Raw genomic sequence first — 144,179 nt, forward strand, 5'->3', positions numbered from 1 at the left:
CAACGTGAGCATGATTTTGTTAATCAGAAGTGACTCAAATCTCCAATGTACTTCTTCCTCAGTCACCCCGCCTTTGTAGATCTCTGTTATACCACCGAGGTCCCTCCTAAGATGCTGGCTCATTTCGTACCCAAGAGAAAAACCATTTCCGTCATGGGCTGCTTTTTACAATTCCACTTTTTCATTGTTCTGGTAATCACAAATTATTATGTGCTTACTGTGATGGTTTATTACCACTGCATGGCCACCTGCAAGCCCTTGTTATATGGTAACAAAGAGTCCAGATGTGTCTGTCTCTCCCTGGTTGGTCTTCCATATATATATATATATATATATATATAAAGAGGGGGGGGGGGAGAGGGAGAGGGAGAGGGAGAGGGAGAGGGAGCTTTGCAAATAGTCTGCACAGAGCATCCTGATACTTCATCTGTCTTTCTGTGACCCAATGAGATCAACCACTTTTACTGTGCGGACCCACCTCTCTTAGTCCTCGCCTGCTCAGATACTTATATCAAAGAAATTGCCAAAAAATAAAATAAAATAAAATAAATTGCCATGTCTGTGGAACCACACTGTCTTTTGAAACTTGAATATATTTTACAGGGCATTAAACAAGAATGTTGGAATTTTAACTCAAGCTTCTTCTTTGAAGGTGTGTAACAAAGGCAGCAGAAGGGATTATATTGTTACTGGCAATAATTCCTAGTTGCAACAATGAAGAATTTGTCCTGTGAAAAGTTTCTCTGTATCGTGTGCTCCTATGACTTGGACATTACTGTTTCTCTAACTTAGATTGATTTTCGCCAGAGGGAGACAAAACTATAATTTGAAGGCATCTTTTGCTCTCTACATTAATGTTTTTTAAAATAATTGATTCTTTCCGGTCATTAGGGTTTCGAAATGGTGCCTACAAGGCAATGTGATGTTTACCCACCACCCTAAAGTACTTCCTTGGACAGATTTTCTCCAGGCCTCTTTCCTTATCATTTACTGAATATCGAAATTCTTCCTCCCTGGTGAAGGGGTTGTTTCCACCCTCAGCTGGTACTAAGTGATCATTTCTTCTTGTTGTTCATTTGATGTTCATTTCTTCTTGATGATCATTTCTTGTTCATCACTACCTCACCTTGTATTAGTTTTATATTCTTGGTTGGTTAAGTCATAAGGGGGAGAGCTGGTTTAAAAAGGAGTTTTTAGTCAGTGGTAATCCAACATTCCCAGGACTACCCTCTGAAAAATCGAGAAGAGGGGTTTTCATGGAACCTTTAGTCCCTCCCACTTAGCCCCTTCCTTGTGACAAAAAGTTACCCTGAAATCTGGAAAATTGTTCCTTTTTGGTCACTTTCTCCAATAATTAGTGTATTTTTAATAATACCACCGTCTTGCAATGCCAAGCAACCAGTGAATGTTAAGGGGAAATAATCATCTTGTAATTCAGACTGGTAGGAAACAGTCATTTCTAATTACTTGTCATAAGAGAATACAATGCAATTAAAGATTCTGGCTTAGACTAGAGCCTCCACACAGCCACTGTCTCCACTTGAATCAGAATATTTTTGACTGTCTGAAAAGGCAAAGTCAGAGAGATGGACCATACACTCATTCAAATTGGCTTTTACCATGATGGACGACATCTTACAGATGTTTTATATTTTTGATGGGTGTTATTACATAGACTGGGAGAGGTAATTATTGAAAGCCAAGGTCCTTAGGTCTAGAAGAGTTATTAGGGATTATTTCAGAATGGGTTTAGGCACATTTAAACATGCAGTAGGTGCTTAAGCATGTCAATAAACATCTTTTTGGAGGACTCATTATGGTGAGCTCCTTAGGATACAAAGATAATTTTGTTACTATATCCAGGACACTTTTCAGTCCTCACCCTACTTGATCTTTGTGGCAAAGACGATATTATGTGTTCACTGGGTTCTGTTTTATTTTCCTCTTCTTGGATGCACAGGAGGACTGCTTTTTCTAGTCTCCCCTGTAGTTTGAAACCTACCTCTGGCCAAAACCTCTACGGGAGAGTGATGTGTGTCTCTTCTGTGCCAAGACACAGAAGAGTGTGTGTGAGCCTTCCGTGTTCTCTCTTACTCTATTTTGAGGACTTATCTTCAGGTGACAGAGACTCAGGGTGGAACCAGCCGGGTCACTCTTCGGGGTGGGCTTCCTCCGAGTCCTGCAGCAGATTGAGTGTGAGAAGGAAATAAATGTGTAGTGTAAAGCCACTGTGATTTGGAGGCTTAGTTTGTTACTGCAACATCACCTGGCTTATTCTGATTGACAGCCTCTTCGGAGGCATCTGACGCCCCCAACCTTACTTGGATTACGTCACTCAAAGCTCTCCTGATTTTCCTGCTACTCCTTTGACTTCACCATCTCAGATTGTCTTTAAGGTTCTTCTTCCCAGTCTCAGTCTTTAAATGTTGGAGTTTCTTGGTTTTCTAACCTGGGCTCTCCTCCTCTCAATGCATGCAGTCTTCCTGTCTCAATTACCATAAGATGAGGACTCTCAAAGTTATATCTCTAGCCCAGTCTTCCCTCCTAAGTTATAGATCCCTATACATATCTACCAACCTACTGGGTGTCTTATATGCATCTCAAGCTCAATCTACCCAAAATTTAACTTAAAAGTTCTCCTTCCCTCAAAGCTGTTCCTCCTCCAGTTTTTCTATCCATATGTTGGATAGAACATATGTTCCTCCTGCATATGTTTTATCCAACATATGGTGAATGGTATCACCATATGTTGTAGCTGTTTACCAAAGATGGCCCCCAGTGAACCATACCTTCCCATATTCATACTTGTATTTAGACTCTCGCACATTGAATCTGCCTGGCTCTGTGACCCATTTTAACCAGTAGAAGTGAGACATGGCAATGGCAGCTTCCACCTTTGCATTTTTGGGAGCCTTGAGCTACCACCTAAGATGTCCAGCTACTCTTCTGGAGGGTCCCTGTGAAGACAGAGGCCCTGAGTCTACATGGAAAGAAGGGAGAGGCCCAACTCTGCTAACATTCCAGCTGAGCCAGTTTCCCAGCCGTCTGCACCGAGGCCCCAGACATGTGATTGAAGCCACCTTGGATGTTCTAGCCCCAGCTGCCCTCTGACTGAGAACACGTGAGAGAGCACAAGCAACAGCAGTAGAAGAACTGCTCAGCTGAGCACTGTCAACCGACAGAATTATGAGAAATGAGAAAGCAGTCGTTTGTTTAGCCATTAAATGTTAAGTGGTTGGATGATGGCCATTCTGACCGGTGTGAGGTGATACCTCATTGTAGTTTTTTTCTTTTTTTTTTTTGCGGTACACGGGCCTCCCACTGTTGTGGCCTCTACTGCTGTGAAGCACAGGCTCCAGACGCGCAGGCTCAGCGGCCATGGCTCACGGGCCCAGCTGCTCCGCGGCATAGTGGGATCTTCCCGGACCGGGGCACGAACCCGCGTCCCCTGCATCGGCAGGCAGACTCTCAACCACTGCGCCACCAGGGAAGCCCCTCATTGTAGTTTTGTAGTTCTCTAATGATTAGTGATGTTGAGCATCCTTTCATGTGTTTGTTGGCAATCTGTATGTCTTCTTTGGAGAAATGTCTCTTTAGGTCTTCTGCCCATTTTTGGATTGGGTTGTTTGTTTTTTTGATATTGAGCTGCATGAGCTGTTTGTAAATTTTGGAGATTAGTCCTTTGTCAGTTGCTTCATTTGCAAATATTTTCTGCCATTCTGAGGGTTGTCTTTTTATCTTGTTTATGGTTTCCTTTGCTGTGAAAAAGCTTTAAAGTTTCATTAGGTCCCATTTGTTTACTTATTTATTTATTTCCAGTTCACGGGCCTCTCACTGTTGTGGCCTCTCCCGTTGCGGAGCACAGGCTCCGGACGCGCAGGCTCAGCGGTCACGGCTCACGGGCCCAGCCGCTCTGCGGCATGTGGGATCTTCCCAGACCGGGGCACGAACCCGTGTCCCCTGCATCAGCAGGCGGACTCTCAACCATTGCACTACCAGGGAAGGCCCCCATTTGTTTATTTTTGTTTTTATTTCCATTTCTCTAGGAGGTGGGTCAAAAAGGATCTTGCTGTGATTTACATCATAGAGTGTTCTGCCTATGTTTTCCTCTAAGAGTTTTATAGTGTCTGGCCTAACATTTAGGTCTTTAATCCATTTTGAGTTTATTTTTGTGTATGGTGTTACATACACAAAATTTGATTCTTTTACATGTAGCTGTCCAGCTTTCCCAGCACCACTTATTGAAGAGACTGTCTTTTCTCCATTGTATATACTTGCCTCCTTTATCAAAAATAAGCTGACCATATGTGCATGGATTATCTCTGGGCTTTCTATCCTGTTCCATTGATCTATATTTCTGTTTTTGTGCCAGTACCATACTGTCTTGATTACAGTAGCTTTGTAGTGTAGTCTGAAGTCTGGAAGCCTGACTCCTCCAGCTCCATTTTTCTTTCTCAACATTGCTTTGGCTATTTGGGGTCTTTTGTGTTTCCATACAAATTGTGAAATTTTTTGTTCTTTTGCAGCTCTATTTACAATAGCCAGGACATGGAAGCAACCTAAGTGTCCATTGACAGATGAATGGATAAAGAAGATGTGGCACATATATACAATGGAATATTAGCCACAAAAAGAAATGAAATTGAGTTATTTGTAGTGAGGTGGATGTCCCTAGAGACTGTCATACAGAGTGAAGTAAGAAAGAGAAAAGCAAATACCATATGCTAAGACATATATATGCAATCTAAAAAAAAAAAAAGAAAGGTTCTGAAGAACCTAGGGGCAGGACAGGAATAAAGACGCAGACATAGAGAATGGACTTGAGGACAGGGGGAGGGGGAAGGGTAAGCTGGGATGAAGTGAGAGAGTGGCATGGACATATATACACTACCAAATGTAAAATAGATAGCTAGTGGGAAGCAGCTGCATAGCACAGGGAGATCAGCTCGGTGCTTTGTGACCACCTAGAGGGGTGGGATAGGGAAGGTGGGAGGAAGACACCAGAGGGAGTAGATATGGGGATATATGTATATGTATAGCTGATTCACTTTGCTATAAAGCAGAAACTAACACACCATTGTAAAGCAATTATACCCCAATAAAGATGTTTAAAAAAATGTTAAGTGGTTTGGAATACAACAGTGTAGATAACTGAAACACCGGATCCCCAGAAACCTGGAGATGATCTTTCATTTCTCTCCCTCATCCTCCACATCTAGTTCCCAGCCTCTTTGATTATACCTCCCTAAATATTTTTTGAGTAGTACTTTTTTTTCCATATGCCATTTTCCGGTCCAGATTACTATCATCCTTTTACTATTAGATTCCTCCTGTAGCAAGAGGGATCATTTAAATGCAAATTTGGTTATGATCTTGGCCAGCCACCTAAAACCCTCCACGGATCCCTGCTGTTTTTAGGAGAAAATTCAATCTTCTTGACATTGCTCCTAAATCTGTGCAGGCTCTGGTCCTTGCCTATTTTCTAGACTTATGCAACTCTACATTTCAATCATCCTAGATTTGTTTCAATTTCTCCAGGGTGCCACTATTGTCTCTTGACTCCCTGCTTTTTTATTTGTTCTTCTTTCTACCTAAAATACTTTTTCCTGTGGTCATCCCTTCTCTTTCTCCTTTTTCAAATTTCTACTCATCCTTCGGGTCTCAGTTTAAATATAATTTCCTCCGGAAAACTTCTCTGATCCTCCAAGCCTGGATTAGTTATCCTTGCCAAGTGTTACTGTACAATTCTTTCACTCATCAAATTTTTAGTGAGCTTGTATTTTGAGTCAGACACTGTCACCCTTCCCCTATAATAACCTCATCAAACTCCTCTGTAATTATTTGTTTGCCTAGGTTTGTCCCTAGCCTGTAGGCTCTCCAAGGAAAAGGACCATGTTTATCTCATTTCACTTTGTATCTCCAGTGTTTAGCACATAATACTCAATACATACGTCATGAATGGGTGAAACTAAACTTAGTCTTTATAGGTGGTGTAACCAGTGGAAGGAAATCATTATTCACTAGAGACTCAGTTCTGATAAACATACCACTTAGCATTTTAGTAAATATTTGGCAAGAGAAAAAAGTTCATGGTTTATTGGAGACAAAGCACAATTTGTGATGACAAATTATGGTCAAAATTCAAGTCCAGTTTGATTTTCTGAAATCATAGTTATCCACAAATTGGAGGGCCATAGTAGAAATCATTTAGCATTAAGCCAGCAGCTTTGATTCTGAATAGTTGCAAACATCAGGCTGAATAGGAAAGCTAACCCCCAGAAGTCACTACATCATTTATTTCACAGAGAGTTGCTAGTAGTGTCTGAGTACTCTGAAAACAGCTTGAATATATTTGCTCCAAAGAGACATGGTGCTAGGAATATCCTCATCTATTCTGGAAGGCCTAATATGCCTCAAAGATGAGTGGTTTCCAGGCTGCTCAGACCTGATAATTGTGGTCACCCCCAGCAATGACTGCCCCTGGTAGACTGCCATAGGAAGAATGGAACATGCTAGGTAGACCAGTTTCCTTAATATAGCTTATCATCTTCAAAGGTCTTCAAATAACTGCCTCTGGTTCTTGGTCCCATTTTAGGGAAATCTCTGCAAGAAACCTGGAGTAGCCACCAAAGGATATAGAGGCACACAAACAGGCAAAATCCCGCTATTTTTGAATACTTATTGGTGATCACCCTCAGTCGTTCTTGTTAGCATCACTGTCTCTGGTTTAAGAGGTCCTTGCGTTCATTACAAAGCCCTTCTACTTTTAGCCTAATTTCAGTAGCCCTTTTGAATATTAGGCATTTATGCGAAGCCACCTCAAGCCCTTTCCGAAAGTATGTTGAATGCAAATAAACATTTCATGTATCAGTTGTTTATTGAATTAAGATGCAGGCTATATTCCAAAGAGTGGTTTCTCTGGGTCCTGGAAATATGTTTGAGCTTTATTCTTTTAAGGTTTCTGATATTTTTTTGCATTGAGAATATTATTTTACAATAAGAAGTGACAGTATAATATTTAATAGGCCACAGAGGTAGAAGAGAACTTAATAATTTTGTCTAAGCCTGTCATTATACACTTGAGGAAGATGCCACTCACAGAAGACGTGAATTACTTGATTCCTGATGAGATATGCAAACATTAGCCACTAGTGAGGTTTTGTTCAGTATTTTCAATTAAATGTCAATGATAGCTCTATCCGCAAGAATAGAGGAGAACTTTGGCTTTCTGGCCATACTCTTTTATTTTTTCCTCCACCCCAAACATGACAAATTGACTCATCACTAAAGATAAATATGTCTGACATCAGTATTTGAACTTGGAGCATTCATGGTTCTATTGGAGCATTTGAATAAAAGTGTTTGAATGACTCCCTATATTAAAAATTAAAACTTTTGAGCTACATAATTGCTATGAATTTAAAGCATGCTGGTGCTAGCAACGGTGGGCAGGTAAGGTTATTTTGAGGTTTTCTTCTTTTTAAGCACTTCCGATCTAATTTTAAAACTTTTTGGATCCTACAGGATCTTCTCTTGTAAAGCAGAGAATGTGTAGCTGTGATTATCCACTTAGCCCAGATCCATTCTATGGTTTAAAAAAAAATGTTATTTGCTAACACATACCAGACTTCACACAGGCACAAGGTAAACCCACAGGTCCAGTAACAAGATTTGCTGTGTTAAATGCAATTGGGTCTCAAATTTTAAGCAGTTAAATGTCTTAATTTGTCCTTTTCTTCCTACCATAATATAATGAGGATAAACTCTGACACACAGCAGCTCTGCAAAGAGAAGATTTCTCCTTGTTCATTGTTTGTCAAACCAATCTTCTCTCCTGAAATTTGATTTCCCAAGTGCCTTACAGTCCTTAAGCCAGGTGGCTGCAGTGAGTCCTCTTGGAACATTCATAATCATCTGAAATAAAAGCACACCCTCGAAGCCAGAAACACTTAAGACAATCAAATGGGGTTAGTCACCAAGTAGAAATAACTCTTTGAACCTCGTGCTAACTCTGCCCTTTAGCCTACCCACCGACTCCAGCCCAGGTTGCTGAAGGGAATCACCTTGGCTCTGAAATAAATAGTACGAATATCCCCTGGGTTATAAGTACTTATGTGTCCTCTTATACACACGATTCATTTTTCTGGTGCTTGGTTCAAATACTGTCAGCTGGAAGTTTGCCTTGTGGCTTGAAGAAAGAAAACTGTAGTGTGCTTTCCAAAGGACCCTGTCTATAGTGGCCCCTCAACCCCAGGCTTCAAGATTTCAATATTAAATATTGTAATCTTTTCCCATAGCAATCGGTCTTCCATCTAGGAAAGGCCAACTGATGAGATGATATGGTTTTTAGAAAATCAAAGAAATACAGTGTTAAATTTGTGGGGGAAAAGCATGGATTTGGATTTGACTGTACCTGGACACTTCTTGTTTATTTGTTTGCTTTTTAACAGAATTGTGCTGGGACACATATGTTTCCTTTTACTAGGTTAACCTGAGCAGTAACTGGACTTCATTGTGTATGTAGGCCCCTGATAAACAGGAGAGCTGCTGAACCCTGTAAATTAAGCCAGCTTTCTAGAATTTTTATGAGATGATAGTAACTGCATTGACTTAAAAAGAGATATCAAACTTCTTCTACTTGTTTTTTTTCCCCCAAATGGGAAAGTCAGGAGATTGGTGTTGAAGAAGAGTAAATAAGAAGAAAAGCAAATCAATGATATTAAAATCAGGGAAGTTGTTACTAGGAAAAACTATGGAACCTATTAAATTTTGACCTTAAAATAAGCATCATAATAATTTTTTAAACCCGAACTACTACCAGGGATAGAACTATAGGCACCTATGCTCATTTCAATGTGATTTTATTGCTATGTCATGGCCTAGTATGTCTGCCTGTGTTAGGAAGCTTTCCATTCCAAGGGACAGAAAAATCAACTCACGCTGGATTAAATAATAAAGGAGGAACTTCCCTAGTGGTCCAGTGGTTAAGAATCTGCCTTCCAATTCAGGGTACGTGGGTTCGATCCCTGGTTGGGGAACTAACCACATGCTGCGGGGCAACTAAGCCCTCACGCCACAACTACTGAGCCTGCACGCCTCAACTAGAGAGCCTGTGTGCCTCAACTAGAGAGCCTGCGTGCCACAGACCACAGAGCCCACGCGATCTGGACCCCCGCGCCACAACTAGAGAGAAGCCCGCGCACCATAACGAAGATCCCGCACGCGGCAACTGAGACCCTACGTGGCCAAATAGATAAATAAATAATTGTTTAAAATAAATAAAGGAATTTACAGGTATTATGAAAATGCAGTGATGTGAGTTCCAGAACTAGTTAGTCTAGAGCTCAGTAATGTCACTGTGGACTCTGTTTCTTCTGTTTTTTTTTTTTTTTTCTCTACATCTGCTATCTACAGTGTGGGCTTCACCCAGAGGCTGGGCCCTTTGATGTTACAAGAGAGCTGTTAGTATAATTAAGTCCACATGCTTCCTCTTTTTTATCCAGAGAAAGATAGAGTCTTTCCTTAGCTCTCTAACAAAAATTCTGAGATTCCTGTTGATTGGAACTTTAATTGGTTTAAACCTAGGTCACTTTAACCAATATCTATGGTGAAGGGGTGGGATTATCCTGATGGATTATAGCAGTAAGACTTTACCCCTGAAGCTGATGGAGGGGTTCATCCCACCTAAAAACATGACTGTTGTAGAATCGATGTTGGGAAGGTGACAGATTTTCTATTATATATACTATGGGGAACAGTGAATTCAAGGTTCCCCATCCTTGAATTGTCTTTTATGATAGGCAGTAAAGGATACAATAGTAAATTTAAAGCTGTCAGAAATCCTGGTGTTTTTACTGAGCCCCGTTTCTGAGAGCTATTAGAGAAAGTAAGATTGTGAGGTTACCCCTCAGAGTCTTCTTATTTATGTTACTCATGCTTTCCTTCTATGAATCACATAGAAATATACTGATCACATACTGGTTCAAGTCAAAGAGTCAGAGAATTCTTCAATTCTACACCAAAGGATGAAGATCAATGACACTGAAGCTGGGAACTACCACAAATGTTTTACCCAAACTACGAAAATGTTGTATTAAATGATTCATTAAAGCAAAAGATATATCCTTACCTTATTTTTTTTTTCCTTTTTCACAAAGATAAACTAAGAAGTTAGACAAGGGCGTGTTTATCCCATTCAAAAGATTACCCAAACAGAAGAAACGATGGTATATGTTGCATACTGTTGAATCACCAAACAATATCATCCCTGGGTCCAGAAGGGAATCTGGTTGCTGGACAAATAGACAACCAATATCAGAATCTACAGGCATCCTTGTACCGGCTTTCTGAAAGGCAGTACATTCTTAGTCTATCAGAATAGATTGTCTGATATGCTTTTTCTTTTCTGTTTTTAATTGGGGGTATAGTTTTTTACAATGTTGTGTTAGTTTCTACCGTACAGAGAAGTGAAGTAGGGTTCTTGTGCTGTACAGCAGTGATATGCTTTTTCAATACTGGGACTTCCCCAGCAGTCCAGTGGTTGGGATTCCGCGTGACCGCTGCAGGGGGCACAGGTTCGATCCCCAGTCAGGGACCTAGGATCCCACATGTTGCGTGGTACAGTGAAAAAAAAAAACAAAAAACCCACAAAAGGTCAATACTAACTCATGTTAGTTGTCTAGTCTCCTGAATTCAGCTTAAGGTGTTTATACACTTTCTAAGATTTCAGCGGCCCTCTGGAATCTTTGCTCGTGGTGCAATGCTTGAGATCTTTGGCAACTAGTTTTAGAGCTTTCCCTCCTGAGTGCTGGGAGAAGGTAGAGAGAGAAAGACATGTTAGATATGGACCTTATACTTTCCTTTAATGTTCGGTCTCTTGACACCCTACAAAAGTTTTATTTGTCCTGCCCTGAGAACTAAGTACCTCAACCATATTCTTGACAGGGTTCCTAATGACAGCATTACTTTTCATTAGAAATTTCTTAGGAGAAAACCTTGACTGAAGAGTGCTAATGAATTCCAGCCATTCCCACAGCTGCCTCGGTCCTTACCTCTCATGAGCCTCCACTTCCTACTTTCATAGTTCCAGATGTTTCCCATTTGGCTTTAATGTTGCCATTCTTGTAACTGGGCATCACGAAATTTAAAATGGTCTAAGAATAAAAAAAAAAAAAAACATGTCTGTATATTATCAAGATACTTGTGTGATTTCCCAAATGTATTAATTGTTCAATCAATACTTTCCAAAGTGCCAGAGAACGTTGAGAAGAGTATGGAGTAGTTTCTTGATGAAATATATTTAGGAAAATGTGGGTTTCACAAATTCACATGGACTACTGCAGAATTGTTCAGGCCTTTAATATGCATTCTTTACCTCCAAGCAAAAGGATATCTGGTGCTTTCTACTCATGTTTGACCATGGAATCCTTTTCCTGAAGAACATTTCATATAACACATCTGAGGAACACACTTTGCAAAATGCTCATTTATGTCAAGTTACCATGTTTTCTGGGAGTCTGTTATCTGCTTTCCCTTCGTTATTAGATGTTCCTAGGATTCTATTCCATGACAAAATCCAGTAAGGAAAGCTTTGCCATTATTTTTCAAGGAGAAGTAGGACGGGAAAAGGCCCAAAATCTATTTTCTCAAGGAGAGCAGATCTGATTCAAAATCAGGAGCCTCTGATTCATCTTAATTGTTGTATTTCTGAGGGCAGAGGACATTTGCCATTAACTTCTAACAGGATCCTTTTTTCTATCTTAAAGTACATTCTGCTATGTAAATACAAGGTCATACTAAACTTGGAAAGTGCCAACGCAGCAGTTTTAGACAACTGACGTAAGTTTTATGGAAGCATTTTTTGCAACCCACTTTTAAGGATAGGGTGAATTCTCCACATGTAAACTGCAAATGGGGATGAGGCTCTGGTGTCAGCTACAAGCTCATGTTCAGATCTGAGTATGCCCCAGGGGAACAGAACTCTATCTGAGTTAAGGGGCTACAGTTGAAAAGCTCACAGGCCACTCCCAGAGCAGCAATAGGGTCACACGGTGATGGCCAGGCTTTGCCAAGACTCAATACCCAGATGAGTTCTCTCTTTATTCAAGCTGATTAAATTTCATTGCAGAATTTTGCTAACTGAATAAATTCTAATGAACTCTTATCTGGTATGGATGTCTTTCTTTCTGTATCTTCTACTGTTCTTAGTTTTTCATGTTATAAAAGCAATAGATGGCCAGTGTTGGCAAAACACACAAAAGTGTGCAGTTAGGATAAACATCATTCATAACCCCACAAATCAAAAATAACTGCTGTTGATATTCTGGTTTATCTATTTCAATATTTTATTTCTTTTTGAGTTGTTACATAGTTCCTTTGCAGGATGCTTTGAAACTATCTCTGAACTCTTTGTGGCCCTAATGCCCTATGCTGGAATTTATTTTGGGGGCAGATTCTCTTTTCTCAGAAGAGCTTCACTGGTGAGACTGTCTAGCTATAGAGAAACAAGTTCAGCAAAAGTTTTTTTTTTTTCCTACTGTAGCCCTGAATATCGGTAGAGTAATTCCACTCCTACAACTTGTACTGTATTCCTACTAACACATGGTAACCCCAAAACTAATGGAAACTGCTAACATTTTCTATATGTTAGAATATGTCCTGTTTTAAATGCAGTATCCTATTTAGTCCTTACAATAACACTATGTGTTACATTCTATTATTATCCCCGTTGTGCAGGTGAGGAAACCAAGGCACAGAGAGGATAAACAACGTGCCCAAGGTCACAAGTATTAAGTGGTGGAGCTGGGGTTTGAACACTGCACCTCCAGAGTCTGCCTTCCTTCTTCAGACTGAGATGTTAACTGAGGTAAAGGCTGCCTTCACTGTGGGCTGAGTGTAGCTCTGAGAAATCATGGGCTGGCTTGATTCTGATTCCTCTAGCATGTTGGAATGCAATGGTGCATTCCAAGGGGCAGGGGTGGTGGGTGAGGGGAGGAGAGAGTGAGAGAATATGAGAAAGCAAAGTCTAGTTGAGAGGAATGTGTCTCTGAACATGGCAGCAGGCCAGAGGCCGGAAGCTAGGGAGGAAAGAAGACATGGCTCCCTGTGAACGGGCGTGGCCAATGGATTTTACGTGCAATGGTACGTGAATTCCAATTTGATGTTTTTCTTTCTTGCCTTGTAATTTGGCTGTGCTATTGTCAACTTTATTAAACTTATTTAAGTTGATTAAACCACAGGAGTCCTCTCTTAGCTGGTCTCTGAAGAATAAAGGAGTGATGGCTTGTACTCATGTTTGGGGCTTAAGTATAGAAGGAATGATGAAATGGGCAAAAGTGACAAGCTGCAGCCTGGGGCAGTAGTCAAGCATGGAAGGTGGGAAACAAAAACCAGGACATGCTGAAGATCACCATAAATAACTGCAGAGAGGACCAGACTTCTTATAGTCCTGTGGGATGGGGCAAGGATTTATATTTGGATATTATGGGGAAGCTCAATCCTGTAGGCCTTGAAAACTGCGGACACTTGAGTGACATACACAATACAAAGCATATGTTATATATTTTACTCATAAAACTTGAATCATAGTTAATTTGATACATGGCTTTTTATGTAGCATTTTATTGTGGGTATTTTAATAATTTAAATTAAAATTTTTGAAAATGCTATTTTTCAAGGGCAGAAATGTCATTATAAGGAAATATAATATTCACAACTACTTCCCTATTGTTAGACATCTAGGATGTTTTCCAATTTTTTTGCCTATATAACTAGCAGTGTGAGATAAGAATGCCCATTATCATCACTTACTAGACATCTTAACAAATAAGACATGAAAAAATGAGGACATAATTGAAAGGAGACGAACTTTTTTTTGTAGATGATGATTAACTACACAGAAAATCAAAGAGAAATGATAAACAATGTATTTATTAGAACGAATAAGAGTGTCCAGCAAAGTTGCTGTGCCCCAAATTAACATTTAAAAAAATCAGTGGTATTCTTGTAACAATACCAATTAGAAAATTAGAGTCTGTAGGTTCAATTTTGCTTAAAATCCCAGCAGGCATTTTACAGCTATTCCTAAAATCCATATGGAAGGGTAAAGGTCCAAAAATGGCCAAGACGATTTTGAGAAAGGAAGAAATTTGCCCTTCCAGATATCAAGGCTTGATATATAGTAATTAAAACAATGTGATACTGGTGTAGGGATAGACAAATAGATCAAAGAGATGGAATTATTGCCCAGAAACAGACTCTCAGATATTGTAAGACAGTCTCTCACAGAAGTGACGTTACAAATCAGCAGGAAAATGATGAGGTATTTAATAAGTGGATCTGGGAAAATAGACTATCCAAAGGGAAAAAAACACATTAATCTGCAGTTCACTTGATAAAGATCTAAATGTGAATTTCAAAACTTTGAAAAATTTTAAGAGAGTATGGAGCAGAATACCTTTATAGAATTGGAGTAGGGAAGGACTTCTTAAATGAGACTCTAGAAGCACAAAACTTACACAGATGTTCATATACTTACTATGTTAAAATTTTAAATTGTTGAAAGACCAAATAAAGTTTACAAGACAAACCACAGATTGAGAAGAAACATTTGCAATGTGTGTGACTTATAAAGGATTTAGGATCTAGAATACTTACAAAATCCTTAAAAAGCAATAAAAAGAAAAGAAATTCAACAAGGCAATTTGAGAAGGAAATGAACAGGTAATTCAGGGAAGTGAAACTGGACTGTCCAATAAAGATATGAAAATATGCCCAGCTTCATCAGTAGTCAGGAGGATGCAAATGAAGGCAATGAAATACCATTTCCTTTCCACCAGAGAGGTAAAAATTAACAAGCCTGACTTAGCGAGTTTTGGGTGTGATGGGGGAAATAGGATCTTCCACACACTGTTGTCAGGCTACTTGGAACAATCACCTTTGAAAGCAGTTTGGCAATATCTGGTAAGGCTGAAGGTACTCAACAAAACAGAACTTATGAGTGGATGATAAAAAATAAAAAGGCAATCAAGTTGGTACTTCCGGTGTGCCCTCCCTGACAACATTCCCCTCCTTTAACCACAAATCCTCAATTTTGTTTACATTATTTCTTTGCTTTGCTTTGCTCTTTTACCACATATTATGTACCCACAGAGACTATAATGCTTAGTTTTCTATTGCCTTTGGACTTCATATCAATGGTTATCATATTGTATGTAATCTCCGGTGTCTTGCTATTTTAACCAAAAGTTATGTTTTCCGAGATTCATCCAAGTGTATATGTGCACTCCGTGGCTCACTCATTTTTCACTGCTAAAACGGAGTACTGTAATTTATATAAAGCAGCGCTGTGAGGGACATCCTTGAACCTGTCCCATGGACATCTGTGAGAGTTTCTCGAGCTTCTCTAGAGTTTAGGCTAAGGTGTTTATGTTCTAGAAGTGAAATTGCTACATCAAGGGGTATGAGCTTCATCAACTTCACTAGATAATGCACAGTTGTTTACCAATATACATTCTCATTAGCAGTGTGTGAGTTCCCATTCTCCACATCCTCACTGACGCCTGATATCATTAAAGTTTAAATTTTTATTAATCTCACGGGTATATGATGGCGTTTCATAATGTTTTTAATTTGCATTTCATTCCTAATAAAATTGAATATATATATTATTTTGTTATGTTTTCTGTGAAGTGCCTTTTCATGTCTTTTGTCCGTTTTTCTATTGACCTGTTCTTATTGGTATTTTGCAGTTCTTTATATAGTTTGTATGCTAATTGTTGGCTGTATGTGTGACAAAGAACTTCTCTTGGTTTGTAGCTTTACTAAAAACGTTCTTGGGGCTTCCCTGGTGGCACAGTGGTTGAGAGTCCGCCTGCCGATGCAGGGGACACGGGTTCGTGCCCTGGTCCGGGAAGATCCCACACGCCGTGGAGCGGCTGAGCCCGTGAGCCATGGCTGCTGAGCCTGCGCGTCCGGAGCCTGTGCTCTGCAACGGGAGAGGCCACAACAGTGAGAGGCCCGCGTACCTCAAAAAAACAAAACAAAACAACTTCCTTTTTGCGATATAGAAGTTTTTAAATTCTTAATATAATTGAGGACTTTCTATTTTTGGGGGGGTAGAGATACCTTATCTTACTTTTAAAATTTGCATTTCTTTGATCACAAGTAAGGCTGAACTTTTTTTCATGTTTATTGGCCATTTATATTTATTTTTTGTCAGCTTTTTTATGTCCTTTTGCTCATTTTCTATTGATTTGTAAAGGACTTCATATGTTAAGGATATTAACCCTTTGTCATGTTTGTTGGGAATATTTCCCCTAGTTTCTTATTACTTGTAAATTTTGCTTAAAATTCTCTTTATCGAGTACGTTTTTAAGCATATTTAAATCCTAATTCTTCCTTTTCCTGTTTGTGTTTTTCACACTTGACAAAAATTATCTCATCTGGAATTAATTTTGTGATGAAGAGATGACATTAATCAACTGTCCCTCCTTTATCCACTGATTTATCATTATTATACACTAACATTTTTATGTTTACTTGGGTCTGTTTCTGGGCCATATACTTTGTTGTGTTAATTATAATTATTTTATCCATTCTTGCCCAAGATACCTACTTCGTTTATTGTTCTCTTTTTAGTAAAGTTTACCATTTGGTAAGGCAAATTCCTTTGTTCTTTTCAAACTTTCTTGGATCATCTCAGAATAGGCATTCTCCATTTCTCTAATCAAATATTTCACTCGTTTCCCAGAGTGTTAGCATATAAACAAGACGCAGCTTCTCAATTTTCAAAGTGTTAGAAAACGTGAAATACTTTCATCACCACTTTTCATGAATTCAGGAGGAACTGTTGAATGTTCCAAGGTCAGAGCTTGGGACAGTAATTAATATTGTACCATTGAGAGTGAGGGTGTAGCACTTGACATGATGTTTGATAGGGGCTTCCTATAGTTATACTTCAGTCACTTTCAGCCAAGGTATTTTCTTTACTTCTTCTTTTTTTTTTTTTTTCTTAATTCCCCGGCCAGGGATCGAACCCGGGCCCACAGCAATGAAAGTGCCACATTCTAACCACTGGACTGTAGGGGAACTTCCCAGCCAAGGTATTTTCTAAACCAACAGGGCCTGTTATGATTATTCTCTCTCTCCTTGGTGGACCATGAAGAAAACAGGCTTTCATGGACAATGTCATTATTCCTGCTGAAAAAGTGAAACGCCTTGATTCCTGTATGAATGAATTCGTTTGTGGTGAAATGCTACTGTACTATAGGAATCAATGAGCTGGACCCTCAGTGTCTTCTCCCCAACAGAGTGGTTAGAGAGGGACCTCTCCTTTGTTCAGGCCTTGGCTGTTGAGTTTGAGAAAGTGGAGGACCCGTTTAGCAACACAAAAGTTGGGTTATCTATCAGGCAGAACTGGTATTCCCCAGTTCTGGAGACCAGACTTGGGGTTGAGCGGGGGAGGCTTTGCAGGTGGTGTGTGTCAGGAGAGAGGTCCCTGCGGCTCTGGCCAGAGGTGTGGATGGTCTGGAGACACTCCTCGGCCTCCTCTCCAGCAAACACCAAAGTGTCCAAGGTCACGCCAAAGGGGTAAAAATGGGATAATAAGTCTATTGGAGTATTTTGTAAGTTTACTATAAAAAGAGTGTTCTAGTCTCCGTTTGAGTGTGGATTAAATCCTGCGACGTCCAGCTATGCTCAGGGGTCCTTCTAGTTGGTCTCATGTGGGGTCCCAGACATGAGGACCAGGCACAGTTGAATATGAGCTTCACCTAATCCCTCCTGACTGGAGCCAGTTGAAATACACAGTTATGTAAAATCTTACACTCATTCAGAATAAGTCACTTATTCCTCGTATACCTCTATTCGTCACCTATAAAATGCGGAGGCATACATTTATCTTCTCATGTGCCAGAAATGCTTTTTGACAAATAAAACAATGCTTGCAAAAGTACAGTTGATAACATGGTGCTAAACAAGTTCAGAAAAGATTCTGCCTTGTATATTTACACACTTTTCTGTCCTTTTGAGTCATTCAGAACAAAGAAGGAAGGGGAAGGGCATGGTTCTGCAAAATGCTGAACATGGGTGCTTGTGAAAGAGCAATTTTTGATGACAATACACAAACAATGCTGAAAAGTGTCATGAATTGTAGCGATACCACCTGTTGATCAATGGCTTTATCAGCTTCTTTCTCTGAATGACCCAAGACACTCCAAAAGCAAAAATTTGGATGCCAAATCTCGACGTATTTGTCAAATGAAAGGACTCACAGCAACTTAGTAGCAGCTGATAGAAAGGAGATTTAGTTACAGGTTGTGGCCTGAGAACAAAATTGGACTTGTGGGTATGTTTTGTGGAGCCTCACAATTTTGATTGGCGCTGTGCTGGAAAATGCTTTGAATTGCCAATATTTAAAAATCTGGGGATTTCGTATGAAAACAATTGGTTAGAGCTGGGTAGCTGCCTCCTTCTTTAGACAGGACTGCTTTTTTTTGCTGTGCACCAGTGCCAATGTTTATTATTATTATTTAAAATTTTATTGAAGTATAGTTGATTTACAGTATTGTGTTAATTTCTGCTGTACAGCAAATTGACTCAGTTATATATATATATTCTTTTCCATTACAGTTTATCACAGGATACTGAATATAGTTCCCTGTGCTATCCAGTAGGACCTTGTTGTTTATCCATCCTATATATACTAGTTTGCATCTGCTAATCCCGAACTCCCAATCCTTCTCTCTCCCACCCCTCCTCCCCCTTGGCAACCACACGTCTGTTCTCTACGTCTGTGAATCTGTTTCTGTTTCGTAGATATGTTCATTTGTTAGACAAAACTGTTCTTTTTTCAGTTTGCCATAGTCTATACCACTCTCTTAATACTGTCCTCTTCTGGTTCTCATTTACAATACCTAGCTGGTCCCTCCAGTCATTTGAGTTTGTAACCCCTGACTTAGATAATGCCAAAGGATGGGGAGAGATCCTTTGTGGTCCAGATTCAGACCTTAAAAAGGAGTCCTTAGGTCTCGAAGAAAGTCAATGGAAGAAAAGCTAGTTCAACATTATCCCAGGTAAAATGTTCTTCTTTTAATAAAGACATTCTTCATAGATCACACGTTAGAATAACAATCTTTTCTTTGTTTTGAAATGCATTGTAGTTGAATAAACTTTCACTTAAATAACAATGGATATATTAAACTACTCCAATAGTTGCTAAAATTCTCTTACAATAGTCAAAGAATTCACTTTTATACGGAAACAGCAGCAACTACTAACTGTATACCAAACTTTGCAAAAGAAGCAGCAGAATACAACTTGCAGTAGCCATTAGAATATTGCGTCTTAAAATGATGGAACCTTTCAAGGCATTTGAGTGCTATTGCGACCACCTACAAATTGGAGACACAGTGCCAGGCAAGATACTTGTGTATTTTGCTGATACAGTATCAGCAGGATGCCACCTTTTCAAAGGATATTCCCAGATTCAACAATGCAGAGAAAGGTCCTCAGTGAACAGACTGTATGTATACAGTGAGAGGGAGCATTGGGTCAGCACTGGAAAAAGCGGCAGAATACAGCGGCTTTAAAGGGTTTGACGTGGTTTTCTCTAGCCAGTACTGGAAGTAAACCATCATTTGGTTGTTTTAGACAATTTCCTCTGGTATTTGCGTGGTCTCTCCTGGTTATTGTGATTCTCATCTCAAGGAGTTTGAATCCTTCAGTGGCAGGCAATTCCTTGGTGACTCCTACAGTCAGCTGGTAAGTTTGATTTGCCTTAAATAGCTGACCTCAAGATGCATCAATATACATATGCAAATACGCATCATTGCCATCAACTGACCCTGTAACTCTGGACCAAAAGCTGCAAGAGAGAGACAGCCTGATTCTCTCTTCCCCAAGTAAGAAAACTAGCCCCCCCACCCCTCAAAAAAAAATCAATGAAATACAAAGTTGATTTGAGTATTTTATTTATAAATGTACATTTACTATAAAAGCTGTTGCATTTTAGACAACTTTTTTATGTTTATTTTTTACTATTTCTCAGAGGCATTTTAGAATAAATATTTTAAATGAAGGTTAGTGTAACTGATATAGAACATTGGCCCACCCAGAACAGTAACATCTTTTGGACGGACTCACATATGAGGTGGATCATTTCAGCCTGTTAAGTCTTACACTGTGTATAGATAACTATAATATGTATTGCATTAGTAACACTACACGGAAAGAATGAACACATGTCATGAAAGTTTGCAAGTGAAAAACAAAGAGTTACCCATTTTTTTCCTTAAGAAAGAGAAGGGACAAGCTTTTGAAGTATAAGAAAAAAAAAAGATATACTTCCTCAGGAACAATAAATCACTCACTTGCCTCATCTGTTTTTTAAACAAACACATTTACATTGTAGCTCAACAGAGCAGAGCACTTTTTTTTTTCCTGGGATCTCAAAGATTATTTGAAAAGAAATAGATCATACTCATTATGCTGCATTGGAAAAAACAAGATCTAGTCTGCCCGAGCTGCCATGTAACAGACTCCAAATGAAATATAAATCAAATATAAATAGAAACAGTTGGCAATTAGAATTTAGAAAATGTTGGAGATTATTCTGTGCTGGTGACTATTGTTCATTATGGAAAAGCACATTTTGCAGTTGGAGATGGGGCTTTATTTTTCTTGATTCTAGCTTCAATACAATGTACAATGAGTCTCACTAAGAAATATGTATAAATGAGTTTGTGAAACCAGAAGAGAATGTGCAATATTCATAGAACCCTTACAGAACAGATGGAGTTCCACATGTAAAAAGTATTCTAGAAAAATCGGTTATGAAGAATCATATTGTACATGTTTGTGCATTACTGGTGGTAAAGTACTCTGCTAGTATCATGCAAAGTGTAAACATCCACATTATCAAAATATTTAATAAAACATGCAGGTGGTTAATCAAAATATGGGACTTAATCTGTACATTTTCAAAACGTTCTTTTTTTTAGTTTTTCTATTTTTCTTTTTCTTTTTTTAAATTTTTTTCCTCCTGTAAAACAGCGGACACCTCCATGAGAAGTCTTGAGAACTTGGAGGGGACTTCATCTGTCTTCAATGTACTGCATCCTTAATTCATCACTGACTATGTGCAACAGCTTTGCATTTTCTAAGGCACAATTTTAAATGAAATGATGTGTAAATTTCAATCTAACAACAGCTCATCCAAATGACAAAATGGTCAAAATACCTCCAGTGGCTGAGGAAATTTCTGTACTTACATGGAACCCGCATGCAGAGAACCGTCTAGCATGTAAATAAATAATTGCTAGTCATATTCAATAAGACACAGAAAAAAAAATTATTGCTTACATAACAGAAAAACATCTACTTGATTTCCTTTTATGACTACGTTAACCTATTAGGAGTATATCCAGAGTCTACATTCACAAAATGTCATCTGTCATCACTTATTTGCCATCATTTTAAGGCAGAATAAATAGTCCCCCTTTCCCCAGTCTTAAAGAAAACAGCCTGGAGATCTAAAATGTGATGCTTTTTAGTAACTTGATTCCTTTCTTGGCCAGATGAAATTCATCACACAGGGCAAAAAATAAACCAGCTCTCCGCAAGAGTTTCTCGCTAAACTTCTCCATGAGCAAGGTCCAGTATTGGTAGTAAAGAGAGTTGGTGATGTAGGGCATGAGGAGAGCAGGTAGGTATCCAGGAGGATGGACAGGGCACGATGTGAACAGTAGGTTCTTGTTGATCACATGCTAGTGGCTTCTCACATCATATGTCATTCAGATTCTATTAAGATGGACTTAATGCTTTACTTCAGCCACCTGGGCTTCAGACCCCCAAGGAGAACTTGCAGGCAAGGGTGAGCGGTGGTCACACCTAATGATGGGCTGATCTCAGTGAGAGCTTCCATATGTCCCCCACTGAGCCTCTTTTTGAATCTAGAGCCTAAAGAGAAGCAAGCAACAAAGCCCTCCTAGCTATCATTGACCCACCACTCTTTGGAAGATTAAACTTCCTCACAGATTTTGGTAATAACTTTGGAAATGATGACTGAATTATGTCCCTCTGGTTTCTTCCTACCCTTGGGCAATGTCCCACAGTGTAAGCCTAGCCCGTATAGCAAGGGTTCTCTCTATTTGATGGGTCAGCCTACAGCAATGGCATAACTTCCAAAGGACACAGAATCTAACACTAACGGTGCAATAATTTATTGGTATGACTTCCACCTCAAAAAGTAAGTAACACAAATGTTTGTGGATTACAGTATATATTATCAGACTAGCATCTTTGCATTAAAAACAAGTTATAGCTCAGAGCTAGATGGTGTGATTTTTAGTTTCTGAAATGCATTAATTGTATGCTCCTGTCTCAGAAGACCCCATGTCTCAAATTGGCATGTCCTGCATTTTCTGCAGCTCAATTCTGTAAACATAAAGTTTTTAATTCCTAGAAATGCTAAAAAAAACCCAGGTTTATTGCATCATTTATCTCATTAACTCCCAAAGAAAAGAATAACACATTTTAAACTGTAAGCCTGTTTGACCATGCTAAGACCTTTTTTGGGTACTATTCAGGATCGTTACAATTCAATATTCTTTTGTATATACTGTGCTAATGCCAAAAAAAAAAAAAAAAAAAGGAAAGCAGGAAAAACACAAACACTGTGCTACAAAAGAACAGATACCATCTTTTAGAATAGCCTTTCAGAAATTAGATGAATGCTGAGAAGCCCCTGCACTTAGGGTTTTGTTAAACGATTGCCAGGGGACACCCTCAGTAAGGAAATGGTGAGTGATCTGGAAGCTCGAAAACCACGTCACAATGTTGTGGGTTGGCCAGCGCCTGGGACAAAGAACACAGAGCAACATTTGGTTAAAGTAGTCAACCATTCTGGCTTCAGATGTTTAAACATTTCCAAAATTAGCAATGCCCTTTGCCGAAGTCTCTTCCCTCTAGGGAGGGGAAACTCGTCCCACTATGCTACTCAAAGTGTGGTCCGGGGACCAGCCATATTGGCATCACCTGGAGCTTGTTAGAAATGCAGACTTTCGAGCCCCATCCCAGAACTGAACAAGGTGATTCATATGCCCTGTCAAGTTTGGTTGAAGTCCTCTGGATTTCACCCTAAACCAAATGATCTCCACCAAGTTTTCTACCTTGTCTTCTGGGGCAAATAAGCAAGAAAATAATCTCTCTTCTTTCAGTTTCTCTAGGTTGTGGTTTCTCTAAGAATAAATACATTGCAAGAGGAGGAATTTGACATAGGATCTAGATATAAGGATTGTTAGATTTAGCAAATAAAATACAGAACACCCAATAAAATTTGAATTTTAGATAAACAACAGATACATTTTTTAGCATATATCCCATGGGATATTTGGGATATACTTGTGCTACATCCTGAGCAGGTGATGTTTGGGACACACATACTAAAAAAAATTCACTGTTATCTGAAATTCAAAAACATTTAACTGGGCATCTTGTATTTTATCTGGCAAACCTATCTAGGAAGGATGCTTTGGGTCCCATATTTCCTGCTGAAACCTTCACAAAGTTTCTCCTTCATTTTAGGCACTAGAGTTGTGATAAGGCAATCGCAACATTGGAAAAGACCCCAGGGATTTTGCGTTAAATGCATCTCACAAGAGTGAATGATGGAACAGACACAAAGACGTGGTCATCTAACACCCAAGCACAAATGGCACCAGTTAAACATGTGATGGCTTGATCCATGACAGGTAATTTGTTTTGCACTTCTATTCCCATTTACATATGAACTTAAAAACGGTTTACGTTGCTTTTAGGAATTGCATTTTAATACGCTGCTATGCTCTTTTTCCCCTCCAAGAGAAAAATTTCATTTAAACGTGGCTACTTACTTAAAGAAAATAGGCTTATATATTCAGGTTTTATTATTCTACACAATGAAATTATTTTGTTTCACTTAGAATGCTTATGATGTTAACCACCCCTCACATCTATCCATCTCCCCTCTTCTCAACTTAGATCAAAAGAAAAAAAAAAAAGAAAAAACAATTTTAGCCATTTTTCCCATTCTGACTCTTTTATGCATTTGGGGTATATTCAACCAATTCAAGTGTATTTCTCTAGCCAATTATTAACCTTTCCATCTATTCACTCTGAAGATATAGTTTTTCCTTATGACACCAAGAAAAATGAGCAGTATTCTCAGATGTACTGGTCATTCTCCCTGTCATGTGTTGACTTAATTAAAGTTTAGCCTAAAATGATATTAACATTTATCTGGAAAAATAAACATGAGAGTTAGGAAAACTCGGAAAAAATAATTGGAGAGAAGGTAGCCACTCTCTGCTTCAATATTGAAACATAATATGAAGCTATGATAATTAAAACTGATACTAGAGAATAAATAGGTTAATAAAACATAATAAAATATCCAGAAGAAGACCCAAATATATATGGGAACTTAGTTTAAGAGAAAGCTGGTATTTCAAATTAACAAGAAAAAATGGGATTATTCATTAAGTTATAGACATACAATTGGCTAATTGGAAAAAAAAATAAAGCGAGTATTTATCTTATTTCTTGTCCCCAAATACATTTCTGATTATCACACGTTTACATGCCAAAAAAACCCAGAAAATAATTCTAGGAGAAATCTCAGCTAAATTTATTTATACCCTTGGAATAGTGAGAGTTTTTCTAAGGAGGACACAAAACCCAGAATCCAAAAAGGAAAAAAAGAGATATGTTTAACTATTTAAAATGAAAATCTTTTCTATGAAAAAAAAAAATCACAAAGTAGAAAGACCAATGATAACTGCCCAAAGCAGCAAATATAAAATAAAGGGAAATTTTCCTTAATTTACAAAGAACTCGTAAAAATCATCTGCCAATAGAACAATGGGCAAAAGATAAAGAAATATAAATGTCAATAGAAAAAGAAATATAAATGGTGAACAAACATATGAAAAGATGTTTAAACTAATTTATAGTTAAAGACTACAGATCAAAGCAAAGAGGTTTTTTTTCTTTTTTTTTTTCCTCCCCACTTAGCAGAGTGGAAATTTTAAAAGTTTGATGATATCCAGAGCTGACATAGGCATGGAGAGAGAAAGAGGCTCTCTTATATACTTTGCAGGGAGCATACACTTTTCTGGAAGATAATTAGGCAAGTTGCCTGAAAATTTAAAAAGCACATGCCTTTTTATTCAGCAGTACCACTGCTAAGAATCTACCCTGTGAAAATGCTTTCAAATGTTCATCAAGACATACACACAAGGATGTTCACTGGAGCATTTAAAAAATAATATTAAAAAACTAGAAATAACTGGAGCACTCATTCATAGAGCATTAGTTTTAAATTATGGTTAAGTCCACACAATGGAATTGTATGCAGCTATTAAAGAGCCATTAAAAAGAATGAGGAGAAAGAAAATGCTATATGGAAAAATTCCCAAGATATATCATTAGGTGAAAAAAAACAGCAACAAAAACTAAGTACCACTGTGGCTATGTCATTACCTTTGTGAAATAAGAACCAATACAGGTAGATGTGTCACACACATATGCATCTGTGTGTGTGTGTGTGTGTGTGTGTGTGCACGCATGTGCGGGTATACAAACATACATTCTGCCCCTCTCCCCAAGAACTTATTAGAAAGTGATTACGTGGTTAAGGTTGAAGAGGTTCACTTTTAATTTGGTATCTTTCTAAACAATCTAATTTTTCTAACCTTTTACTACTTATAACTTTATTTATTCTTTTGAATATTGATATTGGTTATCTAGACAGAGAGATAATGAGCCTTTTTGCTTTCTTCTTAGTACCTTAGTATTCTAAAAACCATCCTAGTAAAATATCACATCAAAAACATTAAAGAAAAAATCATATCTTTAATCTACCTCCAATCACCTTATTTTTCATCTTACAGGACAATTACAGGAACTCTATGGTTCTTGTCTTTAGATTTGGAATCAAAAGCAGTTAGTGGCCTTTATATTTGTATACACAACAGAAAAATTGCTGGCCTAGATCTGAAAAGCTAATTTCCAAAGAAATGACAACGAAACACCCAGCTTCTCAATTAAAATGAAAATCTGGATGAAAGCAGGTCACTGTTATCCAGAGGTGAGTTCAGGTTTGTTCTCTGCCGGCATTCTTCAAGCACTTCAAATTATGAAAGAAATTCAGATTTACAGCACTTTTCAAATCTGGTTCAAGAGGCCATCAACCTAACAGCGCCCTCTTCTGGTTCCATGACTCACATTCAGCAGGTCATAGAGGTTGCAGGGAAAACTCCAATTTATGTTAGATGATAGGAAAAAAATCACTTTGAATCCTGAGACAAAAGGGTTTAGTTTTCCTTTTTAATGACTAATAAGAACGTTCTGTATAAAAAAATAAATAAAATAAAATTCAAAATTAAATAAAGAGAAGAGCATTGGCACAAGAAGAGAAAATCAAAGAATATTCTTCTTCAAAAGTAAAAAAAAAAAAAAAAAGAGAAAGAGGAAGCTCCCAATTTCTCCTAACATTATCATTTTTTTTAATTTGCCAAAAATGTTGGGTACATGTATATCTATAACTGATTCACTTTGCTGTACACCTGAAACTAACACAACATTGTAAATCAACTATACTCCAATAAATTAAAAATAAATTAAATAAATAAAATAGATAGCTAGTGGGAAGCAGCCACATAGCACAGGGAGATCAGCTCAGTGCTTTGTGACCATCTAGAGGGGTGGGATAGGGAGGGCGGGAGGGATAAAGAAGAAAAAAACCCAAACAAAAAACCAAAACAAACAAATACAAATATAGTTTAAGTAAAATATAATTATTATATATTATACATGTATATATATATTTGTATATACCTGTATATATATTTATGGTATATATATGGTATACTATTATCCCATATTTTATATGTATAATACATAGTATAAAAATTAATATCAATATTTTGTATATACATATAAAATAGTCCAGGTTGATGGCAGCAGCTCTAAGTTGGAACCGTTTTGACCTCAAGTCAAATGTTTATCATAGATCAAAACCACCTGGGTTTAATTTTTATTTCCCATCATTTTGTTAAAATAGGCATATATTTCTCTGAATTTACAAAATCTATAGCAATAAAACAACTTAATTTCAATTTTCACTCTTAAAATCTTCAGTCTTCCAGATTTAGAAACCCACACGAAAAGACTGTAAAAATGCCACTTCACTTACTTTGAGAAATAATAAAAAATTCTTGAATTTCAAACACCAGATCTTCACTCATATTTTTTTTTTTAAAAGAGTTTTTGACTGACGAATTTGCATAGAAGAATCACCAGCTGTCTAGGTCATGCACCAGAAGGACTATACTTAGGATGGAGAGTGAGGAAGGATTCAGAGGCTAGCCACTGGCTAGTTTCAGATTTTATAAACAGCAGTTGGGCAACAGCACCCCCTGGTGGTCCCCCCAAAATAACATTAACTTTCTGTGGCAGGAGACCCAGACATGAGATGCGAGGGCAGGCTCCTCAAGGGGGCTTCTCTGATTAGTATGTACTAAGGTATTTTGGAGGGGGCAGGGATTCACAGAGAAGTAGAACCCACCATTTGTCTCTCAAAGAATTTTCAATTTAGTTGGGAACAAGCCCACATTATGCCATGAAACTCCTAAATGGAGGCATGTAGATATTGAGGAGTTGGTGCTTGGTTTGATGAGCAGTGGAGAGCTATTCTTCATATGTGAAACACCCTCCAAATGCTACTGGTCTTCTAAAGAGATGCCTCAACAAATAAATAGTTTCAGACTTTATAGCATCCCTGCATCTCACTGAAATCTCTATGGTGAGCTCAGGCAATGTCTCAAACTTGGTTTACATTTTTACCTGCTGGTGTATTAATGCACTTCTGGATAAAAAGAATTAGTCCATGTTATAGCAGTAACTTCCAGTAAGAAACAAGTGGTACATACGGGATTATTTCATTATCATTTCTTTTACCTGGATGCTAATGTATCTTTCCTTCAGTGTAGGAGTATCAATTGATGGAGAGTAGCTGAATTCCTAAGCTAGGTCTATGAAAGGCATATATGGTTGCACTCATTCATCTCAAGGTATTTCCCCTCAGGACTTACTTCTGGATCGCATGTAGCAGTCATTACAGTTTAGAAGACCATTTCGAATCCTAACATCCGTCCCACTCACTGCGTCTCCAAGCTGTCCTTTACAAATTCCACACTATTGGGTAGAAAGAACAGAAGGTTATAAGGTGCATAAGGAATTGTTTCCTTATAATGTTTAGTTATTGTTCACATGAATAGTACAGTAATCACTTCTCCAACCTCCACATTTGTTGCATATCTACTATGTATTAGATGCTGCACCACGACTTGACTTCCAGCAACAATATACTTTTAGCATTTTATCCTAACTCCTGGCATTTTTCAGAGAAGGACACCAGTTCAGAGAGGTTAGCTGACTCGTCCAAGGTTGTGAAGTTGGTAAGTGGTATCGGGTTGATCCCAAAGCCTATGCACACCGATTCTCAATCAAGATGGAAGAACCGTTTTAAACAGGTTAAATCCTAGTGGTTTTAAATAAACACATGGCCAAGGAATGATCAATATATATTGAAACTTGTCTCTGAATAATCTTCAAATGCTTTTTAGCGTTGTTGGTAAGTTCTACCCGACCAGAATGACTGGGAAATAGCTATTCCACTTTATGTTTCCACGTTAAAGGCAGTGATACCAAGTCAGCCTGAGAGCAGAAAGAGACTGTCGGGTACACTGTACTGGCTGAATCAGAGAACATGCCAGCCTACTGCAGGGGGATCTTGACCCAGCCCAGGAAACAAGGGCCAGCCCCAGACTGATGCTCTAAGGTCATCTCAGGTACAGGGAGGCTTCATGCAAATTATGTTACAAGCTGCAGCTACACAGAAGGGTAGGGGATACATTTAAGCGGTGATGTGCCTTAAAGCATCAGGTCAGCTCCAAGAAGTGAGTGACTAGAGAGAATAAAGGCCTTGACAGCTAAGAAGACAAGTCCCTTATCTGCTGAGAATCTGCAAAGACTCGCTGCCACCTTGATTATTCTGAGTTCTGGTAAAGTTTCTGAGAATAAACTGTGGTGTTGGAACATATTATCTTGGTATTAGTATGAATTTTTTAAAAGTATGAAGCCTCCAGGGACTTCCCTGGCAGTCCAGCGGTTAAGACTCCATGCTTCCAATGCAGGGGGCAGGGGTTCGATCCCTGGTCGGGGAACTAAGATCCCACATGACACACAGCGTGGCCAAAAAAAAAAAAAAAAATAGCATGTAGCCTCCAAACATTCCCAGACAATTTAGCATATACATTACTTATGTCAATTTTACAATAAGAATATTGATAAACGGAGTCTAATCAAGTATCCATATTGCATTTTGTCCATCAGTTTTGCTTTCTAGTGATTACTGACATTATTAAATTAATAACTTTGGGACAACCTCACTCACTTTCTCTTAGCTTATAGGTAAAGTGGAAGTTATTTTAAACCCATGCAAGTTTACTTTATAGCTGAGGGGGCTACTAATGAGAAACAGGACAAATCCAAGAAGGACACAGAAAGCATGTTAGGGTTATAAAGAGAAAGAAATGATTCTTTTTCAGAGATACAGGTTTGGCTTCAAAATTATATATTATCTGAAACATGTCCATGGGTGAAAAAAGGAAATGCTGATATAGTCTGACCTGTAAATATTATAATAAATCAGGCATAATAATATAATATAATATATATATAATATATATAAAAATATATATTATATGTATAATATATATAATATATAATAAACAGGCATTCATTCACCTGCTTGTTGGCAGGAGATTTGGGACTAGAATTTAGTCCTCCTCATTTTCAGTTATTTATTAATTCATTCATCTAAAAATATTTATTGACACCATCTTCACTGGGTGCAGAGGATATACTGGTGAGCCGGACAGACGTGGTGCCTGCCCTTATGGAGCTTCTAGAGAGCAGATGATAATTAAACAATTCAATAGTGAGTGATAAGGACCACGAAAGGTTCTATAAGGACCTGTAACAAAGGCAACTTGACTTAGTGTGGTAAGCAGGTCAGCTTCTCAGAGGAAGTGATATTCAGTCTGTGACTGCAGACATACTTGTTTGGAGACCTACAAGTTAGCAACTAGCTGTAACCACTTAATTGACAATCTTCCATTAAGTCAAAGACCCCAAATCTTTGAATTGAGTCTCAAGAGTTTGAGAAGCATCAAAGATGTGACATTCCAAATAAATCCATCTGGCCTTAAAAGATTCAGAAGCATCGTCGCCCTCCAGGGTGGCTTTCTCAGCTTCCTGCTAAAGTATATGCTCTTTAGCAACGAAAAATGGTTTTATAAAGACACGTCGCACAAATCTGTTTTGCCTCCTCTAACCCGACATCCCAGAGGGACGCGTGATAGGAGAGTTTCATCCTGAAGGATGGACTCCACGCACACTTCTGTACAACCTAGAGTCAGGGGGCCCTCACAAGCAAAGGCTGTCAGGATTTCCAGGAGGTAGTCACTCAGCACAGAACGAGGCCAAAAGACATTATGAGACTGTACTTAGGCAGAAGAGAGATGAATACATACCCTAAAGCACTGGATGTGAAAATAGAGATTGAGGGTCTCGATGATCATTGCAGCTCCTTTACCCAATGGAAGCCCACACGAAGAGCACAGCTTCTTCCCACTTATAGACCTAAGTTGCAAAATATATGTCATAATAAAATGTTCCGTTTAGAATCATTGGTCAAACACACTAATATGCAGCCTCACGCAAAAAAAATAAATAAATAAAACATGAGTTTTTAAAATGTTTATGCTGTAAGTGAATGAGTAGGAATTAGGTATAAGATGCAGACAATTGCTAGATTAAATCCAATAGGCCCCCACTGTGGCATGGAATTCTGTGTGTGTGTGTGTGTGTGTGTGTGTGTGTGCGTGTAGGTGTGTGTGTTAGTTGTTATAAAAAGTTTGCGTTGTAGTCTATTCAACCACAGTGATCAAATGCCTTGAGATGATTTAATGTATTTATCATATGTTTTCTTACGTCCTAAAAGACAGTCAAGTTTAGCTTTATTAAGGTTTTAATGTTGTGTTACATTTTTCTATAATTGGTTCATTGGCCCACTAGGACATTTCTTTTTACTTATTAAAATTTTTTGTTTGTTTGTTTAAAAATAAAGAGGAAATTGTGATACAGCCTAACAGGTATCAGGCAGATGTGGGATCAAATCCCTGCTCTGATACCAAGTTCTGTGATCCGGTATGAAGAACTCACATTGGGTTTCCATTCCACCTGGCTCAGACAGGATGGCTGTGCTCTAAGGCAGCTTTCCCTCAGCTAAGATCGGATTGCAATGATGCCGACTGTCGGGAAATCTCTTGGAATTACACAAGAAGTTTTACAATATGCAATATCATTTGGAAGCAAAGAGAGGGACAGAAGAAACAGAAAGACAAGAGAAAAAAGGAAGAGTTGCCCTTAGCAAACTCTATTTATTAGGATTTCCCTCTTATCCAGTAGTTAAATGAAATTTCTAAATCAAAGAAAACCTTGGAGTACTCAGTCATTTGTCTCTCCAGGGAATGGGAGCTCAGGCAGCTTTTAAGAATATCATGGGGCCTAATTAACGTCCAGAAGCAATCATTAGAGAGCTCGAGTAGAGTAAAAGGGAGGATGAAGTTTCATTTCTCAGCGCCCGCCTGGTTCACTGTAAGAGCCATCAGCGGATCCTGCCTAGAAGGTCCGAGCCGTCTTGGAGGGAAAGGCGCCGACTTAGGAGCCCAGCAATTGTCTGGTGGATTTTCTTATTAGATTGCAAGTTCTGCACAATGTAATTAAAGCCCTATGGCCATAGCCGCGCCAACGTCACACACTTGGCTCTTTCGACTGTGGGCTGATAAAAATCTTTAGGCAGATGGGGATGTGTTCTTTCCTCCCGTCTATGTGTGTGTGTAGGAAGAGACATGGATGGACAAATCCCTCACAATCCTCGGGCAAGCACTAATTTGGTTGCGACTATGCTCAGCAGCCCCTAGCCAAAACAAAGCAGCCTCAGAAAGGCTTGCTGACCTCTTGTACCTGTTTGGTGACTGGCCAGGAGGGGTGGAGGAGCAGGGGGACAAGTGCCCAGCCTGGAAGTTCTCGCGAGGGCTTTTCCTGTAACATGGGAAAGGAGCCAAACATCACGTCAAGTAAAGAGAAGTCCAATCCCACAAGGAAAGGCTTTTTAGACAAGGAAAAAAAACACCCCACTTCCTTGGCAACCAAATAAAAGACCACAGTGTGTCCTAGGGGTCACTTTTTTTTTTTTTTTAACAAAGGACAAAAAAATTTCCATCTAGCAGACTGTACAGACATTGGATGTCTGATATCAAAACCAGGCTGGCATTGTTGAACAGAAAGACAGAATAGTTTTCTATTCTTTATTTTAGTCAGGCTCTTTGCTAGTTAAAGTTGCACTCCAAGTTAGATATAAAAATTATGGACAGGGTGGGAGGGGAGAGATGAACAGGGGTGTAGGGAAAAGTTCTTAAAGAGAGCCCAGAAACAAAGGGCAGCGCTTAAACGAGGTATTTTTCAGTGAGGTGCCTTCCACCCCTATTCATAAGTTCGTTACATGATTAGGGATGATGTTCAAAACATCTAATGACTGCTATGTGATTGGGCATCTACAAAGCAGAATGGTTCCCAGCCAGAAGCCCCCAGAATGGTTTTACGGGTGCTGTTGGTTACACGTGAGCCCTGCCTGTGATTAAGCTGTCAGTTCCGGGCTCTTGATTTTAAAAGTTAATTTCAGGGGCTTCCCTGGTGGTGCAGTGGTTGAGAGTCTGCCTGCCGACACAGAGGACAAGGGCTCGTGCCCGGGTCCGGGAAGAGGATCCCACATGCCGCGGAGCGGCTGGGCCCGTGAGCCATGGCCACTGAGCCTGTGCGTCTGGAGCCTGTGCTCCCCAACGGGAGAGGCCACAACAGTGAGAGGCCCGCGTAACGCAAAAAAAAAAAAAAAAAAAAGTAATTTCATTGGTAAAGAAAGGGACAGAAAAGAACAAGGAAAAGAGAAATGCCAGCATAGACATGAACAGAGCGTGAGGCCATCTGTCTTGTAACTGCTTTCAGAATAACTCCCTGAGCCCCTGCCCCCGCAAACCTCCCTCCTCAGACAGAGCTTGTCTTCTCCAAAATATCAGCTTTTCATGGAATATCCTAAAGTATAAGGACCATCACCTTGAAAAATGGTTGAAAATCACCACAATGATCAATAAAAATAACAACTCCTTCTATGTGATTTTACCTTCTATTAATTCTCCATGTCATCTAGACATAGAGAAATGAAATTGGATAGACATAAGAGAAAAGGGGGAAATGGTTCAAAAGTGTGTTGAGAAAAAATGTAACAAGAAAAATAAAAGGATGAACTTATAAAACAAGTTATCATCATCATCACCATCACTGTCATTATCAACACCATTGTCTACAATGTATAGTACTTATTACTTGCCAGGCACAAAACCCTATGAAGTAGGCACTACTATTATTCCCATTTTATACACGAAGAAACTGGAACAGAGAAAGATTAAGTATCTTGGTCAAAGTTCCATGCAGGCAAGTGTCAGAGTCAATATTTTGAATCCAGGTAGTCTGGCTCCAGGTAGAATGACTGGTTAAAGTATAATGAATATTATCTTTTTAAAACTGATTACAAGGAACCTCTGGCTCAAATATGATCTTATCATGGAACTGTGGGTTTACTCTGAATCCCTCTACCACTCATCCAGACAAGTACTTTGGATAAGTTATTTAATATCTCTGAGCCTCAGTTTCCTCATCTGTAAAATGGGAACAATAACCCAATAATGTTATTGGGAGAGTTCAGTGAGTTAATATATGAAAAGAAGAGGAGAAAGATATATGTAAACCCTTCAACACAGTGCCTATTATATTGACATGTTTCAAAAATGATGCGAACTATTATTACTATAAAAAACACAATTGTTACAAAATTAGAATAGAGCCTGGGGTAGTTAGTTAAGGGGAGAGAATGATGATGAGAAGAAACATTTTTTCCTTGAAAGAACATTTGTCCATAGGCTCTGAGACAATTTAACTCACTTAAAAAAATTGCTAATACAACAGACCTGCACATTCTTTCCAATGTTTAGATTTGTGGGTTAAAAACATACTTTGTCTCTTTTAAGTTGCCAAATTCAGACTAAATATTTACTTGCCAGCAAGACTGTTCCAAACTGCCATAAATATTTGTTACCTTGTCAATGACAGTCAATGGAGAGAAAGCACAAAAATGCTGCTAACATCTAGCCATCTCACACTTTTTCACTCCCCCCCCCCTCCGTTCTTAGTCAATTAAAATAAAAAAGAAATTCCACACCCATCTTATTTGGTTACTCACTTCCGCCTTTCACTCGGAGACTCAATCTGATGATTAATGCTTTTGTCCAATGGGAGGGTTTTTGGCTTCACATCTTCTAAAATGTGCATTGGTGGGTTTGATACCTGCTGATTCCGGGATGGATCTGAGGCCAAGTAAAGAACATACACTTAGTGCTCAGTAAAGCTGCCGCCTTAGTGCTTAGTAATCACATTTCTTTAAAGTGCTAATGGCTGCTGAGGTCTCACAGTGATTTCATGGAGCCTCCGGACTGTGCTGTTTAGCATAAGCTGGAAGAGAAGCTTGCAGCCAGCAGAGGTCATATCTGTCTGGACGATGGGGTGGGGAAGGGGTCTTACACTAATTGAAACATGGGGGTTGGTTTTCTCCATTCTTACCCTGAGCTAGCTGTGGGTTCATCCCACAGGGTGAGGCCCCAGCTTCTGTATCCAGCTGGAGGTCCTGATATATTCCTTTCAATGCAGGGTTCTCAGAATGAGTCAAGACTCCTTGAGTTAGGCTGTTAAAATAACAAATGTATTTCAGAACAGGAATAAAAGCAACTGAACGAAAATTATTGATCTTATCCCTCAGGACCGATTACAATACGAAAAAAGAAATGGGGCTAAATAAATATTTATTCTTTTTATGTTAAAGTAGATTTAAAATGGATTTAGAATACTGTTCAATGCTACGCATTTTCATCATCCAGCAGTTTAACAAACCATCATTTCTGATGTCCTCTCTACCTCCTTGTCCACAAAATTCTTCATTCTAATCATTTCAGGGGGTGCCAGAACTAAATGCAATCTCCCAGATTTTCACAAGAGAGGACTTATTGTGGAAAATATTTGGGCCACGTGGGGCTTCGGCAGCCTATGGTAATTCACTGGTCCTTTAGTAGCTTCTATGTGCAAAGAAAGGAGAGACGGAGGAGATTTTTTAAAGGTTTCTGGTGACAACAGGGACTGTCTGGAGAACGAGCAGTAATTCATGGAAAATGCTTATTAGCATCCTTCAAATATTCCTGACTAGTGGCTTTCATTTCAAAACCTGGAAAGTCTCTTTAAATAGTGTTAACTGGAAACAGATGTGCTGTTCCAAGGGCTCTGCAGGCTCTGGACATGGGTCCCAAGCTCTAATATCTTACAATTCACCGAGTCTCCTAGCTGATGAGCATAGGAGAATTCTCAGTGCAAATCCCACCAGAAGAGCTCAGCTCCCAGCCAACCTTTCAAATTGTCCAGTCTTTGAAAATGATACTTAGATAGCCTTTTGTGTCTTTGGGTCCCTCTGAGGAGGCTGTGTGTGTACCCAAGTGTGTATGCACACACACACATGCATGCACACTTTCCAACATCTATGTGATATATCGGAGCCCCAAAGGCCAACATTTGTATCATAAAGAACTTGCTGGTGGCAGAGCACTGCTAGCCTCTTGGGTTTCTGCAGTTCCCTTTTAGGTCTCAGACATGGGGTCGCATCAATAAACTCACTACAGTCCGTACCTACAACCAGATTCTGCTCCGGTCTGAGCTAGCTCTGAATGCTCCAGGAGTTTCTGGGTATCCTGTTCTGATCTCCCATGGAACATACTGGAACCCATGGGGTAGGGGGATTACCCATGACCAACGGGTTTGTTGGCTATCCTTTATATTATCACCCAGAGTAAACATGGCTTCTCACAGGTCAGAGGATACTAATGGCAAAGTTCAGGTCCACAGTGAGTAGGACACCACAGCCTCATTCTTTTTTTTCTTCTTTTAAATAAACTTTATTTCTGTGGACCAGTCTGTCTCAGTTATTTTAAAAAATTGCAAAGATAGTACAGAGACTTCCCATCTACCCTGTACACAGTTTCCCCTGTTGTTTTCTGTGAGTATGGTACTTTGGTTACAGTTAATGAATCAGTATTGATACAATATTTTCTTTCTTTCTTTTCTTTTAGTTTTAATATACTTTTAAATTTAAGTATAGTTGATTCACAATGCTGTGTTAATTTCTGTTTTACAGCAAAGTGGTTCAGTTTTATATATATATACATATGTATATGTATATATATATACACACACACACACACATATACATTCTTTTTTAAAATATTCTTTTCCATTATGGTTTATCATAGGTTCTCTGTGCTATATAGTAGGACCTTGTTGTTTATCCATTCTGTATATAATAGCTTACATCTGCTAACCCCAGCTTCCCACTCCATCCCTCCCCCAACCGCCTTCCCCTTGGCAACCACCAGTCTGTTCTCTATAACCACACCACAGCCCCATTTTAAACTCTATCCCTCCAGATACATTAACCATTTCAGGTGAGTGGTATTTAGGTTTGGGACTTTGAATTGACAACATGCTCCTTTGGTGATCAATACTGTCTCCCCTCATTTAAAAAAAGGTTTCACCTATTTATATTCAATAGTATAAGGACACTGAGTTGAGAGCCGTTAGAATGTCTTCAAGCAATAATATACGCATAATGTATTATTGGAATGATAATTTCAAAGCTGAATATGATTTGCATTAGTGATGGGTGCCCTTCCTGGGAGTGAAGGGGCACAGCCCGGCTTTGCGCATATGGATGGACAGCCTGGAATGGCTCATACCTGCCCTTTTCCTCCAGTGGATCACCTTCCTTAGTCTTAAGCAATGAGCCACTGTTATCCCCCTGGAATGGTTTCTTCTGTCTTGTTTTTTGTTCTTCCTCTCGACAGTTTTCCAAGTCCATCTTATTCTAATGGGGAAAACAAGGATAATCTTGAATATAATTTTTAAACACACTGGACAATACTCATGTTTGGCCATGGAATATCTGAAGCACTTTCTCAATCACAGTGACTACAATTTAAAGAACAGTCGTTCAAATTAACTGAATAGGGCTTCCCTGGTGGCGCAGTGGTTGAGAGTCCGCCTGCCAATGCAGGGGACACGGGTTCGTGCCCCGGTCCGGGAAGATCCCACATGCCGCGGGGCGGCTGGGCCCGTGAGCCATGGCCGCTGAGCCTGTGCGTCCGGAGCCTGTGCTCCGCAATGGGAGAGGCCACAACAGTGAGAGGCCCGCGTACCGCAAAAAAAAAAAAAAAAAAAAATTAACTGAATAGTAACTGATTTCCAATGATTTGAAATGAACATGTAAGCTGGATCTCTCTCAAAAGTTATCATAAAAGGGAACTGGCTAGATAACCCATCTTTCAGAATAAAACAAAGTCATAGGATGGCTTATTTCAGGACAAGTGGCATTTGAGTGCCCGTGGGTTATTTCAAAATGCAGATTATGTAGTGTAACGTTTAAAAATTGTATAAAAAATTTTTAATCTGTAATTTAAATTTTAAAAATTTAAGTAAAAAACAAGCAGAAACTAACACACCACTGTAAAGCAATTATACTCCAATAAAGATGTTAAAAAAATAAAATAGAAATAAAAAACAATACACTTCAAATTTCGATATTTGAAAATGGCTGGTAAATACTGAAAAATTGTTGGACAGTGTAGAATTCCTTTGATGATGATACATAAAAAACTTATTTTAGAGTCTAGAAAATCTTTCATAATTATCATTGCAATATATGAAAGAGACATGAAAGACTTGGCTTTTGTGATAATCTTTGTATGTAACAGCAAAGATAAGCAATATCTGAGCTTCCTGAGTGACCATGCAATATCAAATTTGGTGAATTACTTTTGTACAATCTTCATTTGTATTAAGTTAAAATTGGATAATTTAAAAATTTTAGTGTATTGCAGTATATATTAATTGACTACAGAAATGACTAATATGACATATACCCAAGTGATATTATGTTTATTGCAAAATGAATTTATTCTGTTATTATACCATCAAAAACTAAAATGCAGATTATAGACTATCCAGGTGTTGGTATGACCAATGTCCACTACCTCCATGACCTTATTTGGGGGATATGGAGGTTGACCAGCCTTTCTGGACTCTCTCCAGACCTTGAAGACACACACATATATATATTCATGTGGAATTTTAAGAGTGATTCAGAAGAAACTTTCATGGAGGCCGGTGAGAGTGTATTGTTGGCATCCCACTGCTAACATCCAGTGCAAAGAGATGTATGGTCTGGCAGAGAGAAACATACGTCTGCTAAATGAATGAATGATGGGCAGTTAGAAAGACATTCCAGCACGTGGCATCACTAACCAGGGTCTTGCCAACCAGTGCAGAGACTTTGGTTTCCAGCCTGTGGGGGCAGGGCTGGCCTCAGTAATATGTTTACTGCTCTCAGGGATTGACTCTAGGGTTTCACCACGGCAATGACAGTATGATGGGGTACAATGGCCACGTAGTAGCTGACATGATTCTAGAGAAACAGCTAGTCCTGGATTTAAACTGGTGGAAAACTTGGCCTTGTGGTTTAGTACTTCTATTTTAGTTTTCTTATTTCATGAATTCCTTTTAATCTATGGTCTTACCATTGTCCCACTGCCTTCAGTCACAGAGGAGGATGTAGACAGCTGGTCTGCAGAACTTGAGGAAATAGTAAATGGAACCACAGTGTCCTCAATTATTTTGCGCTCCTAGGGGAAGGACAGGAATTAATGAAAGGGGGAGAAAGGATAAATCATATTTGTCAAGAGAAAAGTGTCATTAAAGAAATTTAAGGACAAACATCAGAATTATGTGTAAACAAGCAGGGCATAAAAAAAGGTCTTACTTTTAAAAAGCATGTAAATCAGATAACATGCTCTATGGGCAATGATTTAGAAATTAGCATTTAATTTAGAAAAACAGAGTCTTTGCAAGTTAATTAGTGTGATTCAAGAGGCCTAATTAGAAATGCTATTAGGGAAAGTATTATGCACAAAAATTATTGTTGAAGAACAAATTCACAACAATATTAATCATAAACAGATTTTGGATAATATATATAAAGTGTAGTTTCAAATTCTCAAATGTGGTCTGGTTTGTTCATCTAAAAATGAAACAAACAAAACCAAATTCTCCTCCCTTCTAAATCTCTTTAGTACCATACAGTGAATGCAGCAGTAAGGATTCACTTAGCCTTGGTATCAAAATTATCTTCATAAAAATTAATATTAATTCACTACTACAAACATGCTTGCCTCAAACAAACACACAAATAAACAAATTGATACTTTCATGTCATCTAAGACAAATCAAGAATCTGACCTTTGTGACTAAAGAAGAGATACAATTCTATTCTCCCCCTTGACCATGACTCAACACACCCTTACCACAAGCTAAACTTGGAAGAGTAGTAGTCTTTTACAGCCTATAGGATAGGACTCTTTTAAAAGGTTGATAGGGCTCTGTTGTGAGTAAAGAGAATCAGACATGCCCCATGGGTACATACAGCACAGACAGAAAAAGTGCTGATAGACTTTGAGGAATCAGGGCTTCAGGGTCAAATTCCTTCCGGGGAATTTCCTACCTCCTCATAGTATCTGCGCTCTTCCTCTTCCACCTCCTTTTGGGCCTTTTCCCATTCTTCCTTCAGCTTGTCCTGTTCCTTCCGGTATCTCTCCTGTTATGGAATTTCCATAGATTGTTCTGAACGGACCAGTGCATACATCACTGGGACTTTTCCCCCCGCTAAACCATCACGTACAATGTGTTGCAAGACTCTCTTCTTGCTGTAAGGTTCTGAAGCTAACCCATTCGTGCACCAAAAGGGAAATACCATTTTGTGGTACTCAGACATGTTAGGGACATAAAAATCCAACAGAGAACAATCTTTTCTGCTGTGGGTGTTTCATAGAATGTTCTTCAGATATATGAGTAGGCATTTGCTTATGGAAAGAGAAAAGATGGAAAGATTCTAAACTCTTTCTTAACTTGGGTTTTGTCCTCAGAGGTAGGTTAAACCAATAGTTTGCTTTTACTGGGCCCTTCAGAGATGAGTTTTGCCATTCCACTAATAGAAATACGTTGCTGTTGGGAGAGTTTAATAAAAGATTAAAAAAAAAAAAAAACCTCGCAGGTTTACAAGATAGATGATGGAGAAAGGTCCAAAGTGGACAGGACGATAATTAGCTGAGTGGCTGAATTACTCTTTGCTTGTGGCCATTCTACTAAAATGGAATCCTCCTAACTTTGTCCTCCTGAATTAAGAGTAGCTTTTAAACAGCCCATTAGAAGGCTTTGATATCAGAACTGCTATTATTGTTTTCAGGAAAAAATAGGACACTAGTCACCACTTCCAGAGAAAAAAATAAAAATACTCTGAACAGGAAAAGGATGTAAGGATAAGGAGAGCTTTAAAAATGTGACTGGAGTCCCTGACAGCTGACTAGAAGAAATGAATACATGGAAATGAAAACGAATGCTTAAGATGAGAACTGACACCCCTGGATGCCTTGAGAATGGCATCGCTGACATGACAGAGACAAAGGAATTGCTGGAGTATACTACGCACAGTCAAATATTTTAGGCTGATTACTGTCAGTCCTCTCTCTGAGGCTAACATGAGTCTGTGCTTCCATCTTCTTGGGAAAGACACTGAGAATTCCTCCAGGTATTACTTGTTATGTTATTATCTTAGGAGCAAAAGGGCTTTATGGGATTGTCTGGAGCCTAATGTTCCTATTAATGCTCTGGCCAAACCACTGTTGGTCAACCCATGGTAGGCTTTTAAACTTTGGCTAAAAATTTTGTTATAAAACCTAGTATTGTAAAGTTTTAGAGAGGGACTCCAAGAGTCTTCAGAATAGAGGAAACAGACCTTAAAACTTTACAGAAGATGAAAAACAAGCAAAGCTTCTTACATTTATTGGTTCTAGGAGCTTATATCACGTTTCCCTTACCAAGAGGATGAACTGATGATACAGGGGCCAAAGATGTGGTATATCTGTCCACACACACACACACACACACACACAGACACCCTTCCTTCCCCATAAACACCTTGCCCCTAAGCTCACAACCCACACCTAAAACCACGGCCACCTTTCAAAGTATAACAGACACAGCACCACCATGGGAAACACAGGCCGTCTTCTTTACTCTGTGGAATTTCTGACTCCTGGTGGAATGGGCATCTGACTTCCAAGAGAACAGCAGATGACCAGGGCTGGTCTGGGGTCTCCCAATGGATCTAAATGTCCCAACAGCTCTGGGACTTTGCTGAACCTAGTTCTTTCTAAGAACTAGATTTTGGTATTGAAGGTTTACTCCTATGTAATTTTGAAAAGTGTCAAACTTAACGGGCAGACCTAGAGCCACACTACAATTAATTAACTATCTAGCTGACCTTTGCTCTCCACCCCTGGGAATTAAGCCAAAGGATTAGAACAAAAAGATAAGAAAAAAAAGTAAAATAAACTCGCATTAAGCATTGCTTTCTACACATCAGCAGAAAGTCACAAAAATAAATGAGATTTAACATTCTTTTTCTTTATGACTTTCGGTAAAATCAGTACCATTGGGAATATAGGGGAAAGAACATGAGTTTTAGAGTCACCCAAGCTTGGATTTGAAACGAAGCTCAACATTTGTTAGAGGTATGACCTCGGGCAATTATATAAGTTTTTTTTTTTTTTTTTTTTTTTTTTTGCGGTACCTGGGCCTCTCACTGTTGTGGCCTCTTCCGTTGCGGAGCACAGGCTCCGGACGTGCAGGCTCAGCGGCCATGGCTTACGGGCCCAGCCGCTCCGCGGCATGTGGGATCTTCCCAGACCGGGGCACAAACCCGTGTCCCCTGCATCGGCAGGCGGACTCTCAACCACTGCGCCACCAGGGAAGCCCTATATAACTTATTTTGAGCCTTAATTTCTTCAATTGCAAACTGAGATCAATAAGACATACTTTGATGAGTTTTATGAGAATGAAGTTAGGTAAAATATGTCACGCACCTACAAATATGCCAGTTCTGGCACACCCCAAATGCTCAGCATAGGTTAGTTTCTAAGGTTACTAGATTACTTTTTGAAGCTCTGTTGCTCCACAAAACTGGGATGAAACAAGTAGGAGCATGATAAGTTAACTCCCAGAATTTTTCTAGAATTGAAAATTAGAAGCTTTTGCTCAAAGATGGAGCAAACATTTCTACTTAAGGAAGAAGACCCAGGTCAACTTTTATTTCACATGTATGCTATCAATAACCTTCTGATAATTCCTTCCCGCTCCTAGTTGGACTGGAATTTGATTGGCAGCGAACAAGGTGATAAGTGGGTGGGTTGGCCCTTAATCAATACTTGGATTTTTTTCTAAGTGAAATGCTTTCTCCTTATGTTCATCAGTGTAACCTCTGGTGGGAGGTATTAGACTCAGAGCATTCTGTCTCATGGACACAAAATGAACAGACTTAGACTCAACGACTTCTGAGAAGAAGCTGATTCCATGTATTTCCTGGGCTAAACATCTATTTAATACAGCAGAAATTAAGAGAGCATCACCAAAAAGAAGGAAAAAAATAAAAAGCAGCAAACCCAGTCCTACCTGGAGCAAACGTTCCTGCTCCTGTTGCCATTTTTCCTGTCGCCTGCGTTCCTCTTCCGGGTCCCAAGACCACAACTTCAACTGTTTAGAATATAAAACCATGATCAGAACTGAGCCATGTCCTCAAGGCCAGGCCAGGACAAGGGGCACAATTAGCTCACGGTTTGACACCATGATGGACACACAGAAGCAGAAACCTTCCCGTATCTAAAGGTGCTCTTTGTTGGCAGAAACCACTTTTTTTTTTTTGCGGTACATGGGCCTCTCACTGATGTGGCCTCTCCCGTTGCGGAGCACAGGCTCCGGACGCGCAGGCTCAGCGGCCATGGCTCACGGGCCCAGCCGCTCCGCGGCATGTGGGATCCTCCCGGATCGGGGTACAAACCCGCGTCCCTTGCATCGGCAGGCGGACTCCCAACCACCGCGCCACCAGGGAAGCCCAGAAACCACTTTTTAATCCTAGTCCTTCTTTGGTTTACTTCCAATACGCTGGTATGATTCTGTGAACCTTTTCGGAGCTAACGAAAACGCGAAGTAATTAGCCACTGGCATGGGAAGGCTTTTGCTTTGTTTCTCTTAGAAGTGATTTCTTAAATGTATTCATGCTCCTAAGCATAAGACACTCATTCTGCATATTGACCCCGGGTCCAAGCAAATAGGAATGCTTACTTCAGCAGTACTGCATTTTGTGAGAAGTGGTGTTTGCTGTGCTACAGAACTAATCTTTTATACTGCTATTATTGCTTTTCCACCCCAGTTTTCTCTAAAGTGGGATCATTTAACTCACCAGTGTTCACCAGCATCACCAGAGATCCAGACAAGGGGAGTCCCTGATCAGGGCCCACAAAACAAACCCACAGACTTTGGTTTGTTTGGTCTTTTAAAAAAGGTTTTTGCGATTTTGAGAACCAAGTGAGAAAACGGGAATAATGGGAGGAGGATGCACGAACCAAAGTGGGCACCCAGGCCACGGAATATGAATGAGATTGAGAGGGTCTGAGGGGGGAAGAGAAATCACAGCTGGTCCCTGGGAAACCAGCAAAAGTGGGGAGGCTGATGTGTTTAAAGTTGGCCTCCCTTGTCACCCAGAGTAGGTGCTGAGGCAATCCAGGCTCCCCGATAACTGTGCTTCTTCCATTCTCTCTGTTTGGATGGGATAGTTTTGGGAGGCACTTAGAACTGTCTGGGAATGCTGAGGGAAAGAGCAGGGTGAGGGTGAAGGAACTAGGGAGGAGGGGGAGAGTCTGGGGCAGGGTGCAGGGCAGGCAGACTCTACCTACCCTGGCTGCCTGCGAAGCTGGACAGAGTCAGTCCTGTCCAAGGTTTAGATGGGTCTAGCTACTGCCCAAGATAGCTGGGCCAGCCCACCTCCCCTGCCCTGCCCCCAGTAATCCAGGCTACCACTCAGGTGCACAATGGCTGGCCCATCCAGGGAAGTCTCCAGGCTGAGAACACGAGCTAGGCCATGGCTGTTACTCAATTTTTAACATTATAAATATCTATAGCTTTAATGTATTTAGACATGTGAAATGTGGGCCTCGGTGGATACTCTTGCTGTGGTTCCTGCAAATGGTAGGGATGGTCACAAAAAGTCAGAGAAAGGTGGCCAAATCAGGGAGGGAAATGTATTTCCTATATGCCACTCTTGGGATTCATACTGCATATCCGCATATGAAAGCCTCTGACAAGTTATGCAGGAGAAAAACTATTTTATTGTATAAAATCCAGAGTTTCCCAAATTTCCTTGGATGACCATAAAATGTCATCTAAATATGGATCCCAGGTGGAAAATTCTCCTGGAATTAATGGAGTTGGAGGTTGGCTCCACTTGGCATTTTCCTAAGACTTGGAAGCGGTTTAAATGTTCAGACCCTCTCTCAGGGGCATGGCCCTTCTTTGACTTTTGATGAAAAGGGTGTGGTAATGTGAATAAAGCTATAGGGAGCCCAATGGGGAAAGTCCAACAGCAGGAAGATAAGTGCAACAATTAGAAATTATGTAGTTAATTTTCAGATTTCCCTAGGTTGTGATGGCAAGAATAAGTCAGGAGTAAGCAGCAACAGGAGGGAGAAGTATGGGATATGGGGATTGAGCACAGAAGAAAATATGGAATATTTGTTAGAAAGCAAGAAAGAAAAACAATGAGCATTTTCAGAGGAAGATAAAGAGGAAGAGACCACTGTGATAAAGAGGAGGGCAAGAGAAGTGGTCATGCTCCTTTTTCGGTGACTATTTGCTGAGCACTTACTTATGACCAGGTGGCATAGCAGGAGGCCAAGAGCCCCAGCCTCATGGAGCTTACAGCTGAGAGTGGGGGTTGGGGGTGGGCTTGTGAGGGAGTGACCCATATGTAAACGATCCCCAGGAGACAGTGGGATAATTACCATAACAGAGATAGAAAAGGTTCCAGAGAAAGAATGCAGAGCATTTGGCACACTTTGTTCTATAATTTATCTGTTTACAGATCTGGATCTTTCTCTGGCCTAGGGGTTCCTTGAGAGCAAAGAGGGCCCTTTATCCTGCCTAAGTATCTCAAGACCTTGAATTTTTAGGTCTTCAGGAAATGTTCGTTGAATAAATAAATGGAATAACTTCATGCTGGGTAATGCATCCTCTTCTCTCCCCTTTGTAAACCCTATAGCTTTGGGCCACTTCACGTCTGAGCAAAACTGCCCCGAGTCTATTGAATTCAGACTAATGGAATGCTTACTTCCCCTCAACCTTCTCTTATTTTCCAATTTCTTTTAATTTTCCATTCTATGAAGAGCTATTTATCATCAAAAGAACATCAAATTTAGGTGGGTACTTTCGAGAATTCACCTATATAGGTCAGTCATTTTTCTCTTTCTTATTCTATTTTCCATACACAGAAATAAGAATGTATCTCTGTAGGACACCCTTCCTCTCCATCCCTGCCAGGGGGGACTAGAACAATTTGACATGGTTGTTCCCGTGTCATATAAAATGGAACTCAATGGGTTATGTTATACTACTCTTCAGATCTGTGCCATGAATGCCAGCCTTGAGGTCCTCTAGGGGGTCCCATCCTCTGTGGATGTACTCAGCTTCCCAACAAACTCAGGATTCCCAGTACTGGCTTAAGACTGAGCCTCCACAAATGGCTGGTAGTTCTGGAACGTGGCTGGAGATATTGAGGGGGTTTTGTGACGGGTGATGGGTCCCTTCTCCATTCTGCACAGGTACTTAGGAATTCCCAAAGTGAGACAATTTACCTATAGATAAGAATTGGTGTTGGCTATGGTGGGCCTCTTGGATTAGCTACTGGGGAGGATTCGTTCATGTATTGGGCACTGTGCTACAGGCTTCTGTGTACTTATTTCAAAGAAAGCCCACAACACTCTGAAAGTACTATTATCTCATTGTACTACCAAGGAAGACAAGGTTCAGAGAAGTTATACGGCACCTTCAGGGTCATATGGTTAGTAAATCTGTAATCAAAGGTGCAGCAGTGATTATGCAGCTACACCTGGGGGCCTCAGGAAACGCTACAGTTGACTGTGCCATAGAGGAAGGCTCCAAACCAATGCAAATTTCAGAGGGTGAGTATTCCAGGCCCAGCATTGGAAACACTCAGTTCATAGAAGAGTCAGGTCTATGGAGAATGTCCAGGTATAATTCAGCAGCAAGGAATTTCTACAGTGTCATGGCATTTTAATTAGAAAGTGCTCTTTTTATTTCATCCAAATAAAGAATTGAAATCTAAATGTACAATTAATATTATTCAAGATACTGATATTCAAGATGGCGGAGGAGTAGGTAGACATGGAGTTCATCTCTCTCCACATAGGAATACATCTATAGATGCAACAGTTCTCACAGAACACCGGCTGAAAACTAGCAGAAGACCTTGGACACCAGAAAGGACTATAAAGATCCCTTCATAACTGGAAGGGAAGCATTTGAGGCTGTCAGAAGAGGGTGAAGCAGCCGATCTGTGGCAGACGGGACAGAGTGAGAAATACACAGTCGGTCCGTACCACAGCCCTACATGTCCCAGACTGGGACGTGTGTTCACAGGCTGCCCCTCCAAGAGCAGAGGCAGTGAGAGGACGTGTGAGCACCGGTCTTCACGGGGAAGCAGTAGGGACAGAGCCCGGCACCACCTCCTGGTTCTCCCTTTCAGGGAAACCAGGGAAACAAGAACTAGCAAGAGCTTGACAAATGCCTGGCTTTGAATTGGAGACCATTCACCTGCTTATTGTTTCATTCCTGGAAATTTCACTGCAACTAAGTAAGAAAAAAAAATACCTGAAAGAAAGAAAACAAAGAACAAAATACCCCAGAATTCCTAAAAAACAGGTCTTGGTGCTCTGGCCGGGTGTCAGGCCTGAGCCTCTGAGGTGGGAGAGCCGAGTTCAGGACATTGGTCCACCAGAGACCTCTCAGCCCCATGTAATATCAAATGGCGACAGCTCTCCCAGAGAGCTCCATCTCAACGATAAGACCCAGCTCCACTCAACGACCAGCAAGCTACAGTGCTGGACACCCCATGCCAAACAACTAGCAAGATGGGAACACAAACCCACCCATTAGCAAAGACGTTGCCTAAAATCATAATAAGGCCACAGACACCCCAAAACACACCACCGGACTTGGTCCTGCCCACCAGAAAGACAAGATCCAGCCTCATCCACCAGAACACAGGCACCAGGACCCTCCACCAGGAAGCCTACACAACCCACTGAGCCAAGCTTACCCACTGGGGCCAGACAACAAAAACAACGGGAACTACGAACCTGCAGCCTGCGAAACAGAGACCCCGAACATAGTAAGTTAAGCAAAATGAGAAGACAGAGAAATACACAGCAGATGAAGGAGCAAGGTAAAACCCCCCCAGACCAAACAAATGAAGAGGAAATAGGCAGTCTATGTGAAAAAGAATTCAGAGTAATGATAGTAAAGATGATCCAAAATCTTGGAAATAGAACAGAGAAAATACAAGAAACATTTAACAAGGACCTAGAAGAACTAAAGAGCAAACAAACAATGATGAACAACAAAATAAATGAAATTTAAAATTCTCTAGAAGGAATCAATAGCAGAATAACTGAGGCAGAAGAACAGATAAGTGACCTGGAAGATAAAATAGTGGAAATAACTACCGCAGAGCAGAATAAAGAAAAAAGAATGAAAAGAGTTGAGGACAGCCTCAGAGATCTCTGGGACAACATTAAACACACCAACATTCGAATTATAGGGGTCCCAGAAGAAGAAGAGAAAAAGAAAGGGTCTGATAAAATATTTGAAGATATTAAAGTTGAAAACTTCCCTAACATGGGAAAGGAAATAGTCAATCAAGTCCAGGAAGCACAGAGAGTCCCATACAGGATAAATCCAAAGAGAAACATGCCAAGACACATGTTAATCAAACTATCAAAAATTAAATACAAAGAAAAAATATTATAAGAAGCAAGGGAAAAACAACAAATAACTTACAAGGGAATCCCCATAAGGTTAACAGCTGATCCTTCAGCAGAAACTCTGCAAGCCAGAACGGAGTGGCAGGATATATTAAAAGTGATGAAAGGGAAAAACCTACAACCAAGATTACTCTCCCCAGCAAGGATCTCGGTTAGATTCAGTGGAGAAATTAAAAGCTTTACAGACAAGCAAAAGCTAAGAGAATTCAGCACCATCAAACCGCCTCTACAGCAAATGCTAAAGGAACTTCTCTAGGCAGGAAACACAAGAGAAGGAAAAGACCTACAATAACAAACTCAAAACAGTTAAGAAAATGGTAAAAGGAACATACATATAGATAACTACCTTAAATGTAAATGGATTAAATGCTCCAACCAAAAGACATAGATTGGTTGAATGGATACAAAAACAAGACCCATACATATGCTGTCTACAAGATACCCACTTCAGACCTAGTGACACATACAGACTGAAAGTGAGAGGATGGAAAAAGATATTCCATGCAAATGGAAATCAAAAGAAACCTGGAGTAGCAATTCTCATATCAGACAAAATAGACTTTAAAAGAAAGACTATTATAAGAGACAAAGAAGGACACTACATAATGATCAAAGGATCAATCCAAGAAGAAGATATAACAATTGTAAATATTTATGCACCCAACATAGGAGTACCTCAATACATAAGGCAAATGCTAACAGCCATAAAAGGCGAAAGCGACAGTAACACAATCATAGTAGGGGACTTTAACACCCCACTTTCACCCATGGACAGATCATCCAAAATGAAAATAAATAAGGAAACACAAGCTTTAAATGATACATTAAACAAGATGGACTTAATTGATATTTATAGGACATTCCATCCAAAAACAGGATATTACACTTTCTTCTCAAGTGTTCATGGAACATTTCCCAGGATAGATCATATCTTGGGTCACAAATCAAGCCTTTGTAAATTTAAGAAAATTGAAATCATATCAAGTATCTTTTCCGACCACAATGCTATGAGACTAGATATCAATTACAGGAAAAAATCTGTAAAAAACAAAAGCACATGGAGGCGAAACAATAGACTATTAAATAACCAAGAGGCCACTGAAGAAATCAAAGAGGAAATAAAAAAATACCTAGAGGGCTTCCCTGGTGGCGCAGTGGTTGAGAGTCTTCCTGCCGATGCAGGGGACACCGGTTCGTGCCCCGGTCTGGGAAGAGCCCACCTGCCGCGGAGCGGCTAGGCCCGTGAGCCATGGCCGCTGAGCCTGCATGTCTGGAGCCTGTGCTCCACAACGGGAGAGGCCACAACAGTGAGAGGCCCATGTACCGCAAAAAAACCCAAAAAAACCCAAAACCTAGAAACAAATTACAATGAAAACACAATGACCCAAAACCTATGGCATGCAGCAAAAGCAGTTCTAAGAGGGAAGTTTATAGCAATACAATCCTACCTCAAGAAACAAGAACATCTCAAATAAACGACCTAACCTTACACCTAAAGCAGTTAGAGAAAGAAGAACAAAAAACCTCAAAGTTAGCAGAAGGAAAGAAATCATAAAGATCAGATCACAAATAAATGAAAAAGAAATGAAGGAAATGATAGCAAAGATGAATAAAACTAAAAGCTGGTTCTTTGAGAAGATAAACAAAGTTGATAAACCATTAGCCAGACTCCTCAAGAAAAGAAGGGAGAAGACTCAAATCAATAGAATTAGAAATGAAAAAGGAGAAGTAACAACTGACACTGCAGAAATACAAAGGATCATGACAGATTACTACAAGCAACTATATGCCAATAAAATGGACAATCTGGAAGAAAGGGACAAATTCTTAGAAAAGCACAACGTTCTGAGACTGAACCAGGAAGAAACAGAAAATATAAATAGACCAATCACAAGGACTGAAATTGAGACTGTGATTAAAAATCTTCCAACAAACAAAAGCCCAGGACCAGATGGCTTCAGAGGCGAATTCTATCAAACATGTAGAGAAGAGCTAACACCCATCCTCTCAAACTCTTCCAAAATATAGCAGAGGGAGGAACACTCCCAAACTCATTCTACAAGGCCACCATCACCCTGATACCAAAACCAGACAAAGATGCCACAAACAAAGAAAACTACAGGCCAATATCATTGATGAACAGAGATGCAAAAATCCTCAACAAAATACTAGCAAACAGAATCCAACAGCACATTAAAAGGATCACACACCATGATCAAGTGGGGTTTATCCCAGGAATGCAAGGTTTCTTCAACACATGCAAATCAATCAGTGTGATAAACCATATCAACAAACTGAAGGAGAAAAACCACATGATCATCTCAATAGATGCAGAAAAAGCTTTTGAGAAACTTCAACACCCATATATGATAAAAAACCCTCCAGAAAGTAGACATAGAGGGAACTTACCTCAACATAATAAAGGCTATATAGGACAAACCCACAGCATCGTTCTCAATGGTGAAAAACTGAAACCATTTCCACTAAGATCAGGAACAAGACAAGGTTGTCCACTCTCACCACTATTTTTCAACATAGTTTTGGAAGTTTTAGCCACAGCAATCAGAGAAGAAAAAGAAATAAAAGCAATCCAAATTGCAAAAGAAGAAGTAAAACTGTCACTGTTTGCAGATGACATGATATTATACATAGAGAATCCTAAAGATGCTACCAGAAAACTACTAGAGCTAATCAATGAATTTGGTAAAGTAGCAGGATACAAAATTAATGCACAGAAATCTCTTGCATTCCTATACACTAATGATGAAAAATCTGAAAGAGAAATTAAGGAAACACTCCCATTTACCACTGCAACAAAAAGAATAAAATACCTAGGAATAAACCTACCTAAGGAGACAAAAGACCTGTATGCAGAAAACTATAAGACACTGATGAAAGAAATTAAAGATGTTACAAACAGATGGAGAGATATACCATGTTCTTGGATTGGAAGAATCAACATTGTGAAAATGACTATCCTACCCAAAGCAATCTACAGATTCAGTGCAATCCCTATCAAACTACCAATGGCATTTTTCACAGAACTAGAACAAAAAACTGCACAATTCGTATGGAAACACAAAAACCCCGAATAGCCAAAGCAATCTTGAGAAAGAAAAACCGAGCTGGAGGAATCAGGCTCCCTGGCTTCAGACTATACTACAAAGCTACAGTAATCAAGACAGTATGGTACTGGCACAAAAACAGAAATATAGATCAATGGAACAGGATAGAAAGCCCAGAGATAAACCCACACACATATGGTCACCTTACCTTTGATAAAGGAGGCAAGAATATACAAGGGAGGAAAGACAGCCTCTTCAATAAGTGGTGCTGGGAAAACTAGACAGCTACATGTAAAAGAATGAAATTAGAACACTCCCTAACACCATACACATAAATAAACTCAAAATGGATTAAGGACCTAAATGTAAGGTCAGGGACTATAAAACTCTTAGAGGAAAACATAGGCAGAATACTCCACGACATAAATCATAGCAAGATCCTTTTTGACCCACCTTCTAGAGAAATGGAAATAAAAACAAAAATAAACAAGTGGGACCTAATTAAACTTAAAAGCTTTTGCACAGCAAAGGAAACCATAAACAAGACGAAAAGACAATCCTCAGAATGGGAGAAAATATTTGCAAACGAACCAACTGACAAAGGATTAATCTCCGAAATATACAAGCAGCTTATGCAGCTCAATATCAAAAAAACAAACAACTCAATCCAAAAATGGGCAGAAGACATTTCTTCAAAGAAGATATACAGACTGCCAACAAACACATGAAAGGATGCTTAACATCACTAATCATTAGGGAAATGCAAATCAAAACTACAATGAGGTATCATCTCACACCCGTCAGAATGGCCATCATCAAAAAATCTACAAACAATAAATGCTGGAGAGGGTGTGGAGAAAAGGGAACCCTCTTGCACTGTTGGTGGGAATGTACATTGATACAGCCACTATAGAGAACTGTATGGAGGTTCCTCAAAAAACTAAAAATAGAACTACCATACGACCCAGCAATCCCACTAACTGGGCATATACCCTGAGAAAACCATAATTATAAAAGAGTCATGTACCACAATGTTCATTGCAGCTCTATTTACAATAACCAGGACATGGAAGCAACCTAAGTGTCCACTGACAGATGAATGGATAAAGAAGATGTGGCACATATACACAATGGAATATTACTCAGCCATAAAAAGAAACGAAATTGAGTTATTTGTAGTGAGGTGGATGGACCTAGAGTCTGTCATACAGAGTGAGGTAAGTCAGAAAGAGAAAAACAAATTCCGTATGCTAACACATATATATGGATCTAAAAAAAAAAATGGTTCTGAAGAACCTAGGGGCAGGACAGGAATAAAGACGCAGATGTAGAGAATGGACTTGAGGACACGGGGAGGGGGAAGGGTAAGCTGGGACGAAGTGAGAGAGTGGCATGGACATGTATACACTACCAAATGTGAAATAGATAGCTAGTGGGAAGCAGCTGCACAGCACAGGGAGATCAGCTCGGTGCTTTGTGTCCACCTAGAGGGGTGGGATAGGGAGCATGGAGGGAGATGCAAGAGGGAAGAGATATGGGGATATGTGTATACGTATAGGTGATTCACTTTGTTATATAGCAGAAACTAACACACCATTGTAAAGCAGTTATACTCCAATAAAGATGTTAAAAAATATATATTATTCAAGATACTGATTGTGAGCAGGAATATGACCCAGACAGCATGGGTCTCCCAGAGGAAGTCCAGGCTGGGCCCTGTCTGCCGATGATACACTGTGTTAAAGTATTGCCTTCATTTAAAAAGCTGATTTTGAATGCCTACAGAAGTTGCATATTTTATTACTAATTCCTTATGTCACATTCATTTTGGTTGTTTCTTTTAGATTTTACTTTCCTGACTCACCATTTTGCTTCCAGGCATGATAACAACTGTGCAAAATGATAATCCATCTCTTTCTCTATGATTCAACTGACAGCATTATATCCGACAAAAATATTCTTTTACAATCAAAAGTTTGGAGACCGTTTTTGATTGAATCCCCTTTAAGTGAATCAAATACCTTATAAATTAAAATCACACTAAATGCATGATCTTATTCCTCAGTAGGAATTACTTACAGGCGTAGTTACAGGTGACTTTTCACTGCTTGGAGAATCCACTGTACAGAAAGAAAGGAAAAAAGATCACAATGTGAGTAGCTTCTAATTGTCTTTCTTTTTTGATCGTCTCAGTGGAGTGCGGTTCCTATGTCAGCTTCAGACCACCTTTTTTTGGTTAGCCAAGAGCATTAGAAAATCATGATAAAGCAGACCCCTGAAGCAGCTTGTACCCATCACCAAGAGAAGTTATGACCAGTGTAATATGATTGATCACATCAATTAGCACCAGGTACTACATTATAGGAAGCGAAATCTATTCCTATGAGTGCTCATTTTAAGGCACCTTGCACTCTGGCTTGACTGACCAGTTCCCTCACTGTCTGACACAGAGAAGGATCACACAGAGAGAGGCCAGATGTCATCCAGGAAGTAGAGAAGGTGACACAGTTAACAAGAGGACCGTTACCAGTTCCAGGTAAATGCTTCTAATCTTTGTTTAAAAAAAAAAGAAGAAGACCATAAAGAAAGAGGTGAATATTATTTCTTTGGATTTTCAAAATCAAAGTAAAATTCTGCGAATTTCCCCCAATTTTAGTACTGATAACTGGCACTGACATCAATGAACCAGCTCTTTGCTAACTGTGTGCCCCTGGAATCAGAAATGAAGAAAAGTACCAGATATAATTGGTTGCCCACAACATGGATTTTGCAAAAAAGAAATAGAGCTCCCCAGTATGCATTTTACCTGACTGGGAGAAAAACTGGGAACGTCGCCAAGAGTTCTGAACTCTCAGCAGAACGCTGGCAGTGCCAGGCGACTCTAGATCAGATGGCAGAACAGAACAAATAGAAAAACCATGAAAACAGGGCTGAGACTTGAATAGAACCACACTCCCAAGTACTAATGGAGGTTTGGCTGTCATCAGAACAAGGATTGAGAGTGAAAGTATCCAAAGTACAAAATACCTCAATAAAATGCACACAAAACCCGAAGATGTGGACAAAAGTCCATAGATGGGCCAGTTTATGCTATTGTTTGGTGTTGGGTGGGAGTTTAGGAGCTCATACTTAAAGGTGATATTGTTAAGATGCTGAATCTCAAAATGATGGGATGATGTGTGACGTAAGGGCAAAGTGCACAGTTTACGTTGCTTTTGGAAAGCACTAGAAAAGTATAAAAGACAGCAGAGATGAGTTCAATTATTCTTACACACTTTATAAATGTTATTATGGAAGTCTGTGGTGGCAGTTATATACGTGTGTAGTAAAAAGATGTGGATGTGTGTATCTGTAATGGGGTGGCATCAAGCAGACAGTAGCTGAAGGCAAGCATTTGCATCCTTAACCTAGATGCTATGCTCATCTGTCATCATTCTCAATGCAAATAAAGACAGCGGTTTTTAAAATGTGCACACGTTTTCCTGAAACATCAATTCAAGATATCTTTCTACTATTGGGAGACAGTTGAGAAAAGGAAATCTGTCCTCTTTACATGTAATTTTATGAATGTTTTCAGAGTATTTAAAGGTTATTTAAGCACATGGGTATGTTTAAGGGAAATCTGTGGAGCATCGCTAGGGACCCCACACATCTGCAGTAGCCTGTCTGAGCAGTCGAGAAACAGACCACTTGGTGGAGATGGTGGCATCATCACTGTCCTGGGGAGAGAATGTTAGGTATGGCTCCAGGATTCCTGATCCTGACCCTACAGCTTCTTTGGACTTGATGTGCAGCCTCTGACTAGTCACTTAAATGTATATTGACTTTATTTTGTTTTGTTTTGTTTCTGCGGTACGCGGGCCTCTCACTATTGTGGCCTCTCCCGTCGCGGAGCACAGGCTCCGGACGCGCAGGCTCAGCGGCCATGGCTCACGGGCCCAGCCGCTCCGCGGCATGTGGGATCCTCCCGGACCGGGGCACAAACCCGTGTCCCCTGCATCGGCAGGCGGACTCCCAACCACTGCGCCACCAGGGAAGCCCCTATGCTGACTTTTTATAGCTGGGCAAAGCCCTATACTCCCCCGCCAACCCCCAACTAAAGACAAATCATGTCTTTTAAGACTACATTTATTAGAGGCCTTTTGCTACTTGAAAGATAGGAACTTTATACACTCCAAACAAGTATTAATGTTATTTTCACATCTACCAGTGATGTTTTTGGTACACAATTTAAACATATGCTTCAAGCCAGTGGTTTCCAGAGTGTGGTCCCTGGATCTGCAGCATCAGCATCACCTTTGGGAACTTGTTAGAAATGTAAATACTGTGGCCCCAGCCCAGACCTACACAATCAGATGCTGTACGGGTGGGGTCCAGAGAGCGGTGTTTTAATTCATCCTGCAGGAGACCCTGCCACATCTCAGGTTTGAAAATTACTGCTATGTCTCTACAATATAAACACTCCTATTTTAAGGAGAGCATTTAAGAAGGCTTTATTCCTGCCTGGAACCTTGCTTTATACTTCTGCTCTTACTGCAACTGTTCTGCAGCTACTAGATTATACTGGGGTGCTTATCAGGTGTTGAGCTAAATGCCTTGGTTTTTTTTTTTTTTGGTTTATCTCATTTAATCCTTCCAACAACCCTATGAGGTTGGTACTGTTATTATTTCCAGTTTACGGGTGACAGAGGTTAGAGAGAACTTGGTGGGTAAGATCATACAGATTAGAACTCGAAGAGCCAGAATTTGAAGCCAGGCCTTCTGTCTCCAGAGCCTGCAGCTGTAATTACAGCTTCCATGAGCCAGACAAGAGTATGGAACAGGTGTATATATAATCCCATCTTGAAGAATGATTTTGGAAATGCTCTAGTGCCACTGAGTTTTATTTTTCTTTCACCTTAGATAAAGCATGAAGTAAAGTCCCTTAATTCAACAGCACATTTTACAAAATCGAAATGCCTTACAACAGATAATTAGATGTAAAAATATCGAAGACAATAAAACTAATTAATATGGCTTAAAATATCTATTTCCTCTCTGTATTACTTATATACACAATTAAAAAGTGCTAAAAATAGGGCAGAATTAAAATCTAAATGTGACCAATTGCTGGCCCAGTTAGGAGAGTCTACTTTTGTCACTTCCCTTCAGGACACTAGGGCTGACGAAGTTAAATCAAATGCTTTGAAGACGGTATTGAACTTGTTTCCACATTAAGAAGCTAGTGATCATCAGTACCTGTACCAATTAATTCCCTCCCGAGTACTTCCTGTTATGCAGATAGAGCCCAACGTATCTCCCAGCCGTCAACAAAGACTAATGGAAGCCAAGTAGCATTCTGCCAAAGAGCTGCCCATCCTTGAAAAGAAAAGCAACAAGTCCCCAGCCACAATGACCCTGTACATCCTCTCTTTGCCTGGACTGATAGATCTATAAAGTGTACTGGGGAAAGCACGTTAAAAAAGAAAAACAAGAAACCTTATAGTTCTTGCCTCCTGAACTCTCGCCGTTTTCACATCACATCAGTAACTCACACCAGTAAAGCCCGGTGGTCTGTCTCTTGTGAAGCATAGTCCCTATGGATCATGGAATCTTCAGGACCCATCCCCCTACTGTTCACATCCCTCAGGCTCCTTTCTGGTGGTTGTGGGTGCCTGGGGTTCTTACCAAGATAAATGGATTCAAGTTGGGCTCTTAAAGAATAAAGGGGTGAATTCACAACCTATACATGGCCTAAAGGCACTTGGGGAGTTTGCAGTGGCCATTGCCATTTTAAGACCTTCATAGGCCCTAAACGCCCATATTTTTCGAGGCCATCCCTCCCTAAATTATACCAAACATGTTAAAATGTATCAAACATGGGACAAAGTGAGAGAGAGGCATGGACATATAAACACTACCACATGTAAAATAAATAGCTAGTGGGAAGCAACTGCATAGCACAGGGAGATCAGCTTGGTGCTCTGTGACCACCTAGAGGGGTGGGATAGGGAGGGTGGGAGGGAGATGCAAGAAGGAGGAGATATGGGGATATATGTATATGTATATGTACAGCTGATTCACTTTGTTATAAAGCAGAAACTAACACGCCATTGTAAAGCAATTATACTCCAATAAAGATGTTAAAAAAATAAAATAAAATAAAATATATCAAACGTATGAAATATATTAAGGTTTATCCTCAGCCTATATATATATATGTGTTCCATATAACTATATATTCTAACTGTAAAGAATTTTTGGAAAGATTAAAGTTTCTGGCTCTGAGTAACACGTTTAATCTGTGATCATGAATGTTTCTTGGTAATCATCATGAACAGCCAGGAACTATTATGGGGCAAGAAAATCTGACTTTCTTCCAAAATCACTGTCAAATTAAATGAATAATTTAGGAAGACTAGACAATTAACAGTTAGTGAACTTGACATAATATTAAGATCATAAACTCTTTATTAAAGTTATTGATTTTTAATTTTTTAATTTTTAAAATATTTAAGAGCCAATAAAAATTATTTTCGGGTATCAAATACTGGTATAGGCCCTATTGTGCCCACAGTGTCCGGCTGACAAAACGGTCTTGGCAGCTGGGGTTCCTGGCTAAGCCAAACAGAGACTGTAGCTCCAGACCTCCATTCTGAAGTGATTAATTCAGCCATCATGGACTCTGGCAAACCCAACGGCTAAAGGTACATCAACATAAAGGAAGTAATCTGCCTTGAAAATGAAGAATATTTCACTACAAATGGGCCCAGCAGAACACGTAGAACTGAAACAAAACACTTCTATCTTTTTACCTTGAGAACTGAGATTTGGCAAAGGTAATTGGCTGCTTTCAGGCATTTTGTCCAGAAATGGAAACGTCAGGGTTGCTTCTGGTTCTGGAGATTTTGGCTTTACCACCTGGATCATGGGCAACAGACATAAATATTACAAGTATTGTCCATTACTAAATGCACAGGTGAAATAAAATTTAAGGATCCATGGCTACAACAAGTCAAGAAGCCCAAACATTTAAATTGTAAATGGAAAATTTTGCCCCTTCTTCAAACCCCTTCATGCTTTTCTACATTAATAGAGAGGCCAATTTTTCAGAGAAATCAAACTAGAGCATAAAAATTTCATGATCATGTTTCTTCAAACTCAGAGGACAATAATCCATATTTGAGATAATACATCACTCTGTTTCATGTTCTTATTGGGATCAATCACGGTTTCTCTTCTTGGTACTACATAATGCTGAATTTGTAATGTCAGGAAGTGAGATGTTCCACATAAGATTTAAAAAAAATCTTACTATGTAAGTATTAAATATTAAAGTAACATTACCTTCTAATGGGCATTATTCTTGAGACACTACATACTCCCCCCAACAAATTTACACAAAGCACATTAAAGACAATATACTGTGCTTGTTGACAAAGAAGGATTATTGTAAATAACCATTATATCAAACAGTGCCATAGCGATGATGCCCTTAAGGGATTTTTGAAGCATGTTAGACCATATGACCTTATGGTAAATAGATCCAAAGTTACAGGCTTTAAAAATTCTTATGTTTGCTTTGTAAAAACAGATTTTTCTTGTTATTGCTAGTTAATTTTAGTTTGTTTCTCCCCAGTCGGAAGGGCCTTTGGTAGAACACCCTCCTTCCGATTTGTTGCTTCTAATCAACTGATTTCTGAAAGACCAGATAACCAAACTAACGACCAAAATAGAGTCAATGGACTCTGAGCAGAGATCGGAATGAGGAGTGTGGCTGTATCAGTTCCGATGTCCTTTTAGCTGCTTACAGAATCTTCTCTGATTCACTGGCTGGTGGCCATGAAGAGATTAATTTTATGGCCAGTGGGCGAGTGAGGCTCCAGAGCATTTGTTTCATCATGAGTTGATCTCTTATTTGGTCCTCAGGATGATTTAATGTCTAGAATTTCTCCTCAGTAAGATTTTATTTTTCTTGATGAATAATATATTCAACCCTAACGGAATCTTGAAGAAAATACAGTTAATTGTTCTGCATTACAGAGGTCAACCAGATGTCCAAATGAACTTCAGTGTTAAAACATGCAGCAAAACCTAAGGCCTAGATTTACCAAAGTTGACAACCCTCAGATCTTAAGCTCATACCATTTCCTCCATAGTGGAATTGACAAAAATATGTTTCGGTTAATGCCTGGTTGTAAATGAAACAGTTAATCTCAGCAGAAATGCTCAAAATACCCACTATGTAAAAGGTCAGCCTGTGTGCATTGGTACTTTGTTTTATAAAGGTAACACTCTCAAGTGAAATCAGAAAATAAAAGCTGTTGCAACCACTGTCATCATCTTTCTTTCTCTCTTTCTCTAAAAGTTAACTGTAAAGTAGAGAAAGGAGAAAAGGAGAAATTCACATGTTGTGAAAAGCATTGGGTTCAAAGACCATTATTCCATTTGCTAATCGTCTAGCAGAGATTCTTAACCTGGAGTCCACAGAAAAGAAGTCATGTGGTTATACATATTTCGTACTACTTGATAACAAGGAAAACTTGGTAATGCTGTATATTTTATGGTTTAAACAATATTATTCTGAGAATAATGTTTACCAGATAGACAAAGGGTCCATGATGCATGTACACGCGTGGGCACACGTGCAGCGTGCCTGTGTGCACAGCACACATACACACAGAGTTAAGAACCCCTGAAAACAATTTTTTCCATAGTAGGGTAGCCATGACACTGGGGGTCCAAAGATGGATCACATAGATGAGGTTACACAGATGAGGAATGCAGATGAATATTTTTTATGCTATGGTATCCATTTTGTTTGATTTTAAAAATATTTTTTCTAGCAATGTTATGAGTTTTCCTTTCATTTTATATTTACATAGGAAAAAAGGTCGATTTGCAAGAAGAATAAATAAATAGATTACAAGTGTAATGTGGATCAGGCACAACCTGCAAGGGCAGAAAATCCTGTCTGCCCCCAACGCTTTTCCTACAGTTAGGTTCTTCTGTTCAGACCTCCAGACCATTTTTTAATTCTCTATGTATGTATGGGGGAGTAGTTAGAGTCTGAAATCCCCAAAAGGCATCAGGGAAGCAGGCATTTTTGGGCTCCACCAGGCATACAGCATCTCAGCATCTTAAGGCCAGGGGCTGTGTCTTATTCACTGTTGAATATCCAGTGTCTGCAGAGTGCTTGGCACATAGTAGGTGCACAACCACTATTGGTCGAGTAGATGATAGATGAACCAGAACTAGAAGTGGTAAAATTTTCACTCTAAAGTCAAATCCAAATTTAGGTTTAATTTTTAAAGTTGGAATATCACCACATAAAGTATCCAGTATGCAAGTCAGTTTTACTCTATCTTGGTGACCCATCAGAATCACCTGGGGACCTTTTGAAAATACAGATGCCTGAGCCCTGTTCCCAGAGACTGAGATTTATATGACCTGGTATCTATTAAATTCTAAAGGGTAACCAAGGTTGAGGACAAGAGGTACAAAAGATGACTTTTAGACTGTGCCTGAAAACAAACTAAATTGATATGAAAGAGATGAGACTCCAAACAAAGAAGAAATTTAATAAAAACAAGATGTTAAAACCCATTATATCAGAATAATAATTTTCTTGTTTCCTTGTTATTCAAGTTCAGAGGCATCAGAAGTACCATTACTGTAAAACAGGTAAATATCGGAAAGAGAATGTGGAGTAAGTTACAAATAAGCAAGCTCATGTACGGCAAACTAAAACCTAACTGCAAAGCTTTATAACAGATATCTATACTACATTTTTCTTTTAAATGTATATAATTTTTATAAAAATTTTTATTTATATAATTTTTATAAAAAATTTTATAAAAATAATTTTATAAAAATTAGCCATTTAAAATAAATTTAAAAAGATGTTGAAAGAATATATACACCACTTATTATTAATAGAGAGGTAGGTTTCAGTGACTTTTTCTCTCTCTTGCTCTATTTCTATGTTTTTTATTTATATATTTTATGTATACTTACACATACTATTTGATAGATTTGTTACATATTTCCATGTATATCACTGTAAATATACATTAAAAATAAATAGCTATAGGCTGAATGTTTGTGTCCCCCCAAAATTCATATGCTGAAACCCTAACCCCCCAAGGTAATGGTATTGGGAGCTGGGCCTTCTGGGAGGTGATTAGGTCATGGGGGTGAAGATCTCATGAATGGGACTAGTGATGGTATAAAAGAGACTCAGGACCCTTGGCCCTTCTGCCAAGTGAGGGCACAGCAAGAAGACAGCCGTCTGTGAGTCAGGAAGTGGGTTCTCACCAGAGGCTGACTGTCAGCGCCTTGCTCTTACACCTCCCAGCTGCCATAACTGACAGAGATAAATTTCTGTTGTTTATAAGCCACCAAGTCTGTGGTTTTCTGTTATAGCTGCCCAAGTGGACTAACACAGACATCTTTCTATATGTAGTTACATTTTTTTTTACAATGAACACGTATTATATTTGTATTAAGAAAAAAAAATACAGATCAAAGGTAGGAAACAAGATCAGGAGAGAAAATAAATCTTCATTGCAAAATGGTGCCACCATAGCAGCCAGCAGTAACATGAAGCCACGTGAATCGTGGACTTAACGGCTTTAGTCCACCTCACCTTTTGTGACAGCACCAGTTCCACCTTTCCACTCATTTCGTTTTCCGGTTTTTTCTGGTCTTTCTCTTCTGGCACCTCGTTCTTCACCTGGGGGCTGGAGGAAAGCTCCACAAAGGCCACGGTCGGGCTGGATCGAGTCACAGTTGATGTAAAATACTGTGGCTCTGAAATGGAGTTACATTCAGAAACATAAAGAACAAGATGAAAACCATATAAAGGCTCGTTGGTCCTGCCATGCCAGGAAGTACACTGAGTACATATCTTGCCCGGGGCAACACGGAGCTGGATTACAGTGTGATGAGAGGTACAAAAGAGCTTCAGGTACTAGAATTCTCTAGGCTCTTTCAAGATATTATTAAAAAATAAAGCAACATAAAACACATCAAAGAACCCCACTATGAAAAACTTAAGTTCTGAATAAGAGTCCAAGTTTACATATGAATAACACTACATGAAACAAAATGCTGGCAGGAAATATTACGAGAGGTGGGTTGGACAGGTGAACATTTATAGATAATTTCCATCCAAACTTCTTTCCAAATGAGGGGCAGCCTGACTCTTCCTTTTGTATTTCAATGTTCCTTTTTAACATCATGCTTTCATAATTGGAATGTGTTAGGGATTGTGTGGTTAAAATCAATATAATGCAATGAAAATTAAGTGTTCTCGGGTATACAAAGAAGAATTTGGTACAGTCTAAAGTGGGTGGAAAAGTCACCACCTGAGGGGGCATATCAGAATGTGGAGGTACAGTCTAGTTTGAAAAAGTATTCACTAAAATTTTTAGTAATGACTTTTAATTTACTTTACAATGCCATTTAAAAAAAACTTGGTATTAGAAAAGGGTGAGAGGTTTTCATGTTTATCAAAAGAAAAAATGTGTTAAAAATATCGAGAAATATTACTTTAGGGAAGAGTGGGTTTCTATTCATACTCACTGTTCATATTTGTGGCATTACTTTATTCTTTCAAACTATTCATTGGGTTTACCACTTCAGCATCTTTTTTTTTTTTTTTTTTTTGTGGTACGCGGGCCTCTCACTGCTGTGGCCTCGCCCGTTGCGGAGCACAGGCTCCGGACGCGCAGGCTCAGCGGCCATGGCTCACCGGCCCAGCCACTCCGCGGCATGTGGGATCTTCCTGGACCGGGGCACGAACCCATGTCCCCCGCATCGGCAGGCGGACTCTCAACCACTGCGCCACCAGGGAAGCCCTCAGCATCTATTTTTATGATATATTTTTAATCTGTCTTATCTATTGTTGTTACTGTGTGTTAAATATAACCCTCAGTTTTTAGCATTATTGATTAGGGGAAATATAACTCTCTTATGATGACGGAGATAAACTTTCAACAAAATGAGGGCTTCCCAGGTGGCGCAGTGGTTGAGAATCCACCTGCGATGCAGGGGACATGGGTTCGTGCCCCGATATGGGAAGATCCCACATGCCGCAGAGTGGCTGGGCCCGTGAGCCATGGCCGCAGGGCCTGCGCGTCCGGGGAGAGGCCACAACAGTGAGAGGCCCGCGTACCAAAAAAGAAAAAACAAACGAAGTAAGGCAGCAAAAAGCATGGGTTCCTGTTGTTTTTTTTTTTACAGCAAGATAAATCACTTGGTCAGAATTTCCCCCAGGAAGTCACTAGGTGGCAGCACAACCACACCAGTCACAGAGCCTCATTCACTACCTTTTTTATTTTCATTCTCTTAAGAGTTATCACGCTTTACCTTAAAACTAGTCTGTTATAAAAACAAACCTGAGGAGGCAACTTCTGTATTCCCTTTTTCTGTTTTTTCACCATCATTCTCATCTTCTTGACTGTTTGTTTCAGTTTCTTCAGTCGTTGCCTAAAAGAAAGATATTTTTCCACCTTGAACACATTATCCCTTTGAAGGTTCTAGAAGGTAAAGGATTTCTTTCTCTTTTTTCCAGTAGTAATTTTCAGGCCAACGAGGTGAGCTGCCTATATGAATTCACTCTTTTCTATTTCCAGTGGTGAAAGGCTGGGTTTGTCGGAAAGAGACGTTCCGTGAAGGAGAACGTAAGTGCTGGAGCAGAACCATGTTATGAGGGCACACAACCCCACTACCTCCCCACCTCCTCTGACTGCCTCTTTTTCCTTCCTTTCACTATCAGTTTTTCAAAATCATAGTTACCACTCTCTTGCTTCCAAACGGCTTTACAGTTGGCTTAGGGTCATATCACCAGTGAAAAAAATATTTTTTTCAAGTTGCAATTAACCTCTCAGTAGCTTGTCTTCAGCACAGATGCTGGTGGCTCTTAGCACTGTGCATTTTATTCTTGAAGTTCTCTCCCTTTCTGGGCTCTCAACAACTTTCTGTTACCCAACTTCTTATATTCCACACCCCCCCCCCCATCATTTCTGAAAGAAACTGAAGAAGACACAAAGAAATGGAAAGATATCTTGTATTCGTGGACTGGAAGAATTAATATTGTTAAAATATCCCCATTACCCAAAGCAATCTACAGATTCAATGCAATCCCTCTAAAAATTCCAATGGCATTTTCCACAGAAATTGAAAAAAATAAACCCTAAAATTCATATGGAAATACGAAGGACCCCAAATAGCTAAAGCAATCTTGAGCAAGAAGAACAAAACTGGAAGCATCACATTTCCTGATTTTAAACTATGTTACCAAGCTACATTAATCAAAACAGTTTGGTACTGGCATAAAAACAGACACATAAATCAATGGAACAGAACATCCAGAAATCAACCCACACTTTCATGGTCAACTAATTTTTGACAAAGGCACCAAGAATACAAAATGGGTAAAGGATAGACTTTTCAGTAAATGCTGTTGGGAAAACTGGATATCGACATGCAAAAGAATGAAATTGGACTCTTACCTTACACCATACACCAAAATCAATGTCTAAATGGATAAAAGACTTAAAAGTATGACTGCAAACCATAAAACTCCTAGAAGAAAACAGGGGGAAATCTCCTTGGCATTGGTCTTAGCAATGATTTCTTGGATTTGGCACCAAAAGCTCAGGCAACAAAAGCAAAAATAAACAAGTGGGACTACATCAAACTGAAATGTTTCTGGACAGCAAAGGAAGCAAATAACAAAATGAGAGGGCAATCTATGGAATGGGAGAAAATATTTGCAAATCATACATCCAATAGGGGATTGATATCCAAAATACAAAAGGAACTCTTACAACTCAATAGTAAAATACATCAAATAAACCAACTTAAAAATGGGAAAAGGACCTGAATAGACATTTTCCCAAAGAAGATATACAAATGGCCAACTGAAGTCATATACATGAAAAGATGCTCAACATCACTAATCACCAGGGAAATCAAAACTACAGTGAGATATCACCTTATATCTTTTAGGGATTGTTATTATCAAAGTCAAAAGAGGGACTTCCCTGGTACAGTGGTTAAGAATCCGCCTGCCAATGCAGGGGACGTGCGTTCGAGCCCTGGTCGGGAAGATCCCACATGCCGCAGAGCAACTAAGCCCGTGCACCACAACTACTGAAGCCCACACACCTAGAGCCTGTGCTCCGCAACAAAGAGGAGGCACCGCAATGAGAAGCCTGCTCACTGCAACCGAGAGTAGCCCCCGCTCGCTGCAACTAAAGAAAGCCCGCGTGCAGCAACGAAGACCCAACGCAGCCAAAAAATAAATTAAAAAAAAAAAAAAGTCAAAAGATGGCAAGTGTTGTTGAGAATGTGGAGAAAAGGGAACCATTGTACACCGATGGTGGGAATATAAATTGGTACATTATGGAAAACAGTATGGAGTTTCATCAAAAATTTAAAATAGAACTATTATATGATCCAGCAATTCCACTTCTAGGTGTATATAGCCAAAGGAAATGAAATCAGTATCTCGAAGAGATATCTGTACTCCCATGTTCATTGCAGCATTATTCACAATAGCTAAGATATGGAAACAACCTAAATGTTGATGGATGACTAGATAAAATATGTATATATTATTCATACATTCTGATATGTAAATATTACCATTATATGCACAAATATCAATATTATACACACATATATAATGGAATATTATTGAGCCTTTAAAAAGAAGAAAATCCTGTCATTTGTGACAATATGCATGAACCTGGAGAACATTATGCTGAGTGAAATAAGTCAGACACAGAAAGACAAATATTGCATGATCTCAGTTATATCTGGAATCTACAAAATTAAAATTAAAAAATGCCAGACCCGTAGTAACAGAGAGTAGGATGGTAGCTACCAGAGGCCGGGGCATGGGGGAAAAGTGAAGGGGAAAAAAAAAGTAAAATGATAGTTGCCTGGGTCTGAGGGGAGGGGGCCATGGGGAACTATTGTTTAATGGGTACAGAGTTTCAGTTTAGCAAGATGAAAAGAGTTCTGGAGACGGATGGTGGCAATGGTTGCGCAATATGAATGTACTAAATACTACTAAACTGTACACTTAAAAATGGTTAAGATAGTAAATTTTATGTTTCACTTTACCACAATTAAAAATTGGAAAAAAATTTGTAAAAAAAAATTATTTGCAAATTTTCAAAGTTAAAAAAAAGACACAAGGAAACTTTAAGCCACTAGCCTTTCAAGCTGCTAAAGAATTTTATAATAGCATCTAGTGGCAAAGACATGCTTTTTCTTTTGGAGGACGGGGTAGTTTTGACATCTTCATAACTAGATGAGCACTTTCTAATGACGGATAACAGTGTATCAATTCTGGAAGAACATAATATTAAATTAACATGCACCTTTAAAACCTTAGGAAGGAAATAAGCATCATATTTATACTACTTAATGGATTTTGTAACTTTTAAATACATCAGGAAGCCTGAATTGAAGCCCTTTAAGAGACTTAATGAGTAGAAATGGTTAAATAAACCAAAGTCTCTTTTATTATAGTGAAGTTACATATATATGTTCTCTGTGTGTGTGTACACTGTTATATGAACAACTGACATGAGAGTAGTATTTTAAGACCCACCAGCCTAGTATTACAACAGAATAACCTGGGTTTAATAATTTAAAGTGTCCCCCCCACACACAGAAGTATTAATACATAGTGTTTTTTGTTTTATGATGTTAATATATAAATAGTCAGAGATACTGATTTTTAATATATAAAATACTGTCTGAAATACTGATTTTCATGTTTTCTCCCCAAATGGATTAGATTATGGAAAACTATCTGAGGTTGGGAAACAAATTTGCAGTTAAATATTGATGTACGATGCTCTTGAGAACACTGGTGTTTCCAGTGACTGGGAAATAAGTAACTACAAAAACAGCCAAAGCCTTCCCAGCCCAAACATGAACAAAGAAATGGACATATTTTATTAAATCTTAGATGCCATCAAGTTTAAGTTGTATTATTTTAGGTACTACTAAGAAAGAAAACAAACTACTAAACAAACTAAATAGGACACACTACTGATTATAAGACATATCCTGAAAAAAAAAAAAGACATGTCCTGATTTAGAGATGCTCAAGTGTGGCAAGTGTGCCCCTTGGAATCAATGAAATAAGATAATTCATGAAGTCCTTTAGACATAATTTAAAAAATTTTATTTATTTTATTTATTTATTTTTGGCTGCATTGGGTCTTCGTTGCTGTGCGCAAGCTTTCCCTAGTTGTGGCGAGCAGGGGCTACTCTTTGTTGCAGTGTGTGGGCTTCTCATTGCCGTGTCTTCTCTTGTTGCAGAGCACGGGCTCTAGGCGCACAGTCTTCAGTAGCCGTGGCACGTGGGCTCAGTAGTTGTGGCTCACGGGCTCTAGACTGCAGGCTCAGTAGTTGCGGCACACGGGCTTAGGCTCCGCGGCATGTGGGATCTTCCCGGACCAGGGCTCGAACCCGTGTCCCCTGCATTAGCAGGCGGATTCTTAACCGCTGCGCCACCAGGGAAGCCCTAGACATAATTTATAACGCAGAAGAGACAAAGTCCTCAAGCACTACTTCAATAAGGATGATTTTTCTAGCACACCTCATTTCAGTAATATTTTACTTATGCATGACTAATGCAGAACTTCGATTTTCAAGAATACTCATGTTTCTGGATGCATTTTTATGTGGCTTAACACTCAAATACTGAACTCCCAGATGACCCAATTTATCTTCCCTTAAAATTATGTTTTAAAGGTTATACACTGTTGTCACTGTAGCCATGGTCAATATTTACTAGATTTCCCACATGTCAGCACTCGATGTGGATTATCTTTCTTAGTCCTCAGAGCAAGCTTGTAAAGTATGCACCAATATGATTCCCTTTATACAGGTGAGGAAGCTGAGGCCCAGGAGGCTAAGTCACTTACCCAGAGTCACATTGCTAGTAGGCAGGGGAGGTAGGAACCCTGACCTGTGCTGGTAACCTCAATGCTCCAACATCTGGACTTGGAGTCACACCCACTGCCAACTTCTCCCCAGGTATTTAAAGGTTTTGACCCATAAGATGCAATCCAGAACCTGAGTGTCCCAAGTTTATTGCTGAAATGATTCAAACTGCCCTTTCCATGCCCTTTCCTTCTCATCCATTCTACCTCATCCTTTCCATTCTACCTCTCATCCGTTTATTATGCAAAAGATGAGAACTCTCCGGGATCTCTCGGGACAGGGGTCAAGTTAGCCAAGTCTCCACTTCCCAGGGCAGCTTGAGACCAGACCACCCCCAGCCACCACCCCGTCTTGAGGCTTTTGATCCAGTCCAGGTTCTGAGGGGGGCCGGGACCCAGCATGGTATCTGACATAGAGCCAACATGTAATCCATGATAGGGGAGCGAATGTTAGATGCATTATTTACGAAATTTATACTGTCAAGCTTACTTTAAACGCATACTAGTCATCAAAATCAAGCTATTACTAACAAAATATTCAGGATAAATTAAGAGAAAAAGCAAGTTACAACAAAATTTGAATAACATGATCCCCCCAAAATCTTTTATATACACTGAGAAAAAGAGAAGGATGCACATTTTAAAAAATCTTAACTTCTGAGTGGCTGGAGTAATAACTAGTTTAAATTTTTTTATGGTTTTCTATATTCTGCTATATATATATATATATATATATATATATATATAGACTATATATAATCAAGGGAAATCCCAAAGCCAGTTTAATTAACTTCTGTCTGATACTCCATTCTGAAGTCTTGTTACTTTTGTACTCACATCATTACTTCAAAGGTAATGAGTTCAAAATTGGCAGTTTTAACCAGTGCCGATGGACTCAGAGATTTGCCTGAAACGAACCTGTCTTGCTGGAAAATGTGCTTTATGGCCCACACTTTCCTTTGGTTATAGCTGAAAAGAGGAGAAGCCTTCCCTTCTCCAACTGGTAATACTGTCTCAAGAATGAAAATAAAAACAGATCCCTGGACATGAATGAATGAGAGCACAGAAAGGTTACAGGGGCCTAAGCCGGGAGTTGGCGTCCCCTTGACTAAGAACACCATCTAAACTGGCCCTGGTGCCAGACCGAGCCCTGAGGCCACAGGTGGGAGGTGGCAGTTTCCTGGCTTGAGAGGGACATGGTCTAGCCACAGATCTGCCTGGCTTTGGGCTGTTCTTTTAACAAGAACCTTACTGGTGAACCAGCCCAGAGAGCGTCTCTGTGGAATGAATTGGATATATGAAGCAGGAGAGGACAAATGGTCCTGAGACCCAGGGTCTGAGTGGTCCTGTTTCTAGGACAGAGGAGGTATGAAAGCTTGGACTGATCATTTAACCTCTACGGGTTGGAAGGTGTGATGTCCAAGGTCCTTACCTGAGCTGCTATTCGGTGACTCTGACTGATTGTCCGGCTCCAGTCCTGAAGAACTTATCTGGACGCAAGCCTGGAAAATCAGTCTATTTATGTCTTGGCACCAGGACCCAGGTACCACATATGTCATGCATATGTTTCCCTTTTTGCTTTTATATCACCAAATATCTATTTTCACTGGTTGAAAGAGGATCTACGTGGAGAATCAGCCTTTCCACTCCTTAAACTTTTTCTTCTTGCCTTAAACTTCTCCAGCCAACAATGTGCGGGTCTGACCCAGGTTTGATTTTTTTATTGTTCCTGATGTATACTATCTTGAAGTCTGTAAACGCTTTCAGACCTAAACATCTTTAATGACTTAATTAGAGTATTAAATCTAAGGCTCTTGCAACTACTTCTGGATGGAGTAAAACAGTTTCTAGAGAATGTCTGTTGACATTTGACATCTAAAAGGAATCTGCAGTTGGTCACAGTTGTAAGGAAAACAGCACCTACTCAAATGCCTTCATCCTGCTCTCACTGCAAAATGAAATGTTTCAAGAAAGATCTGATTGTCTGTTTTCCTGGATGAGAAAACATTAGTAAAGTACTGAATTTTCAAGAGGAAGGCCTAGAGCTTTGTCAAGGTGGAAAGATCTTGTTACTTAGTTTGAGAAACGCAGATGAAGTTGTTTAGATCCCTCAGAGCTGAGTCTGGCCGTTGGCCCATGAGGGAGAATTGCCACAGACCCGGTGGGAGGGTGCTGCCAGCGCAGAGGGCATGCAGGACATCGGTTGGGATGAGCTGGCAAGAAGGCGCTCACAGGAGGTCAGAGGGTGAGAGTCCTGGGGGTTTAGGTGGCAGAGGGAAGCCAGACTTGGGAAAGAGTGAATAATAGGAGAACCAAAAAGAGCTGCTGGAAGAAGCGTGTGAGCATCTGCAAGGGCAATCGTCTTCCGGAAAAAGCTGTTCATGTCTGTTTGCTTCCTAGAGAATTACAGCTGGAGCTACTGACGGGCTGAGTTGGAAGACAACATGGAATTTATCCCATTTGTTTGAAATTCACATCTGTTCAATATGGTGATTCTGATGACCTTACTTTAACCTAAAAAACTTTGCACCTATCACCCTTTCAGGCTTCTGAAAAATATACGGTAACTTTCTTTCTCCCATTTGTTGAATGACAATGTTAAAACTAACTTAAGGGCACCTCTGTGAGTCACTGTGACATCATGCTAAGTGCTCTATACATATGAATTCTCACGATAACCATCAGATGCCGATACTATTATTATCCTTATTTTAAATATAAACTGAGGCTCGGGGGGGGTTTGGTCTTTGATCTAGTGCATGGGGTACTTTAGGTATTTTAGGAAAGGGTCATTTTTGGCAACAACAAGGCAGGAAGAGATTCAAAGACAAGTATAGCTCGCAGTGGATCAAGAAAACACTAGACTATCTTGAAGGGAGACATTTCTCTGTAGGTCACTAAACAGGATAAATTAGTCCTTAGATTAAAAGACCTTCCAAATTCTTTTCCAATCCTGGATTCTACAAGTCTAGTATTTGTGCTGTGATATGATTTTCTTACAGAAGCCAATATTTTAAAATGCAAAAAAAAAAGTGAGTGTTAGATTTCCATTGGGAAATATCTCAGGGATAACTGGGAGGGGCCGTGGGAGCCCCGATCCCTCTGGGTGGAGTGTATGGCATCTAGTCACCCTCATCAACTCTTAGTCCTGTGATCCCCTCTTGAGGTCTTTGCTTCTGCTAGTCGCAACATGTGGAACAGCTTGCTTCCCCCCTCCATTCCAATGCAAATCCTACAAGTTGATTTTGAAACTCACATAAAACCTTCCCAACTAGACTAACTGCAGCCTACAATGATCTTACCCGTTCCTTGCCATTTTATGTCCCTCTAGGCTTCTAACCCTGTTTTCTAGCACTTAATTAAATATTATTTTATATACTTTGCTAGTTGCTTTATGAAAATTGCTCTCATAGCAAGTTTATGAGTTTCTTTTTCAATTTCAAAAATGGGCCACAGAGTAGGTCATTTACTCATGCTTATCAGGTAACGGACAACCATCGGCACAACGGCTATCATGATCTCATTACCTTAAAGGTGATTCAAATGAGGATGATCTGGAGTTTGTCAGTCTCAATAGATATAACCAGAGTATTAAAACTTAATAACAAGCCAAACTTAATTTAGGATCTATTTCTAAAGTAAGAGTCGATGGTCCCAAGAGTTTCTAATGAGAAAGATGAGGTAGAAGGAACCTGAAGACATGACGTCATACGCAAAAGTGGTTGTGCTGACCCAAGAGGCTGACCCTCCAACCTCACACCCCGTGGCCCATTGCAGTGTGGTGCCCACCCTTCTCCGCCACTCGGCCTCTCCGTCTGAATTAATGCTCCTGCCTACTGGTACTGTGCCCTTTGAATAGTTCCAGCTACCCTGAAGGAACTGTGACATTTTAGTGGTGGGTGAGGCTACTCCTTTGTAAAAAGTATATCTGTTGGGAATGCAGTTTTGGGAAGAAAGACACTATTTAAAAAGAAGAACACTATTCCTTTGACAGCCCCACAGAATGGGGCAAATGAATTAGAAACAGCAAATCAAGGCAAGCTGGTAAAAAGGCCTGGGAGGCTGTTGAGTGCAGCCTCCTGTTTTAAGCTGGTCACCATATTTTGCCATGACCAATGAATTCTACCGTTTCAATGGGAATATACTGGCTGAAACACAGTCAAGAAATGCTTTTCCTGGAACATGGAGAAGGAAGTAAAACGAGGAGTAGGTTTAAAAATGGCTCTTAGGGGATCTCCCTGGTGGCGCAGTGGTTAAGAATCCACTTGCCAATGCAGGGGACACGGGTTCGAGCCCTGGTCCGGGAAGATCCCACATGTCACGGAGCAACTCAGCCCGTGCGCCACAACTTCGCTCACCACAACTAGAGAAAGCCCACGCGCATCGAAGACCCAACACAGCCAAAAATTAATTAATTAATGAAAAGAAAACGGCTCTTAGGATAACATATTATAAATGGAAAACTTTTGGTGTCATAAGTTGTAAGCGAGTATGAAGAGCGTTTTAGCTAAAATTTCATGAAGTGCAGCTAACAACTTGGCTCGAAGTCTGATATATACAGGTAGTTATCTACCCAGAAAATAACGTAGTAGCCCCTGACATGGTTAATTCAGGAGCCTAAAGTACTAGACATGAGGTAAATAAATGCTATGACCTCTTCAGAACCACTAGGGTTTACTGAACTAGAAATCACTCCAAACTAGGCAGTTTTTTCCAGAGTAAGAGACTCCCAGGCTTTTCCATGAGATTAGACCTCAGGCTGCCTAGGATCACGATGGTTTCCAGAGAAAAGTCCACAAGGCCACCTTTTGATTAGGGCTTTCCTTGTTATACCGTATATACTTCTGAAATAACATGATTTCTTTCAGATCATCTAATTTTGCCTCTCTTGAAACTAGATACTTTTGGGGCAATGTAACCAATGTGACATCTTTCAATCCATCTTCTCTTTGCCATTAGAGAGTATAGCAGTACAACTACTGTTAAGGTGGAAAATGCCTGGCAGTAAGAGACAATAGGCTATTTTCTTTTTATGTTGCTCATTGTAAAAATAAGAAAATTAGTAATTATTGAGAATGAGTATTTTTTAAGGGAGGTTTAGTAAAACCCCCTTTTCTTCTGTTTACGATTCCATATAGGATTGATAAAGCTTTTTCCTCAGTGGGTTAGAAGCTTTGAACAAGACAGATTAAATAGTTGGTGTGGGAAGTTTAGACCTTATACCATCTGGTCTCTTTACTTATTCCTTTAACTTCTGCTGGTAAAAAATCTATTCCGCCAAGGGCAGGGTTCCTCCCAGATTCAAACAACAAAATGGTCAGAGGGCAGAGGTAAAGGTTGAGAATGGACACATGCCTGATAGCAGAGCCCTTAGGATTTGTTCTTGGAATTAATCTACTGGGCCTGACTAATCCCTGTGTACCTCTATTACGGGACCAGTGTGGCTCCTACACTGTTGCTTCTCCAAAGTAAAGGGACAAAGAACTGTGCTCAACAGTATGTGCAAAGGGCCTGTGGCCTGATGGACAGAGTAACCAGATTGAGTCATGGAAAGGTACTTATGAAGGGAACTTAGGAAACACTCATCATTAAGTGTGGCAAAAGAAAAATAAGAACAGAATTACTAACTGTCCCAGAAGAGCAATCCTACCACTGCAATGTCTGATTAATTGGGGGAACTTATTTAAATTTAAGAGCATAAGTTCATGTTGACTCTACTAGTAAAGTTCCCACACTCCTAGCAGAACTCAGTCTTCCATCTCATGATAACTCACAAGAACTCTTCAGAGGTGGTAACATTCATGCAAATGAAAAGTAGAATTAAATTCCAGGTTGAGGGATTCAGCCTGTGCCTTGATCACAAAACTTTTCTCCTAGAGACCAGCAAACATGTTACCATGGTGAGGAAGTTATTTTGGTCCATTCCACTTTGAATCTCTTTCTAGGGCTTGAGCACTGCGAGGAAGAATTAAATCCTCTCAACTCCTCTGCGAAAACATATTTTATTCTTCAAAAGACAAATCCTGGAGATAAGAAAAATAATATCTAGTCCTCTGGATGGGTTTAGCTAGCTGGGTCATTTAACTTAGCCCTGGAGCTGGAAGACGAGTTTCCCTCTGGACCAAACTTTTCTAGGTGCTGGGGGAAAAAATCGTGACAGTTTCCCCCATCCTTTATAATTCCAACCCAAACACTATAAATTAAAACCGCAGAAATCAGCCTCTGGTGAGAACAGATAAGGCTGAACAGAGTCCGATTCTACCCCAAAAGCCAGCCTGTATCTGTGGTACTGACAGTTGGGGTTTGATCAGCAAAACCAGCACAAACCCTGGTGAGAGATCTAAGAAAAAGTGTAATCTTCTTGATGACGTTTTATACTCCAAATAAGCAAATCTAATGTTATTTTGAGTTCTCTCTTCTGCTATTCTTGAATTACCCTACATTTTTCAGCTTGGCCATTCAATAGTACTTCTAATTACACTGGATTTCAGGGGCTAAACCAATAAAAAAATTAATTTGATTTTTAATGAGTTTTTTCAAACTAATAAGAAAGATGCCCTTTTATACATATTGTCAAGGATGGAAAGTCAGGTTCTGGTGGCACCAGTTATTTTCAAATTATTTTAACAAGTCTGATGGGGTCCTGAAAAGACAGAAATGAAGGTATTTCAGAGATTTATTTCTTTTTCTATAACACTAGACACCAATCACAGGGGGACAAGAAGAAGGTTTTTACTCATAACACATGACACCTTCTGTTATATTCCTCTGTTAGGGCTGAACTGTGTCCTCCCCCCTATTTATATGTGGAAGTCCTAAACTCAACTACCTCAGAATGCGACCTTATTTGGAAACAGGATTTTTGCCGATGTAATTAAATTAAGACGAGGTCATACTGGAGTGGAGTAGGTCCCTAATCCAGTATGACTTGTGTCCTTATAAAAAGGGGAGATTTGGACACAGACAACACACAGGGAGAGTGTCACGTGAACATCAAGGCAGAGATCAGGGTGGTGCATCTACAAGGCAGAGAATGCCAAAGACTGCCAGCAAACCACCAGAAGCCAGGACCAGATTCTCCCTCATAGACACCAGAAGGAACCAACCCTGCCAACACCTTGACTTTGGACTTCCAGCCAGCAGGACCATGAGACAATTAATATCTGTTGTGTAAGCCACTCAGTTCGTGTCACTTCGTTATGGCAGCCCTAGCAAACCAATACACCTTCCTAGAAAGAAATGATCGTTATCAAGACCTACTTATTTTTTTAAAAATAGATTATTTCACATTGAAATTATCCCGAAGAGGAAAAAGAAAAAGTTTGCTTCTTACCGTCAGCTCTTGGGGAAGAGAACTTGGCTTCTTTATGTTGATCTCAATGCTACTGCTGTCTTGTTTCAGCTCCATGGGGGACCCATGCACTCTGGCCACACCTTCAAACATCTGGGATTTGGTCAACGAGGGGGCAAGTGCCACGGGGGGACACTCTCTTTCCTTCTCCTCCTCGTCAACGTGAACCGTCTCTCCATTCATGGTGACTTTCCCATCTACCTGTAAAAACCGGAATGAACAAGAACATGCTATTCCCCAGCAAAAGACTATAACAAAATAACACGTTCAGAATCACCTTAAATCATTAGCATTTAATAATCACGGTCTAACAAAGAATAAGGTCTTTTATATGCTTCGGTCAGTTCTAGAAACTAGGGCTCCTCTAAATGCCATCTTTGAAGGCTTCTTTAAAAGGTGGTCTGCCTTCTCAGGCTGCTTCACGCTAGAATACGTTTCATGTTCACCTTACTGTGGGTCTGCTTTTATTTTGCAGTATAGAAAATCAAGGGCATATTTGGGTTCCAGTAATTTTTCATTTACTTTCTGACTGCTAATCCACAACTCTGAGACTTTTTTTTTTTTTCCGATCAGTGTATTAAATTAGGCGGAGCTCATCTTAGATCAGGAATATTTCACAGGTTATCCTGTCATGGTCAGGAGCAACGGGTACTTTTTGGAAGCTATCACGGAGGGCAGGGAACCTGGTGCTATGCTATGTGACAGTAAATCCCTATTTCTAGTTAACCGGACCATCTCAGTTTCTTCAAGAAAAAGAGGCCATGCCTATTGAGATATTTTTGTTTTGCACCCATGTCTAGGGAGGGTGGTGGGAGCGAGAAAGAAGGAGTGACAGTGGTTAGCCTGGCTTATGAAAAGGCATCTAGAAATCTCTGTCTTAAGGTCTGACAGTATGTAGCATGGTCCTGAAAAGAAGCTCTGCAGTGAGACGGCCTCAGAGTGAGTCCTGGCTCTACTACTTAACAGCCATGTAATCTTCAACCTCGGTTTCCTCACCTTTATGATAACAGTATTCCTTAATGATGCTGTTACGGTGATTTTACGGATTAATATATGCACAGAATTTAGAACAGTATCTGACACATTGTAAGTATGTAAATATTAGCTGTTCTTCTTACTAAACCTTCAAAATCTTTTAAATGGACTAACAGAAGGGCAGATGCTAGTTATAGTTTATTTACCCTAAGTCAGTGGCTTGTACGTCTATTGTCTGTGATCCATGAAGTTGAAATCACGACTGAACGCACACACGTAAAGATAACTGAAACGAAGTTTTGCAAAATAATATTTACCTTTTTTTATGTGTGATGCACTAGGCTGTTTTTTAAACATTGTATTCTATTCTACCTCCTTTTTTTTAAAAAAAAGAATGCTGATTCCAAACCACTAAATTGATTTCATAACCTAGCAACAGGTGGCAACTCTCAAGTTTGAAAACACTGCCTTAAACCATTTTACTTGCTCTTCCTTTACTCGTAAATCTGTTGTACTAAGAAACTGAGCCTGTATTCCCTGTCTCCCGCGCCCACCTCCCCCCCACAACACACACACACACACACATACACGCGCGCGCGCACACACACACACACACACACACACACCTTAGCTTCAGTTCTGGCATTATCTGGCAACAACTGTTCCATTTACATACTACCATACTAGTGGGTCCACCCACTCAATGGTGGGGCTGTGAACAGGGCTGACAGCCATCAAGACCTACGATGAGTTGAAGGCTCATTGGTGAGCCCCAGCTCTGAAAGGATCTCTATCCAGTTCCTCAATCCACCTCTCCTGAGGCCTCCACACTGTCTTGCCACAATGGCAAGGGACTGGGTTTTCTCAGGGCCAAAGTCTTGCCACGAAGTCATCTATCCTAATTCTTCTGTTTAAATGATCATACTGCGCTGTTTATATCAAGGATAGGAAGTGGACATCTGGATTAACTGATCAGCTGCCTTGGATACCATTAAATGTATTCCCTGTCCCTGTGCTGGGCCACCTCAACATCAAACCTTCCTTCATGAAATCGCAGACAGTACATCACCGTGGGCCCTAGGTGAAGGACAGCTGCTGAGGTACTTAGGTGGCCTGCCGAGCACATATGATCATGTGTATATCTGTGTGTGCACGAGTCTGCATGATGAGTAGCTCATCTTCTCAGGAAAAACTTAGTGTGTTTATTCAATAAACAGTTGCTGAGTGCCTAGGCACCTATGCCAGGCACTCAGGATGAAGCTATGAAGGACAAGGACACAGTCCCTGCCCTTCGAGGGATAAACATCTCAATTCAACCCAGATGAGACAGCCAGGACATTTTTCTTTTGTTTCATCAAAGCCTAAGGCACAGATTTTGAAGATACATTCAGAGTTATCTAAGCGAAAGTCAGAAAGTGTGGTTTGGTTCCCTCTGAAATTCAATAGGAAGATACATGGCATCCCACTGCTCAATTAGTTTAGTTTAGCAAACTTTCTTTACAGTCACATGTCCGTGTCTGCTACTGATGAATTCCACCTGTCTTCTATTATGAACCCATGTGGTGTGCAGGGACAATCAGAACTGATTTTTCTTTATAGTCAACATAGCTTGAGACAAAGGATGAGCACTTCCTCCTGATGTGAGGGAAAATACTAGAATTTGAGGAAGAAAAAAGACGTTTGACTGTCTTAGATTCTTCGGTTCTGGTACATCACTTTACACATTCATTGGCAACCCCTCCATCCCCCAAAACAACATACTTTCTTCCCACTTAAAAAATTTAAAAAAATCTGTCTCATCTGAGAACCAAGTACATCCCATGTATTCCTTGTATTCTTATTTTTTTGTATTGTAGCATCTTTTTAGATATGATGGTAGTTTCTTCCTAAAAGAGAGGTAGCTGTATATACTTCTATTTAAGCCAAAGGCAACCAAAATTTTGTTTTGAGGAATTTGCAATACCTCCAGATAGCTGGAGATACCTAGGGTGCTGCTAAATTAGGGTTTGTTATGACTACTATAGAGAGACCATGCCATCATATCCAACTATGAAACAGACATTGCTCATGGAGATGACTCAACCACCAATCTCACGGAAGCCCTTCAGTATTAAAAACAGGAATTGAGGGGAATCATCTACCCCTGAACTATTTGCAAACCAAATCTCAGAGACACATAAACTTCACAATCATACATGTTAACACATTTTGCTTTTGTCTGATAAAAACAATTGCATCTTCTTGAGACAAGATGCTTCCTTCCAGTGATTACCTGGGGTTCAGTTTTGGTTCTACCCTTAAGGAACTCATCCTACCTTGAAGGTCTTCAGGACCTCTTGAGAGTTTTTGGGCTGGGAGTAAGGCTTGGGTGTCAGCATAGGCACTGCTTTGGGAGTGACAGTTTTGCTTGGAGACCCACTGCCTGCTGACATGCTGGCATCCAGTACGCTGGTACGAGCGATGGTGGTTTCCACGGTGGCAGTGAATTTGGGTGGAGACAGTGACTGTTGCCGCAGGTATTTCATGGGGTTGGGGTCATTCAGGAAGGAGGATAAGTTTGGCTCTGTTGAATGGCTTCTTTCCAGAATTTTTGGCATCTCCAAGCGTTCAAGAACAGCTTCGCTGATGGTGAACCTCTCGATGTACTGTTGGAGGATCCTTTCCGCCTCCTCCTGGGACCGTGCATTCTTGTATGCCTCATGCAACTCCCTCTCTCTCCGCTCCCTAAAGGATGGGCATGGGAGGGGAAGCAAGAACAAAGGCAACAGTCACAGGAATTGCAAAGCAGACCTTGGTAGAGCTGAAGGAAAGTATACAAACAGGAAGTATAATATTGGTGTCAGAGCCGTGGTGATAACCAACAATTTTTAGGAAAAGCACATCTAGATAATACTGTACATTCAACAACAAGAACAACCACAGAAAGAACCCACTTTTCCTGGACAATTTCCCTGTAGGTTTTGATGCTTTTCCTTCGTTCACTTGTCCCATCCTCTCCAGCCAGTAACTTCTCCATTTTTTTCCTTTCTTCCTCTTTCTTGATTAAGTCCTGAGAAGCACTTCTTCTACGGCTCTTCCAACGAGCCAGGTCCTGCAGGGGTGGGGGGAGGGAGATAGAACATTTTTCTTCAGGCTTGCACATAATTCCATTTCTACTCTTCAGGGTTGAGTAAGCACTGACTATCCGCCAGGCTAAGACATTCCTGTACATCCAATGTAAGTCTGGTTGGAACAGGACTACCTCGAAGGCAGGAACCCTTCAGAAATACCTACATTATCCATAGCAGGGCAGCGCATTTATTTAAACACGGTAATGTAAAATTTGTGATCAAATTCCATGTCAGTTGCCAAATTTTAAAGTATTGCCTCAGAGGGTATTGTAAGAAACTTCATTTCTTGCTATTTACAACCTCTGCATTGTGAATGGACTCGCTGACAACAGAATGGTAGGAATGAACCACAGACCTACAATTCCCTCAGGGAAGGAAGAAAAGACAGAAAAAAAAAATTGGCTTTGGGGTCTTACAAAACCAACAATTCTGTATGTATTAAGTCATCTGATCCTTTCAAGAACCTCACCACAAATCCTATGGGCAGTTAGAGCATAATGTTGAGGACTTAGGATTCTGGAGTCAGACGGGTGGGAGCGCGGCTGTGAGAAACAATCCTAGCTCTATCTCTTCCACGCTTTGGAATCTCAGGCGCGTTCCTTAGCCTCTCTGCACCTCAGTTTCCTCATCTCTAAAACAGAAATGATAATAATACCTACTCTTACAAGCCTGTTGTGAGGGTTAAATGAGGTAGTGCACATAAGGTACACAGACATAATTATTACCACATTTTATCAGCTTTAGAAAAGTTAACTTTTTTGACTAAAGGTAGAGTCAAATCTGCAGTAGCCACCTCAGAGGGCTCTGTGAGGATGAAGTAATCCACTCTTCCTCCTCTCATCCCTATCTTTAGGCTTCTCCCCTGCCCTGGCTCTTTGCTCCTAGCACACAGATGATCCCAAGGCCCCCATCAGGCCCTGGAGCCTTCCTTACTGGTTACAATCCTGGCTCTCTTGCTCACTAGCTGTGTGACTTTGGACAAGTTACTTAGCTGTTCTGGGACTCATCTGTAGAACTGAGGACAATCATAGTTGCTAGCTCATTGAATTATTGAGAGGATTAAAGAATGATTACACGCAAGGTACTTAGAACAGTACCTGTTACTGGTACGCTTTCGATGTTGGCAATTATCATTGTCATCATCATTATTATCATCGATTCCAAATATATAGTCTCAAAAGACAGTCCCTCCTCAATTCTGCATCCCGTGCCAGTTGCCTCCCTTCTGCTCCCCTCTTTTTTGTGGCCAAACTTCAGCAAGGGTACTTTCCCTCATGCCCACATGGACTGTGTCACCGTTTGAAGCCCTCTAGGGGCGCCCTTCCTCTGCATGGCTTTCCAGCCCAAGTCTGATTTTCCAGCCCCGCTTGATTTTCTGCTCCAGAGGGCCTCTGGCCCAGCGGGCCGAGCAGTCTCCCCGCTGCCCACGGCCCTGCACGGCACTCACATCTTGCCATTTGTCATCCTCTTCCCGCAGCTGGTTGTTTATCAGCTGCAGCTGCTCCTGGCGGGCCCTGCTGTGCGGCTGCACCTTGGCCTCCTCCTCACACCGCATGTCGAACATACTCGTGCTCCTGCGTGTGGAGAGAGCAGACGACGGTGGACAGGGATCAGTGCTCCGCAAGTCTCCGCGCACTTGCAGCGTCCCGCCGCGGCGGGGCGCTATAGCGTTAGGAAAAACTGCCCCCTTCCCTCCGCAGCTTAAGGCAGCAGCGTGATTTGCAGTCTGTTCATCCCTCGGCCTGCAGCAGCGGGCATGCTAGCAGCCTCACCTCTTCTCCTTTTGCGGCAAAAAGCAAAAATGTGACCATCTTTGTCTTCAGTGATGGCAGAATCAGGCCAATCTAATTTTATATGTAGGGGTCAATATATGTTTAAAGTAAAGGGCTAGAAAAAGGTATTTGAAGCTCTGGGCTCGTCTCACTTGTATTAGAAAGTAAAATGAAGAGAGTTAAAATGTACAACTTGGGGAGAATTTATAGCGAGGGAGAGTGGTGTCCCCTGAAGTGAAACTTAATTGCAGTAAATGCTTCTTTGTGTAAAGAGCTGGCTTAAATGCTTCCTCCGTTAACTGAGGCAATTTCTCCATTTTCAAAAAGAAAAAAAATATATCATACAGCTTCAAGTCTAAGGCACCACCTTTTCCTGTTGTATTTTCTGAATTTTGGTTGCATCCAACAGCTATGTATTAATGATCCATACGTTTGATGTGGTTTATTTCTATGTCCTGTAAAACTGTCTGTAAATTGATAATGTGTTGATGGCATCTTGGAATCAAGAAAATATTTTATGGTAAGATTAAAGGATAAAATATATAAATCAGTATATACTTTGTATCCTAAAATTCTCACAATGATTTCACTTTATTTTTGTCAGGATACCTCTGAATCTACTCTTTTGAAAGCAAAAGCATTGGGAAAGCAATTTTTAAAAACCTTTAGGCTGTTCATATGATTGATATATTCTATAGGAGCTTATTAAATGTTGGGCAAGACCATAGGGCCTTTTCTGCGATGCTTAGGTAGACCTTTGCTATAACGAAAGCTGAAGCAGTCAGATGAAAATAGAAATAAAAACCAAAGCAAAATCTTCCCGTTTTTTTCTCTCAAAGAAATGACTAGCTCTGGGAACCAAATGGGTTATAGAACACTCAAATCGAGTGGAGGGCCGTTTAAGAACAGAAGACCGATAGTCCATTTTTGAAGCCAGCTTAACACAAAGAAACAAGAAAAGCCATGCATTGAGACACCAACTAGTTCCAGACATCATCAGTGATGTCCAAAATAGTCATGCCCATGGCCAGACAAGGCACAGCAGCAGCGTCACTGGATGCTAGTGGGTTCCTTAGCAGGCAGCTCTCTGGAAGGAGAAGATGACCCCAAAGCAGTGGCTGCCCACGTTCATTTCGGTCCACCCAAATGAACTTGCATGGATGTGTGGGTGCCTCTCCCCTCTCTCTGGATGCTGCACAATTTGAGTCTGACCTAAGAGAGCTAACACTGAAGACTACACTTGTAATCTGCTTTCCCCAAGAGTATTCTAATAATCTGCGCCAAGGGACCTTCTTTGATCTGAGGCTTCTGTTTGCATGGACATGACAAACCACGTGAGGAGCTGTCCACAAACTCAGGGGACAGTGTTGATTGTGGCAGCTGTACCTTCCTGAAAGATAAACTGGAGCCCTCAAAAGAGAGGAGGGGCTGCGATTTTTCGCCTAGCTTACGCTATTTACTCATGTGGGTTTAAGGAAGATTTAGGAATTTGCAGAGTTAGGTAGAAAAGTCTAACCCATGGTTTTTAAACTTCATGGATCAAAATTCCCTTAAACAAGCTTTCCAGAAAGGGACCAAAACTCATCCCATTCTTCCTTTCAGAGTTTAAAAAAGTCTTACCTTGAAATATGTCTGCTATTCAGTCAGTTCATCTTTGAAGGCAATTTACAGGCTTTGTGAAGGTCTTAGAAGATATAAACTCCTCTGAGCTGGGACTGTCTTGTAATCTACTAAATAGTTGGCAGATTGTGGGAGAGGAAGGAGGTCCCTTCCTTCAGCTTTGCCATCTATAATTTTTAAAGGGCAGAATTTTGGTTTAGGCCACAGTGGGTGGCCATAGAGCAAGGACTTCTTCTGGGACCCCGGGAGGAAAATGGCAGCTTCCTCCAGGATTTGAGAATTGCTTATCTCACTCGACCCGCATGGAGAGGGGATGGGAGCAAGGCCTTCAGAATTGCCTTCTTCTGTCCCGGGTTCCTATCTCTGCTCCCACCATGAAGTTTTAACTACCTCAGCCCGAATGTGGCCAAAAGCTTGTTAGTGAAATAAAAAGAGAAACACTTGCCTGCCTTCTCATATACCAGGAAGTACTATTTTTTCCTAGAGTTTTTTTTTTTTTTTTAAAGAAACACCAGCCAATTGGCCCGAAAAAGAAATAATAAAACTATGAGCAATATCTTTATACCATTTCAAAAAAAGGAACTAAGCAAGCTCAGAACTGATAATAGTAGACAGAAAATGAGCTGAGTCATCATTCAGAAAATGTTCCCTAATTCAGAGGTTGGACTCAGCCTCCAAAATGGAGAAGTGCCTGTCCAGGGATGGGGTGGGGGACCCTGCAGAAGCCTAGGTTCCAGAATGTTAAATGGACTTGCACCAAGGCTATTCTTCTCAGCACAACAGGCTGTGCCCTTGGGCTGCTGGGACACGGGCCCCTGGCTGCAGGGCCCAGGAGCCTCTCTCGGTGACAGGTTGGCATTTCTGAGGGCCAGGATTAAATTACCTCAAGGGGAGCCTGGAAACTGTTTCTGGCCCAAGTCTAAGGTAAGGGAATTAAGAACAAAATGGCCTTTGGCTCTCACAGTGTCCAGCCTCCTCGGAGGGGACCGCTGGGAGAGGAGGCATGTGGAAGTAAAGGGCAAGAAGGTGAAACTAAATCCATGGAGCCATTCGTGGCTTGCCAGGGGGTGGAAATTTCTGTTTGCCTGTGTGGTAGGTCTGCCCCTGACCTGCATTCTCCTTAAAGGGCACATGTTTTTTTGATTGGGTTGCATTTTAAGAATGTGTCAATTATGAACAAATAGAGTCTGTGCCAATAGCTGTCCTTAAAGATTTTGAAAAAGGGAGATAGTGGGGGAATGAACAAAATATATTATGAATTTCTGTTTAAAAAAAAAAACAAAACCCTGACATAAACTTTTCTTTTTGTTCCCCACATGGTTTCATATAAATTATGTCTACTCCAAGAAAGAAATTCAGCCCTTTGGATGTTCCTAGATAAGACCTTTGGAAAAGAAGCTCTGTATACTCACCCTGGCCCATAAGGCTGCTTTTTTGGTAAATTTAGAGGAGTCCCCACTCCCACCCCTTTTAAAAAAAATCATTAAGTTCTCCTGAGGGTGAGGTTCCATATTCAGGTACAGGTAAAATTCAAAAGCTCTTTAATGTAGCTTCTTTTCTTTCAGTTTTTAGGGTTTTTTAGAGATCTGTATTAGGCAAATTGCACAACAGCTTTGCAATGATGAAGAGTAAATCCAGGGCTTCCCTGGTGGTGCAGTGGTTGAGAGTCCGCCTGCCGATGCAGGGGACACGGGTTCGTGCCCCAGCCCGGGAGGATCCCACATGCCGCGCAGCGGCTGGGCCCGTGAGCCATGGCCTCTGAGCCTGCGCGTCCGGAGCCTGTGCTCCGCAACAGGAGAGGCCACAACGGTGAGAAGCCCGCGTACCGTTAAAAAAAAAAAAAAAAAGAGTAAATCCATTCTATCAAAATGCTTTTGCTAACCAAATCAAAGAAGTGTTTTGCCTATCAATCTTATATAACCCTCTTTTCAGTGAATGTTAAATACTGCCACTGTAGATTTTAAAAGCAACAACCAGGGCTCAATTTTATAGACTACTTAGCTTCATGCAGTCAGTCAAGCTCCGGCTGAATTTGGTTTTGAGACATGAATGTTCCATGTGTCAGGCCACAGAGCAATTGTGCATCACACATCGGAAACCGATACCCTTGGCACACGAGTCAGACAGCTTCGAGCTACCAGTACTGACTAAGCTGACCTCTTGAACACAAACATGGAAGAAGCACAATTCAAAAACAGTAAATTGTGGCCTGATCTCGTTGTCATTGGTGGAAATGATATTTGTCTGTTCTACACTGTTATTTAGATTCCTCACTCGGTGACTTGAAAGTATGGATCAGGCCAGGAAGACAGGCAGAGGGAATACTAGGGTCCACTCTTATGATGGCCCAGATTCCCACTAGGCCACAGAATCCCTCTCCCAGAGGGCAGACATCAGGCTTAGTGGGCCGCTGTTGTTGGAATGAGATATTAATCATGTTTCTTAAATCTGAGCGTTCTGCAAAGAAAACTTCTGCCTTGGATATCAGTTTCAGAAGGCTCTGCCTATGAGAAATCCATTTTTGAAATGGAGTTAATGTGGTCACAAATGGGAGAGAGTGGATTCTTTACAAATTTGGATGTTAGGCCGGGGATGGGAAATGCATCTCTGAGAGGAGCGGAAACCAAGGAGAGGCAGCCCAAGTCATGTTGTACATTTTGACCCCCGACTATGCCACGGAACTTGAACGAAATCCCAACGTTTTGGTCTCAAGCATCCCACAGTTTATATTATTCCAACCTGGGAGGAACCTGGGCTTCTGAAGCTATCATTCGTGGCTTAGGATTTATTTTCTTAGCTTAAAAAAAATGTAGCTACGAGAATGACCACTTCATGGCTAAGCCTTTACATATCAAGAATTCAATGCAAAGCACAGAAAAGCCTTTTAACAATTCCGTGGTGCAGAAGGGGTTCCAACGTCCGAACGCTAACAAGAACAAACTACACATGCTCTGTCTATAAAAAGTAAACTTTTAAGCACAGCTGCATATTAGAATCATGCTTCAGTGGCTTTTTCATTCATCTCTCCTGCACAGAACATATGCTCTGCATTCCAACTTCAAGTGCTTCTCTGAGGCTGCAGAGAAGAGTCAGTTAGCTCTTCAATCCACTGTTACATTAATTGCATTTCAATTAGTGGTGAGTACTGGAAGCATGCAGTTTATGCTAGTAATTAATGTATTCCTACAAATACAAGACAACTTACTCTGCGTCATCAGACACAGGAGTTCTCGGTCCGTATCTATAAGACCAAATACAAAATTAGAGGATTGGTAAGACGAAGGTTAATGCTGTAACCGCACTGGAAATAAAAACTACAAGTGAAATGTATGTGTGCCAAACCTTTTTTGCTGATCATACTGGAAGAGAAGTGTCATTATACAATTAGTAATATTCATTAACTGCTGAAAATGAAAGCAAAGTCTTGACATTTCTGAAGAATGCAAAATGTGTAGTAAAACCCAGAGGAGAAATGAAAAAAAATCCCCATGCTACCCACAAAGAAAGAATCTGTTCAATATAAACACAAAAAGGCTTAGGTGCAACCCACAATGTTTAGAGAAGGCAGCTTAGAAAAACCCAAACATGTATTAAGATGGTTCACAAACAGCTGAACTGTTCTTTGCCTTTCGGTGCAGAGTAATGGGCTGTAACGGACACCCAGCATAGAAGCACACACTTACTGACCCTTTCCCTGATGTGTTAATGCATTTGCACAAATAACATCAAAGAGTGTTTCTGCAGTTTTCTGAAAGCAAACCAGAACTCCAACCAGAACCCCAATCAGTGCCTTCCGCATGCATTTGACAAAAACCACAATTCCTAGAAAACTGGCAGCTTTAATCAAAACCAGACGTGGATGATACTCCACAACTTAAAAAATTATGACTTTTTTTAAAACAATCTTTTATATTCTTCTGATTATTTAGATCTACAAAGTTGTACCTTCTTCGATATACGCATTTTAAGTTTTAATGCGTCTGATAAAACAAAGAAAAAGGTCAAATTAGAAAATAAAAACTAGAACATTATGAGGGCCTATTTTAAGCACATTTAAAAAAAGCAGCTCCCACAAATGACTCTTTCAGCAAAGGAGAATATTAAGAGAAGGCTCTTACCTATGCCCTGAAAGGCTGTTCATTCATGCATTCTGATGGCGGACAAAGAATTTTTTGAGTAAAGAAAAAATGTCCTGCTTTCAGTCCAATAAATTAAATGTGCGGGTTTTCAGCAAAAGTTACCTGATCCTGTGTTCAGTTTATAACAATTTATAGGGAAAAGAGTAATTTCTAAAGATCTCTTCCAATGATCTTAGAGAAAACACTCCAAAGCACATGGGTGGACACACACATACACCCTTCTCTCTGATACCTTCGTCATTCTACAACAGTCTGATTCATTAATAATTATTTTCATGCACAGCAAAGGCAACGACACTAGTTAAAAACCCAAAGTTTCTGTTGGAATGGCCAAAATCAAGAAGAGGAAAGTGTTTGTGAATGCCTCTCTTCCAGAAGTGAGACCCATTTTCTGTTTCTCTGGGGAGTAGTTTCAGGAGGTGCTAAAGGTTAAATTAATACCCTCAATTTTCCAAAACCATCACTGCATGGAGGCAGATGGATTCCTTCACAGCAAGAAAGAGTGCATCATCAGTGTTAATTCTACCCAGAATTAACAGTGCTAATTCTGAAGCCCCGGAAAAATGTTTCCCAGTTAATTAACAGGCCTACTAGAATAGACATTCAAATATAGTGTTTTCTAAATTATCTATGGAAACGAGGAGAGAAGTTATTCTTAATGGATGGCTAATCTAGGAATGATCAATGAACGGTTGGTATGTATTTCTGTGTCTACTGGAATATTTTAATTCATGTTTTACTGAAGTAAGATATACATATAGAAAGTGCACAGACCATACACACACACCCTGATGAATTTTCACAAACCACAGATTAGTGTTGAGTTTTGTGCTATATAAATGGACTTATACAGCATGGACTCTTCTGAGTTTGGCTTCCTTAGCACATTTCCTTTATGAGGTTCAGCTATGTTGTTGCATGCAGGATATATTTAAATTTAAATTGCTTCTACACAAAACACTTAACAGCATTTCGTGGACAGCTCTGCCAACAAATATAGATTAACACTGCAACATAAGCTCCATGATGGTAGGGATTTTTCTTTTGGGGTTCTCTGAACAGTGACCAGACTAGGCCCTCAATAAGTACGTATTGGATGCTCTGGAAATTGAAAAGAATGGTGCAGTCTCTGAAGATGACCTTCATTTATCTGTTTTCTATATACATATGGGTTTAAGAAATTTCCCCTGAGACTAATTTATTAGCTTTAAGAGGGCACAAATTTCATCAGAATTGCCTCTGCTGTTAGGGAGAAGATAATTAGAGTTTGGGCTTCAAATGATTTTCCCAGTTGTCCTATGGAAAATAGAAAAGTAAAGATGAGTTTAAAAAATCACTAACAAAGAGATTTTTTAAAAAAAAATGCAAAGTAGGTCAGTCCACAGACTATCAAGTACAAAATTGGCCAGACAAATCACAGTTGGTATAAGCATCTTACAAAAGAAAAAAAGCATTCAATAAAGTTTAATTGTGATGGTGGCGGTATTTAGAAAGACAAAAAGAATACTCTATTCACCTACTGATTGTGTTTATGTAACTTTCAGCACTAGTAAAGCACTTCGGGATAATGATTAGCAATGTTGTGAACTAGCATAAGCTTCATCTGAAGTGAGAGGGAAAATGGATTTACTGCTCATTTCAGATTATCCCCCAGCACCCAGCACAGCGTTTTACACATAGCAATTACTCAGTAAGTACTTGCTGAAAGGAAACATGAATTCCCAAGGTGTGTGCTTTGCTCAATCACACAATTACGTCACAGAGTTAATCTCACGATATCTCCTTATGCTCAAACCAGCCATTCAGTCCCATGTGAATATAAAGAGGTCTCTTCCCGAATCCCAGATAGATGGACAGATACAAGTGACAGGGAGGTCGTCAGACCGCCACAGTTTCCTCTGGTAGCCTGGTAGGTAATACGCTGGCGTGGAACGGCGGCTCCCCCTTCGGACAGAGGTGGGTTTGGATCTTGGATCTGTGATTACCAGCTGTGTGAGACCAGGGCCTCGGTTCCTTATTGTAGGATACAAAAGAAACTGCTTAGTCTCAAAGGCTGTGTGAGAAGTGAGTAAATGGGCCACCTAGAATGTTCTAGTAGGCAGCCTATAGGCCTCACTTCCTTCTCTCCTTTCATGCTAACTGCTCTCCGGCAGCCCATGGATGCAGGGTCCGGCACCACATCAGGGCATCTGGGGAGAGAGTGAGCGTGGTGGGCAAGGCTGTCCCTCTCTCACTAACCTGCCCTCACCTGCTGGGATCCAGGTGTGATCCAGGTGTAACTTCTCTCTACATCAGACTTCCCATTTGTGAATCGGAGCCAACAGCCATTCAACCTACCTGTGAATTCCCAGGAGAAGGTACGCTGGAGGAAGCAGAGGCACTTTGAAAGGGTAACAGTTATAAAGTGGAGCACGGCTACTACTCCTGCCCCCTGAAACCAGTGTTACAATAAGGCTCTCCTATGGTAGTATTATGATTCAGAAGAATGTAAAACATACATTAAATCCAGATGGTAACGATGGCTAGGATCTTAATCTTAAAATTGGGGGATTACTTAAGATTTTCTTTGCTCCCCACTCTACCCTCTGTCCCACTACTATCAAGAACTTCATCACTTCCTGTTTTACAGTGGAGCTTTAATTACGCCACACACTCCTTACTCCTGTGCCCTGCACTGACCAGGCAGACCACACTTTTCACAAAAGTCTATCACTCTTACTAAATAGCAACAGAAGCTTCAACATATAGGACCTGAAACCAGACCATGAACCCCTGGATTACCATTTCCCTACTTTCATTTTACTTTTTTAGATTTGTATTTTACATTGGAGTATAGTTGATTTATAATGCTGTGTTAGTTTCAGGTGTACAGCAAAGTGATTCAGTTATACATATACATATATCCATTCTTTTTCAGATTCTTTTCCCATATAGGTTATTACAGAGTATTGAGTTCCCTGTGCTATACAGTAGGTCCTTGTTGATTACCTTTTTAACATATTCCCTACCTTCATTTTAAATCAAGTCAGAGCACGGAATGGAAATCCTACCTCTAGAAAGCACTCTTTGCGAATGTTAAAATTAAATTAAACTAATTTTATAAGTAGTATATATCTTCTTTGGACCTGAAGACCCTCCTGGAATCAGAATGAAATCAAGTAGGTCAGAAAGAGGTTCAACTCCTTTACCCGATGGCTCCTATGTGAGCTAGGAAGAAATAAAAGAGTTTCCCATTTAGGCTGCCCACAAAATGAGAGTCAGAAAGAATGTTTAATAGGACAATTCACAACTGAACTATTCTTTCCACACCTGCTCACATGCAAAAAAAGAAAAAAAAACATCTTGGCAGACTAGGCCATTTCATTTCTGCTAGCAATAGCAGGTAAGTGGCGCTGATAAACCATAAAGCATTAATGACACATTCAAAGCATGTATCAAGGCTCAGACTGGAGAAACAAAGTCAAAACAGCTTAGGATAATCTTCTGACCTCTTATCTTTTATTGGTGGACCCTTGGCAGATTCCTCCACAATGCGTTGCTTTGCAAATGGAACTGGACAGAACTGGTTTAGCTTGGATCCAATGTGTCTAAGAGATATCCCAGTTCTCCTGGCCATCACATCATCTTTTTGTGAATCATACAATTTTCTTGGGCCTTTCAGTCCACTGCCACTCCAGGCAGGAGCTGTCATCTTCTCTGACTTCTCTTCTCTCTCTGAGGCCTCCCATTCAGAGGTCAGAGGACATGAACTAGGGCACATCAGTCCAGCCAGTCAAAGGGCACTTACTGCTAAAGATGTTTTCAGTAGCATCACTCGCTTGGCATTAACTCAAGACGGAAGAAGCCAGTGATCACAGAGGCAGCAGCACACACAGCAACTGAGGATTAATACCGTGGACCTCCATCATGCAGCTGATACTTACACGGGAATGGGTTTCCCTTTCTGGTGTTCATGATTCCTGAGAATGAAATTTGGCCAGCACCCAACCACATGCAAGGTCTAAAGTCTCTACCCAGGAAGGGCACTGAAAGCAGAGCTCTGACCCTGGGATGGGCGCATCCCTTTAAGGGGCTCCACGCCACATCAGTCATCAAGCGCATACTGTGGCTTTAAGCTGTTTTGGGGGGACCCAGCAGCCACAAACAGCAGAGGCAGCGCACCCTGGAAAGCGGGCGAGGCGCTCACAGTGGCTGGCCGCTCTCCTCGGATCTTTCAGCCTTTGGCACCGTCTCAGAACCTCTTTGAACAACTCCTTCAGTCGCTTCTTTGCCATCCTGCGGCCGCTGTTTGCAGGTAACTAAAGCCAGACGGGACAGCTTTACTACTAGGAAAGAATTCCCACCAGAGGCCTTGGGCCCACCTGTCAGCCTTCACGTCCTCACCTTTCTCTGTCCTCCTCGGGCACTCACCTAAACTGCAGCTATGCTCTTCCTGGGACTCCGGCACCACAGCCAGCCGGCAGACCCTCTTACAACGGTCATCTACACCAGACGTCACTATTCTGTTGATGATCAAGTAGCATTGGCAGCAAGAGGGAAGAGGGAAAAGAGTTAGGAAAGGAGACAGTGAAAGTCACTGAGACTGAAAGGTTAAGAGGGAAAGTTCGGTTGCTATTCCAGAAGCCGGTTAGTAAGGATGACATACTCAGAATGAGATAATAGAATATGGGCCTGAGAAAGTCAAAGAAGGCTAGCCCGACTCTGCCACCATGGGGCTGAGTGATGGCCCCTTAGTAGTCAAGGACCCAAGGATGCATTCCTTACTAATTTCTTAGTCCCACCCCTTCCACCCCCCCACCCCCATCAGCCTCTGAAACCCCAGCAGGGCATTTCTGATGCACCAGGGTTATTTCTATTGACAGCCTCTAGGGTGTCACCCACAGTATGGAACCAAAGAAACCCCTCTCTATGTCATGGACCATCCACTGTGTGCTTTGGATATCACGAACAAGGCATGGGGGAGACTGTCCTGAGCATTTGCTCCTGCCGTGGAGGGCTCTGCTTTGCTCCCACCATGCATGTGGAGTGGAGTTTCCTGGGAGAATCCAGAATCTTCTTCTTCTTATTTTTTAACAGAAACTCAAACAAATTTTGATAACACGTATACCTGGAAGAGACCCAGGAAAACTGAGTAGCTTACCAAAATGGCTGAAACCCTCACCTTAAGTACCATCTTCAGCTAAAGACAAAAGAGGACGTGTGGGTAGTGGTTTGGGACCTCAGAGGGGAGGAAGGCAATTCACACGGAGATGGCAAAGCAAATTTTTAGTAAATAAATGTTTGCTGGGCCCTGCATAGACAGCGGGGGGGGGGGGGGTGCAGAGTGGACTCTGATCTCTAAGTTTCCCCAAGCACACCTAGCGCACGGAGAATCCAGAACTTTAGAAATGCCCTATACCTGCTTAATGGAAGAAAGACCAGCCCGTGGAACCAAATCCCCAACAGAGGGCTTGGGAGTTCACAGCTGGAAGGCCTCCAGTGAGGATGAGGACTGATGACAGCTCTACAAGGTCTTTTCCCAGGTGACGCCTCACAAATTTGGATGGTGATTGATTCATCCAAGGAAACTCCTGACTCATAGGAACCCTCAAAAGAAGAGTCTTTTTCTACTCATGTTCTGTTATATAATTTTAAAAACTGGGCGGGAGCTGTGGCGGGGGAGAGATGTTTACTTTTTTGTGTGTCTACTTAGATGTCCAAAATCTGAACTTAATGACACTAATCACAACTTTTTTCTCCCTCGTGGGATAAGAAAGAGGGAGGGTATAGATAACCCAGATTTTTATCAATGTATCTGTAGGAGAAACATGAAGGGTATCATAAAAACATTCCATCTAGTTTGTTCAGTATTGCCAACAAATAAAATACTGCTTAATTTTGATTCATCAAGGGAAGATGAATGATTCATCAAGGGAAGATGAATCATTTGCCAAAATTATTGGCATTCCCAGGCAGTGATTCTGGTGACAACAGAATCAAAATGGATGTCTGTCATTTAACTTCACACACGTTTCCCCGCGGGGAAATCTACTGACATTACTTCTCTGCTAACCAGCAAAAGAGGCTGTTAAAACTATGTCATCTCTGGCGGTTTCTTTAATGCGCTTCGGCAAACTCTTTAAAAGCAGCAGTGCTTCCCATGCAGATCTCCTTGCACATGTAATGGCAAAAAGTACCTGCAGTCATTTTGTGGATTAAGCCTGTGGTCTTCCTGTAAACTGGACATGGCCGCCAAGGCAGGGGACACAGAGTACGTCTGAATCTTGCGGCTGTGACTGATGACTTCCTCTGCATCCTCCTTCGGCCCAGCCCTGCCAATGCTGAGCCGCTTCCATGTCTGCTGATCTATCTCTGTCACTGGTCCGAAGTGCACGAACTTCTGCCTAGGGCTGGAAGCTTTCTTATAAGCCCTTGCCTTGCGGCTGGCAAAGTCATCACGGATAGCAGTTTCTGCTTTAATTTCTGGTGAAGGCTCAGGGGCACACGTGTGCTCCACATCTCCATCCCTAGTCAGAACCGGAAATAAGTTCCAAAGGTTTCTAAGGTGAGTAAAATCAATGAAGAGTTTTGAAAAAACACTGGATGTATGAAATATACTTCCATGTCTAAAGCAGAATTGCTTTTCCATTAATCAATCAAATGAAGAAATGATCATTGTCTTGCCTAGGTAAATAGCACTTTAAGTTTCTGTAGCTTTCTTAACATCATAAATGATGGCATAAGAAAACCTTGGGTACGATGAAATAATTAAAATTATTTAAAAGTCAAGTTTAAATTCCTTACACGTAAATGAGCCTACCAAAATAAGCATTCACAATAAATCAGTTGAATTAAAGAGGATGTTTCCTGTCCTTGTGGCTTGTAATTTTTAGTATTAACAAGTTTCAACTCATGCAGAATACGCTTTGAGTTTTGAGGGATTTTTTCTGGCCATGAAAATAAAAAATGATAGAAGGATAAGTGATTCCTTCAAAGTTAAATGATACCACTGTTAGGAGAAATCCAGGGGAAAACATGACGCACCTCGTCTTTCCTGACACTTTCAGCCTCTCCCACGTCTCCCGGTCGGCTTCTGTTATATTGGCGACCGTGACAAAGCTCGGAGCCTCGCGGTGAGGGCCAAGCCTGCCCTGAATTCTGCGCTGCGCCAGGTCATCCTTGTGAAGATCCGGCACCTGCCTGAGCCCCTCTTCCGCAGGTTCACTCTCCTGAGCCCGCACAATACAGGTCACCCTCGACTTCACCTCTTCCGTTTGGCCTTGGTTTCTGTCAATTTGATCCAGGCCCCCACGTTATTGGAAAAATCAGGTTCCAGGAAGGGGAGCAGACAAACAGAATGTCAAGCATGGAAATTCAGAGGCTGAAGACAGAATGGAATGATGGAAGCACCTCTCCCTTTCGCAGAAATATGGAATCAATTGCAGCCTTGATTACTTTTGTCTATGCTACCCTTTTGACACTGTAAAGAGACAGAGTTTTTCCACCAGATGACAGACTCTAGTTTAGTTTAGGAAGAGAAGCCAGGGCTCGCTGAAAGACTATTAAGAATGGTAATGAGATTTCAGTTTGACAGTAATGATGCCCAATTCCCACACTATTCAAGTTACTGTAATGAATTCAAGTTTTCTGATTGAATCCCTGAGCCTTCTTGGAACGTCTTTTACTGCAGCAGTAAAGTGTTAGTAATGAGCTCTGCATGATCCAAATTCTAGAATTAGTTTGGAGATAGTTGGAACATTGTTCACATATTGAACACCTCAACCATAAACCTTCATACTGCCAGAAAGTATGATTAAGTCAAGGCTGAATAGAAACTTTCAATGTTCAAACTCAGTCTCTGCCTCCTGATAGCATTAATTAGGTTTGGCTAACGTAAACCTGAAGAACAGAGAGGGCATCCTCTTTACCTGGATCCACAGAGGCAATACCCATTTGTTTCTGGTGTCAATAACTGTTCACCTTTATTAATGCTAAATCTGAGATTTTCAATTGTTTTCCTAAGAAGTGAGCTTTAGATGCCTAATGTTGACAATATCATAATTTAAACCAAAGTTGTGGCATCTATATGCATAAACATTATGTCACATTAAAAGTCAGTTTCTAACTAAATATGTTTCTTGAGATAGAAAATTTCAGAAATATACATAAATAGGGCTATTCATTTTTTTTCAAAATAAATCTTCCAAGCCAGAAAACCATTCTCTTTTTACCTGGATGACTTGGTGTATTTATAGAGCCTATGCAAATAGGAAGGCGACAGAATTTTCTATTTACTTTTAGTTTGGGGAAGGGGATCAAGGAGGGCATAGCAAAGAGCCTCCAGGGAGCCCTCTTTTTTTCATCAGTTCTTTGAAGCTCTCTAGAGAGATCGTGGGCTGTGTCCCCAAACACAGAGTCAGGTGACAACAGACAAATGGGGCTGGAAATATCAGGAATTAAAATTGCATGCAGGAGAAAGGAAAAAAGGGAGGTACAAAAGCTACTCCTTTTCCTAACTCAAGTTGCTGATCCGCATCAATATGCCTTGATGCTACTCAGTTATCCAGAAGTCTTTGTTTCACTGGCAACAACTGATCCCTCCCGCAAGGCCCTATGAGAACGGTTTGTTACAAGGCTTGCCAACAAGGACTGCAAAGACCAAGAGCCTCCTGAAGCTAGAATGTGTCCTATAAAAAAATGTGCCGGGTCTTCTATGCTCAAATCCCTGTTCTGTGTCCAGAGATCTTTCATGTGTTTTGTACCTGGTGCTTCCTAAATCAAACAATAGAAAACACTAACTGCTTCACTGATCTCAATGACTCTGCCCAAAGAACCACTTCAATTGTGTAAAACACAGTTCAGATATTTATATTCTTAGTTCAATGGATTACAAACCTCTTAAGTGATAGGCCAAAATATGGCAATTAAATAATAAAGATGCGAACTCTGATTCTGAGGTAAGGAAAAATACAAGAATGATGAACTCTGTACACTGAAACTTAGCAGGCTGATGGCTTGAATGAATCCATATCCCTCTCAGGATAAAAATCGCTGGCCAAATTCCATTTCATTAAGCTTTCCTTTCCCTAATTAAGAAGATGGGAGAAAAGTCGGGAGAAGGAAACTCACTTAAAAATAATTTCTATGACAGAACAAATAGAAGTGTGTTATATTATATATTTGAGGACTTTTTAATGAGAAATCTCCATCGTCAGATGTCTAGGTGATCGTGTTGGTGTGAGGGAAGAAACAGCAAGCCTCATTTTCCCCCCATATCTCAAAGGTGCTAATAAGATAGAAGGGCTCATAGCTAAGGAATAACTATGATTTCTGCCTGCTATGGATGGACTGGAGCAACCTTGAGAGGTGGCTGTTCCCTGATCAGGAATAGCACATGTCTATTTATGCCAATAGCGCCCGTCTCCGACACCAGCACCCCTATGTGGTGATGTGCCCACATACAGCACATCTGCACACTTGAGCTCCATATTTATTTGGTGAATTCAGCCCTATCTTGGACAGGACCACTCTACTCCCTGCCATCTGAACTTAGGAGAGACTGGATACCTGGGGCTCCACTTTAAAATAAACCACCATTACTGATTATATGTAATTAGGGCAGGAAACAGAGGAATGGGGAGCTTTAATACAAATCACCTTTGCCGAACTATATTCTCTCTCTCCTTCACAGACACACACACACAGAGCACACCTTTTATGTTCTAGACTTTTCTTTTCTGAGATTCCCTTTGAGGGTTGCTTGCTGCCATCTGATTTCTCTGCTTCTTTTTTTCGGTAAGGCCCATAGAGGAGTTGATGCAGTGGCACCACTGGCCTGGTCTGGTTCATCCTAGCTCTCCTGGCGGCAAAGTCATCTTTCTCAAGGTCCGGCAGTCGACGTGCGACCTCATCTTCTGATTCTGAATCTCTGCTGTGTCGGTGGATCAGGAAAGGATTTTCTTTGCGAAGGATAATATCTCGAACAGCTTCTTTCTCATCACTTAATTGCTTTTGACTGATAAAGCAAAATTAAACGGAACTCCACATGTGATCAGACCAAAACAGTTTTTAAATCCCCATCTCCAGGCAGCCAACTGTCTTGTTAGTGAAAGGTCTTCTCAATATCATTAGTCCAGATGACATCTGTTTACTATTTTAGTCCAGAGTTGCAGCAGGGTTAGGGTGGGTTTCAAAACCTGGAATTTAGTCAGCTACTAGCAATACTAAAAAATTCATTTAACTTGCAGGGCCCCATCAGCGTCAGAAAGGCAGGATCCTAAATGGCTCTGAAAGTGACAATCCAAATTCTTTTCATGAAGTTGGGAAAAGTAAGAAGCATTTTGTTATTATTTTTCCTCTGGCACATTAATAATGTACCCAATAGGTACTCGGTTTATTTTGACTGACAGGGAAAAAAGTTGAGCTACCAAGAAACTGATCTGGAGGAACGCTAATGAATGCAGCTATGTGACAGCACACCTGGGATGTGTCCCAGACTGCAAAGTGTAAGGATGGTCTTTCTGCAGAGCTGAGCTAACCTGAAACATCTGGAATAGCTTATGACCATGGACAGGATGGACTCAGGCACGAAAGCTTATCGTGCCCTGCACCCTCCCACCAGCAACCTTTTCTTCGGTCTTTTACCCCCATGACTCTCCACCGCCCAGCTCTTCTGCTTTGTCATATGCTAGCTGTCAAGTAAATCCTATGAAGACATTTTGCCAAAATGCTTACTTAGGGCTATTTTCATTTTCAAGGAAATCTTGAAGGCACCAAACTTTAAAATTCTTTAGAATTTAAAGAGGAATGCAGTTTAATGGTGGAATATTAGGACTTTTTATGCTTTGTTTTTTGTTCTTGTTGGGGGTGGGTAGGGTGGGAATGCAGTCGATGGCACCTTTCTGATATTCAAACAAACTCCTCCCCCCTACTCATAAGATCAGCCTTGCTTCTAAGTCATAATGAAATATTAAAACTTTACAAATATCATTTATTATCTTCTCAGTTCATAGAGATGGTGAGTAGATAAAGCATCTTGACTTCTAAAGGAAGTTCACCTACTTTGTATCCGATTTCTGAAGGAGGATTAAGGGTAAACTCTTCATGGTCATGGGACAGGTCGTCTCAGAAATGAAGACAGGAGGAATTAGCCTGGCTGAGAGTCATACAAGCAGGGAAACGCTGTCTACTCTGGCTGACCAGGTGGCCTGCTGTCTGTTGCTTACCCTGTACTGCTGCAGAGGAGGCCCGTCAGCCTAACAGAACAGCAGGCCCTCACTCCTGACTTTCGGAAAAATCAAACCATCATTAGTCATGTCCAGAAAACTCCTTCTCCCTGCTGACCACTATTCTCAATAGAAGTTTCAGTCGTGGAATTTAGAGGTGGTGGGTGGTGCTTTGCTCTCTGAATAAAGTTATTTCTTAAAATATAAAATTCTGCCCTTTGAGTTGCACTCCGGCTCTTGGTCTCCTGCTTGGCCACTCCTGGACCGTGCTCTTTCTCCTCCCTGCATCCTTAGCCAACAAGTCTGGCAAGAACCAACTGGCATTGGTTGACTGTGGCCATAAAGGATGGTCAGTGGGAAATGATAGGCCATTGAATTAATCTCTTCGAAAACGCATGATTTAAAAAGCACACTGATGATGACAAAGAAGGTGGTTAACTATTATCGAGCGCCCACCACGTGCCAGAATTCCTTCTAGTGTTAATTTGTTTAACCTTAATACTAGCCTTGCAATGGTAGTGTGATTAGCGTCCCCATTTTATAGAGTGGAAACTGAGATTAGGTGAAGAAATTTGCCCAAGCTCAAAGTGCCACTCTGCTGAAGTTAAAATTGAAACCCAGGGAGTCTGGCTCCAGAGGTCCTGTTCTTAATCACTGCACTATTCATTAAACAAAGGACACGGCCAGGAACAGTTCGGAAAGCAGAACATCATACAAAAAATAAGGCATTATCATTACTATGGAAGTAGGAGAAAGAGAAGTATTTTGGTTACTAAATAAAGGGATCATATGAGTTGTGCTTAGAATGAAGTCGTGACTTGCACTGCTGGCTACAGACAGCAATGTTCAGCCAGGATTAATGACAGTAGAATGCTAACTAATCATACCTTACAGTGCTTGCACAGCACTTTACAGTTTACAGAGCCCTTTCAAATGCATTATCTCATCTCAGCTGATCCGACTCCAATTCCAGTAAAGGAGCAGATCCTGAGCTTGAAGCTTTCAAGTCCCAAAGCAACACTCCTTCCATTTTTTGACCAGGGTCCTGGGTTTCAATTTTCCCCAACTCAGGCAGAATACTATGGAATAAAACGTATGCATTTATGCAAATAGCCATGCCAATTTGTGATGCCAATTTGAGAAGGGAGAATCTCGTGCATTATGCATCATGTGAGTCCAGCCAGGCTACAAATTCCCCAGGGTGTTTCTTTTCAGGCTAAATGCCCAGTGTAGCAGGACTCATTTCAAGTGATCTCAATTTAGATATGTGGACTTAAAAAAAGGGGGTGAAGAAAGCTTTCCATGTCACTGGCCTCTTAAAGCCACTCCCTGCCCACTTGAAAAAACGATCATAATGACATTCTGCTAATTGCTTGAATCCTGTAAATTCAGAGCTTCCAGGCAGACTCAGAGAGAGCAAAAATTTAATGACATAAATTCTGGGCCGGCACTGTTGGCTATGAAGTAATAAATAATGTGTATAAGGCAGATATGTAGGATTATGTTCGCAGGTGTCTAGTTAGCAGAATATTTAAATGACTTTTTATAATGAGCCCTTCTTTTCTGAAGGTCAGTCTATTGTAAAGCTTCAGTATATTCTACTTTGTTTTTCAATAATTATAATACCTCTGAAGAGCTAGTATATTCCAGATACGTTAACTTTTATGACAACCCTGCAAGATCAGTATTATCATGTCCACTGAGGTTTCCAGTTCCAGTCATCTGAATGTAGGTAAAGTAAGTAAATTTAAGTGGCAGACCCTGGCTGTCTGGCTTGATATTCATGGGGCGGTTTGGCACTTTTATTTTGTCTGAGTCATTCACAGATGAGTTAGTTGCCTTGGGAAGTAGGGGTTGCTCGACGGACCCAGATCACTGCTTTACTAAGAAGGAATACAGGGACTTCCCTGATGGTCCAGTGGTTACGAATTCGCCTTCCAATGCAGGGGACGCGGGTTCGATCCCTGGTCAGGGAACTAAGATCCCATATGCCACGGGGCAACTCAGCCTGAGCGCTGCAACTACTGAGCCCACGTGCTCTGGAGCCCACGTGCCACAACTAGAGAGAAGCCCGTACACCACAACGGAAGATCCCGTGTGCTGCAACTAAGACCTGAAGCAGCCAAAAATATTTTTTTTTTTTAAAGAAGGAATACAGTCTAATGTGAAATGAGAAATGCCAAGCCTTGCCTTCAACCTGGCAACCCTGTCCTAAGACAAGTAAGGCTATCTTTGTAGGAGAGATTGTGGGTCCTAAGCAGGTGAGGGGGAGGAAAAGCTCTTGTCTCAAAGTTTCTAAGGCTTATATATTTCAAAGTGAATGAGATAATGATTTAAACTAAGGAAGAGCTGGCATTTTCTTTCACCCCCTTTTACTTGGCAACACACAAGCAACCAGCTCAGACTGGCAGTCAGTTTGTTCTATTGAAAGAAACTGGGCTCTCCAGAAAAGCCTGTTTGGCCTCCTGGGAATGTCACGGGCAACACCAGGGACCTCCCTGTTCACACAGTGTCCCAATAGGGCAGCTACATCCAGAGCCACAAAGGTTCATGCAAGTTATGTGTCTGCCTGGTCTCTGATCCCCAAGAATCTGTGCAGCAAGAAGCAGTGACAAAGGCATCTGGTAAGGAGGGATGGAGAGAATATGTTCCTGGCACTTAGCTGCATCTGCTCTTCCTCTAAAGATTTCTAAAATGTCTATTGTTCCTTGGAGGGTTCCCCCCCCTCTGTAATTAATTACTATGTGCTTGAGAAGATCCACAGACTAGCAGAAAAGACTGAGTGCTGAAACATATGAAAACAATTAGAAAAGAAGTCCAATCACGTGAAACCTATAATTCAGTTCAAAAAAAAAAAGTTTACTTCTCCAATGGGAAACACCAAGTCAGAGAACTCAAATCTCCATGGCATTTTAATTCAGGGGAAGTGAATCTTGATTCTTACTTTATCCTCTTAAACGCAGAGATCTTGGCTTCTTTAGCAGAGTCTCATATTTGGGGGGTAATTAGGCTAACTTAATCATAAACTAAAAGGGAAGGAAAAGTAGTTTATGGACTTCTGACTCCAGTGGCAACTCTAATAAATATCAATTCCACATATTTATTAAGAAAGACCTACTTTCTGTCCCTTGGTGCTAAGATACCTCCTAATATATTCTTTGATAGGAAGCTTGGGACTTCTAGGCTTCTAAACTCATGTGAAAATGGACTAACATGCACTTCTGCTCCTTTTTATATATTAAAAATAATTTAAGGAGGTGTTTGAGAATACTTGGGAAACAACAGCCAAAAAAAACCCCAAAAAACAAAAAACCAATCTGGGCTTCCCTGGTGGCGCAATGGTTGAGAGTCCGCCTGCCGATGCAGGGGACATGGGTTCATGCCCCGGTCTGGGAGGATCCCACACGCCGCGGAGCGGCTGGGCCCGTGAGCCATGGCCACTGAGCCTGCGCGTCCGGAGCCTGTGCTCTGCAGCGGGAGAGGCCACAACAGTGAGAGGCCCGCGTACCGCAAAAAAAAAAAAAAAAAAAAAAACCAATCTGTAAAAGTACAGCCTTACTCTTGTCTACATGCCTCCTTCCTTGCCTATGCCTCATCCTCTACCCATCTCTCCAAACACAGACTTTCCCAGCTAAAAAAATGGGCCGCAAGAAATATCTGGGGCCTCTTGCTGGGTTCCAAGATGTGGTGGCCAGAATTCATCTGGATTGCAAAGACAGGAGACTGAGGTTACAATGCCTTAAGAGACGTCAGCATATTTAAATGTTTTATATTCTTATTTTCCAGACACCAAGAATCCTTTTCTTCTTCATGATATGCATTTCATTCCAGTTCAGCTACTTTCTGCCACATTAAAAGCAGGATCCCAAATGTGGATAAACTTAGAATGACTGTCAACTCTGCTGTGGGCTGCAAAAAGTAGGTGACAAAGACACAGACAGGCCAGGCTAGTGGCATGGTATGTATAAAATTTTTATGAGAGAGCTAGCAGCTGAAAAATCTATCAACAAATGAATTCTGGGTGTTTGGAGCAGCTGTGTTGTGTTGCTATTGGGAACATTCTCTGGGAATATGCATGATTTTCCTGAACTCCGTTTTAAATGCTAAGTCAGTAGCTCTAAGGTGTGATGGTAACTGACATTTGCAGATATTAACTGACCTGCGAACTTCTGCTTAATAGAGCTAACTTGGATAAAATATGTAAGAATTAAGGCAGATAACAGGAACGTGGACAGGAGCAAAAATTACCACAAAAATATACTACTCATCAATTAGAATTACATTTGTAAACTAATCGTGATTCCAGGTTTGTACACAGAATGGGAGCTGTCATAAAAGATTGTACTGTTTTAGCAGAAAATAAACCTCCCGGTTACTGAAGAGGCACAGTATACTCGTGGAATCCCCAGCCTTTGCCCACTTTTCTTTTCTCTACGTCATCATGATTCCTGGCTGTGCCGAGTTCTCTTAAAGTATCTGCCCATTTGTCTCCCCTTGCTCTTTTGGATACTCTAAAGATGATATGGAGTTTCCTTAAAAAAATTAAAAACAGAACTATCGTGTGATCCAGCAATCCCACTTCTGGGTATATATCCAAAAGAAATGAAACCAGGATCTCAAAGAGATCTTAGCACTCCTATCTCCATTGCATCATTATGCAAAATAGCCAAGATGTAGAAACAACCTAAATGTCTATCAAGGGATGAACGGATAAGGGTAATGTTGTATATACATACAAAGGAATATTATTCGGCCTTATAAAAGAAGTAAATTCTATAATATGTGACAACATGGATAAATCTTGAAGACATTAAGCTAAGTGAACTAAGCCAGTCACAGAAAGAAAAATACTGCATGATTCCACTTATATGAAGTAGCTAAAGTAGTGAAATACGTAGAATCAAAGAGTGGCATGGTGGCTGCCAGGGGCTGAGGGAGGATGAAATAGGGATTGCTGATCAACAGGCATAAAGTTTCAGTTAAGCAGGACGAATAAATTTTAGAGATTTGGTGTATGATATTTTATCTGTAGTTAACAACACTGTATTGTACAGTTAAAGATTTGTTCAGAGTGTAGATCTCATGCCAAGTGTTCTTACCACAATACAATATTTTTTTTAAAAGGAAAAAATAAATGGCAAAGGATATGAGGGAATTTATAGAAGAAGAAACCCAAGTAGCCGATAAACATGGTATAATACTCAACAGCATTAGTAATCGTGGAAAAATCAATTTTTTTAAAAATGAGATTTAAAAAAATCAAGCAGATTGGCAATTTTTGAAGATAACAAGAAAAAAATACATCATAAAGATGATAGTGTCTTTGGTAAATTTTAGTTAAAGACTTTACAGATGTGATAAAAAATGAAGGTATGTGTGCCAAGGGTATTAAGGTTAAAGATTTTTTATAAATTCATACTCTTATCTGTATCACCTATTACCTATTTCCACTGTGCCCTAGACTTGAAGACAGAAGCAGAAAAAATCTGAAAAACGGTAAGGGGATATATTTCATTTTTGTATTCTCAGCATCTAGCCTGGTCATTGATATAAGTAGAAGTTCAAATGATATTGAAAAAGCATGTGTCTCACAAGGTCTCTGAACCAAAATTTAAAGAATATCTGGATTTATTTCTCTTTTTAAGATTCTATGACATTACCCTTCACTATTTCAGAAACCCAGAGAGTTGCCTGTAACATTAGCACAGTTTTACGTTAGAGTTTTCTAGAAGCACATACATGTTTAGGACAGACAAGCCTGTTTGTGGGATACCACAGACAGAAAGAATTACCTCCTTGATGTTTTATCAGTACAAAGCTACTCTAGGATTAAATCCATATAAGTCAGTACTGGAACTTTCACTGAAGACCTAGACCACAGCAATAATCACACATCCAGTTGTATGGAGGAATGGAAGACATTCCATTAAATGTGTGTGAGGCAGCTGTGGTACTATGGTCAGAACATCTGAATCTGGCCACCAGATCAGTGGTAACCAGCTCTGAGATGGTCAAGTAACTTACTTTCACTGATCCTCAGTTTACTCTGCTTGAAAATGGGCATATCACCTACCTTTTAGGATTATATGGAACAGCAAGTGGCAAAGGAATTTCAGTTGTCAAACTGTTATGAATTTCAATTTGTCAAATAAATTTTGGTCTCACTATTATTTGTTAGTATCTTTGTGGCTATTATATGAGAAAAATTAATCAGCTTCCCCAAACACTACACAAAACTGTAGAACTATAGTTCTCTGTGACTTCAATTGCTAAAGGTCTCTATCTCACATGTAATATGAGGCCACCAGGACTGTATACTAGTGCCTTTGTTACAATTAAGAGAAGTAATTACTCCATTCTTTGTCTTTGAATCAACGAGCTTTAGAAAATGAGTCAAATAAACCTAATCTTACTTACTACTCCCTTGGGACAAAGAAAGTAAGTGGATTTTTGTCAGCCAGCCACTCTTTCTAAAGAGAGTGTTCCCCGTTCCAAAGAACTATTTTCTAGTGATGTGTAAAGTAAGATAAGAGCCATTTAGGGGTAGTGTGAAAATTAACAAGCCATAAACAATTGAAAAATAAGATGTTATTGCAAGATAAATCCTGTAGCCCACAAATGACTGACCACACATACTTGACCAGGACAAGGTCTACTCAAACAGCACAAAGCTCCCTCTTCACCTCCATTTAAAAGAACCAGAAACTCAGCAGAGACAGGCCTGAAGACAAAGACTATTCGCTATTTCTATCTGCTGCAAGTAGGAAATAATGATGCAACGGATAAAGCAGGAAGTGGGAAAACAAGATGGAAACTCCATCACACCAGACAGATTCCAAACCTCCAGGCATGCACAAAGCCAGCCAGGCCTGTCCTTGGCCCGCAAAGCTAACCTGGCAAAGCGCTGTGCTGCTGGCATGACCTTGATTCCAGCTTGCTCTAGCCTTCTGCGCTTTTGGATTTCAGCAGCGTCTTCCTCTTCAGACTTGGGAGCTGGTGCCACCGCAGCCCCCTCTGGAGGAGGCTGTGCCTTCCCACTGCCCGTGGGTAATTCTAACCCACCACCAGGAGGCTTCCCACCAGGGTCCATTCGGCGGACAGGGTCCTCTTCACAAGGAGACCCCACTTCACTTCCCTCTTCCTCTATTGTTTCAGGATAGCTAGTGAGTTGGACAACATAATTGACCAAACTAACAGACTAGGCTGGGGAGCAGATCCCATGTCATCTCCCTGTCGTTCTGATATTACTTCCACTTAAAAAAAAAAATCATAGCATACAATATGATCCTGGTAATGTGAAAAAACTTAAATGCAGCCATTTTTAAATTAATACAATGCATCATAATCTCGACATTGATTAAGAGCTATTTCAAAATTGATATTGAAAGGCAAAAACCTTTTGTTCTAGAAAGGTAAAATTCATGCTTTGTTCAATAATTAAAACTTTTAATGTTTATTCAATGGGAAATCATAGATAATAAAGGTGGACTACAAGGAATAACCATGCAATGATAAGTGTGGTTTTGCTGAAAGGGATTAGACGAGACTGTTTAAGTTTCTTTTATTGGACTCTACGGTTCTTGAAGGCAGGGACTCTATCTTAGCTACCACTGGGTCCCCAAAGCCTAAAAGATAGTACCTAGCATGTAGTAGAAGCTCACTAGATGCATACTTGCTGAATAAATGAATGAATAAAATACAAAAACATAATCAGAGATTAGGGGAAAGACTGCTTGTTTCTCTCAAGAGATGAGAAGTCCAATGTTTCTTCCATTTCATTATGACTGTTTCTACATGTGACTCAAGCATGTTCGTGCATCAATAACGCTTGAGCTCATATCTAGATAAACTTCAATAACGCTTCAATAACGCTTGAGCTCATATCTAGATAAACTTCAATAACGCTTCAATAACGCTTGAGCTCATATCTAGATAAACTTCAATAACGCTTCAATAACGCTTGAGCTCATATCTAGATAAACTTACATCTAGATAAAAGGTCTTACTGCACCTGATCTAACAGGAGTGGGAGTCAGACAGTCTCCACAGAAGGCCATGGATGACAGATGTTCTCAATGTCCTGTCGATAGAGCTAGTTTCAGAAATCTGCTCGTTAAAATCTGCTCATTAGACCAGTATTGGTTGAATACCTACTGTGTGCCAGGCACACCTAGAACAGGTGCCTTCACGAAGCTTATATTCTATCATGACAATCCCTCTCTGAAGATCTGTCCTGCCCACCTCCATCCGTAATCTTACACCAAAGTTCTAAAATGGCTCTTTGAGCTCATTCTTGTCCTGGGGCCATAATTCCTGTACCACAAGCCAGGATGGGAGCAGCGCAGTCCAGGTCTTACCTGAAGGGCCTCTCCCCACCCAGGGGGGAGGTGGCAGTACTCCAGCTCTTCCGATATTCTTCTCGCTCTGCTTTCTTCTTTCTCAGAGGTGCAGGGACGTAGGCTGTCTGGTTGCTTTTGTTGGGGAGGTACTGGTTAAAAGGCACTGCTGATTTTGGCTCACCGTGGGAAGTCCGCCTTGCAGACATGTCATCCTTCTTTACATCCGGCAGCTTCCGATGGGGCAAGTCGGATTCAGAGTCGCTTCCTCTCCCTGGGGAGAGAGGATGGGTGCTGAGAAAGTGTGCTGGGCCAGCAATAAAGTTCCCAATGGCAAGTATGCAGTATGGGGGATGTGGTTACATCTGTGGGTTCCGGGGATTACTTCCTTAAATTATTCACTTAACAAATCTAAAGTATCAGTCGAAATTAATCCACTCTGGGAAAAGCTCTCCATTCTAATCAGGAAAAAAAAAGTCAAATTAAAAAAAAAAAAAGAAGAAAGCTTAGCTGTATCTGAGAGTTACAATTAACAACACATTTGCAATAGAACTATACGCCTGCTCAGATCCTTCAACTCTCAGAAGAAGAAACATAAATTTACCAGCGGAGTTTCTCCTCAGCACCTGTTGTTGCATGTCTTACACTGCGCTAGATATTCTGACAAATAAGAATTATGAAGGATTTATAATCCTTTGTCTTTGAGGTACCTTTAACCAATTCATGAAACACCTGGAGAATATCAGTTATAATCAACGAGCACAGACATATAAGAGCTATAGGAATTCAGAAAAACGATCAGTTTGGATTATACCAAGGGTTTGCCTTCCAGGAAACGGCTTGAGATATAATAAGTGCATATTCCTCTACCTTGGAGCCCTTCCGGGTACCCATAGCTGGAGGCAATCTTTGTTTCCTATGAACACTATGGCCCGAAGGTCTATTTCTCTTCTGATGCATTATGCTATCTATCTTGTATTTTGAAAATAAGGGCTTTATATCCTTCACACTGTACTTATCACAGTGTCTTTGGGCACAGTGGGTATCCTCAAATGATCAGATGAATCAATGAATTAGTTTGGCTTAAACAGTGTTTTACAGGACACAGAGGAATTCAATGTTACCAACTTTTGTTGGTCAATAGCCCCCATAATTATATTGTATCTTTGTTTCCTGAGTCTCATCTCACCAGATTTCTAAGATCCATTAGAGTGAAATTGTCATGAGAACACAAACTGCTGTGACAGGCAGCCACCGTTTGAATGCTGGTTGAAAACTCTTAATCACTGAGAGCTTTATGAAAAGGTTCTTCAACTCCACTGATAGCAAATAGAAATTGACCTCCTTACCCGTGTGAAAAGAACCTTAAACTAAGAGTCCAGCGATGTGGCAGCCTAGCAGAGTGGGTAGTGCAGGGGGTTAAGTCAGATCCACTTCATTTTGAGCTCTGGCACTCATTAGTTTTGTCATTTGTCACTTCACCACTCCAAACCTCAGTTTCCCAATCTATAAAGCGAGGATAATAATATCACCTACTTCATAGTGCTGCTGGGAGGATCAGATACATGTAAAACTCTTGGGTACAGTACTTGGCCCCAAGTAAGTGCCTAACAAACACTGACTACTCTTTATGCCATAATAGTTCTGGATCTGCCACTGATGACCTGTGGGCTCCTAGGCTTGCCTCTAACACACTTGCCTGTCCTTTTTCTGTAAAAATAGGAATGAAATGAATTGCCCTGGAGATAAAATGATTTAATGGCTTTTAAAAAATGGTGAAAGTTAAAGCATTGACCATAAACAAGTTGTTCATTGCTGCAGATGAAATATTCAATTTATGAATTATTCATGCCACTTGCTTTCAGCCTCCCTTCTGAAGTTTTGACCATTTCATTACTTGTTGGTTTTTGATTCATAACTTAACTCCCTTCTCACCCTGTCTTTTATCAAGTCTATCTGTCTCAGTGTCATAATAAAATATTCAGAGCCCCCTGTGAATGCTTTATAACAAACACTAATACTACCTTAACTTGCTAAGCACTTGGATTTGTTTCCCTATTTGATATTATCCCCATTTTACAGTGGTAGAAACAGAGGCCCAGAGAGACCCAAAGAGCCCTTTCTCCATGGCTGGTAAGTAACAGCTCCAGACTCCAGTTTCTGTTCTCCAGATTCCAGCCCAAGAAAGACCCCTAGTTGCTAGAAGGGAGAGAAGCATAGCCCTGGGGAAAGGAAGGACCAGACTTTGCTAAAAGGATGTCGTCATCATGATGTGCACTGTTGCAGTTTCCTAACTTTGGGCACAAGTAGAGAATACATAGCTCCTTCCTCTGCAACACACTTCTCTTGGGAAAATGTCCTTTGCCTAAAGCATCCTGACTAGGGGAAGAACTGTATTTTGCTGAATAAATGAATGAAAGAAAATGATTCTTCAATCAACTATGAAGGCTTAGTATGGATTAGAGTTGCCTCGGTTCCCCCCCCCCCACACACACACCCCGTTCTAAAATCCTGTAATCTATGAAACTTATTTTGGTACAATATCTAAAAACATATTGTCCATAATATACTGAGAGAGAGTCTCAAAATAGGTTGTTTAACACATAAACAGATAACCTTTTTTTTTTTTCTTCCCCAATTAGCCTTTGATGAATGTCTTCAACAGGCACTTCAAGAAAAGTTAATTTGCAAATGCCCCGAGGCAGAGTGGCTCAGCTGAAAGAAGCGTAACGTTTCGGACCTAGAGACCAGGGTCTAATTTCAGCTCCATCATCTACTAGCTGTGCGACTGGGAAATTGAAGCCCTCTGTACCTCAGTGTCCTCACTGGAAATAAGGAGGTGATAATACAGCTCTCCTAGGTTGTCGTGATGATTACAAGAGATGTAAAGCACCCAGATAGTGGCTGGTGAGGTATACTTTCCATAAGTGTTAGAACCCCTCTTATCTCAGGCCATGACTTCAAAAGATCTTTTTTTTTTTTTTTTTTTTATGGTACACGGACCTCTGCTGTGGCCTCTCCCGCTGCGGAGCACAGGCTCCGGATGCGCAGGCTCAGCGGCCATGGCTCACGGGCCCAGCCGCTCTGCGGCATGTGGGATCTTCCCGGACCGGGGCACGAACCCGCGTCCCCTGCATCGGCAGGCGGACTCTCAACCACTGCGCCACCAGGGAAGCCCCAAAACATCTTGACTTGACTTCACCCTGAAAACATGAAAATGTACTAGGGTGGCATCTCCATCTATGCCCAACATTGCACGTGATGAGGCGGACATACTTTTATCAAAGTCTGATCCTTCCTTTACGTCTGGGCTACATTTCTCTCCCTTCCAGCAACTAGGGGTCCATCTTTTTTTTTTTTTTTTGCGGTACGCGGGCCTCTCACTGTTGTGGCCTCTCCCGTTGCGGAGCAACAGGCTCCGGACGCGCAGGCTCAGCGGCCATGGCTCACGGGCGCAGCTGCTCCGCGGCATGTGGGATCTTCCCGGACCGGGGCACGAACCCGTGTCCCCTGCATCGGCAGGCGGACTCTCAACCACTGCGCCACCAGGGAAGCCCGGGTCTATCTTTTTTTATGTATCTTCACCATACACACCGCCAACCCATTGCTTTTTCATCTCCTCTAACACTCTAATTTCTCTCATTCCTTATTTCTCTCCCTTAACTCGTCTTTTCTATAAAAGATAAGAATATTTATTTAACAATATGCATTATGTTTATAAAATATGTTCTTAATTTTAAAAGCACCTGAGTGGAAGGTTTTGTATTTCCTGTTCAGGGAAGCTTATTAGTGGCCTCAGAAGGCATGCCAGTGAGGGTGAGGGAGGAGCTGGGTACCTATTTAGCAAGCCAGATTGGCTGAATTGACCCTGGAGATCCATAGCCTCCTTACCAGGTGGCTCTCGTGTCCAACCCATGGAATCATGGCACCTCTTACGAGTGTGGCCCTTGGTCATCCCTACTGAATGGGTCAGTGGACCTCAGTAATAATAAAATGAAAACTCTATTGAGCCAATATGTTGTTGGAGAATTTCATGGTAGGACTTTCCCTAATTGACTGTGAGTCCTAGGAAATAAGTTTTCAAGAATTACAATGTTCTTCTAAATTTGGAAGTGTTTATTAGGACCAGCAATCTTCTTGATTATCATCACTTAAAAAATATACCATAAGCTCTAATGAAATACAACATCTATTTGGATAAAATTATACCACATTTTTTAAGGCAAATAAAAAACTGTTGTTTTTCTTTAAAACCTCATTAGGTCTTGATTAGTTTACAAGAACATAAGCCTGAAGGTATCAGGCTGATTGGTGAAATCTGTGTGTTAAGACGCTCTTTCGTGCATGGTGTTTTGTGAAGCTCAATTTCATGTTTTTCTTTACATGGGAAAAACTTTTATGAAAAGACTCTGGCTTATCAATCTTAACTGCTGCAAACAAAATTGTGCCTCAGCACGTATTAGTACAATATTGGTAATTACCATCTCAAACCCCTTCAAGATGTGGCTCATTATAAACTCTGAACCCCTCGAAGCTGGTGACAGAATAAATAAAGGATCTGCATTACCAGTTATTAAAAACTAGGATGAGACAATAATAATTTTTTAAAACAATCAAAATAATATGGGTGAAATAGTTTGGTTAAAATATGTTTCACAAAAGTAAATCTCCCTTTCAGTTATGTTAAAGGTCAATTAGATCATGCAGTTGGTATTGTAACTTCTAATACTGTGGGTGGGACTTAAAATGTCATGTAAATTTTTAGAAATGTTTTTCAAGCAGTTCACAATGCACCATGGAATTCTTTAGGAGTCACATACGACGTGGCCCTGAGGCTAATCTATTTGTTGGAAAGTTTAAGTACTAAACAAAAGCGTTAGTTCAGTCATGCTAGAATTTGAAAAATCTATTAGGCAAACAGAAAGAAGTGTGGGTAAATTAAGCTTTAGGGTATAAGTTTTGGACTCACGCTTCTTGAGGCTAACATCGTTACACTACTTACAGCGACTTAGGGCACTTAAAAACAATGTTAGGGGACTTTCCTGGTGGAGCAGTGGTTAAGAATCGCCTGCCAATGCAGGGGACACAGGTTCGAGCCCTGGCCCGGGAAGATCCCACATGCCGTGGAGCAACTAAGCCCACGCGCCACAAGTACGGAGCCCGTGTGACACAACTACTGAAGCCCATGCACCTAGAGCCCGTGCTCCGCAACAAGAGAAGCCACAACAATGAGAAGCCCACTCGCCGCAACTAGAGAAAGCCTGCACACAGCAACACGCAGCCTAAATAAATAAATAAATAAAAATTACTTAAAAAAAAAAAAAAAGACAATGTTAGGATGATTACTTAACCTCTCTAAGATTCATCTGTAAAATATGACTAAGGAATGTTTCACAGAAGACTAAGTCAGATACTGAGTATCTTGTAGTATGTGCTGAGGGTTAAATGAGATACCAGGGGTTGAGTAATGAACTCAGGACCTAGGCATGTTAAATACCCAAGTATTTTGGTAACATAGAATTTTATAGCTGAAAGGGATCTTTTAGCTATAAAAGATAATTTTCATCTCAGACAGAAGACTTAAAGTCTCTAGAAACATTAGCTTCAGTCAAGCAATACATGAAAAAGAAATAGACACAAATAAAAAAAATTCCCCACCAGGCTAAGTGTCTTTCTGCAAGTTTACACATGCACAGCCAATCTATCTTCCCTTCCTAAAAGCACAAAGGTGCAAGATAAGTAAAGTAAACAGCTCTCGGAAAATATGTGTTCAATTTACATCAGCTTGCATGACCATACATTTTTGTAAAGAAAAATGATCATTCCTTTCAGGTGACATAAAATGCATGGGATTTAAATCAAACCCAGCCTCAGAAGAAACAGGCAGTCTGGGCTGTGTTCTATACGTTAATGGCCACCTGCATCGCTCTAGTCAATGGTCAGGTATCAAAAGCATTGCCCAAACTGTGCCAATTACGGTTTCACAATCCCAAGCTTCAGAGCTTTCCTAAGTGTGTGCAGTGTGTTTCCAGTTTGCTGGAAGTTGATCTACTTTCACTTACACAGTGTGGTACTCACTCAAACATTTCCCTTCCTCGTACCTGGAGCATATAAACCTTCGGCACACTTTATGAGCTAATGGTCTGCACAGCGTCTTGGTTTACTGAGACCCAGGGAGGAATGATGTAACACGTTTTCCAACAGAAGATACGCTCATTGAGGCAGTGTTCAAACCAGCTGCTGGCAAAGCCAACCAAAATTCTAAGGACCACGAAAAACAACATTAAGAGATTTTTTTTTCCCTACCAGTTTAGAGTTACCAGATTCCAGCAAGGTGGATATGGAGTCTACCTTTCTAGGGCCAATCTCTCGGCCGGTGACAAGGCGGCCCTTGTTAATGTTTGATTCTAAGATGTACAGTTTATTAAGGCTGCAACCTACCATCACTGCTTCCCCTGAGGACTACATCTGGCGAAGGTGTCTGCCGGGAACGGGAGCCAAAGGAATCCAGGCTATCGAAGGAATCATCTCTGCCGTGTCGAGGGGGAGAGAGGGAGTCGCTGCGCTCAGAGTCCCAGCAGTCGATGTAGCCACTGTCTCGAATACTACGTTTTGGGCTCTCAACGTCATCCGTCTCCTGTTCAAGAAGAAAAAGAAAGGATTACAGACATCACAGCAACAGACGTAGAGGCTACAAATATCAGGAAAATCAGTCTCCAATGGTCTCCCCAAAATCCTGCATATAGAATCAATCTGGAAAGGCTACGGCAACCAGTTATCAAATTGATTATCATCTACACTTCATTAAGCCTTCCCTGCTGCAACTTTTTCAATCCGAAAAATCACACATATTAAAAAAAAAAAAAAATCCCCAAGCATCTCGTACTCCACAATGTTGGAAAAAAAAAAAGAGTCCAAGGAACTGAGAATAAAAGATCATCAAGTTTGGATTCACAAGAATATAATGACAGATAAAAACAAAAATGAGAAACTAAAACCTTAACCTTGACCCATCTTTCCGGATCCATAACTGCGTGTCTGTTCTGGGACCCAGCCCCTGGTTTAGCTGCACAACTGCTTCTGTTTATGCTGTCTGGCTAACGCACACAGCATTTGTTTTTGCAGCAGAATCAGTTCCGTAAAATCCTGGAGCAGCATGCTTCCATCTTCTGCTACCTTGAAGGGAAATTCCTGCTCTGAAAGGGAGCTGTCTTTCTGGGGCAAAAAATTTAAAAAAAAAAAAAAAAAAGCAGTGAAAAATATGCGAAATGATTTTCCTGATGCCTCGGAAGAATCCAGGCATGCTCTCGCGCTTGGCCAGCTCTTGGCACTGGGGGAGCTGAAAGCACTTGTGGCTGACCCACATGTTCAGAGCAGTGAGAACAATGGCTGTCTTTGACAGCCTGTGATTATAAATTCTTTCCAGCGCAAGCAGCACATACTAAAACACTGAAACTCCAGCAGAAGAAAGGTCAGTCAAAGCCATCCTCACCCTCGAATTATAATAAAAGCCTTGTTCCCGCCAGTGTCTTAGCATTAATTACAAGAGTCCAAGCTGACGAAAACAGAAATAACTCCGGTCACTCAAAGATAAACCTCAATTTAATCTCTCCCAGACTGTTGCTTAAAATCAGGGCTGTGAATGACATCCGCAAAGACTGGAAGGTCCCACTGAAGATTTCCTGGGATTCTCAGGCAGGTCCCCTCCCCATTCCCCATAGAGAAAAAAAAAAAAAAAAAAAATTCTCCGTGGTAGCAATTTTGGAAACTGTCTACACTGACTAATATGCTTGCCGGAGCCAAAGCCTTTTAGGAAGTGCCTTTGCCAGCTGCTTCTATCAATTATAACCAGATCCTCTGACACACTCCCCAGCAGGGGGCCCTTTGGGGGGACAGAGCAGCTGTAATTCACAAGGCACGCACAGTGGTCTTGCATCAGGAGAAGGAGTAGGAAAAAGGGGAAGGGCAGGGTTGAGGGGGGGTACCCTGCTGCAGCCACACCGAGGACCCCATTAGTGCCCCTGAAGAACAGGTTGTCAAACAGCCTAGGTGACTACAGATGACATGACCCTCCCGAGGAAGGCAGAAATTCCAGTTATGGAAATTAAGGTATTTTAGTTTACTCGTAGGTCAAAATTAACCAGGACTTGTACAAAAGCCAGGCCTGACTAGCAGGAAAAAGAATTCATGACTAACTGAAAAGTATACATCTAAATTGGATATGGTTTTGCATTTAATTTCTTTGGAAATGCAAGTAATTATCTTGGATTATTTATCCACTGAGAATAGGCTAAATGGCTAATGTTACTGAACACTTACTATGTGTCTGGGGCTATGCTTGATGCTTTCTCTCTGCTCTATTCTTTAATCCTCACAACCTGCTCCCCAATGATGGGGTTACCATTGTCCCTATTTTATAGAGGAGAAAAGAATCAGAGAGGTTGAGTAAATTGACTCAGGTCACACAGTAATCAGCAAAGCTGTGATTCTAACACAAGACTCTGTCTTCAACTACCAAACGGTAAAACCTGGCATTTGATGAACTTTGGTATAGTTACAGCTGTCAACAACAGCATCACCTCTCCCAGCGGCTGGACACTTACTGCCTGCTTACTCAGTGGATGACACTAACCTGGATAATGTCCCTTCGCTAAACACTGTTTATGCCTAGATCACCAACCTATACGTGCTGCAAAAGAGAGACAGTTTAGAGTAGGTTAAAAGCATGGTCTTGGAAGCTCAGCTGACAGTTTAAATCCTGGCTCCACCCTTTGTCAGCTGTCTGACCTTGGGCAAGTTATTTTACCTTGCCCAATTTCAATTTTCTCATCTGTAAAATAGAGCTAATAATATTTATCTCATAGTATTGCTGGGAAGGTTAAATGTATTACTATATGGAAAGCATTCAGAAAAACACCTGACGCATAAGTGCTCGAAAAATGTTAGCTGTGTTATAATCACTCCTATGTATTCATCTGGCAGGTAAATGTCAATATATAAATCATAGAAAATTTATAAATGCAGTTAAGGACATAATCTTATATACACACTGGTATTCTTCTATCTCCTTCTCCATTTATATCCCATAACTAGATGCCTTGGGCCCAATTTCCCATCAGGGAGGGCAGACACTCAGGAAGTCGAGCCACTGGTAACATCTAGAAATGACACAATTTTACAAGCTACTTGGCACAGAATTACAAAACTGGATTTTCAAGAAAATAATATCAGGCAAGTTTCCCCCAACACCCAAATGTCTCCCCCACCCTATCCTACAGACCACAGGAGAACAGAAAGGAAAAAGAGAAAGTTGACATGCTTCTTGGAGCTCCAGCTGCTTTCTTGCAGCCAGTTATGGGAAAGAAAAACAAAAAGGCCGTTCTGTTCATGACTTTGTAGAAAGCCAAGAATTAAACCTTGGGTCAAGTGAGAGCTGGAAGCTGAACGGCAGGGTCAGTTTGACAAGTGAAAACCAGGCCACCTGTGGCCATCCTTGGCCAAGCTGCTCCCTTAGAAACCTCAGGGTGAAGCAAGAGCCTGGCTCTTTAGCCAGAAATAAAGATTTGGACATCCGCGGGATGAACAATTTTATTGGATTCCATCAAGTCACCCAGAGGCAAGCTTTGGGAGCAGGGTTAGAAGATATAAACCAACACAAAGGCTAGCACAGTCTAAGTGCTCTGTACTCGGGGTCTGTTACGTCGTCTACGCTTTCCATCTAGATGCCCAGTAGTGGCATCCTGTCTTCTACAGAGAGCACTCCAGGGAAAGGGGATACGACTCAGATCTGTCCATTGTGCTAATTGCTGGTTGTTCTAGTAAAAGTGTGTTAATGAATGGGGTGTGAATTACTAGCTCCCACAATATTTTTGGATTATTTTACTCATCTGTCCTCTTCTTATCCTCCTTTGTCAGAGATAATGAGAACCAGCTACAGTTGGTGACTGACTTCTGGTATCTGAGAAACTCCAGATGCCTCTGTTTTACCACTCACCATTTTCTGCTTCCTTTGTGATTTATAAGGTGGCTAAATCCTATTCTGCAGTGTGTTAGGTTCTACTTTTCCAGCCTGATGAGCCATCTCTACCCACCATACTCTCGTTGGTGAAGCAATTCATTCCACAGATACTGACTGAACATTGTCTATGTGCCAAGCACTGTCTTCAGTGCTGGGGACACAATGTTATGCAAATTCGATAAATTCCCTGTCCTCATGGGCCTTATGCTCTAGCAGGGAAGGCAAAAAACAAACAGAAAAACATACAAATACAAATTTGTATACAAATACAAATTTGAATACAAAGTTGAATGGTAAGTATCATGAAAAAATAAAGCAGGTTAAGGGAAGAGAAGTTGATGATGGCTGCTGCTCTAGGCCAAGGTCTTGTACTTGTTGGCCCATCAAGCTCCCCCCTCTTTAACCCCTTGTTCTGATAGCACCCTCTGAGATAGTACTGGCTTAGGCCAATCATGGTATCCCCTGTCCCTGGTCACACTGACTGGTTCAGGGATAGGACCCACACTGGACCAGAGTACACCCTAGGAATTTTAAAGCTGGGGCCAGGGAGAAGAATTCCTTGCCTTCTGGGCAAGAAGCTAGGAGCAGATAATCCCGGGGATGCTGTTGGCCATGGTCTCTGCTATGAGAGAGTGTTTGCCTACTGGAGGAGAGGATGAATTCAAGAAGAGACCGGAAGAGAAGAGAGACAGAAAGAGAGAGGAAGAACCTAGAATGTTGACTTTCTAGTTGCAGGTCCTGAGATCTCTAGGGCCACCCTTGTCCCTACAGTGCTCCCTTTAATCTCACTATTCTCGTAGTAATTCCCCTTGGTTCAGCTTAAGTGTCCCTTCCTTTGGGAGACTTTCTCTGACGTATCCAGGCCCAGTGAAAGGCCATTGTCATGATGCTTTCAGAGACCTTTTTTGTCTATAGCAATAGCAACCTACTACGAACATCTACTATGTGTCCGATGCTTATGTTAAGGGTTCTACATGTGTTCCTTGCACTAGAGAACTTAACAAGTTGTACCACAGTTAATCATTTTTATGCACATTTCTCCCACTAGAAAAAAATGAATATAAAAAAATTTCAGGCTAGCCTCCTTTGTGAAAGAAAAGCTTTTAATTTCAAATTTATTTCAGCATGTATATGTGCAGAAGAGATTCCAGTTGTCTCTCAATATCTGTTTTCCATTTCTTCTCCAGTGAAAATGCACACAGTTTTTAAATGAAATAAAATCTACTTTCCCCAAGTCTTTCCTTGCAGCTAGGTATGGATACGTGACCAAGTTCAAGTCAATAGGATGTGAGCAGAAGTGTAGTGCATGACTTCCCAGAAGTGTGTTTAAAGGAAGGCATAGGCCCTTCTTCTCCTCAGCCCTCCTTTCTCCTGGCTCAAAGGTGGACGTGAAGGCTAAAGCCTGTGCAGCCATCTTGGACCAGCAGGTGAGTGTCCGTGAGCTGAGGACAGTAGAGTAAAAAGACAGAAGGAGCCTGAGCCCTTGATGGTCACAGGACCCTCACACTAGCCCTGGACTGCTCATGTCCAGACCTTATGTGAGTTTGATATAAAACTCTATCTTATTTAAGCCACTGGCGGAGTTGTCTGCATTTCCCAGTTAAATTCAATCTTAATTGATAAAATGAGATAGTATACACTTTAGATAAATCTAATATTTTCAGGCATTGGATAGACCTGTGAAATTCAGGTCAATTACTCTCTTTATATAGAGACACCACTACTCTCTTTATATGGGAACACCACAGCTGGCCATTTTTAGTTAAGTCGCGCTTTGGCCAGTGATACTAACTACTCCCTCATGTCCTGTGATGTCATCTATATTCATTTAAAAAAAAAGTAACAGCTGTTCACAACAACAGGTCATTTCAAGGCAGTTGTTAGTAACCAACTGTCTCACTAGAAAGGGAAGTTAGGAGAGCTGCAGAGACCAATAGCTGCCCAGATTATAGAGAAGCTGGACTAGTGATAAGAAACATCAATAATGAGAAGAAATCAGATTCCAAGAGAAATCAGCAGGGAAACTATGAGGCAGAGCTTTTCAATAGTAAAACAGATAATCCATCTATCATTGTCCAAGTCCAAATTTAACATAAGACCAGCAAACATTTAGATTTCACAAATCCATACTGAAACTTACCTTTGTATTTTCCCTAAGTATCCTTTATTGAGAGAGATGAAAGATTAAAGGACAAATAAGGGTTAAGACTAAGAAACAATGTGTTGTGTTTGAGTGGTGTGTTTATTTTATTTTTCAAGGAATTTAGCTTCAAGGACTTTGTTTATATGTGTTATGACTAATATGAAAGCTTTGTCCATTTATACATATATGAGCCGGCCTGGTTCTAGCCAAATGCAAAGAATTATTAGAACTATTAGCTTTAGGGAAAAAAGAATAAATCATTAGAAAGTTGGAGCAAATTCTTGCTTTCAGTATTAAAAGAAAATCCGTAAAATACAGAATGTCTCTCAACGAGGTCTCATTGGTGCATTTAATTTGCATGCTGGAGAAAAGAGGAAGAAGAAGGTCTTAATTATATATGCTGCACTATGGGTCTTATCCAAAACCCATGGATGCTACTGATTACAAGTGAGCCTTACCTATTCACTAAGGCCTGTTGGGTGAGGCTGCTCCCGGGGAGTACTGTATGCTAGTACTTTGGGTGAGTTAATGTACACTGCTGAATCCTAAAAAGGAACACATAGGCAGCCACACAAAAAACACTGCACTGTTTCTTGGACAAATTCCTACCTTAGGTCAGTCTTTCCCATAATTAAATACACAAATAAAGCTTTGACTATTACAAAACATGTTTTCCAAATTTCCAGGTCATTCAAATGCAATGGTCATAAAATATGCATCTTTGAAGAGAATGCTTCTAATTTTTCGGAGCCCATCCGGAGTGGGTACCCAGGCAAGAACTTGGCTAATGTAACTTCACCCACACCAAGGCCCTGATGGGTAAGCAAAATGACCTTTAGGATGAAAGTGCAGAGCAAGTCTTCATTTTTGTATAATGCTGTATTGTTTAATTCAGGCATTATTCCCCCAAGAAAATAAGCGCTGAGCTCTTTGGTATCTAAAGTCATATACGGACGGATTGAACTTTCTCTTTTGGAATTAAAATTGGATAAAGCTCAGATCTCCCATTCTCAGAAGGGAATAAAAGTTCAGGTAGGCGTGGGTGTATGAGGCAAAGATGGCATTGGTAAGACAAGCGGTCATTTCCTTGAGTGCACGACATATTTGGCCTGTGCAATTTTACCACGTGAAACTGTAAAGATCTTAAAAACAAGCAAATGTGTTGCTTTCCCACCTTGTCTGAACGTCATGGGATGAAGAAGAAAAGTCAAGTTACCTTCCTCATCTGAGCCAGCAAGCCTTCGAACTCCTTCAGGTTTAGCGTTGTCCCACTGTAAGATGCACAGCTATTCGCTGCTTTGCCCAGCCAGTAAATAGTCACTAGTACCTGGGAAAGAGAACCACGCACAAAGAATTACTTTTAAACTAAAGAATCAATAATGCTTCCCTAACAGGAAAGCAGGAGGAGAGAATGTGTAACATTAATTTACAAAGCCCACCATCCATGAGGTATCCATTCTAGGTAAAATCATTTTAATAAGGACCCAATGTTGCATCGGTCAACACAAACATGATTCAGTAGTTAAAATAAGACTCCAGTTTTAGGAAGAATTTGGTTGTGAGAATGTGATCTATAAGACAGCAAGGAGGAAAAATAAATCCTCCAGAATTATTTTCATGTCATGAAGGCTTCAAAACCAGGAAGCAAAAATTTTCAGAAACTCTGGAGTCTTTCCCCAGACCAGCAATGGAACAGGTTGTCAATCCCTTTTGAGAGAGGTGCTTTTAAAGGCCCATAATTTCTACTTGTGGGCACAGAGGTTCTGCTAAGACCACTGGCAAACATTTTTCAGAGGAGTGATAAAGGTTAATTAGTGGTTTCCAGCACAAGATCAACAAAATATATCTAATTAAAGTCAGAAGACAGCAATGTAATGAAGAATGCAATCTGCAGAGACCTAGTTCTGGGGGTACAGTTAGATTCCTATTAATCTGAGATGGGAAATTTTTAGCCTGGTCAAGACTACTGCCAATTAACAACCTTGAATGTTTAAGAATGTCTATGAATATTCACTGGTCTGAAGCTACAGTCCTAGGTTAACATTTTGTTCTGTCTTTCCAAAGGAACTGTCTGCGAAAGCAAAGGCTCTTTACATTGACTTTCCCACAGAACCCAACAGGGGTCAGCTGAAGATGAGCTCCTTAAAATTGAATTATTGGGATCTGAAGCCTATGGAAAAGCTAAGACTATTATTTTGTTTTCACATTTGGTCTTATTGCTTCAACTAGGCTGGGAAGTATTTATTGTACCTCCCTCTACTTGGCCAGAAAATGCTTTGGACAATGTGATATGTATACATGCTTCCGATGGCAACAGGCCCAAGATATGGTCATGTGCATCATTGCTAGGATGTGATCTGGTTTTCTACCTCTGTGGGAAAATGTGACTTTAGGAATACTTCAAAACTTCCAGAAATTCTTTTTTAACTGATTGCTTACAAATAACTTTCCAGAGAGCAGAAAATTGCGAAAGTCAGGACATGAACTCGAGCCATAAAATAACTAATGTGTGCTAAGAGTATGAGGCTCTCTTGAAAAGTGTAATAGGAAAACGGCAGATAGAACTGTGTTGTGTTTTAGATTATGGGGTTTCTGTTTAAAATTGTATGATGAAAAATGTCAAATATCCCTGGTTTTATAGAGGAAGAAAAAGAAGATAAGAATGAGAATGTCAATCGAATATAACAGCACCCTGAAAATTTCTTTAAAAGGGGAGGGTCACAGCCAATTTTAAAATTTTATATACAGAAGGTCATTTCTTACATTCTTCAATTTCAACTTAAAATAAAAGAGCACTAACATACTTGCCTTGGAAAATAAGATCTAACTCTAAAAAGTTGATTTTGGAAGGTACTAATAAAAACTCAAAAGATTAATAGGAAAAAAACCACAAAAGGTACAGGCCCACAACAGTCAACACTATTTATATTATGCTAATCTTTTCCCCAAAACAACTTGCCCAACTGCTTAATTTAATAATCCCATCTGTGCCTACCAATGGCAAGAAAGTAATGTTAGTGCTAAAACAGATCATTCTGTGTTTAAGAAACCAAATTACAAATGGAGTGCAAGCTTTCATTTATTTATTTCTGGACTAAGCCCTTATCTAATTAAAGAGACCACCCCTCCCCGCAAAATCTACCATTTTTATTTCTATCAGAATCATTAATTATTCTATCAGAGGCACATATAATTGTTTCCTAAGAAAGATTCTTTCTAGCAAGGCATTCGAGAGGCATTGAACTTATGAGCTAACTTTTACACTTGAACCATCAAAGTTAGAAGGAAAAAAGTTTGGAAAGTGAAATTAAAACACTTACATTTTTCAGCTTCCTGCTATAATCAAGGCTCCTAGTTTGGAAAAAGGAAAAGAAAATATGATCAGTTTCTTCACTGTGATCTTCCCTTCAACACCTTTAAGATGTATTTGAAAGCTAACATATATAATGAAATCAGCAGAATATATTACTTTTAAGGTCTATGATTAGTGATATCAGGTACTAAATAAAATCACTTAGAAAACAAAATACAGAAGGATAAGGTGGAATTAAAGTTCCATAGTGCACCATGGAAGGATGAATGCTCTGTAACATCTGGAAAATGAAGAATTCCCTTTAAAACTACCACTGTTTATATTTGTATAATCAAAGCTTAACTGTAAAAGTAAAATTTTGCCTTGGTTATATATCACTGTCAAACTGAAATCTGACTGCACTTCCAAAATCTTCTTTATACAAGTACTTTTAAAGAAGTTCTAAAACCTTACCTAATTAAAGAGACCTGAAAATATATGTAAAAGAGGCAATGCTATCCTAATACTTGTTCTTTTCTGCTATGGACATAAATCAGTGCTGGGGAATTAGCCATAAGCAAGAAAATATGCATGCTATGTTCAAATATACACACATGCATTCTTAAATATACATAAATGTTTATTCTCAAACTATAAACAAAAAAAGCTACTTGGTGGTACTTTCTACATATTCATACAGTGAAATATAAAAATTTCTCCCAAATTATTTCAAAGTTTCTTTAACATGTCAACAAAGAAATACTAGGAAAATAAATGCTACACTTCTTTTTTCCACAGAACTTCAGTGGGGGGGGGGTGGTGCTGGGGAGGGAGAATGTAATTCTATTATATAAAAAAGAATTCCTCCAGATATTTAGATCCCAGTTACCTTATTGCTGCATACTCTGACCCAAAGTACATATTAATGAATAGATACACAATTTTAAGTCAATTGAGACTTGAGGGACTAGAAAACAATGTAGTCTATAGTCTATACTAATCTAGTCTATACTAAGGAGATAAACCATCAACAGAGACTTAGACTGTAAGAAGCAGTGGTCCAATTTGGATTTGATTAAGAACATGTTTTCATATTCCCCCCTATTAACAGAAAGAAAGATTTGTCATTATCTGCTTAGATATTTGCTAGGATTTAAAATAATTTAACAACAGTAACAGCAGGAAAACCAGATGAAAACAAAAATCTACAGAAGATTTGAAATTTTTGTGAAAAACAACTTAAGAACAGGGAACATAAGACTTTTTCTGCACTGTCAATGACTGTTTTTTGACTAAAATTGTGACCCAGTTCTAAAAAAAAAACCACGCTTGGCACACAGTAGGAGCTCACAAAATATTTGTTTGAATGACTTCCACGTAACAACCAATTACGTGAAAATGCTCCCACATTTTTCAGAGACATCCTCGGGAGCAATCCAAAGGCTTTCCTCATTTTCATCCAATTGCTGCGATTCCCTGGAATGATACTTGTTGCATGCCCTTCTGGATTATGTTTTCATGTCCCATCAAGGTCGTCTGGCACCCATTACAGTAGAGTTCACGAAATTACACACAGAGTAATCATTTGCAGTTTTCCCTCTTTCTTTCTTTATAGTCTACTCAAGTTACTTCTCAAAAAAAAATAATAAGTAAAATTACCCACAATAAAAGCTAACCTAAAGAGTATTTTTCAAAAGACAATTTCAAAAAGCATCAAAATTTCCTCTTTGGGATCTACCCCTCTACCTATTGCTTCCACTATTAATTGGTGTCAGTAGGGGGTTCTCCATCTCTGCTAATGTTTGGCTCAACTTTCAGAGGGGAAAGCAGAAAAATATAGCAGTTCTACTCTCATCTCCCATAGCTATGAAATCTACATATGTTGCAGATGTCCCCTGGACAGTGCCAAGTTAAACCAGCATCACTTACAGAAAAGTTGTGAAGCAGATAGCTCATTCCATGCCCCAATCTTCCCTAATACTAGAAAAGATTTTCTAAGTACCAGAAATGAATTTATGGCATAATTTTTAATATAAAGTTCTTTATGTGCTTCTAAATATTCATACGGTGAAATAAAAATGTTTTCTCCATAATTATGCCAAATTCAACAACCTACAACACTTGTGGACCACCCCTCCCACCACGCTCATCCTTGCTCATTACCCTTCTACCACACTGGCTGGCCACTCTTCTTTCTCTTTCTAGACATCAAGTTTGTTTCTCTTCCCAGCCTTTCTACCTGATTCCTCTGCCCTGAATACCCTATAGATCTTAGCATGTCTGGCTCTTGCTTCCCATTCATGTCTCAGCCCTCAGCTGAAATGCCACATCTTTAGAGAGACCATTCTTGACCACCTTTCTTTTTTATTTCCCCCCTGTTTGACTGAGATATAATTGATATAAAACATTATATAAGTTTAAGGTATGCAACACAGTGATTTGATATATGTATATATTGCCATGGTCACTATCTTTTACACCATCTATTTTATTATTATTTTATTTTCTTCTCAGCACTTATCACTCCCTGCAATTTTTAAAAATTTACTTATTTACTTCCCATTTCTTGACACAGGGTATAAATTCCCTGTGAACAGGGGGCCTGTTCTCTAGTGACTGGAAAGTATCAGACACATAGTAGCTGCTCAGTAAATCTTTGTTGAATTAATGAAAAATGACATGGGGAAGGTGATGGGCAAGTATTGCTCAACGAAAATAATAGTCTCAAGTGAAGGAAAAACTTAAAAGGGAAGAAAATGAGGAGAAGAAATGCAAAAATGGGAGACAGATGGAAAGGTATGATAAAGAAGGGAAGGGAAGCATAGGGAAGAGAAGGAGACAGAGAAAAGAAGCAGAGAGAAAGAAAAAAAGAACAGAGAAAAGAAGAGGAGAAGGGGAAGACTGTCCAGTAATTGAGAAGTGACTGTCTGTGTGCCACTGGTCTAAGTGACTTTTTTTCCTTTAGGTTGCTTTCTGTGCCTTTGAACTAAAGTCGCTTTCTTTAGAAGTTGGTTGAACCATCTTCCCAGATCTGCACTGAGAAAGCTTTAGCTAGAATCATACCTGAAAGAACATTCTGTCCAACATCAAACATGCTAACATTCTCATTATAGGGGTCTGGGAAGGAGAAGAGAGGGAGAAAGGAGCACCTAAATACATAATGTAAATATTTACTGAAATAAAAGGAGAAACTGACAGTAATACAATAGTAGTACGGGACTTTAATACCTACTTAAATCAATGGACAGATCATCCAGACAGAAAATCAATAATAAAACATTAGTTTCAAATGACATATAAGATGGACTTATTAGATATATACAGAACATTACAACCAAAAGCAGCAGAATACACATTCTTTTCAAGTGCACATGGAACATTCTTCAGGATGAATACCACACACACACACACACAAAAGAACATTCTGTCCAATTCCATTTTATAGATGAAGACACAGAGCCCTACTGAAGCAAGGGAGCTTGCCTAGGATTATAGACCTGGGGGTAGCAGATGTAGAGGTAGACCTGAGATTTCCCAATGCTCACAGTTTTGTAGAAAAGCAGTAAAGTGATACGAGTTCTGAATTTCTAAAACCAATCAGTCTCAGAAGCCTCCTGGTTTAGTAACATATTGATTTAAAGTGACTCTTAAAAAAAATGAATTCAGCTGCCAACAGTGTCAAAGTGAACTTTCCTTCACACTCTAATCAATGTGTGTGTAACAAATGATTACCTACCATGTCACACAGTTACTATTGTTTCTGGTCACTTGCCACCCAGGTGAAACTATGAATGTGAGATGAGGCAGAACCTGAAACAATTTCCTAAAATGAATAATGATTTATAGAGGCTGGATTTAGGTACAGAAATAAATGGAGCATGTGAGGACTAAAATGAGGTTTATGGTGGTTTACATATTCAAATATCATAATTTTTATTCTGTTCTTTTTACACTTAAGTAAAAATTTTCCATGAGAAGTATTAAAGAGAGGTCAAAAGGTACAAACTTCCAGTTATAAAATAAATAAGTCATGGGGATGTAATGTACAGCATGACAACTATAGTTAATAACACTGTATTGCATATTTGAAAGTTGCTAAGAAATTGCTAAGAGAGTAGATCTTAAAAGTTCTCATCACAAGAAAAATAAACTTTATATGGTGACAGATGTTAACTAGACTTATTGTGGTAAACATTTTGCAATATATACAAATATTAAATCATTATGTTGCACACCTAAAACTAATATAATGGTGTATGTTAATTGTACTTCAAAAAAGAAAAGGCACATTGACAACAGAGAAGTGCTTTTTACATAATCAATCATGGCTGACTCTCCCTTATTCCCAGTCATAAATCATAAAATCCAAAAATCATAAAATCCAATATGAACTCCAACTTGATTTCATTTAGTAGTTTCAATTATTTTTCCCCATCATTAAGAAAAAGCCAGTATCGGCAAATAGCAAAAAATTAACAGCTCTGAATTTTGGTTTCTTTCTCTTTTCTGTCCTTCTATGATAAAATGACCCAAAAGTAATCAAAAGGAGAAGTATAGCCAGTCCAAAGATGCTATCTATGTATCAAGCTTCTTATTAAAGCATATTAATGCCAAATACTGTTTGACTAATTTCAAAAAGGTTTTATCTGAATTTGGTAGAGTCTAAAGAACTTTTAAACTACAGGAAAGTTACCTCTACCATCTCAAAAGGACTTTTCATCTCATTACTCTGCTCATGAGCTATTTCTTCATAGAGAAGCACATTGCCTTTTCTTTTACTATAACACTCTTTCTCAAGAATTCTTTGGCCCCAAACATGGCTCACTGAGTAGATACAGTCAACAATAGCCAAATGGCCAATGATCCACCTTCAAAGAACTTGATCACTGACACATATGAGAAAACAGTTACAAATGTAAATGAAGAATAGATTTTTCCATAATCCATTGACTTCTTTGCATAATAAACAGAGTTCAAATCTGTTTAGGAGTTTGCAGTCTTCCAGGAGCCTATTCATATGCCCAACTGGAGCCAATAAAAGCTTTTTGTCTAACCCAAACAGATTTGTGCATATTTCTCCCTTGCCTCTCCCTCTGTTAAGTTTCACTTAACGTTTTCTTCCCTTTCTCTAAAATTCTAACTCTATGTACATGATTTTTGCATTTCAAAAAATTATGTTTGATCAGAATGAAAGCTATACACAAGGGAAGGCCAATGTGGTTTATTTTGAAAGCTAGGTTTTTACCTTCACATTTTAATTTTATTAGGCATGCCCAATTCTCTGCCTCTTAGACCTTACATCATCATCACAAAACTGCAAATCAAACCATAAATGGGTTTCCCTTGAACATAAATCATGCATTACTTACTTGACTGTTACTCTGTTGGACGTATCCTGTAGGTCACTCGGGTCAAAAAGTTGAGATTCTTTAAGGCCGAGCTCTTTACAACCTCTCAAGAATAATATGATATTGTCCTGGAAGGAAGAAAAGAAATCCAAGTCTATATTATTTTATGAACCAGCCTTTCTTCTTTAATAGTCCAAATTACTGGAGGGATGTCAGTCATTAAGGCAGTGAGAGTCAGGTGTGAGTCATGGCCTGTTGGATAATAAAATCATACCTCATTAGGAAATGCTGGAATAAACAGACACTTCAAACTTCTAAACCCACATCTATGTCATATTCATTTTTTTCCCTTTATCTTTTCACCTTTGTATAAAACTGTAAGTTAAATGCCATTGGAAAGTAGAAATTAGCAATTTGGGGGAAATAGTACTCAAAACCCATGAATTCCCTATTGCTTCAAAGTTTTGTCCATGTCTTATTGCCTAGAATCTGGTTCAAAATGGATATATATATATATTTTTAAATAGGTTTTACTACCCAAGTGTCATCTTCAACAAGTTTTTCTTTTCAATTGATCTTCAAAAAATATATCCTTATCTAAAAAAAGGGTACAAATGAACTTATCTACAAAACAGAAATACAGTTTGTAGAAAACAAACTTATAGTTACCAGGGGTAAGGGCGGGGGAGGGATAAATTGGGAGATTGGGATTGACATATACACACTAATATATATAAAATAAAATATATAACTAATAAGAACCTACTGTATAGCACAGGGAACTCTACTCAATACTCTGTAATGGCCTATATGGGAAAAGAATCTAGAAAAGGATAGATATATGTATGTGTATAACTGATTCACTTTGCTGTACACCTGAAACTAATACAACATCATAAATCAACTATATTCCAATAAAAAATTTTTAAAATACATCCTTTATCAATGGGTTTTGACCAGTAATACCTCTTTGTGGACTTATAAACTGAATTAAATGGGGTGGGGAAATCTAGACTTAACTGGAAAGGGAAAAATGAGGGGGCAAGGAAATCTTTTGAATATAATGTCAAAGACCCTCCTCATGGTGACAAATTTCTCTAGCAGGTACAAGTTTACTTTGACCTGGCAGAGTAGCAGACACAATCGACAGCTGAGGAGGGTTCTGGTCTTCATCTGTTAGGAGTCATTAAGAATAAATAAATGGCTCTGGAAGGAATTGCAAATTGTGAGTGATACTTTTGGAACTCTAGGATGTTAGCAGCAGGTTCATCGGTTGTAAGTCTCCAATTATCCTCTTCCTAAAAGACTTCTGATGAGCTAACTGGTCCCATCAGGTAGTTCAAACTACAGGAAAGGAAAGATGAAGGCTGGTTCCAGGATGCAGATCAATGTGAATCCATCTAAATGCTCTAAGAAAGATGCTACAAAAATCTGAAAAAATGGTGGTGGTAAATAAATCATATATTCACCCAAGTGCAATTTAACAAAGCGAACAAAAATCATAGTATTTCCCAATGACCAGTGTGTAGGTAGGATTCTAAGATGGTCCCCAAGAATCTCACCCACTGACGGACACACCCTGTATAATCACCTCCCCTTGAGTGCCAGTGGAACCTGTGCATGAGATGGGTTATCACTCTGTGATTAGGTCACTAACCAGTGGCTTTGAGTTGATCAAAAGAAAGATGACCTGGTTGCACCTGACCTAATCAGGGGAGCTTTTCAAAGAAGGTGAAGTCAGAGTTCCTGCTGACCATGAGTTCTATAGCTGCCAGGAGATGCCTTCTGTCAATAACAACATGAGCTTGGAAGAGGCTTGGAAGAAGCTCAGCTTGGACTTCAGCCCCTGCCAACACCCCAATTTCAGCACGGTGAGCAAAGTACTCAGTCACGCCATGTCCATACTTCTGATTACAGAAACTAAGATAATCAGTGGGTGTTGACTGAAGATGCTAAGTTTACAGTAATTTTTTATGCAGCAATAAAAAAATAAGACATCCAGGTTCAAAATAACAAGAGCAATAGCAATAAATTGCTAATGTTTATTTAGCCCTTAGTATATGCCAAGCATTCTTCCAAGAATTTTACATATATTAGCTCACTTAATCCCTGCACAACATTATGAGGTAGGTACTATTATCAGTATGAACAGTATGAGGCACAGAACAATTAGGCATCATTAAGGCCACACAACTAGCAAAGGATGGAGGTGCAAAACAACATGGCATATATGAGGAATTCAAGCATCAAATCTGAAGCTGGTATCAAAGGAAGATGAGGCTTTGGAGTCAGGGTCTGATCATGGGGTCCTTGAAGGCCATGGAAGGCAGGCTATGGAAGTCACAGAGGGGTGGTGATCTGAGAAGTAAATGCCCAGGTCTGCAGCAGAAGTAGATTGCTGGGGGTAGGCCTGGGTGGGAGGTAGAGGGTGTAAAGGAAGGACTTAAGAGGAAAAAGACAGGAGACAGGGAGACCAATGAGGAGATACTCGAATCTCACTTCCCCCCATGGAGGGTGGCCCACCCCAGAATGTTTTCTTTCCTGTGCCCCTGGATTTTTCAGTAGGTAAGAAGTACCATCATTCACAATATCTGTGTCCTTCACAACACCTCTTGTAGACTGACCATGAGCTGGTAAGAGTCTGAAGTCATCCATACCCTTCACAGTCTCTCCTGCAATTACTTTGCATGTTTTAAAATTATCCAGTTCTCCTTGGAGTTTTTCTATTTTCCCTCCCATCTCCAGAGGTTTGTAGAGGTTCAGGTGAGTCTTTTCTAGGCATGCAACTCTCTTTCCGGTTGGCCTAGGAGCTCTGAGGGTTTCTTACCCAGAGGAAAGCAAAGGATGGGTCCCGGAATTTTCTAGGAATCATTTGGGACCCCATTAAAAGGACCAGACTTGTGACCCACCATGTGGTCCCATCAGAGGCACAAGACCGTGGCACGTCAGATCCTCAAGAAAGGCAAGAAGGTGCTCTTCCTACGTGCATTCCCGGGTGCGCCCCGAGGGCCACGCTATCTTCAGCACACAAACTGCAAACACAGAAGCATTGCGTCGCCAGCTTGAACATTTTGGGCTGGAAGATTTAAATAACGGCAGGTCTCCTTCCAGCTCCGTGCTGCAATCTAATGATGCTGGAAGGGAGCCAGACCCCAGTCAGGAGAAAAGCGCCCCCCCCACCCCCACCCCCACCCCCGCCACCAGCCAAGAGCTAACAGGGGCAGCAACCACAGCTGGTGGGGAAGCTGTGCCTTTAATTACCTAAAATGCATCCTGCAAATTCCCATCTGCCTTACTCTTCACACTGAGTTTTTCCCACATTTACAACTCCAAGCAAAACTAACATCTTAGTGTCTTAGCTTCAGAAGCCAAGCAACACAACTGGTTCTAAAATCTGGCAAAGAAGAAGTGAAGACACCGATTTACCACAATGACTATTCAATTTAGCTCTTACTAGGGTAGTATTGCAAACTCATTAAGACTTAGGCTTCAAAAGAAGTTTTTTTTTTGTTTGTTTTTGTTTTTTAAATTTATTTATTTATTTTTGGCAGTGTTGGGTCGTCGTTTCTGTGCGAGGGCTTTCTCTAGTTGCGGCGAGCGGGGTCCACTCTTCATCGCGGTGCGCGGTGCGCGGGCCTTTCACTGTCTCGGCCTCTCCCGTTGCGGAGCACAGGCTCCAGACGCGCAGGCTCAGTAGTTGTGGCTCACGGGCCCAGTTGCTCCGCGGCATGTGGGATCTTCCCAGACCAGGGCTCGAACCCGTGTTCCCTGCATTGGCACGCAGGTTCTCAACCACGAGCGCCACCAGGGAAGCCCCAAAAGAAGTTTTTAAAGGACTCTTCAAAAAGTCAATGTCACGCTAAAACAAAAATTAGAGGCTAAAGAGACATGGTGACGTAATGTAATGTATGACCTTTGATTGGATCCTAGATCCAAAAAAGGAAAAGTAAATAAGGCTATGAAAGTCCAGTTTAAATGTGGACTGTTGTTGGATAATATTATTGGATGAATGTTAATTTTCTTAGGCATGATGATGATGATGGTATTGTGGTTATATGAGAGAATGCCTTTATTTTTAGGCAAATATATGAATTATTTAGGGATAAGTTATCATGTCTATAACACAATTGCAAATGGTTCAAGAAAAAATGTGTGTGTGTGTGTGTGTGTGTGTGTGTGTGTGTTGTGCATACACAGGAGACAGACAGAGAGAATGACATCTGCTTGTTATGGAGAAAGAAATAAAGCAAATATGGCAAAATATTAACAATTGGTGAATCTATATCTCAAAGGTTGGCAGTTTTTTCCTGTGAAGTGCCCGATAGTAAATATGGCTTTGTGGGCCTGTGGTAGTCTCTGTCAAAATGACTTAACTCTTTCATTGTAGCCAGACAAATACACAAATGAATGGAAGTCGTCAGCATCCCGATACACTTCATTTACACAAGCAGGCATCGGGCTGGATTTGGCCCACAGGCTGTAGTCCACTGGCCCTGTTCTAGGTGAACAGTATTCGGGTATTCATTATGCCATCTGTACATTTAAAAACTTTCCAAAAAAAGTTTGGAGAAAAGGTTTTTAAATTTGTAAACATGTATTCAATTCCATAGGATTGTGAGTTCCCTCACAAAACCAGTTTCATAAAATTCAAGGAAAAAATAATGGTCACCTCAGAGACAACTACTGCAAAGTTCCTAAGGTAAATGCTCAAGTGCTACTGATGGAAAGTTACTATTTCTGGCTAATGGGAAAGTGCTGTAACATGAGCGTCAATTCAACACAGATGGGGAACATAAAGTTCCTAAAAGAGTTCATTTCGTGCTCGACTAATAGTAATATATGGATTTATACCCCTGTTTACCTAACTACTATGCATTCTCTCCTCCTTGTTCTTGGCCCAGTGGTTTCCCATTTCACTAATTTGTGGGCCACCCCTGTTTATGAGAACATCCCCTGGGGGCCCAGGGTTGAGGCCTGAGCTTTCCCCCGCCGCCTCCCCCCACCCGGCCCCGGGCCTCTTCTCTGAAGAAGTCCTGGTACTTCTCTGCCCTTCTCGCTCCAAAGGCAAGAGGAAGGAAGGCCCAGGATGGTCTCTACCCCCAGAGTTTTACCGGCATATAGTAGGTACTCAGTAAATATTTAAAACAAATTAAGCACTACATTCTAGATACTTAGAAGAATGAAAAAAAAAACCCCCACAAAATTCTAGTAGATGAAATAATAAGGACTTAGAAGCATCTTATCTTCAGGATTAATTTTCATGATCCGTCAAATAGCTGGATTTGTTCAAGATACACATAAACAGAGGTTTGTTTATGAAAAATTGTCTAATTAGACAATGGAAACGAGAGAAGAACAAATGTATCATGGAATACATAACATAACATAACAGCTTTGGAGTCAGGAGGACTCCAGTTAGAATCCCAGCCTCATCCTTGTACTAGTTATGCGGCCTTGGGCATGGTTCCTAACCTTCTTAATCCTTGAATTTCTAATCTGTGAGGTGGGGGGGTGACATCAACCTTATAGGGATGTCAGAATTACAGAAACTATATATAAAGAACACAGCCCAGTGTCTGGGAACTTCCAGGTACTCATTCTATATAAGTTATGTATTATCATGGCATTATTGTCAACTCAGGTCAAGAAGGGACCATAAAAGGTGAGATGAAGAACAGTTTATCCATCTACAAAAAACTAGACATGGTGTGTATTTATAGCCCTTGCCAGTTACATGGGAGATTTGTTTTTTTTAAAGGGTAGTTGCAATTATTGTTGTTTAGTTACTGTTATAAATTGCCAATTTGGCACTTTTATACAGGCAGCCTCAAACTTAGGTGCAAGCTATGTTCCAAAAGCCCACTTGTAAGATGGCGGCTTGTAGGTCATCATTTGTAATTATCTCACAGAAATAGTCTTTGTATGGTGGTTCCCAGTTGAAGTCAGAAAGGCCGACTTAGTCCAAAATGTACCTGAAGGGGAGTCCTAATTACACTATGGAAACTAATGGCTTTGCAGAACAACATTTCAGTAGGAAAGCGTATTCAGAAATGCCTGCTGGACATATATACAATGGAATATTACTCAGCCAGAAAAAGACACTAAACTGAGTTATTTGTCGTGAGGTGGATGGACCTAGAGTCTGCCATACAGAGTGAAGTAAGTCAGAAAGAGAAAAACAAATACCGTATGCTAACACATATATATGTGGAATCTAAAAAAAAGAAAAAAATGGTTCTGAAGAACCTAGGGGCAGGACAGGAATAAAGACACAGATGTAGAGAATGGACTTGAGGACACGGGGAGGAGGAAGGGTAAGCTGGGACGAAGTGAGAGAGTGGCATGGATATATATACACTACCAAATGTAAAATCGATAGCTAGTGGGAAGCAGCCGCATAGCACAGGGAGATCAGCTCGGTGCTTTGTGACCACCTAGAGGGGTGGGATAGGGAGGGTGGGAGGAAGATGCAAGAGGGAGGGGATGTGGGGATATATGTATATGGATAGCTGATTCACTTTGTTATAAAGCAGAAACTAACACACCATTGTAAAGCAATTATACTCCAATAAAGATGTTAAAAAAAAAAAAAAGAAATGCCCAACCATGCTCTAGGCTGTAGTTGGGTGGAGGATTCCAGAGGCCATAGAAAAGGCTTCCTCAGCCCAAGGCAGCACCTCAGGAGAGAAAGGCCAGAGTGAGAGAGGAGAAAGGTGGGCCAGCAATTCATTCCAGTGCAGCCCCCTGAGACACATCACTGTCTCATCTAGGTTCTCCCTCCTGTCTTCAGAAGGCGAGCAAGGACCTGCTGGCTACCTTTCCCTTTCTCTGCTGTCATTTCCCACTGGCAAGGGGTTTCTCCCTTTCCTTGATCCACTGTGGAACAGCGTGCAGCTTTCTGGCTCTGAGGAAGGCACCAGCACTTAGTGGTTCTCTAGGGAAACCAGACAGGTAGTGGGCGGGGGGTGGGGGGGGTGGGGGGTGGGGTGGCTCTACCCAATCTCCTTGGCTTTATTTCCTTTACAGCCAACAGGGAAAGGGCAACACGATGATGGATTTGGAGTTCACAGAAAATGAACGTAACGCTCATTTGGGTTTCAAATGAACCCAGACGCCTATATTGCCAGGTATTTAAAATGCAATATATATATATATATATATATATATATATATATATATATATATATATAAAGCAACATATAATTTTCAGTTTCTATAAATGAAAAGACCAGGTGGAGGTAGCAAAATGTAAACTGAGATTACATCTGGTGAATTTATTATTTTAATACATTTTCTATAATAAATACTTGCTTCAAAAATCTTAAGGATTAGGATATCTCAGAAAGATTTGCAAGCATATCAGAGAAGATCCAGACTTTCTGGAAAATCGATAACTAACACCAATGTTACATTTCTGTTCTATATATAAGGCTTAAAAAAAAAAGAAAAAAAAACATGATTTTTGTTAGGTTTCCTGCATTTGAAGCGAACAAACTCCCTTTAACAGAAGTGCAATTATGAACTTCAGAACTTAAGGAATACATTACCAAAATATCTCTAGGAAATTACCCTACAATTAATAGAATTTGGGGATTTCCTGTACCTGCCGCGTGTTCATGGTTGCTCTCCTAACCTGTATGGGTTCCAGCCTGGCTCCATTAATTGGCCAATGTCCAGCCACAATCACCACTCGCTAGACTTTCAATGCATTTGAGTTTGTCAGGAGCACTTAATGAGGATACCAGGCCTTCCACTGAGAGGCAAGACCTGTTCGTTCTGCCTGGGAGAATTCTGGGGAAGCCTGACCCAGAAGGTGGCAGCTGTGTGGCTGCTTGAAGGCGAAGAAACCACTTTATGGATAGGAAATGAGCAGAAGCACAGAGGATGCCAGGGAGAGAATGTAAGGTTGGAGAGGGGAAGAAAGTTCTAAGAGGTAAGCTTGAGAGAGCTGTGAGAGGCTTGTGAAGGATTTGGACTGTCCTCTAGACAGTGGGGCATCAAGGCCAGTTGATGAGGACAGAAAGAATCCTGGCAGCCGACCTTTATTTTAGGAGAATATGTCAGGTGGCAGCAGGAGAGATCCACTGGGTGGAGGAGAGGGTAATTACAAGAGCTCAGGGAGAGATGTGGAAAGCCTGAACTTATCCAGAAGCAGTAAGGGCAGTAAAGGGGGAGGATGAAAGCACCCCTTGTTGGCTTGGCGGTTGAGTGGATTTAGGAGCAGAGGCGAGGAGAAGGAAGGGGATTTGGTTGATGATATGGTTTTTAGTCATTGGGACCATCTTAAAGAATAGAGGAAGGGGAGATCTGTGAGAAACAGAAATAATAAATTAAGCTTGGAACATTCCATATTCCAACAGCCAGAGCTCACTGGGAGCTTATATTTGGGTCGGCTAGCTAGTGGCTGAATGACCTTGGGCAAGTTGCTTACATGGTCTCTGCCCCAGCTCTCTCTTCGAAAGCCTAAGTTCTTACAAAGGCCTACAAGGCCCTACAGGAGTCGCTGTGCACTACCTCTCGGACCCCACCACCCCTCGCCCCCTGCGGCCAGGCACAGCTCCTTCCTTGCTGGTCCTCAACCAAACCAAGTAGATCCCTGCCAGGGCTTCTGCACTGCTCTTTTTCTTACCTAGATATGACCTAGAATGATCTCTTGTATATAGTAAGTAAACATTCAAGAAATACGCATGGAATGAATGAATGAATGACCATAAAAACGGGGATACTCACAATGTCATAGGGCTGTCCTGGAGCTAATAAATAAGAAAATATATGTCAAGTGCTTAGAACAGAACAGTGTTTGGCACAATAAATGTTTTCCATTGTGGTACTTATTTCTATTATTAGGATAAAACTGTTAAGTCATCAATGAATGGATTTTCTGATTAGAAGCACATTATCGACTTCGGGGACAACTTCAGTGCAATTATAGGGCGAAAACCTATAATTTCAGGAAGTTAAGAAATCAGTGTAGAATAAAAACAATAGAGAAAACACAAAGAGACACTTTTGGCAAGTTTAGCAGAGAAGAGATTATGAGAAAAGGTACGGTGAGTCCAAGGAAGGTTGGCTGCTTGTTTCTTTTAGGAAAGCTGCAGGTGAGGAGAAACACAGCTCCCTGCTTGTCCTAGAGCTTCCTTGCCAGCCCAGACCACTGACATTATCATTCTCATGAGGAATCCTCACCACGTGTGAGGCTTGAGCCATCAGTTTTCACCATAATCACCTTCTATCCTGCTCACTACTTCTGTCAGTCATGGACGACACCGGCACCAGGCTTACCACCGACTACAGTCATCATTCTAGGTGCCTTTACATTCTACACAGCAACCTGTTCGACGGCCTGGCTTTACAGTTCTTTGACGTCCTCAATTCCAATAGTTTTTACTCGTACACTCCATTTCACGATCATAATCATCACCCACACCTGCCCTGCGGAATCACCATTTCCAACATCCTACTCCTTGGTCTGAGTCCCTCTCCTCCCAGGTTTCTCATGCCTTCTCCCCCACACATCTGCTCTTTCATCTCCAGACTCTGCCTTTTCCTCTCAGTCCATTTCCCTCTCCTCTCATTGCCTTCTTTCTTTCCTGATTCAGTACAGACCAGTCTATTCAACTGCTCCAATGCCTGTACCTTCAACAGCCCCAGTCCTCCGCCTTTCCATTAGGGAACAATGACCAGGAAAAGGAAACAGCAGAGGTGGAACAGTTAACCTTAGACATGAGCCTTGGCAGCTAAGCACCACCACTTGTCTCTACTTGAGATGGGATCAGTCATGCCCACTCCTCATGTTTCTCCATGGAGGAACAACACTCCTGGCCCCTCACTCTTCCTCCCCTAGGTTGGTTTGGGAGAAGGAATGGGGCACGCTCAGCTCAGCCAGTTTGGGATTTCCTCTCTGCGGAAACATGCGTCCCGTCTGTCTCTGCCGTGTAGAAAGGGGCCTTTCTCTGGGGTGGGAGAGGCCCGTGGTTGTCCTGCTGTGCTAGGAATAGGTGGATGAATTTGTTTAATTCAGGAGCAAGGATTAGCAAACCCACTTGGCTGCAGCTCTAAACCCACACTCTCCAGTTTGTGTCATGAGAAGTGAAGCTGACGTTTTGACCTCCGATTCCTGTGTTTATGTCTCAGCTGGGGGGTGGGGGTGGGGAGAGAGGAGTGTTATTTACTGGTCGCCCTAATCCCTAATGCTCTGCTTCTAGGGCTACTGGAAATGATGGTGCTTTATTGGGTCTGGAGCTGCTAGGCATTTACAAGCTCCCACCTCAGTGGGCCCCTTGGATCCACTTGGTCATCCTTCTGGCGTCCCTGGCCAGCCCTTCTCCCCATCCTTACAGAGGGTTTTACTCCTCTGCTTTTTAAAATCTCCCTGTGGGATCTTCCCGGACCGGGACACAAACCCGTGTCCCCTGCATCGGCAGGTGGACTCTCAACCACTGCGCCACCAGGGAAGCCCCCTCCTCTGCTTTTAAAAATCTCTCTGCCATGTCCTCACCTTCTTCATCAACAGACAGATGTCATTAACCCCCAAGAGTTTTACATCCCTTCACGTCAACCATCCCACATTCTGTATCTAAACACTTTTTTAAAAAGAATATAAAGCTGTATATTTGAAAGCACCTGCCGCCAATCCGTTAACATGTTTTCGTCAATGGGGGTCTGTGTCAGAGTGCAGAGCACACAGCCAGCAATTAGGTTCTGTTATCTTGAGTTTAATTTTTCTATTTATTCAAGCATATTCATTGAATACTTATGGTATGAAAGGCAGTGTGCTAAGTGTTTTGGGCAGGAAGGTGTGATGATAAGAGCTGGCACTCTTATTTGCAAGTGAGAGAGGCCCGGACGGACCTAGGCTCATAATGGATTACAGAGCCCAGTGCATCACAGCCACAGGGGGGTAGAGGGGCAGCTGACCCCTTGAAACAACTACAAACCAGGGCTTTTGTGTATTTGGAACCTGGAATTGCTTCATCTCCTATCCACTCTCTCTGCATGTTGGCTTACTTGATTTCACTGTACCCAGGTTTCCTCCACATGGATCTCCTGGTTTCCAATCTCACACGTGAAGGTTGTCAGCCCCAGAGAGGACTAACTCTCTTTTTCACTTGCAGTTTGAAGACATCCCAGGTAAAGGAAAAGACCCTTATTGGCCTGCCTAGGGTCAGGTCCCTTCCCACAGTGACTAATGGGATGGGGTGAACAAGACCATGAATCATTTTAATCAACAGTGGGGAGGAATAGGGGCTGGAACCGTTTCCAAAAGAAGGAGAATGTGATTCCCTAGGAAAGGGGCCCAGGGCAGATAAAACTAGCAACACTGGCTACCTTCACAAAACTGGACCAGATCTGGATTTTCCTCTCAAAGTCTTTACAGAGTAGAATACAGAATCACCACTGCCATCTTTCACATTCTAAATATAACTGATCAAATTTAGTTTTCCTGGGCTTCCCTGGTGGCGCAGTGGTTGAGAGTCCGCCTGCCGATGCAGGGGACACGGGTTCGTGCGCCGGTCCGGGAAGATCCCACATGCCGCGGAGTGGCTGGGCCCGTGAGCCATGGCCGCTGAGCCTGCGCGTCCGGAGCCTGTGCTCCACAACGGGCGAGGCCACAGCAGTGAGAGGCCCGCGTACCGCAAAAAAAAAAAAAAAAAAAAAAAAAATTTAGTTTTCCTTTAAAGATGTTCTTTTGAAAGGATCTCTACACTAAGCTGCAACGCTGCCTCAGTTTCCCAAAGGTAACAGGCTTGATGCCAAAGAGGACCAACCACAGAATGAAGCAAGCCCAAATTACCTAACTAACTCTGTTGGAAGAGCCTTTTCAAGCACAGTTACTCGTCTATACAGCGGTTGGAGCCTAGCTCTTCTTGCCTCAGAACATTTACAGAAACAGAGAGCCAGACCCAAAAGTTCCAGCACCTTGATTTTATCTCTCTCTTTCTGGATTCCACACTCATGACTGTCTACAAGGCAGTTGCTTCTCTTTTCAAGGACTTGACATTCAAGCCTACTTGAGGGTCAATGCCACAGTGCTCTATCAGAATTCAGAGGCCAGCCTATTCAGAGAAGCTGTCTAGATTCCAAAACATGACCAAACTAACCCCCCACCCAAAATAACATTATTACGTTATATTGCCAGATTGTTTTTCAGCATAATTTTCAAGTTGTATTTAGGAATTGAATGAAAAATAGCTTTCAGTTATGTTAAAATAAAACTGCTTAAGTCATCTATCATACCTCATTAAATAATACTCGTATATTTGACAGGTAATATAACTTCTGCGTTTCTCACAGCAGTGATAGACAAACTGTGATCTGTGGACTGCTGTGGGTTTGGTACTAGTTCATGAAGGGTAAATGCAGAATTGGAAAAGAGTCTTTAGAAACTTTTTCTAAAAACTTATTAATTTTATTTATTTATTTTTGGCTGCTTTGGTTCCTTGTTGCTGTGTGTGGTGAGCGGGGCTACTCTTTGTTGCGGTGTGTGGGCTTCTCATTGCGGTGGCTTCTCTTGTTGCGGAGCACGGGCTTCAGTAGTTGTGGCACACAGGCTCAGTAGTTGTGGCTCGTGGGCCCTAGAGCACAGGCTCAGTAGCTGTGGCACACGGGCTTAGTTGCTCCACGGCATATGGGATCTTCCCGGACCAGGGCTCGAACCCATGTCCCCTGCATTGGCAGGCAGATTCTTAACCACTGTGCCACCAGGGAAGCCCTAGAAACTTTTATAACAACTTGGCATTCTAATCACATCCAAGGGTGTGATCACTGGACACATCTCACTGAACAGGGTACACATCATTTTGGATGTTGTCCTAGCTGCGTATTGTGTGCACTGTGTAGTTAGTTAATGGCACTAGGATCACATTATCAGCCCAAACTGGATCAGAAATTAAACAAACAAACAACAACAAAATGCAAATTTAAACCATAATGAAACACCACTTTACACCAAGCAGAATGGCTATTAAAAAAAAAACCCCACAGAAAATAACAAGTGTTGGCAAGGATGTGGAGAAACTGGAACCCTTGTGCATTGTTGGTGGGAATGTAAAATAGTGTAGCTTCTGTGGAAAACAGTTTGGCAGTTGCTCAAAAAGCTAAACACAGAATTACAACATGAACAAGCAATTCCACTTCTAGGTAAATACTCGAAAGAACTGAAAGCAGGGACGCAAGCAGATACTTGCACATCAATGTTCACTTCACAGTAGCCAAAAGGTAGAAACAAACCAAACCATCTGTTCATAAACAAATGAATGGATAAACAAAATGTGGAATACACACATAATGGAACATTATCCAGCCTTAAAAAGGAAGGAAATTCTGACATATGGTTCAACATGGATGAGTCCCAAAGACATTATGCTAAGTGAAATAAGCCAGACATCAAAAAACAAATACTATATGATTCCACTTATATGAGGTCCCTAGAATAGGAAAATTCAAAGAGACAGAAAGTATAATGGAGGTTACTAGGGGCTGGGTGTTCTGGGGAGTGGAGAGCTGTTGTTTGACAAGGACAGAATTACAGTTTGGGATGATGAAAAAGTTCTGAAAATGGTTAGTGGTGATGTTTGCAAAAGAAGTGTTATTACACTTAATGCCACTGGATTGTACACTTATAAATGGTTAAAATGATCAATCTTATGTATATTTTACCATAATAAAAAATGCAACCGCCTCCCCCAACAGCAATAAACCTTGTTCTTTATCACAACAGTATGAGAATCCTTTCCCTAGAGTGTATGTCCTAGGGGGTTCTGGATCAAATAAAACTTGGAAAATGCTACATAAATAGCCCCACGTGGAGTTCATAAAGCTTAGACTAACAGTTCTGAGAAATTCCTTACTAAGAAACTCATAATTTTAACTCAGCATTTCCTAAACACATGGACTTCAGAACCTTTTTGTTACTGTACAACTAATATCTCACAAAACATAGTTTAAGAAACGCTGAGCCAGAAATACTGAAGCATGGTTTATACTTTCACATCACACACAAGTAAGAGTGAAACAGTCATCACACTTAGGTTGTAGCCCACAGTCTAAAACTGTCAACCTGTGGTTAGACCCTCCCATTAATTCCTGCGCTGGCAATGCCAACCCCCAAGGCATGCCAGGTTAGCAGGAGTCAAAAAACCAGGGTCTGCTTCATCCCTGCGTCCTTTAAAGCTTCACAGTAAGGATACATTTCACATTTGTCTTTATAGGGCTGCAAGTTAAGACAACGATTTACTAGTTAGAGGTGACCCCAGGAACAAAGTACTTCATAGTCTAGGTCAGACATGTGGATGACATTAGAAAAAGAAACAGGCTTTTAGAGTGCAAACGAGTGTGCAAAAGCAGGAGCCACATTGATAGATCCAAATACCATTCCCCCTATCATATTTAAAGGTCACAACCTCTCTGCTGAGAAGGCGAAAAAGTCAGCGAGACAGGAAATACCAAAAGGTAAAAAACCAAAAGCAACTCTTGCACTCATCAAAATATACCATAGCCTGAAGGAGTTTTAGTATTTTTAATTTTCTGGCTGGAGAAAAGTTCACTTAAAGCGTTCTGCTGATATTACAACATATGTGAAAAGGAAGAAGAGGTATGCAGAGTAGGAATTTGAAGAGAAAAAGAAAAATCTGGTGAAAACATCACTGCCACTCCTTTTATTCTTTTAAGTATATTGGGTTCTTAACCCAAGTTGGGGCCGCCTTCACTCTTCCAGTTTTTTTTTCTCTGTAATTCAAAAAAGGTGTGGAGAAAAGATTGTCTTCGAATAACTCTAGATTCTCGACTTTGTAATCATGCACAAGTGGAAACCACATTTCATCTTCAAGGAACATTTAAAAAAAAGGATATTCAAAATAATAAATTTTCCATGGATACTGGTTTCTTCTTTCCAAGTTAGTGTTTGGCCTAATTTATACAATAAATCTAATGGGCAAGTTATCTCTCGCAAATAGCACCTAGCACATTCTTGGCATCTGAAAAGAGTTAGTTAACATGTTGCATATGCTCTTTCTGTTCACAAAACAAGATATGTGAGAAAAAATATCACCGGGTGGGAGGGTGAGCATAGAAATGTAGAGGCCACCAATCATCTGCAAAGGACCGTCTCCTACACACTCAGGGTTTTGAAAGTGTAACCATGGGGCTGGAACCAAAGGACAAAAAGCACCGAGGCCCTCTAAGGTGTCTGGGACTTTGCAATTTATAACATATTTAATTTGAGCAACCTAGCTCTAAGTGTGTCTACCTTAACAGGTGTGGGGAAAGATGATGTTTAAAATCAGTTCAGTTTTTTTAAGGGGTGCAGAGTTTCAGTTTGGGATATCAAAGTTCTGGAGACCAATGGTGGTGATGATTATTTAATGCTACCGAATTGTACGCTTAAAAATGGCTGAGGTGGTAGATTTTGTGTTATATATATTTTACCAGAAGAAAAAAAGATAAGTTTAGTAGTTTCCCAAGGTTACAGAGTGTGTTCATGACAAAGCTAAGAGGTACGGCAGTCTGACTCAAAGACCATTGTCTTTCCTTATATCTCTCAAAAATAATGATATATCAATAGATGAGGTGGTAATTATAAATTAGTTATAAATATCATCATCCCCATTCTCATTTTCACTTTTACCATTGGCTTGATGACTGCTTATATTGTGCCAGACACTATTCTAAGCAACTTATATGTATTTATATGCTTATCCTCACAACAACCCTGCAAGGTAGATACAATTATTATTCCTATTTTCCAGATGAGAAAGTGAAGTACAGAGAGGTAATACAGCACCCTCAAGGGCACACAGCTAATCAAATCTGATCCCAGATTCCCTGTTCTTTACCACTTATTGCATTGCCTCCTGGTATGTAAATTTATGTACACAGCATATGAAGACATAAACCTCATTAGTCTCAAGATGATTCACAAACCAAAAACGTCAACAGGTTATAAATAACGTTTAGACAAAATTCTAGTGCACAAGATGTGAACTAGTCTAGTTCACACCTAGTTTCTGAAGACATCTATTTTAAAGATAGCTTAGATACTATCATCCATTAAATCCTCCCCGTGACTCTGGGCCATGTTCCCTCGGCACTGCCTGAACCATGATGGTGGTAACATGCACACTCCTCTCTGTATCATGTTTAGAGTCTACGACTTACTTCCCCACTATGTAGGCCATGAGTTCTCAGGCCTGAATTAATTCCCCATGCATGTAACCCACTATTTTAGGATTAGCACCATGACTAGTACTCTGCATGTCTTCAGTAAATTTTTCTTAATTCACTTGAAATAGTTTAAATATTGTTACTATCTGTTTTTTAAGGGCCAGCTCTGTAACCATCAGGTTCTGGAGACTTTATCAATGGTAACTCTTTAATTATCTTTCTAGTCCCTTCATGGTAATCCAGTATCTTCAGGGTTTCCGCTGTTCCTGGGGTCAATTTTGATCATTTGCATCTTGCTAAGAAATCTTCCTTTTCCACTGGTTTTCACACCTCTTACTAAAGGGTTATTTATACACATCTCAACATGATTTTAATTTTT

The 144,179-nt window shown here is 40.5% G+C and overlaps 1 protein-coding gene across 6 annotated transcripts; it reads right to left on the bottom strand.

The window, feature by feature from the left end:
• Window positions 1-22,828: 22,828 nt before the first annotated feature.
• LIMCH1 (LIM and calponin homology domains 1) lies at window positions 22,829-113,866 on the bottom strand. 6 transcript variants are annotated; one of them, XM_065877962.1, is made up of 22 exons: window positions 113,843-113,866; window positions 113,280-113,475; window positions 106,860-107,112; window positions 86,365-86,400; window positions 81,215-81,341; window positions 79,591-79,748; window positions 78,973-79,381; window positions 75,665-75,883; window positions 63,757-63,847; window positions 62,004-62,167; window positions 58,171-58,276; window positions 53,456-53,496; window positions 42,871-42,951; window positions 39,866-39,958; window positions 38,886-38,990; window positions 37,050-37,177; window positions 34,837-34,958; window positions 34,460-34,583; window positions 32,131-32,208; window positions 30,636-30,744; window positions 28,131-28,233; window positions 22,829-22,854 (listed from the first exon to the last, which is right to left on the bottom strand). In XM_065877962.1, exons 1-22 carry the CDS (start codon window positions 113,864-113,866, stop codon window positions 22,829-22,831), a joined length of 2,793 nt encoding a protein of 930 aa, XP_065734034.1. The 6 variants fall into 6 exon arrangements, with proteins under 6 accessions (XP_065734034.1, XP_065734033.1, XP_065734036.1 ...); XM_065877961.1 differs by having other exon boundaries at window positions 32,122-32,208; XM_065877964.1 differs by lacking the exon at window positions 32,131-32,208 and adding an exon at window positions 47,083-47,085.
• Between the last annotated feature and the right edge of the window lie 30,313 nt (window positions 113,867-144,179).

This window comes from Phocoena phocoena, chromosome 5, assembly GCF_963924675.1.
Source record: "Phocoena phocoena chromosome 5, mPhoPho1.1, whole genome shotgun sequence".
Lineage (NCBI taxonomy): Eukaryota > Metazoa > Chordata > Mammalia > Artiodactyla > Phocoenidae > Phocoena > Phocoena phocoena.

Excerpts from the sequence above, each read along its gene's own strand:
- LIMCH1 (XM_065877961.1), bottom strand. The coding sequence starts at position 113,866 with ATGGATCCGGAAAGATGGGTCAAG. Across the intron at positions 37,178-38,885 it reads CTGAAGGCAGTGGGACAATG|AATAAGATGGACTTGGAAAA; the intron begins GTAAGACCATAG and ends TTTCCCCATTAG. Across the intron at positions 32,209-34,459 it reads TCTCCGAGTGAAAGGCGGAA|GAAAAGCCCTCGCGAGAACT; the intron begins GTGAGTAACCAA and ends CCCATGTTACAG.